Source organism: Prionailurus viverrinus, chromosome C1 (assembly GCF_022837055.1).
Source record: "Prionailurus viverrinus isolate Anna chromosome C1, UM_Priviv_1.0, whole genome shotgun sequence".
NCBI classification, from domain to species: Eukaryota; Metazoa; Chordata; class Mammalia; order Carnivora; family Felidae; genus Prionailurus; species Prionailurus viverrinus.
The window spans coordinates 58,543,538-58,687,716 of record NC_062568.1 but is presented as its reverse complement, the minus strand read 5'-3'; the positions used below and the strand labels follow the sequence as shown (position 1 = coordinate 58,687,716).

At 37.0% G+C, this 144,179-nt stretch overlaps 3 protein-coding genes, 1 non-coding gene and 2 pseudogenes across 8 annotated transcripts; 3 read left to right on the top strand and 3 right to left on the bottom strand.

The window, feature by feature from the left end:
- The first annotated feature begins 4,872 nt into the window (after positions 1-4,872).
- On the top strand, positions 4,873-5,085 carry LOC125173233 (26S proteasome complex subunit SEM1-like; annotated as a pseudogene).
- A 42,597-nt stretch (positions 5,086-47,682) lies between these two features.
- BBS5 (Bardet-Biedl syndrome 5) lies at positions 47,683-70,663 on the top strand. Of its 3 annotated transcripts, none has more exons than XM_047872130.1 (12): positions 47,683-47,811; positions 49,866-49,948; positions 53,151-53,216; positions 53,850-53,899; positions 54,031-54,158; positions 58,009-58,144; positions 60,845-60,940; positions 63,155-63,217; positions 64,974-65,108; positions 69,042-69,125; positions 70,069-70,092; positions 70,247-70,663. In XM_047872130.1, exons 1-12 carry the CDS (start codon positions 47,753-47,755, stop codon positions 70,346-70,348), a joined length of 1,026 nt encoding a protein of 341 aa, XP_047728086.1. In that variant the 5' UTR covers positions 47,683-47,752; the 3' UTR covers positions 70,349-70,663. The 3 variants fall into 3 exon arrangements, with proteins under 3 accessions (XP_047728086.1, XP_047728088.1, XP_047728087.1); XM_047872131.1 differs by lacking the exon at positions 47,683-47,811 and adding an exon at positions 47,842-48,249; XM_047872132.1 differs by lacking the exon at positions 53,151-53,216.
- On the bottom strand, positions 55,334-55,440 carry LOC125174152 (U6 spliceosomal RNA). Its single transcript, XR_007155283.1, has one exon. It is a non-coding gene; the product is annotated as a U6 spliceosomal RNA (small nuclear RNA).
- A 2,569-nt stretch (positions 70,664-73,232) lies between the features above and the next one.
- Positions 73,233-90,421, top strand: KLHL41 (kelch like family member 41). The gene is made up of 6 exons (XM_047873638.1): positions 73,233-74,348; positions 78,588-78,745; positions 78,890-78,997; positions 83,152-83,337; positions 84,979-85,125; positions 90,175-90,421. Exons 1-6 carry the CDS (start codon positions 73,239-73,241, stop codon positions 90,284-90,286), a joined length of 1,821 nt encoding a protein of 606 aa, XP_047729594.1. The 5' UTR covers positions 73,233-73,238; the 3' UTR covers positions 90,287-90,421.
- A 3,847-nt stretch (positions 90,422-94,268) lies between these two features.
- Positions 94,269-142,312, bottom strand: FASTKD1 (FAST kinase domains 1). Of its 3 annotated transcripts, none has more exons than XM_047870762.1 (15): positions 142,224-142,312; positions 139,652-140,171; positions 136,973-137,041; positions 120,709-120,834; positions 117,459-117,857; positions 115,600-115,710; positions 114,393-114,524; positions 109,195-109,681; positions 108,034-108,148; positions 105,765-105,893; positions 104,857-104,988; positions 104,384-104,497; positions 96,584-96,722; positions 95,821-95,935; positions 94,269-94,600 (listed from the first exon to the last, which is right to left on the bottom strand). In XM_047870762.1, exons 2-15 carry the CDS (start codon positions 139,984-139,986, stop codon positions 94,505-94,507), a joined length of 2,499 nt encoding a protein of 832 aa, XP_047726718.1. In that variant the 5' UTR covers positions 139,987-140,171; positions 142,224-142,312; the 3' UTR covers positions 94,269-94,504. The 3 variants fall into 3 exon arrangements, with proteins under 3 accessions (XP_047726718.1, XP_047726719.1, XP_047726720.1); XM_047870763.1 differs by having other exon boundaries at positions 117,459-117,515; XM_047870764.1 differs by lacking the exon at positions 120,709-120,834 and having other exon boundaries at positions 117,459-117,515.
- LOC125172753 (39S ribosomal protein L52, mitochondrial-like) lies at positions 131,943-132,388 on the bottom strand (annotated as a pseudogene).
- Positions 142,313-144,179: the final 1,867 nt, after the last annotated feature.

Below are 144,179 nucleotides of genomic sequence, written 5' to 3'. Positions count from 1 at the left end.
TACTGAAAGGTGCACAAGCATAAAGCAAATGTTACAATCATCAACTCCAGGAAGAACAAGCACAAGAACTCTAAACGCAAAGAAATTAAATCATAATACATTATTTGGCTCAGGAGTAAACAATATTTACATAGTATGATGCTATCCAATTATTGAACCAAACATTATAATTCTATTATGATGGTGGAGTGCTGCTGTCTACCCAATATTCCTTCCTTCCCTGTCCCACCTTCTTCCACTTAGGTTTTGTTGTTGTTGTTGTTGTTGTTGTTATGTTTGTTTATTTATTTTGAGAGAGACAGAGACAGCGAGTGGGGGAAGGGCAAAGAGAGAGGGGAGAGAGTGGGGGAGAGAGTTCCAAGTAGGCTCCCTGCTGTCGGCACAGAGTCTGACTGGGGCCCAAACTCACAAACCATGAGATCATGACCTGAGCTGAAACCAAGAGTTAAATGTTTAACCGACAGCCACCCAGGTGCCCCTTCTACCTAAGTTTTGTTCAGGTATCTACAATTTTCTTTCTGCCAACATTCTTTAGGAGAGGTTGATCCCAATACCACACCCAAAAGGTAAATCTAGTTAGTCCCAATCATGATAATCCCATCCATCCCTTCAGTTGTGATAGTTTTAGGAAGAGACTTAGATCCAAGTCAGTTAGTTGAAGGGCTTCTTAAACAGAAGTGCAAGGAAGAGTCAGTCTCCTCTTCTTTCTGTGGATATATGTTAAAGACAACTAAATTTGCTACCACCATTCAGCAATCATGAGGGCAACTTAAAGACAAAGTCAACACCCCAACAATAGGAAAACAAAGCTCAGAAGTACTCATGTTTTGATGATGCACTGAATTATGCAGCTTTGAGAGACACTGTGTTTAGATTTCTGTTAAATAGAAATAATAAATGTCTTTTTTAAGCCAGTAGAGTCAGGGTTTTCTGTAATCCTCACTTGAAAGCATTCTAATTGTTTTGGGGTTTTTTATGGTGGGGGTATGCAGAGGAAGGAGGGTGCAGCCTGATACTCTGAGTACTAAACTGTTAAATCCACATCTACCATAATAGGACATATATAATATACTATCTAAAAGTATTAAATCAAGATAAAGCAGTATAAATTCCACATTTAGAAACACAGAGGCAAATACTTGGAAAAACAGTTAAAATACTAAATAGTGGGTAGTTTTAGGAAGTTAGGAATAAGAGTTGCAGAAAAGTGAGGTAATACTATTTATTTTTAATTATGTGGATGATTACTTTGATAAAAATAAAAAATAATTACAATAAACAAATCAGCAAACAAAAATACAGATGTGATTTTCCAAGGTAACTGTAAAGAAAGGTTGAGCACCCCATGTAGCTATCAAAGTAGCTATTAACATCCCACAAAAGCCAAACCAACTAGTCTTCAAGAAGTTAATATACTAGTCATAACCACATGGATCTTACAGTACCAATGGTTCAGATTGGGGAGCAACCCAAATCTTTTTAACTACACAATGGAATCCTCAGATGGTGTCAGACAGAATTAGAACATGATGATATGATTGCAAGGTGACATGATGAAGGCTAGGTTAAGGTCACATGACTTCTCAGAGTTCTTTCCCCAAGTTATTTGCTAACTGTCAATTTCATTCTTTTTTTTTTAATTAAAAAATGTCTTCCTGCTCTCATTTCTCTATAATGCAAATATGAAATTTTGCACTCAAGATCTCAGTATTTTTTTTCTTTTTTCAAATTTTTTATTTAAATTCTAGTTAGTTAATATACAGTGCAATATTGGTTTTAGGAGTAGAATTCAGTGGTTCATCACTTAATAAAACACCCAGTGCTCATCATAACAAGTACCCTCCTTAACACCCATCACCCACCTCCCTCCATCAACCCTCAGTTTGTTTCCTAAAGTTAAAAATCTCTTATGGTTTCCCTTCCTCTCCCTTTTTCCCCCTCCCATATGTTTATCTCTTTTGTTTGTTAAATTCCACATGAGTGAAATCATATGGTATTTGTCTCTCTCTGATTGACTTATTTCACTTAGCATAATACACCCTAGATCCATCCACGTTGTTGCAAATGGCAAGATTTCATTCTTTTTGATGGCTGAGTAATATTCCATTATATATATATATATATATATATATATATATATATATACGCACACACACACCACATCTTCTTTATCCATTCATCTGTCAATGGACGTTTGGGTTCTTTCCATAGTTTGGCAACTGTTTATAATGCTGCTATAAACAACAGGGTGTATGCACGCCTTCAAATCTCTATTTTTGTATGCTTTGGGTAAATACCTAGTAGTGCAATTGCTGGGTCATAGGGTAGTTTTATTTTTAACTTTTGAGGAATCTCCATATTGATTTTCAGAGTGTCTGTACCAGTTTGCATTCCCACCAACAGTGTAAGAGTGTCCTCCTTTCTCCACATCCTCACCAACATCTGTTGTTTCTTGTGTTAATTTTAGCCATTCTAACAGGTGTGAGGTGGTATCTCATCATAGTTTTGATTTGTATTTCCCTGATGATGAGTGATGTGGAGCTCTTTTCATGTGTCTGTTAGCCATCTAGATGTCTTCTTTGGAAAAATGTCTATTCATGTCTTCTACCCATTTCTTAACTGGGTTATTTGTTTTGTGGGTGTTGAGTTTGATAAGTTCTTTATAGATTTTGGATACTAACCCTTTATAAGATATGCCATATGCAAATACCTTCTCCCATTTCATTGGCTGCCTTTTAGTTTTATTGCTTTTTTCCTTTGCTGTGCAGAAGATTTTTATCTTGATGAAGTCCCAGTAGTTCATTTTTGCTTTTGTTTCCCTTGCCTCTGATGATATGTCTAGTAAGAAGTTGCTCCTGTCAAGGTGAAAGAGATTACTGCCTGTGTTCTCCTGTAGGATTTTGATGGTTTCCTGTCCCTTACATTTAGGTCTTTCATCCATTTTGAATTTATTTTTGTGTACAGTGTAAGAAAGTGGTCCAGTTTCATTCTTCTGCATGTTGCTGCCCAGTTTTCCCACCACCATTTGGGTTTTTTTTTTTTTTAATTTTTTTTAACGTTTATTTATTCTTGAGACAGAGACAGACAGAGCATGAATGGAGGAGGGCCAGAAAGAAGGAGACACAGAATCTGAAACAGGCTCCAGGCTCTGAACGGTCAGCACAGAGCCCGATGCGGGACTTGAACTCACGGACGGTGAGATCATGACCTGAGCCAAAGTCAGACGCTTAACTGACTGAGCCACCCAGGTGCCCCTACCCACCACCATTTGTTGAAGAGACTGTCTTTTTTCTGTTGGATATTCTTTCCCGTTTTGTTGAAGATTAGTTGACCAAGGTCTCAATATTTTAAAGGGCTATAACTGAAAAAAGATATTTTCATCAAACTTCCATGATTTTGTAACTGTCGTAAAACATTAAGGTCAGGTGAAAGCATCTGATTTTTGATAGTCAAAGGAAAAAGAATGTAAGATTTGGAGGGAAGAAAAACTTGTCATTTTATCAAATAGTCCGGATGAACTCAATTTATTTATCTCTTGATCTTTGGCAAATTAACAAACAGGATATTAAAATTAACATTTTAAAACAAAATCTCATCACTGATTTCAGCAGTAACATTGCTGAACATTTCAGCAGTAACATTGACCACCAAATGTTTTACCAGATCAAATAATGAAAATGACTGAATCAGATTTGCATTCCCATCTTGTTCTCTGATCAGCTCTTGGTGAGGTGGCCCTGAGTCTGCTATAGGAAGGAGGTACAGTCATTCTCTAGGATCTGGGAGAGGTAGGAAAGGGGGACCAAGACATTGGGATGTTGCTATTAGCATCCTATTAACTCCAGTACTTCTTCTGGTCTCAGTTTATTTCTCCAGGAAGTCCTCCTTAACCTCTAGACTAGGATAGGCCCTCTGTTATACACTCTTATGACACCCTACCCTTAGCACAATGGTAATCAAATAATTGTTTCTGCATTGAATTGTTTCATGTCTACCTCCCTACTAGAGAGTAAGTTACATGAATCACAGATTGGATGTATTTGGTTCATTTTTACATTACCTGGCACGATGCATGGCATATTATTGTACGTGGCCAATAAATATTTGATGAATAATTGAAAAGGGGGAAACAAATGGTTTTAATACACGTTAAAATATTTTCAGCCTAGGGGCATCTGGGTGGTTCAGCCAGTTAAGTGTCCAGCTTCAGCTCAGGTCATGATCTCACGGTTCGTGAGTTTGAGCCCCACGTCAGGCTCTGTGCTGACAGCTCAGAGCCTGGAAGCTGCTTTAGATTCTGTGTTGCCCTCTCTCTCTCTACACCTCCCCTGCTCACACTCTGTCTGTCTCTCTCAAAAATAAATAAACATTTTTTAAAAAACCTTTAAAATATATTCAGCCTTACGGTAAAGAAATAGAAGTGAAAACATCAATGAAATACTATCTTCTACTTTATCAAATTGAAAAGCTCAAAAAAACTGAAAATATACTGTGCTGTTGGCAAGAGTGAAGTATGACGGGTGGCCCCTGTTGGGGCTGCTATACGTTTAGCAACACATAAGAAACTTAGCAAAATAATTAATATAATTCAAAACTTAAATGCATATACCCTTTCACCCAACAATTTCACATCTAACATTTTATTCCACCACTGTGCTCTCATTTCTATTCAAAGACCCTTGTACAAGGAAGTTCATGATGATTTTGCTTGAATAGAAAAAGAATCCTAAAATCATATAATAAAGAGAGTTAAATATCCCATGTCTTTAAGGTAGAGCCGGCCTCCTTACAGGCAGCAGTGGTGAGGGAAAGTGAGTGAGGATTTCAACTTTGCCACTGGCCTGAGAGGTTTTTTTGGCATGAAGGGTTGCAATGTCAGAGAAAAAGCAGCTGGTGGACTTAGGTCTCTGGGAGGAGGACAACGAGTTCAGGGAGTTCCCCAAGGAAGACTGGGCTGGTTTAGATGAAAATGAAGAAGCAGATGTCTAGGAAAATAACTGGGATTTTGACAATGTAGAGGGTAACTTCTCCAATCTGATATGAGGTAAATCAGAGACACATGGTTATAAGATGGAGACCTCATAACATCTGGAAGTGTTGAAGCAACCTAAGCTTGAACTTGTTACTAAATTCTAGGACAGAGAATCTAGGATGGGACAACTAAAATGTGTTTATTTCATTACCTGCTTGGATTTTTTATTTTTGTTTTTGTAACACAAAACATAAATGTTTTGATCTAAAAAAAAAAGAGTTAAATAAATTATGGTACAGCTATGTAATAAAATACTACACAGCAGTAAAAGAATGAGTTATATATATTTATATACTGATTAAAATAATAACCAAGACATATAAGTGGAGACAATAAAATGCAAAAATATAAAACAATGTTTATATTATATTCCCCTTTATTGTTGTGGTTTTTAAAGGAGATATATGTGCATATAAGATATATCTGGGAACCCACATGAGAAAATGGTAACAGAAAGTTGCTTCTGGTGCAAGAAGACTGGGAAACTGGACACTGGGACAGAAGAAAAATTTTCTTTTCACTCTATACTTTTTAAACTGTTCACATTTTTTAGCACGTATATTAATACATTTTTAACATAACAGCTTGTTGAAAAATCTAATTCTTGAAGGAATATTTTTCTAGACCACATGAATGGTCTTTCCACGTAGAGCTTTTAATCACTCTGCAATTATATATACATAAGATGACTGGATTTTGATTTAGATTATCTTGAAGATGTTATCCTTAATGTACACTTATTATTTGTCTCTGTTTTTTAAAATTTTTTTAACATTTATTCATTTTTGAGAGAGAGAGAAACAGCGTGTGAGTGGGGGAGGGGAAGAAAGAGAGGGGGACACAGAATCCGAAGCAGGCTCCAGGTTCTGAGCTGTCAGCACAGAGCCTGACGTGGGGCTCAAGCTCACAGACGGCAAGATCATGACCTGAGCCAAAGTAGGACCCCCAACCAACTGAGCCACCCAGGGGCCCTATTTGTCTCTGTTTAAAATAAATGTCTTTCTTCAGATCACTAGTAATTTTTGTAAACAGAGACATGTAATAAATGTCTGCTAAGGAGAGGCTCTCAAGTAGCTACAGGTTAATCATCTTCATTTAACATAGAAGGTACATTTCTCTTTTGAAGCAGGAGTCATATTCATTCATTCATAATAATAAATCTAATTTAATCTCTATGGCCATGCATTTTATAGTTATACATTTTATGAAATAAATTATAATTTGTTTTAAATGTCTTAAAAATGTTAATTAAGAGAGTAAATTAAATGTTATTAAGAAATATTATTTATTAACATTAAATGTTATTAAGAAAAATAAGACTTATATGGGACAGTTACAACTGTTGGCTAATTGATGTGCAATCATAGTTGAAGATATAATTTTATCAGACTATAAGTCAAAATGTACACAGCATGAGAGAGAAAATCTCATATGCCTGGAATCCTAGTGAGAAAACTGTCAAACATCATATGCATTCAGCTAAACTCCTGCCACATTAAATGAGGCTTTCAGAATGTAAGTACATCTGAGTCACAGAACTGTCCTAAAGAATATGGAAACTTGTTACCAAAATAACACATCAAGAATTTGCTATTGAGTAAGAAATTGTCAACTCATTAAGACATTTCTAGCTATCTCCACTTCAAGTCATTAATTTTCTAATAGAAGTTAAAAGGTGAGCAGTATCTTAATAAGATCACTAATTTTGCAGGAAGAATGCTTCTATGTATCTTGATTAATGTATAAAGTACTTAGCAACTTATTTTTTATTTTCAATATATCATTTAAATAATATTAATGTTATAATTTCTATATAATGGACTATTGACCTAATTGAAAACTTTATATTGACATTAGTTGTAAAAAATACTTCTTAACTTTTTTTAATGTTGAGAAATTAAGAAAGTTTTTGACCAGGATGAAAAGGCACAGAGCAAAGGTTGATTCTACCATAATATTAGTCTACTCAATAATGAGGAACTACTCCCTTAACTTAAAATGTCCTTAGGGATTGGGGGAGATAAGATCAATGTTGTTTTAAGGGTACAAATTTGCAATGAGTAGTAAATAAGATGTAGAGATCCAATGCACAGTATAATGAATACAGACAACAATATTGCAATACAGTCAGCAAACTTGCTAAGAGACTAAAACATCATTATCCTATCCACTAAAAAGAAAGCATAATTATGTATTGTGACAAAGATTTTAAATATCACTGAATGGCAATCACATTGCAGTATATAAGTGCATCAAATTAACACATTGTATGCCTTAAATACATAAGGCATACATAAGTCAAATATACTCAATAAAAAAGTTTTTTTATAATTCAGAACATAAAAAAATAAAATGTCAGATCATTTCACAATATATACATAAACATTTATAAGTCTTATTAAGTCTAAAGTCGACCCATTTTACACAGACAACAGATTTTTTTAAGTGGAACTGAAACAATGATATTCAAGTAAGTAAAATGGATAAATATTAAAATTCTAAGAAATTCAATTATGACTTTAAGCAATTAGGTTTAAAAAAATCTACTTCCTTAAAAAATCCAGTCTTTCTTAAAATTCTTTTTTTAAGCGTATTTATTTATTTTGAGAGAGAGAGAGAGCAAGCAGAGTAGGGGCAAAGAAAAGAAGAGAGAATCTCAAGCATGCTCCACACTGCCAGCACAGAGCCCAATGTGGGGCTTGAACCCACAAACCATGAGATCATGACCCAAGCCAAAACCAAAAGTCAGACCCCAACTGACAGAGCCACCCAGGTGCCCTGAAAATTCTTAAGGCATGAATAGTCTCACAATTTCATCAACTCAAATCAAATACTTTAATTTTTTTAATTCAATTTTTTATTTAAATTCTACTTAGTCAACATATGTGGTAAAATTGGTTTCAGGAGTAGAATTCAGTGATTCCTCACTTACATATAACACAGTGATCATCACAACAAGTGCCCTCCTTAATACCTATAACCCATTTAGCCCATCCCAGGCCCACCTCCCCTCCAGCAACTCTCAGTTTGCTGTCTATAGTTAAGAGTTTTTTATGGTTTGTCTCACTCTCTCTTTTTTGCCTCTTCCCCTATGTTCACCTGTTTTACTTCTTAAATTCCACATATGAGTGAAATCTTATGGTATTTGTCTCTCTGATTCATTTTGCTTAGCATAATACTCTGTAGCTCCAACCACATCATTGCAAGTGGCAAAATTTCATTCTTGTGTATACAGATACCACATCTTCTTTATCCATTCATTAGTCAATGGCAGACAACTGGGCTCTTTCCATAATTTGGCTACTGTTGATAATGCTACTATAAACATTGGGGTGCATGAACCCCTTCAAATCAGTATTTTTGTATCCTTTGGGTAAATACCTATTAGTCTAATTGCTGGATCCTAGGGTAGTTCTACTTTTAACTTTTGTGAGGAACCTCCACACTTGTTTTCCAGAGTGGCTGCACCAGTTTGCATTCCCACCAACAGTGTAAGAAGGATCCCCTTTCTCTGCATCCTGGCTAACATCTATTGTTTACTGTGTTATTTATTTTAGTCATTCAACTGGTGTAAGGTGATATCTCATTGTAGTTTTGATTTGTACTTCCCTAATGATGAGTGATGTTGAGCATCTCTTCATGTGTCTGTTAGCCATCTGGATTTCTTCTTTAGAAAAATGTCTGTTCACGTCTTCTGCCCATTTTTTAACTGGATTATATGGTTTTTGGCTGTTGAGTTTGATAAGTTCTTTACAGATTGTGGATACTAACTGCTTATCAGATATGTCATTTGCAAATATCTTCATCCATTGTATAGGCTGCCTTTTAGTTTTATTGATTGTTTCCTTTGCTGTGCAGAACCGTTTTATCTTGATGAGGTCCCAATAGTTCAAATCAAACACTTTTAAAAGCAAATCTTAGATCAGATGAGATAAATTAAGAGTCCACAGTATGTGTTCTGTCCCACCAGACAGTTCTCAGTTGTTCAACCAAGAACCTACTACTGGAACAAACAGAAGGTAGGGCGGAAGCTGCTAAAAGCCATCTCACAGTCACATGACATAATATCATACAGATTTTCAGATAGACTCCAAAGGTAGCCACCCATATAAATCCAGTGAAAACTGATGGTCTGCTAAGTCACCATGTGAGGCTGCTGGACCTATGAACATGAAGTGAACCGCAGAGGGAGGCTTGTCAGTGAGTTAGTGAGTGGTTGGAATGGCACAGGGCCAGGCAGGAGCATGAATATTGTGCCTTTTAAACAGCATCTTAAAATACTCAGAGCAAGGGGTACATGCACCCCAATGCTTAGAGCAGCATTATTAACAATAGCCGAATTATGGAAAAAGTCCAAATGTCCATCAACTGATGAATAGAAAAAGAAGATGTGGTATATATATATACAATGGAATGTTTCTTAGCCATCAAAAAGAATCAAATCTTGCCATTTGCAATGACATGGATGGAGCTAGGGTGTATTATGCTAAGCAAAATAAATCAGTCAGAGAGAGACAAATATCATATGATTTCACTCACATGTGGAATTTAAGACACAAAACAGATGAAGATAGGGGAAGAGAGAGAGAGAAGGGGAAGCAAACCACAAGAGACTCTTAACTATTGAGAACAAACTGAGGGTTGCTGGAGGGGAGATGGGTGTGGGATGGGCTAAATGGGTGATGGATATTAAGGAAGGAACTTGTGTTGAGCACTGGGTGGTATACCTAAGTGATGAATCACCAGTTCTATTCCTGAAACCGTTATTACACTATATGTTAAGTAACCAGAATTTAATATAATTTGAAAAAAAAATACTAAAAGCAAATGCTCCTCTTGGCCATGGAATCACACCCAATCTCCACCTTCAATCAGCCCTTTCTCAGTCTGCCACCTGCCCACACCACAGACCTGGTGTCTCTCCCTGATCCTGCCCTGCCACTTTCCAGTTTCCTCCCACCAGAAAGTTCAGGGTTTGCTGAAGAGCTTAGCAGCACCTCCATGTCTCCAGGCTAGCCCTGGACCCTCTACGTTCGGGCTGAGAGAAAGCACTTCTGAGGGAAACTATGGAGCCAAGGAAAGCTAGGGGACATCTTCCAGGCCACCATGGCATAGTGAGGCATGGCAATGCATGGGAGGGCTAGGGGAGAAACCTGGAGGAAACCCAGAGGGAAGGGGGAGGGGCCAATGAGAGGGGGCCAGAATTCCCCCTGTACCTAAAAGTAGTAGGGTGCCAGAAGATAGTCCTGGAGCTGGAGAAGACCCTAGGAGACCCCAGCCAAGGTTGCTCATGTTCCTGGATCCTCATCCCATGACATCCTGCTACACCTGCTGGGTCAGTGCTAGTGGTTCTAGGCTGTGCATGTGGGGCTGGTCTCTCCCAGGAGAAAGTCCTAAGTTCTGTGCTTTCCTAATGCACAGAGAGATCCCTCCCTGTTAGCTATGTGTGAGATACAGAATAAATTTGGTTATCAGGGATGTCTGTAATACGTTCTCCTTCTCCAGAAAAGTGGCTGATCTTGTCATTTATACTGTAGTGAGCCTTTGGCTCTGGAAAAACTAGGCCATCCTTCTCTATTTAGCAATGAGATAAGTATATAACGTTTTTAACACTACAAGCCAGTGGGTGGGAATAGCTGCTGGGGACAGGTTATAGAAGGATATGACTGCAGGAATGGAAGGAAGAGGGTCTTTGCAGAGCCAGTGTTATGCATGAACAGAAATATCAGGGTGAAGCTAATGAGAATCTCCATCAGGGCCAAGTGAATGTATTTATCACAACTTGAACATTCTTCTAAGGGTCCAGGAGAATGTTTTGCATATTGAGAATCTTACTGGATCCTCAAGGATACAACCATATGAAAGACACTTCCAAACACTAGATCCAAAGGGATTATCAGTCAATAAAGACTGATGCCAGCAAATGACCAGTGTCCAGAATCTCCTTTATTAGGTCTTAGACTCACAATTGCAAAGTGGGGACAGCTCATAGTTAGAATTTTTCTTGGCCAGGGAAACCATCAGGTCCTTTGAGGAATGTCTTCTTCACAACTGACACTGGGATAAATCCACTTGAAAGTAGGGTTCTAGCCTTTCTGTGCTTATTTCACTCCAAGCAAAGCCATTTCTGGTACCTAACAAGAACTTAATACTGATTAACATGTTAGACATGGACACTCTTTATTAAAAGGTACATTCCTATCCAAAATAAATTTAAAGAGATATGTTTTATTTTAGCAAAAAAGATGGTGTAGCCACCAACTCACTTTCTTTGTGAAAAAACAACTACTGATCAACAGCTAGAGGTTTAGTCCAGCAGAAGCTAAATTAGAATCTTGAACCAGAGTTGGAAAGTAACAATAAATTTAAACAATTACGGGTGCCTGGGTAGTCAGTTGGTTGAGTGTCTGACTCTTGATTTTGACTCAGGTCATGGTCTCACAGTTGTGAGATTGAGCCCCACATCAGTCTCCAAGCTGAGCATGGAGTTCGCTCGGGATTCTCTCTTTCTCTTCCTCTGCCCTTCCCCCACTTGTGTACACACGCACACGTGCACACACGCACACACACACACACTCTCTCTCTCTCCCTCCCAAATAAATAAATAAATAAATAAATAAATAAATAAATAAATAAAGTTAAACAATTACATTAATCGGGAAATCAGACACCAGAAACCACAACAGTTGTTTCCACAGAGAGAATTTAATACTGTATGTGGAATTGGTTAAACAGATCTTGGAAAACTAAAAGAGCAAACAGAGAAGTCTGAGGTAATAAAGAGACTATAACTGTGTCAGGAAGCAGCTGTCACCCCAAAAGCTGGTGGCAAAGGAAAGAGGTTGGAGTCATTAAAACTCAAAAACTCAGAGGATGAACCCCCAAATTGGGGGTCTCTAAAGAGGAGGTACTGCCTAACTGGTGCTGCTACTTCTGAAGCTGGAACCAATTCCTATTCTTGGTATACTCTTTATTATTATTTTATTATTTTGAGAGAGTGCAAGCAGGGGAGGGGCAAAGAGAGGGGGACAGAGGATCTGAAGCGGGGTCTGCACTGACAACAAGGAGCCCGATGCAGGGCTTGAACTCCTAAGCCGTGAGATCATGACCTAAGCTGAAGATGGACGCTTAACCAACTGAGCCACCTAGGTGCCCTGCTATTCTTGGTATAAAGAGCCAAAATAATACACCAATTATGGTTTGACTGGTCAGATCACCATAAGAAAGGATTCAGAGGCAGTCAGTACATGCAAGACCACCCTTTTTTGCACAAAAGCAAAGCCAACAAAAATGGCAGGAGACTTAAAACTCAACAACACAGAGACAACCCAACAAAAAATAGACAAAGGATTTGAAAAGATATTCCTCTGAAAGAAGACATGCAAATAGCCAATAAGCACATCCAAAAAAAAAAAAAAAGCTCAATATCACTGCCATCAAGGAAATACAAGTCAAAACCACAATAACTTATTACCATACCCACTAGAATGGCTATAATAAAAAACCTTTAAAAGAGAGAGAGAGAGAGAGAACAGTAGCAAGTATTGGCAAAGACGTGGGAACATTAAAACCTTCATACATTGCCAGTGGAAATGTAAAATAGTGCAGCTGCTTTGAAAAACAGTTTGGCATTTCCTCAATAAGTTAGACACAGAGTTATCTTATGATCCAACCATTGGCATTCTGAAAATGTTCTGGAATTAGTGTGATCATTGCACAGCTCTGTAAATATACTAAAAGTCACTAAATTGTATACTTTTAAGAGGCTGAGCTTTATGACATATGAATTATATCTCAATTATTTTTAAATAACAGGAGAGAGAAGACCAAAAAATAGGGACAGTTTTTTAAACAAGATAATATTCGACTATGCATATAAATTTTGTCTCCTTTTTCTGGAACATCCTATTCAATACCTTTCCACATCAAAGTGTATTTTGACTTTGTTATTTGCTATTCAAAATCTGACTGACTAATCAAGCCCTCAAAAGAAACATTAAAAAAGTACATAGAGTGCTTTCATAATTAACCTCTGGTTCACGCACCCAAGAATGCAAGCACAGAAACCTATAAACCATTATGTCCCAGCATTATCTACCCTGCAATCCTGGCTCCTGTGATCTGTGGCCTCTGATGGTTAGGAAAGGGCACTCACCTTTCCATCTGACTCCTGACACCTAATTGGCACTTTTGCACCAATCCTGGACTCCTGTCCCCAGGACAGGCACCAGTGACAGATGAATTAGTAAGACTAGTAAGATTATGGACCATCTACCTTACTTGGTGTCCCATCTCCGACTATCACTCCAAGGAACTCTCATCACACAACCTCCCCTGGCTAGAGGAGGGCCAGAAACCTAGAGGTAGAAACATCTCAGTTATAGATTTGGCTTATTTATTTATTTATTTTTTTTTTAATTTGGGGTGGCGGGGGGGAGGGCAGAGAGACAAGGAGGAAGAGAGAATCCCAAGCAGGCTCCATGCTGTCCATGCAGAGCCCGACTGGGGACTCGATCCCACGAACCCTGAGATCATGACCTGAGCCAAAATCAAGAATCAGACACTCAACTGACTGAGTCACCCAGGCATCCCTAGACTTGGCATATTTTAAACACCAATTAGTCTTGCTCACGTTTTCTTCTCAGGATTTCCCCCATCTGTCTCTTTTCTGTTACCACTGTTTCTTCCTAGTTTATGCCTGCATTATTACAATTGTCTCTAGTTTTCTTATGGTCTCTCCCATTTCCCATTATCCTACACACAGATACCAATAACTTTTTAAAAACATTTTCTCTTTTTCACTTCTCTGAAACCTTTCAATGCCTCTTCACCACCAGTTGAATGTTAATAAAATTTAACGTCTGAGCCTGGTTTTAGAGCCCTTGATAATCTAGTTTCAATCTCATTCCAGATTTACACAAACTCCCATTTTGATTACATACAATACTCTACACTCACCTTAAGATTGTTTATTTCTGTGCCTTTATGTATGTCTTCTCCCCAGTTCCTAATTCTCCTTCCATCACACCTATAAAATTCTGTAAGGTCTTCAAGACCTATTCTTTTTTTTTTTTTAAGTTTATTTATTTACTTTGAGAAAGAGGGACAGAGAGAGAGAATGCACACACATGCTCAGGGGATGGGGAGAGGTGGCAAAAGAGGGACAGACAGAGACAGAGAGAATCCCAAGCAGACTTCATGCTGCCAGTGCAAAGCCCTATGGGGGGCTCAAACTCATGAACCATGAGATCATTACCTGAGCTGAAATCAACAGTTGGGCATTTAACTGACTGAGCCACCCGGGTGTCCCAAGACCTATTCTTTAAAGCTGAGATCAGGTCTTAGATTTGTCAAGAAGCCTTGATTATCCCAGCTGAGTTTAATCTCTCTCCTTGAAACCATCATTATTTTCTTTCCCATTTGGCCCTCTCCATCCACTACTTTGTAGCATAATCACTTCTGGCCTCCCCAAAGGTCCAGGAGGACAGTGGAGTTTTGAGTGTCCTGAAGTGCTAGTCAAATTCAAACTGCAGATCCATTCTGAACAGTGATCTTAAAACTTTCAGATAGTTGTTAACTCTTAAAAGTTAGGAGATTTCAGGGCACCTGGGTGGCTCAGTCGGTTGAGACTCCAACCTCAGCTCAGGTCATGATCTCGTGGTTCATGGGTTCAAGCCCCCCATTGGGCTCTGTGCTGACAGCTTGGAGCCTGGCAGATTCTGTGTCTCCCTCTCTCTCTGTTCCTCCCCCACTCACACTGTCTCTCTCTCTCTCTCAAAAATAAAGATAGATAGATAAATAAATAGATAGATAGATAGATAAATGAATGTTGGAAGATTTATCATAAGAGCTGGGTTTCCTGCTTCTCTTGAGACCTTAGTTCACACTGGACTGAATTCAATTCATGCTGGACCTGTACTCCTGCTTAGAAGATGCTGAGGCTGAGTAGTGGCCACCTCTTTAAGACAGGGCCTGTGTCTTCCAGTTCACCCAAATTCCCATCTTGCACAGTCTTTAAACCTCATTCAGGCCCCAAAGCATCTCTCTGCTCCTAACATCTCTACAGTGTAAGGGATAGATGAATGGATGGATGGATGGAGAAAGGGATAAATGAACAAACTAACCTAGCATGTGACAGAACTTACATCCTCCACATGTCTCTTGCTGTCTAGGAGACTTGACATCTGAATTCCCCTAGCTGCTCCACTCTCCCACTCTGTTCTTTCCTTGTCCTGGGTCATGTTCAGAAAAATTCTAGTCTAAGCCTGAGTGAAGAAAAAACTTATTTCTTTTCGATAAGCACTTCCCATTTTCTGTCTCAGAACTCATAATGAGTCTGAGTGACAGTCAAAATTTTATAAAAATCATCCCTGTGTCTCTGTGTCTGAAAGTGGGAAAGTAAAAACTCAAAAGGGATCCATGCAAGTCACAGCCTCTTCTTTGATGTGCCCCTTGGTGACCCACACTGAGGCAACACATGGCTGTGGGTTCCCATTGTTAGAGTAAATGTGACCTTTCTTACATAAGGGGATTGTGGTTTTGATCGATTGAAAGGACCCCGTGGGCAGCCAGGGATCAGCATAAAGGGTGAAAAGGTGAACAATAAATATGCCAGTGCATTAACACAATTAGGTTTATAAAAAAGGCACTGAAGCAAAATGGAACATCAAGGGTTTATAAAAGCAGCTGACATGTTCTGTGTTTTAGAGATGGATTTATAGCCAATTAACGGTCCAGAACCATTCTAACTCCTGTACATAGGAAAACATGAGCTGAGACAAAGAGTGATTGATTTCAGTGGGAAAGTCCTGCATTGTGAAATGGGAGAGAAAGCAGAGACAGTATAAGGCAATTAGTGGGAAATATTGACTTTGCACAGCATAGATATGGAATCGGGGTGTTGCAAGAGACTGAGGTTTGTTGCCGCCTCTATTGTTCTTATTGCTATTCTTTGTGTTGTTTTAGTGTCTTATAGTAAGGCAACAGTTATAGCTGTCATGGAAAGGTGGCTGGATCACAAGATTTACCAGATCCTTTTGAAGTTACTAGCACTGGAATCCAACATTAGGTATTAATCAACTCTCATTGTGTGGAGATTATCGTGTTATGATTACAAGAGAGGAAACAGAAGATTTGGGCTTTAATAGTAATGACTTTTTCCGTATTTAGAGTTCTACCTGAAATTCAGGGGCACTGAGCTGCCCATAATAGGACCAGGCACTATGATATGTAGAAAATATAAATAACTTCTATTCAATTCATCTGTCCTGAGGTAAATCCTTTCTGCCAACAGTTCCATATGTAGCCACTCTCCTAGCCTTGAAACACAGTCAAACCAAGAGTGTGTATACCACTAATGAATATTGATCTAATACCAAACATCTATATTCAAAGTAAGACCTAAGCACAGATAATTGCAGTGGGATTCATCATCTCTGTGGTTCTCTTTCCTCCACCTTTTCTAAAAATCAATTGCTCTGACTATGGATATCCCCTCTAGAGAAGCTTCTAAGAGAGATAAGTAGGAACATAACTAGAGAAAAAGAAAGTAAAGTCTAATAGCAGAGCAGACATGGACAATAGAAGATAGAGGGGGGTTCTCCAAGAGGGAAAATGGACTGGATAAAGTTCAAGTTGGTAGAGAGTAGTGAAGATTAAAGATAAACAGCTCACTTTTTTGAAAGGGAAAAACTGGATTCTAGATTTTGCTGATTTGCTGGTATCAGGCTCTAGAAAATAAAAATCAATTTCAACATTAGAGTTGGTTAGTACTTAGAAAAGAAACAGGATAACTCAGAGCAATTAATCTCTTTTTCTTTTCTAATAGGATGTCTGCATTGGTAGAGCAGGGATAGATCACTGATGTGAGTTACAGATCTCAGAAAGTCCTGTGACAAAGTCTTTCATGATTGCCCGGTAGCCAAAAATAGAGAAACAAGGACAAGATGACAGTACAGATAAGACTGACAACTTTATGATGACAGGAATTGTCACCGACCTGTTCACTGCTATATCTTCTCTATGCATCAGAGATCCTGACCCAGGCTCAAATATTTGTGTCGATTTAGTAAAGTTAGATGCATTCACTGATGACTGAAGAGCAATACCCAAAGCACATTGTTTTCTGGATCTCTGTCAACAGATTTTATTTTATTTGCCTTCATATCTCCAGGAGATTAGAAAATACCTGGCATATAGCAGGCACTCAATAAAATGTGATGAATGAATGAATTAACCTATAGGTCTTTTATAACATTCTTATAAGATTTTTTCTTCTTAGTCTTAACCTAGTCAATGTTTTAACTGATGACTTGGTTCAAGGTATATTAAAACAAGGGATTATCAGTTACTGCAACTGTACACATTGAAGCAATGAATAGATGAAATACAATGGATGAAGAAGACATAGGTGGAGCATTTGGATGGCTCAGTTGGTTGAGTGTCTGGCTCTTGGTTTTGGCTCAGGTTATAATCCCAGGGTCATGGGATCAAGCCCCGTGTCAGGCTCTGCACTGAACATGGAGCCTGCTTGGGATTCTCTCTCTCTCTCTCTCTCTCTCTCTCTCTCTCTCTCCCTCTGCCACTCTCCTCTGCTTGTGCTCTCCCTCTCTCTCTAAAATAAAATGAAAAGGTCAATATTAATATGACAAAATTTAATGTCACCAAATCTATATTCAAAAAATGCACAAGGCATATGATCCAGCAATTCCACTTCTGTGCACAGGCATACCTCAGAGATATTGTGGGTTCAGTTCCAGACCACTGCAATAAAGCAAATATCACAATAAAGCAATAGTCAATGAACTATTTGGTTTCCTGGTACATATGAGTTGTTTACAATATGCTGTAGTCTAGTAAGTGTATAATAGCATTATGTCTAAAAATTTAATTTAATTTTAAGGGGGGCCTGGGTGGCTTAGTCAGTTAAGCGTCCGGCTTTGGCTCAGGTCATGATCTCATGGTTTGTGAGTTTGAGCCCCGCATTGGGCTCTGTGATGACAGCTCAGTGCCTGGAGCCTGCTTCAGATTCTGTCTCCCTCTCTCTCTGCCCCTCACCCACTTGTGCTCTGTGTGTGTGTGTGTGTGTGTGTGTGTGTGTGTGTGTGTCTGTGTCTCTCTCTTAAAAATAAATAAACATTTAAAAAATTTTAATTAATTTTAAAATACTTATTGCTAACAAATGCTAACAGTCATCTGAGCTTTCAACAGGTTGTAATCACTGATCAGAGATCACTATGACAAATATAGTAATAATGAAAAAGTTTGGAATTTGGGAAAAATACCATAATTTGACATAGAGACACAAAGTTAGCAAATGCTGTTGGAAAAATGGCACCAATAGATTTGCTTAACTACAGGGTTTCCACAAACCTTCAATTTGTAAGAAAAAAAAAAAAAGCAATATCTGCAAAGCACAATAAAATAAGGTATGCTTGTATTAATTCAAAGAAAATAAAAACACTAACTTGAAAAGATATATGTACCTCTATGTTCACTGCAGTCCAAATGTCCATCAATAGACAAATAGATAAAGATATGTTATATATATATATATATATACACACACACACAACAGAGTATTACTCACCCATAAAAAAAGAATGAGATCTTGCCATCTGTAACAACATGGATGGACCTAGAGGGTATTATGCCAAGTGAAATAAAAAAAATAGACAAATACCATATGATTTCATTTATATGTGAAATCTAAAAAACAAAACAAATAAATAAAACAAAACAGAAACAGACTCATAGATAACAGCAATGTGGTGGTTGCCAGAGGGAGGTAGATGGGGAGGTAGGTGAAATAGGTGAAGAGAATTAAAAGATACAAACTTCAAGTTATCAAATAAGTTATAGGAATATAATGTACAGCATAGAGAATATAGTGAATAATATTCTAACAACTTTGTGTAGTGACAAATGGTAGCTACACTTATACTGATCACTTCATAAGGTATATAAATATTGAATTACAATGTGGTATTCCTGAAATTAATATAATTTTATATTTCAACTCCACTTCAATTAAAAAAAAATGCCCACCGGGGCGCCTGGGTGGCGCAGTCGGTTAAGCGTCCGACTTCAGCCAGGTCACGATCTCGCGGTCCGTGAGTTCGAGTCCCGCGTCGGGCTCTGGGCTGATGGCTCAGAGCCTGGAGCCTGTTTCCGATTCTGTGTCTCCCTCTCTCTCTGCCCCTCCCCCGTTCATGCTCTGTCTCTCTCTGTCCCAAAAAAATAAATAAACGTTGAAAAAAAAAATTTAAAAAAAAAAAAAAATGCCCACCAAAACCCTGCTACAACTGATCCATGAATTCAGCAAAGTTGCAGGATGTGAAATCAATGCACAGAAATCGGTTGCATTCCTATACACCAAAAATGAAGCAACAGAAAGAGAAATCAAGGAATTGATTCCATTTACAACTGCACCAAAAATCATAAAATACCTAGGAATAAATCTAACCAAAGAGGTGAGAAACCTAAACACTGAAAACTATAGAAAGCTGATGAAAGAAACTGAAGACACACACACACACACACACACACACACACACACACACACACACAAGGAAAAATATTCCATACTCCTGGATTGGAAGAACAAATATTGTTAAAATGTCAATACTACCCAAAGCAATCTACATTTTCAATGAAATACCTATCAAAATAACACCAGCATTCTTCACAGAGCTGGAACAAACAACCCTAAAATTTTTATGGAACCAGAAAAGACCCCGAATAGCCAAAGCAATCTTGAAAAAGAAAACCAAAGCAGGAGGCATCATTTCAATCCCGGACTTCAAGCTGTGTTACAAAGCTGTAATCATCAAGACAATGTAGTACTGGCACAAAAACAGACACTCAGATCAATGGAACAGAATAGAGAACCCAGAAATGGACCCATAAATGTATGGCCAACTAATCTTTGACAAAGCAGGAAAGAATATCCAATGGAATAATGACATCTCTTCAGCAAGTGGTGCTGGGAAAACTGGACAGCGACATGCAGAAGAATGAACCTGGACCACTTTCTTACACCACACACAAAAATAAACTCAAAATGGATGGAAGACCTAAATGTAAGACAGGAAGCCATCAAAATCCTCGAGGAGAATACAGGCAAAAACCTCTTTGACTTCAACCACAGCAGCTTCTTACTCAACACGTCTCCAGAGGCAAGGGAAACAAAAGCCAGAATGAACTATTGGAACCTCATCAAAATGAAAGCTTCTGCACAGTGAAGGAAATAATCAGCAAAACTGAAAGCAACTGACAGAATGGGAGAAGATATTTGCAAACTACATATCAGATAAAGGGTTAGTATTCAGAATCTATAAAGAACTTACCAAACTCAACACCCAAAAAACAAATAATCCAGTGAAGAAATGGGCAAAAGAAATGAATAGACACTTCTCCAAAGAAGACATCCAGATGGCCAACTGACACATGAAAAAATGCTCAACATCACTCATCATCAGGGAAATACAAATCAAAACCACAATGAGATAGCACCTCACACCTGTCAGAATGGTTAACATTAACAACTCAGGCAACAACAGATGTTGGCAAGGATGTGGAGAAAGAGGATCTCTTTTGCACTGCTGGTGGGAATTCAAACTGGTGCAGCCACTCTGGATAACAGTATGGAGTTTCCTCAAAACATTAAAAATAGAACTAACCTATGACCCAGCAATTGCACTACTAGATATTTATTTAAGGGATACAGATATGCTGTTTCAAAGGGACACAGGCACCCCAATGTTTATAGCAGCACTATCAACAATAGCCAAAGGATGGAAAGAGCCCAAATATCTATTGATGGATGAATGGATAAAGAAGATGTGGTGTGTGTGTGTGTGTGTGTGTGTGTGTGTGTGTGTGTGTGTATATATATATATATATATATATATATATATATATATATATATATTCTTTTTGGTTGCTGAGTAATACTCCTCAATCAAAAAGAATGAAATCTTGCCATTTGCAACTATGTGGATGTAACTAGAGGGTATTATGCTAAGTGAAATTAGTCAGAGAAAGACAAATATCATATTGACTTCACTCATATGAGGACTTTAAGATACAAAGCAGATGAACATAAGGGAAGGGAAGCAGAAATAATATAAAAACAGGGAGGGGGACAAAACATAAGAGACTCTTAAATATGGAGAACAAACACAGGGTTACTGGAGGGGTTGTGGGAGGGGAGATGGGCTAAATGGGTAAGGGGTGTTAAGGAATCTACTCCCAAAATCATTGTTGCACTATATGCTAACTTGGATGTAAATTAAAAAAATAAATTAAATAGAATTAAAATAGAATAAAATAAAACAATGTAAAATAAAGAATTCTTATGAAACTTGAAAAAAAATGCACAAGTGAAGGATAGGAGGGTTCCCAACATGAAATAATTTACTTTTTTTTCTCAAAAGGAAATAATTTACTTTTTAAAGTAAACTCAACATCATTCTAGAATACCTAATGAGTGAAATAAATCAAGAAAAAAATAAAATAAAATGCATACAGATTAGAAGGAAGAACTATTTCACAATGTGTAGAAAACTCCAAAGAATCTATTTTAAAAATCTCCAGAACGTTTTTTTAATTCTCAAAATTCAATGAGAGAAAAACTTAATTAAAAGATAATAAAAAAAAAACTTGAGCAGACATTTCACCAAAGAGGCTATTTTTTTTTCAATATGTGAAGTTTATTGCCAAATTGGTTTCCATACAACACCCAGTGCTCATCCCAAAAGGTGCCCTCCTCAATACCCATCACCCACCCTCCCCTCCCTCCCACCCCCCATCAACCCTCAGTTTGTTCTCAGTTTTTAAGAGTCTCTTATGCTTTGGCTCTCTCCCTCTCTAACCTCTTTTTTTTTTTCCTTCCCCTCCCCCATGGGTTTCTGTTAAGTTTCTCAGGATCCACATAAGAGTGAAACCATATGGTATCTGTCTTTTTCTGTATGGCTTATTGCACTTAGCATAACACTCTCCAGTTCCATCCATGTTGCTACAAAGGGCCATATTTCATCTTTCCCATTGCCATGTAGTACTCCATTGTGTATATAAACCACAATTTCTTTATCCATTCATCAGTTGATGGACATTTAGGCTCTTTCCACAATTTGGCTATTGTTGAGAGTGCTGCTATAAACATTGGGGTACAAGTGCCCCTATGCATCAGCACTCCTGTATTCCTTGGGTAAATTCCTAGCAGTGCTACTGCTGGGTCATAGGGTAGGTCTATTTTTAATTTTCTGAGGAACCTCCACACTGTTTTCCAGAGTGGCTGCACCAATTTGCATTCCCACCAACAGTGCAAGAGGGTTCCCATTTCTCCACATCCTCGCCAGCATCTATAGTCTCCTGATTTGTTCATTTTGGCCACTCTGACTGGTGTGAGGTGATATCTGAGTGTGCTTTTGATTTGTATTTCCCTGATGAGGAGCGATGTTGAGCATCTTTTCATGTGCCTGTTGGCCATCTGGATGTCTTCTTTAGAAAAGTGTCTATTCATGTTTTCTGCCCATTTCTTCACTGGATTATTTGCTTTTCGGGTGTGGAGTTTGGTGAGCTCTTTATAGATTTTGGATACTAGCCCTTTGTCCAATATGTCATTTGCAAATATCGTTTCCCATTCCGTTGGTTGCCTTTTAGTTTTGTTGGTTGTTTCCTTTGCTGTGCAGAAGCTTTTTATCTTCATAAGGTCCCAGTAGTTCATTTTTGCTTTTTTTTAAATTTTTTTTATTTTTTTAAATGTTTATTTATTATTGAGAGACAGAAAGACACAGAGCGTGAGCAGGGGAGGGTCAGAGAGAGGGGGGAGACACAGAATCTGAAGCAGGCTCCAGGCTCTGAGCTGTCAGCACAGAGCCCCATGCGGGGCTTGAACTCACAAACAGTGAGATCATGACCTGAGCCAAAGTCGGTCACTTAACCGACTAAGCCACCCAGGCACCCCTCATTTTTGCTTTTAATTCCCTTGCCTTTGGGGATGTGTCCAGTAAGAAATTGCTACGGCTGAGGTCAGAGAGGTCTTTTCCTGCTTTCTCCTCTAGGGTTTTGATGGTTTCCTGTCTCACATTCAGGTCCTTTATCCATTTTGAGTTTATTTTTGTGAATGGTGTGAGAAAGTGGTCTAGTTTCAACCTTCTGCATGTTGCTGTCCAGTTCTCCCAGCACCATTTGTTAAAGAGACTGTCTTTTTTCCATTGGATATTCTTTCCTGCTTTGTCCAAGTTTAGTTGGCCATACGTTTGTGGGTCTAGTTCTGGGGTTTCTATTCTATTCCATTGGTCTATGTGTCTGTTTTTGTGCCAATTACCATGCTGTCTTGATGATTACAGCTTTCTAGTAGAGGCTAAAGTCTGGGATTGTGATGCAAAGAGGCTATTTAAAGGCAAATTAGTGTAGTCTAACATCTTTAGCAGGAGGGGGAATGCAAATTAAAATTAGGATGAAATATTACTCAACACCTATTAGAATGGCTAAAATTAAAAATATTGACAATTCCAGATGTTAACAAGTATGCAGAACAACTGTAACTCTGATGGAAATTCAAAATATTATAGATGGTCTGGAATGTCATTTGGAAGTTTTTTTTTTTATAAAGATGTATCTTAACAATTCTACTCCAAAGTATTTAGAAGAAATGAAGTCTATGTTCACAGAAAAACTAACACATGACTAGTTACAGTAGCTCTACCAAAACTGTCAAAAATTGGAAACAACCAAATGCCCTTAAACTGGTGAATTGACAAACTATGGTGTATCCATACAATGGACTATTACTTGGCAATAGAAAAGAATAAACTATTAACACATGCAACAACTTGAATAAATCAAAAAGTCACCAAACTAAGTGAGAAAACTCAGTCTCAAAAAGTTACGTACCAAGTGAATCCATTTATGTAACAATCTTGAAAAGACAAAACAATATCGTGGAAATCAGACTAGTAGTTTCTAGGGCTTAGGAGTCAGAGGAGGTGATTACAAAGATACAGAAGGAGGGAATTTGGGGGAAGTGATGAAACTATTCTGTTTCCTGATTATGGTGGTTGTTACACAAATCTATACAGGTATAAAGACTCATACAACTATACACTAAAAAAATGCTAACTTTACTGTATGTTAATTTTTTTAACTCCATAAATTTTTTAAATAAGATAGGACAGGGACAGGGGTGCCTGGGTAGCTCAGTTGCTTAAGTGTTCTTCAGCTCAGGTCATGATCTCATGGTGAGTTCAAGCCCCACATTGGGCTCTGTGCTATCAGTCCAAAGTCCGCTTCAGATCCTCTGTCTCCCTCTCTCTCTGCCTCTCCTCCACTTGTTTTCTCCCTCTCTCTATCTCTCTCTTCCCCCCAAAAAATAAATAAAAATAAATAAACTTTAAACTAAGATAGGACAATTTTTGTTGACCACAGCTTAATATATGCCAAAAGTGTGACTTGATCACCAAAACACAAAAACAAAAACATTAAAAAACAAAAAACAAAATAAAACCATCCTGGGATGCATTAATGGAAGAAGTAATCCAAATCAAAAAAAAGCTATAGACATTTCTTTGATCAGACCACATCTATAGTTTTCTGTTCTATTTGGACATTGATACAATCAACACTATCTAGAGGAAGGAGATAAGGATGAATATGGAATGGTGGAAAGAAGAGAAGAAATGACATGCTAATTCTCTCACTATATCAGAAAAATTGCTTAATGTTTTACTAAGTCTTTTTCTGTATTACTCCTGAGGAAAGAACTGCCTCTGTAGGAAGTATTTGCAAGAAGGCAGACCTCAGATTACTATAAAGAAAAGCTTTCTGATAATTCAAGTCGTGAATAAGTTTTATGGGTTTTTAAAAAATGTTTATTTATTTTGAGAGAGAGAGAGAGAGCACTAGCAGGGGAGGGCCAAAGAGAGAGTGAGAGCAAGAATCCCAAGCAGGCTCCATGCTGTCAGCACAGAGCCCGACCTGGGGCTTGATCCCATGAACTATGAGATCATGACCTGAGCAGGAATCAAGATTTGGTCACTTAACCAACCGAGCCACCCAGGCACCCCCAAGTTGTAAATAAGTAAAATGATCTGCCTACATAAGTAGTGAGCTTCTCATCATTGGAAATCATTGAACATGTTTAAGCAGATGTTAAATAACCATCTGTCAAAATTATCGTCAAAGGGATTACTTCACCAAGTAGGAGACTGATCTCTTTAACCTCTCAGGTCTCTTCAAACCCCACCTCCTGTATTCTAAATAATAAAGGATGTTATAAATCACCCTCCCTCCCTGCCATGTGTATCTCCAACTACAACTCATTATGTACGTTAGATACAGAGTGCTCACAAAACCCCCTTGGACTCCTCCTAACACTGATGGTCCCAAAACAGCCTGCTAGACCATTTTAATGATTTCCAACCAGCAACAGGAAAGATACGCAGAAGAACATGTGAAAAAATTAAATTTGTGCAGAGAGTGGATAACTTCTAACAAGAACGTATAGAGAATGTTTGACCCTGCTGTTCATACTCAATGAGTTATTGTATCTTCCTAAGAATGGACTAAAATTTAGTTTGAGATCTATGTTGACCTCCCTGAGTTAGTCTTTGCTCTAGTCTAGAAAAGAAAACTGGAAAGTTCCATGTTTTAAAATTTACCAAAAGGCAGAAAAAAATACCCCTATTCTTTCCTGTTCTTTTCAATTATTTGAATCTTACTCTTTATATTTACTCTCTAGATTTCTCAGCAAGAATTTTGTAAGCCTAAACCTTTTGAAGGTCTAGCAACAAATTAGGAGCAACAGTGCCTAGTAAAGGTCATAGTGGACAGCATCAAGGCTGGTTTAACAGACATCAGGCTCACAAGGATTGGAACAAGAGAAGGCTATGGAAATTAGTTTTATCGGGCAGAACGTGAATCAAGCCCACTGATTATTATTGATATATTTGAGGTTGAAAGTGCAAGATTTAACACAGTAGATCAGGCATGACTTAGGACTTCAGTCAGAGATCATGTGGCACTCCAATGATTCCAAGAGTGCCAAATTATGCTGCCCAAGTCCAAGGCTATTGTGATGCCTTCTCACATCAGCATCCAAAGACCAGCCTAGTTGGCCTCAACCTCTTAGTGGAACTCTAGTTCCAAATTATTTATGTCAGATGCAACTTTACTTTACTCTTTTCAAGGTGTTCATGAAGGTACAATAGTTCCCCTTACAAATCTACAATAGAATTAAAAGTCTGTTTGGTAGACAAAAATAATCTATGGTACTTGAAGTCCAGTCACTCATTAGGGTAGGTAATCACTGGAAGGGAGCACAGTTCTGGGATGCTCTGATTTAAAATTCTAGTTGTATACTTGTGATTCGCACATGTTTCTGTATTTATGTTGTACTTCAATAAAAATGTTCCAAAGATAAGGAAAAAGCCTTGAGCAACAGCTTCCTGAGGCCATTCTGGCTACTGAGCAACCAGCAGTGTGATCACTAAACCTTAGCCCTGGACTCTCAGCTCTCTCTCTTTATTTCCCTGTGTATGTGCCTGCTCACTCATACATGTGCACACACCCAAACACCAACAAGATCTCTTCAGAGGCAGAAGGGGAAGCAAGCATAGTCTAGAGAGGTTTTTTTGCCTTATCTTCCCAAGCCTGACCCTGACTCCAGACTTAACTGATGTCACTCTACAGACCAGGATTTGACATTCTACTGCTCAGTGTTGGAAAGGGAGTCCTCCTTCTCTTGGTAGAAATCCAGACCACTGAGGTGGAAGAAATAACATAACTTTAAACATCAGTTAGCTAGTGATGTTGTATGTGTATAGTTATGTATATTTAGCAAAAAAAAAAAAAGGAAACAAATATATTGAAATGCTAACAATTATTGCTGAGCTATGGAAAAAATGCATTTTTTTCTTTTCTTTTTTACTTTTCTCTCATGTTTCTATTTTCTATAGTAATTGAATACTACTTTATAATCAAGAAAATACTATAAAAAATACCATAAAAAGTGCTATAAATAAAATGTTCTCTGTGCATACTACATGAGCACTTTCAAACCTATAAGCGTTAAGTTTTCTCAGTGGATTCTCTGTATACTTTGAATACAAGTCCTTTATCAGACATGTGTTCTGCAAATCTTTTTTTCAGTCTGTGGCCTGTCTTTTCATTCTCTTAACAGTCTCTTTTATAGACCAGAAGTTTTAGATTTTAATAAAGTCCAACTTAGCCCTTTGTTGTTTCATGGATTGTTCTTTTGGTCATATCTAAAAACTCATCGCTATCTGTTGATTCTTACAATAATTCTCTGATATTATTACCTCCATTTTGCAGATGAGGAAACCAAAACTCAGAGATGAACTTGACTAAGCTCAGATGGGCAGAACTACTGGAATTGGGACTGACATATTCCAACACTCACTCCACTATACACTGTTGTAATGCTATCTAACTCTATTTTGCCTTTCTGTTTTCTTTGCCTTTCTTTCCTTTTTCTTTGAAGGTTTTTTTTTTTTTTGAGAGACAGAGACAGAGAGAGAGAGAGAGAGCACATGGGGGAGGGGCAGAGGGAAAGAGAGAAAAAGAGAATCCCAGGTAGGCTCTGCAAGGGGCTCAACCCCAGAACCATGAGATCATGACCTGAGCCAAAATCAAGAGTTAGTCGCTTAACCAACTGAGTCATCCAGGAGCTCCTGAAATTTTCTTTTTAAACCTAGGGTGAACATGGTTTTCCAAAAGACATGGAAACTTCCAGAGAAAAAGAGATTGATGAAGTTGGTCCAAAGATTATCACAATGGCATTGTTAGAAATATGCTCCATGATAGCAGTGTCAAGTGTTGTGGAAGCTAAGGGCCCATTTTTCTAAAAAAAAAAACACACATTTTGTATACATTTTGAGGCATTCTGGATGCCATACCTGCTTTACGACATAGGTATAATTAGTTTAACATCTGGTCATCTGCAAGAAATATAAAATGATATAAAAAACAACATCTATGAAAGCACTAGCATAGTTCCTGTGTGTAGTAGGCACTCAATAAATTCCCATTTAATCTGAAATCTGATTAATTTGGTTAATAGTACTATTTGCCTTCAAGCAGGGAATCTACACCCACTTGGTTTAATATAATCTATTACATGGGGCACCTGGGTGGCTCAGTCGGTTAAGCATCCAACTTCAGCTCAGGTCATGATCTCACAACTCATGGGTTAGAGCCCCACATTGGGCTGTGTGCTCACAGCTCAGAAACCGGAGCCTGCTTCAGATTCTGTCTCCCTCTCCCTCTGACCCTTCCCCGTTCACACTCTGTTTGTTTCTCTCTCAAAAATAAACATTAAAAAATTTTTTAATAAAATCTATTACAAGAATTTGCCACAGGGTGTCACTATTGTTCTAGAGAAAAAATTAAGAGCATACACCTCCTCCCTCCTCCCAGACCTCCTTATTTTAAAAAACTAAGTAATGCCCCTGTGGTAAGTAAGGAGGAAGTGGGGAAGGGCATTGCTTTTCTATTCTAATAGCTTTTTAAATTTTTAATATTAACACAATTCATTGCATTTGAATATCATTTTTAAAATATTGCATCAACATACTTTGGATTACTGTGCAGTTGTTCTGGGTGCAAAAAAAAATTTAAAAGTAGGGGCACCTGGAAGGCTGAGTTGGTTGAGCATCTGACTCTTGATTTTGGCTCAGGTCATGATTCCAGAGCCATGAGATCCAGCCCCAAGTGGGGTTCTGCACTGAGGGTGGAGCCTGCTTAAGACTCTCTCTCTCTCTCCCCTTTGCCCCTCTCCCCTGCTTGCACTCTCTCTCTCTCTCTCTAAAATAAAAAATTAATTAATTAAAAAGTACTATTTGGGTTAAGAAACTTTTGCTCCAACCCAGAGAGTCCATGGGGAGTCTTAATCACTCATTTACTCATTCATCAAACATTTACCGAGTACCTGCTATGTGATATGCATCGTGTAATCCACAGTATGCCAAGAAGTTTGAGCATATCTGGTCACTTTCACAATAGCTCTGGGTGATGCGACTCTTGCTTAGGGTAGCAGTAGGATAGGGATTTGTTTCAGAATACGTATAGAGAATTTGGTCACCCCAAACTGCCTCTCATGGTTACTTGAACTGAAAAATGTCATAATAGTCCTATATCCTACAGTGCTGCCTGGAATAATATCCATTCATCACTGCTAAAATGAGCAGCAGTCATCTGTAAAATATCCACCCGGCCCATGCCTTCCTCCCTCTGGGTACTGCTGATGGCACAAGAGACAAAGACAATGACATTTACATCAACAGTCTCATTTTATAACACCATTTTTGAAATACTCACATACTGTAAAATTCATCCATTTAAAGTGTACAAGTATGGGAATGCAAGCTGGTGTAGCCACTCTGGAAAACAGTATGGAATTTCCTCAAAAAGCTAAAAATAGAACTACCCTACAACCCTGCAATTGCACTACTAGGCATTTATCAAAGGGATACAGGTATGCTGTTTCGAAGGGACATATGCACCCCCATGTTTACAGCAGCACTATCAACAATAACCAAAGTATGGAAGGAACCCAAATGTCCATTGATGGATGAATGGATAAAGAAGATGTGGTATACACACACACACACACACACACACACACACACACACACACACACTGGAGTATTACTCGGCAATCAAAAAGAATGAAATCTTGCCATTTGCAACTATGTGGATGGAACTGGAGGGTATTATGCTAAGTGAAATTAGTCAGTCACAGAAAGACAAATATCACATGACTTCACTTATATGAGGACTTTAAGAGACAAAACAGATGGATATAAGGGAAGGGAAACAAAAATAATATAAATACAGGGAGGGGACAAAACAGAAGCGACTCATAAATATAGAGAACAAACTGAGGGAGGAGGTGTGGGAAGGGGGATAGGCTAAATGGGTAGGGGGCACTAAGGAATCTACTCCTGAAATCATTGATACACTGTATGCTAACTAATTTGGATGTGAATTTAAAAAAAAATTAATTAAAAAGAAAGAAAAAAAACATTTAAAGGAGGACTTAGAGCCATCTGTCAACCAGCCTTTTACTTTATAGACAAAGTACTAGTGGTAACACAGGGGGAACAGTAACAGACTGGTTGGCTTTTCAGCAACAGAGTCACACTGCTATTTTTTTCCCCACAATTGCTATTCTTGAACTCCCATGATGCCTCGCTGTCTCTTTAACATTCTCATTATGAAGTATAACATGCCTACTGCAAATGCATTAAAACATAATTGTAATAATTAATAAATTACCATATAGTAAACCTTCATGTAATCTTCCCTCAGGCCAAGAAAGAAAATGTTGCCAGCATTCTAGAAGGCTCCTGGCTGCCCTCTGGACCTTATAATCTCTTCCCTCTCTGATAAATGTAACCATAATCCTGACTTTTATAGTTATGGCTTCCTTGCTTTTCTTTATACTTTTATCTCCAGTGAACTATAAATTATACTATAGCTTAGTTTTGCCTATTTCAATGATATAATTATATTCATTATAAATTTTTGTGCAATATTCAACATATGTGAATACATCATGTTGCTGCTCTTGATTGTAGTTTTCTTTGTCATAAATGGATAGTATTCCATTTTATGAATATATCGCTATTTGTCCATTTATAAATCGATGGATATTGGTTGTTTTCAGTTTAAGACTATTATAAATAATGCTGCTATGAAAAGTCCTGTGTATGTCTCTTAGTATACAGATGCATGTGTTTCCTTTAAATATGTATCTAAACTGAAGTTGCTGATCCATAAGGTATTTGTATTTTCAGCTGTGTTAGCTGATTTCAATCTGTTTATCAAAGTGTTTGTGTCATTTTACATTCCTACCAGAAGCCTATGAAAATTAAAGTTGCTTCAAATCTTTATCAGAAACTTGGCATTGTTAACTTTTAATTCTAGCCATTCTGGTAGGAGTCTCATTGTAGTTGTGTATTTCTCCAATGATTAACAAGATTGAGCTTCTTCTCAGATGTTTATTGGTCATTTATATATGCTTTTTTGCACAGTGAAAAAAGTATACAAGTAGTAGTTTTTAGCAAATTCAGAGTTGTACAATCATCACCATTATCTAATTCCACATTTTTGTTACCTCAAAAGAAAACTGCACACCCGGTAGCTGTCACCCCCACCCTTTCCTCAGGCTCTGGCAACCACTCGTCTACTTTCTGTCTTAGTGGGTTTGCTTATACTGGACATTTCATATAAACGGAGTCCTATGAACGGTTTGTAAATGGCAAAAAAAAAAAAAAAAAAAAGCAATTCTTATGTCATCTCTACTCCAACTACTATAGTTTGAGTAGATTTCTGCTTCCAGTAAAGTGCTTTTAGAGTAGTGCCCAGTATGTGATATACATCATGAAAGCCTTTGGGTGGATTTCTTGGCTAAACAATACATCCGAATTGAAGTGAAGTTGGTTTTACTTAGGACAAAAGCGGCTGAAATTAGTCATCTTCTGAAATCATTATTTTTTCACTATGGTCTGAGAATGTGGTCTGTTTGGGCACAAGAATTATATTTATTATCCTATATTCTGAAGTAGGAGACAAAAACAAACTAACCTTAAGCCTCTTTTAATTAATCAATAAATACAAGAGTCCCCCACCCAGTCCTCGCCCATAGCATAGAATGAGCCAACTATCACCCGCCTGGTGGTGGAGAATAACATTCACAGAGAGAAAACCGTGCTTGGCATTGTGCTAGCTATTTTCCTCCCACCGATTCTGTGAGATAAATACTTTAAGAATGAGAAAGGAGGGGCGCCTGGGTGGCGCAGTCGGTTAAGCGTCCGACTTCAGCCAGGTCACGATCTCGCGGTCCGTGAGTTCGAGCCCCGCGTCAGGCTCTGGGCTGATGGCTCGGAGCCTGGAGCCTGTTTCCAATTCTGTGTCTCCCTCTCTCTCTCTGCCCCTCCCCCGTTCATGCTCTGTCTCTCTCTGTCCCAAAAATAAATAAATGTTGGAAAAAAAATTTAAAAAAAAAAAAAAAAAGAATGAGAAAGGAGACTCAGTGAGATTCAGTAACTTGCCCAAGGGAGGTTACATGCCTGACACATGGAAGTGTTTAGTAATGGATAAAAGCACAGGATCAGGAGCCACGCTTTCTGGGTTCAAATCTTGAATTCTACAGCACACTACCTGTGTGACCTTTAGCAAGTTCCTTTACCTCTCTGTGCTTGAGGTGGCCCCTGTAAGGAAGGGATACTAACAATATTTACCCTATGGAGAGGCTGTACAGTTCAAATAAGTACCTAAAGCACTTAGAACAGTGCCTGGCAAATGAAAAGCCCTATAAAAGTATTAACTATTACTATTATTAGAATCCAGATTTGCCTGGATTTAAAGTTCTTGACATTGGTGAAAACCCATGCCCCTCCATGCTTACCCATGCTTATATTTTTGCAGCGTTAGGAGGTCTGTGTCCTGACCTGAACTGACAGTGCTGCAGAATGTGGCCTCTCTGTCCACATGCAAGACCAGTACAGTGAGCACATCAGTGATGACATCCTGCTGACACTCCAGACCATGTCTGCTGCATCTTATTTGCCCACACACTCTACGCAGATACCACAGCTCTGGTCTGCATTGCAATACTATACATCATAAGGATGCAGGAAAAAGGTGTGAGAGCGGGTGCCTCTTTCCAACACTGTAGAAGAAGGATAATAAGACTTCAGTGTCACTTTCAAGAAAAAGAGAAGCAAAACCAGGCCAATGAAGTGATAACATGAACTAATGACCAGGAAGGTGTTGTCCTGCCCACATCCCAAAGCAAGGGGACAATTAAGATGATTTATGGCAACAGGGGGCTACCATTACTGGCTTTGACAGCAATTGTCTTTATTTTAAGAGGACTAGGTCCTTTAGTCCTACAAGTCTGCTTAGATTTCCGGGAGAAGGAAGGCACTCAGGAAAAAAAAAAAAAAAGCTATTCCCTAAAAAACATAAAGAGGGCAAACTTGAATTTTAATTTTTTTCTAAGTTTATTTATTTATTTTTGAGAAAGACAGAGACAGCATGAATGGGGGAGGGAGAGAGAGAGAAGGAGACAGAGAATCCCAAGCAGGCTTCACACTATCAACACAGAGCCTGATGCAGGGCTCGAACCCATGAACCATGAAATCATGACCTGAGCCGGAACAAAGAGTTGGAAGCTTAACTGACTGAACCACCCAGACACCCCTTAATTTTTTATTAAGTAATCTCTATGCCCAGTGTGGGGCCTGAACTCAAGCATCATATGCTCTACCAACTGAGCCAATCAGGCACCCTGAATTTTAAGTTTTCTTAACAAAATATATTATCTCTTTATCTGTATAATTATCTGTTTACCTCTCCGGAATAATTCTAGAGAAGAATTAATAGTCAATAAATAAATAAGTCCCACTGTTTGAAACCTGATTTCTGCTGTGGGGTGGATCATCTAAGTAGAAGCTCGTTAACAATCCAATATCTACAATCGGGAGAACCATTTGAAACCTGTTTCATTATTCTGTACATGCCTAGCGCATCTCTCTTTACTGAAGGAATTCTCGAACTTGGTTATACATTGTAATCACATGAAGATTAATGGGCTATGCCCACAGAGATGCTGATTCCATTGGTCCAGGGTGCAGCCTGGACATCAGGAATTTCAAAGGCTCTCACCTTATGAGTCGCTGTTTTAGAACTGTTTTAGAAGCAGTGCTCGCTTTGTAGTCACATGTCCTTTGGTCCTGTGTCAGTTTCAGCTGTTCTGGAGGATGGCTACCTATATTTTCAGGTCTCCCTAGAGATTTCTCCACTACCAAGTGGCTTTTAAGTTTTTATATGCCCCATGATCTACATATTATCTCAGGCCATCCCAACCCAAGCCTTTAGGACAGGCCTTCTAAGTGAGCATGAAATAGTGAGAATTCTTACCATCTCAACTAAAATGACCCTGATATTTACTCAAGTCCAGAGATGAGCTGAAGGAAGAGGTTGACTATAAACTACTAGAATCTTAGTTCTGGTAATGAGTATAGATTGTTTAAAAATTATATTTGTATGTTCAATTCTGTTGCCTTCTCCCTTAATACTGTAAGCTAGAATTATGTTACTTAGCATAGGGTAGTATATAAATATACAACATGATGAAAATTTGTGATTTAACTATAAAGCAGTGTACTTCCTTTCTTGTTGTCATAGAAAGTTGGAAATCAAATGGAAATTACCGAGCAAAACCAGAACATCTCATAAGTTGATTGGGCTGATGAGACTGAAAACGGAATCATCTTCACTCCATAACAGACATTTATAAAGCATCAGCTAGGTGGCTGGCACTGTGCTAGGTACTCAGGATTCAAAAAATGATCCTTGTGAAGCTAACCATCTAGTGTGGAAACACATAATTTCAATGTATTATGGTTAGTGCTCACCTGGAAAGGAAGAACAGAGAAGGAGCCTTGAATTCAAAGAGGGGAACAGAGGTGGGGGTTGGGAAGCCTTCAGGTGGAGGTGATGATTTAGCTAAATTTTTAAGATATGAGCAATCCAAATAAATAAATAAATAAATAAATAAATAAATAAATAAATAAATAATAAAAGATAGTGGCTAAGGCCTCAGTTAATCATATTCCAGCTTCCTTGGGGCACCTGGGTGACTCAGTTGAGCATCCGACTCTCCGGCTCAGGTCATGATCCCAGAGTCGTGGGATTAAGCCCGGTGCTTAACATTTTCTCTCTCTCTCTGCCACTCTCACCCACTTGCACACACACATACTCTCTCTCTCTCTCTTTCTCTCTCTCTCCCGCTCTCAAATAAAATAAAGAAATTACACAAAGTTTTTTTTAAATCATAGTCCAGGGGGACCTAGGTGGCTCAGTCAGTTGAGTCTCTGACTTCGGCAAATTTGAGCCCTGCATCTGACTTGCTGCTGTCAGCATGGGCCCACTTCATTTTATTTATGTTTTTTATGTTTATTTATTCTGAGAGAGAGAGAGAAAGAGAGCATGAGTGGGGTAGGGGCAGAGAGACAGAGAGAGAGTGAGAGAGAATCCCTAGCAGGCTCCATGCTGTCAGCGCAGAGCCCGACGCAGGGCCCAAACTCACAGACTGTGAGATCATGACCTAAGCTGAAATCAAGAGTGTACACTTGGGGCGCCTGGGTGGCGCAGTCGGTTAAGCGTCCGACTTCAGCCAGGTCACGATCTCGCGGTCCGGGAGTTCGAGCCCCGCGTCAGGCTCTGGGCTGATGGCTCAGAGCCTGGAGCCTGTTTCCGATTCTCTGTCTCCCTCTCTCTCTGCCCCTCCCCCATTCATGCTCTGTCTCTCTCTGTCCCAAAAATAAATAAACGTTGAAAGAGTGTACACTTAACCAACTGAGCCACCCAGGCACCCCAGCACAGGCCCACTTCAGATCCTCTGTCCCCTCTCTCTGCCACTCCCCTGCTTGCACTCTCTCAACAATAAATAAAACATTTAAAAAATAAATAAATAATAAAAAATCATATTCCAGCTTCCGCCTTGGTTCTGAGCCAAATGTGAAATTGGCCCATGGGTCAAAACCTCAGCGTTATTACTGCCACTTTTGCATTACTCTAAGAATGACTGTGACTTTACCAGGGGGAAAGTAGGAAACAGTGATAGAAGGAATCCTGTGATTTTCAGCTCCTTATCACAGTGAAGCTTCTGGTCACATTTCCTAGAGTCTATGGTTATGTACATAGAGCAGCTTGTTAAATAGGTTCAAATTATTCCTTATCATTCCCTGAGCAAAACAACTTTATCAGAGTCCATAAAAACCCGCGAAGAGAACATGAGGGGTTTATTTGCATTTTTTTTAATGTTTACATATTTTTGAGAGAGAGAGAGAGAGTGCAAGCGAGGATGGGGTAGAGAGAGAGGGGAACAGAGGACCCGAAGACGGCTCTGCATTGACAGCAATAAGCCTGATGCGAGGCTCGAATTCATGAACCGCGAGATCATGACCTGAGCCAAACTCGGAAACTCAACCAACTCAGCCACCCAGTCACCCCAAGGAGAACATGTTTTTATTTAAGATAGGTGTTCTTTTTGTTTGCTTGTTTGTTTTAGTTTATTCATTTACTTTAAGGAGGGAGGGGCAGAGAGAGAGGGAGAGAGAGAGAACCCCAAGCAGGCTCCCGCTGCCAGCACAGGGCTTGAACCCACGATCCGTAAAATCATGACCTGGCCCAAAATCAAGAGTCAGATGCCTGGGGCGCCTGGATGCCTCAGTTAGTTGAGCATCTGACTTGGGTTCAGGTCGTGATCTCACAGTTGGTGGGTTCTGTTGGTGGGTTCAAGTCCCACATCCGCTCTGTGCTGACATCTCAGAGCCTGGATCCTGGTTTAGTTTCTGTGCCACCCTCTCCTCTGCCCCTCCTTACTCTTTCTCTCTCTCTCAATCTCTCTCTCTCTCTCTCTCTCTCTCTCTCTCAAAATTAAATAAACATTAAATAAAAATTCTAAACTGTATAGCCTATTTGGCACGTATTCATTTTTGGACACTCATTATTTATTATCAAACCTGGTCCTAAAAGCTAAGTGGGAAAATTCAAGACCAGCTTCTTGTAGAACCCAGAGGCCATACAAATGTGTGATAAAATTTTAGAACAATTGCTGGAGCATTTTTTAACCTTTTAATTTAAAATACACTTATTACATTTAATTTTTAAATTTATTTACTTAGATATATATATGGGGGATGGGGGGTGGGGATCAGACTCAAAGTGACCAAAGTCACAGTAAAGCTACCTCTGTTGGAGTAGGTAAAATTAGGTGCAATATTTAGGAATTCTAAATTTTGCCTATATATTTCATCCTTCCTATCCCCTTTTTATTATGCTCTATTTCCATCTTCCCTAAGATAATTTTATGGTTGTCCTCCAACCCTAAAATGATAAGTAAGGATATATAAAATATAGCAATGCTCAATAATTTAAAACCCATTACTTTAATTTTTTTAATTATAGCAATTCATTTTTGTAGAAGCTCATTTTGAACTTGATTTATAAAATTCCACTTAATTTATAAAATTTCTAATTTAATTTTTAATTTTAATATTAACATTGCTCAATGGCATGATGAAATAACTACTATAGCCACTATATTTAAAGCTCCTAATTGTGAATTCAGTTGCTGTCTGAAATACATTCTTTTTTTTTTTTTTAATTTTTTTTTCAACGTTTATTTATTTTTGGGACAGAGAGAGACAGAGCATGAACGGGCAAGGGGCAGAGAGAGAGGGAGACACAGAATCTGAAGCAGGCTCCAGGCTCTGAGCTGTCAGCACAGAGCCTGACGCGGGGCTCGAACTCCCGGACCGCGAGATCGTGACCTGGCTGAAGTCGGACGCTTAACCGACTGCGCCACCCAGGCGCCCCTGAAATACATTCTTATATCTGGATTCAGTTACAAATATAGTTTTGAAAAACAATTAAAAAAATGCACTTGAAAAAATGAGATACTGAAAGGCCTTTTTTTTTTTAACCTAAGAAAAACTTGTATTTGCAGCTCAAAAAAATATATATATAATCATTTGGCGATCTAAAAATTAAACATGGCCTGAGGTGATCAAATGATAAAATTTGTTTCTTTTTAAAAAATCTTTATAATAGAGATTATAATTAATCTAATTAAAGAAATGTGGTATTTTTTGACAAAACTTGCAGATTCTTTTTTAGTCAATTCAGTTTATTTTTTCACTTTCATTCAAACTGCTAAAATCAGATAGCTCACTGGTTGGTTACTTGGGTCCAGTCCTTGAGAGAGGAAACTTTTATAAACTAGTCCCAGTTTATTCTGGGAACCTGGTTAAGTTGTTTCTGGGACTCTCGATTAGGAATGGACAATATTGAAGAGTCAAAAAGTCACTGGTATTGTCTGTCATAGGTGTCTGGTGTGGGCTGGTGAGGTGCATATAGAGCTCCAGGCACTTACCCAATGCCACCCTCCCCTGAGCTTCGACTGTGCCACATACACTGTTCATCATCCACCTGACTCTCATTTCTTCAGAAGGCTGACATTAAAAAACAGTGACTCAGAGAGGAATGAGTAAGAAGCCAAAAACATAAATAGAATCCTATTATGTCTGCTCCTCTTTCACATATGCCTTTAGAGTGAGTGAGTGAGTGAGTTAAAAAGCATTTGAATTTAAGCAACAAAATAAATAACTATAGTATTGGATTATAACCCAGAGAATAAGTTAAATACTTATGAGTTCATACTGACATAAATAAATGACGGAATAAATAAATAACATGGAAGAAACGGGAACATCTTTCTTACAGAATTCCAAATAATAAATGTAGATATTTCCCCCTCTAGGATATGGAGCATAATTCTCCTCCCCTAAATATGGGCAGGACTTAGTGGCTTATTTCCAAACAACAGAGCATGGAAAGAGAAAATAGTAACTTTCCTGTAGAGAAACCTAGTACAGACACCATTTTAATCAAGTGATCAAGGTTGGCATTATCAGTAATAAGTCATGTTGATATTATCTACCCCCTGATCATTTGATACCTGCATCACAGAATTATATAATATATATAAAGAAATTTAATTTTAAAAATATGTAAAAAATTCCTTTTATTTCTTTACACACTTACCACAGTTTATGGATATGTATGTATATCTGCGCCTGAGTGGCTCAGTCAGTTAAGTGACTCTTGATTTTGGCTCAGGTCATGAGATTTTGGCTCAGGTTTTTGAGATTGAGCCCTGCGACAGGCTCTGCATTGACCTTGCGGAGCCTGCTTGGGATTCTCTATCCCTCTCTCTCTCTCTCTGCCCCTCCCTCTCTCTCTCTCTCTCTCTCTCTCAAAATAAATAAACATTAAAAAATAATAATAATAAGGTTGGCTGAAACATCCACTCCACATTCTATACAATATCCAGTAATATCCCCAAGGTGTCTGTGTTATCTCAGAGGGCTTATCTTCTCATAGTTACCTACAGCTCCAACCTCTGACTCCCTCTGAATTAACTGGTTAATATTATGGATGGCCCCTTCTTCACAAACCCCCTGGCCCTGTTCTGAGCCATGGAATTTGGCATCACTTTCTGACATCTACCGAGGGAGAAATACTCACACAAAGCCTTTGTGTTGTAAAGTTTTGTGAGATGAATAGGGTTTACATCACAATTCTACAGATAACTTAAAATCCAGGGTTAAATATCCATGCCATTCAAATGACTTTCTGCTATTATGTTGAAATTGCAATTTCTACTTCAGCCTCCCTCCAGGCTTCTCCCTTTTCCTCTCCCTCTATTCTCCCTCTCCCCTCACAATGTATCCTAAAGCTATGTAAGCTGACAGTCTTCTGGAAAGCATTTTTTATACTGTTTACTTTATTAGTACAGATAATATTATAGCTTACAAAATGGATTTTCTAAGCTTTACTAGTTATGTTACAATCAGCAGATAACAGAAATTCTAAGAAATAGGCAATAACATTTTTCTTCTTTCTGTAACCCCTTTAATCTTTAAAATTAACCTGATGGTTAATGTACTGTAAATGGCTCCAACGTCATCAGATTGTTTTTGTGTTTTGGATTTACATGAAAGAACAATAATGATGAAACCCATTCCATTCATAATGTTTATGCTTAATGCTGTGAGAAATTGCTATTTTATCAGCTCATTGAGCATTGAAGCTCAATTTGAGTGTACAAATCATATTGTAAAATAAAATAATAACCTTCTAACTGCGTTACTATGTACTATTAATGGCATGCTATTAAAATAACTTTGGGCAGCACAGTAAATCTACTTGGAGGTGTGAGTTAAAAATGTTTGTAAAATGTTTTATAAAAATGATTAATATTGAAATATAAATAATTATAGACATTTTCCTTGTTCTTTTTTATACAGAAGATACACAGGGGTTATGATGTTTATCAACTTAGGTCAAGGCCTTGCAATGTGTGTAATACACTTGCACGACAGTATGGATATAAATGACTATACTTAGTTTTGGAAAGGTGGCTGCCACAGAAACGTCTATCATTTTGGCAACAATGGTCAATATATAGTGGCTTGCCCAGTATTTAGTGGAGGTTGTGGTAATATAAGTATTAATTTTGGAGTATAACTTGATATATGATAGGTTTAGATTGGGGAGGATGGTGTGCCCAGGCAGGGAATGGCAGAAAGAAAAGCACAGGTACACAGTGGGAATCAGTTCAATAGTTCAGAATTCCTGGCCATTGGTAAATAGTGAGATGTAATGCTAGAATTCTGGGGTAATCTGGCTTGATAATGATAATGATAAAGAGGATGCATCCTTTTACAGCTTAGGGAAAACACATTGAAGTATGATGACTGGAACTAGGGTGATTCACTTCGCAGTGATTGGTTTGTTTCCAGTTTGATCAGACTGGAGGTCAATGAGGCTGTTAACATTGGGAAGAGAAGGGGCCTGATACTTCCTATTACTAGTAGCATCCAAACAGAGGGGCTATAGTTATTACCAAGAAAACTACATAAGAAGACATGAGGTGAGGAGTCCATAGCTTTCCTCTCTTCCCTACCCTACCCTTTCCTGTCCCCATTAAGGCTGAGATTCACCTCCTCTGCATAATCTACTGCCAGCCTTTTACACTAAACTCAACTCAATCTACCTGATCAAGAAATACATCTACTTTGGATGTGGTACATCAAAAAAAATGAACAAGTTTTTAAGCATAGCACACTGTTCTTAACAACATATATTAATTGCTGATGAATATTCACAAATAGAGAATTTTTGTGTTTCACCCAGGTGCTAAGCAGTACATTCCTTTTCAGTAATATAAGAAAACATCATTTCTTTTTTTTTTTTTTTAATGACATTAAGTCAATGATTTTTTTTTTTAATTTTTTTTTCAACGTTTATTTATTTTTTTGGGACAGAGAGAGACAGAGCATGAACGGGGGAGGGGCAGAGAGAGAGGGAGACACAGAATTGGAAACAGGCTCCAGGCTCTGAGCCATCAGCCCAGAGCCTGACGCGGGGCTCGAACTCCCGGACCGCGAGATCGTGACCTGGCTGAAGTCGGACGCTTAACCGACTGCGCCACCCAGGCGCCCCTGAAAACATCATTTCTTAATGCATCCTCTATGATGTCCAGGAATACATCTCATAGAAGACTTTGAAAATAAACCATAATGTTTCATTTTATTTTACATAAGCTTAAAATCCTAAATGGATTCCACAACTTTTAACGTTTCATTAAAACTTTTTTTTTTAACGTTTATTTATTTTTGAGACAGAGAGACAGAGCATGAACGGGGAGGGTCAGAGAGAGGGAGACACAGAATCTGAAGCAGGCTCCAGGCTCTGAGCTGTTAGCACAGAGCCCGACGCGGGGCTCGAACTCATAGACCGCGAGATCATGACCTGAGCTGAAGTCGGCTGCTTAACCGACTGAGCCACCCAGGCACCCCCACAACTTCTTTACAGTAAGAAAATCTTTGTTCAGCAAAAGAACAAAGGATTACATAAATTTAACTTTTTCAGTGTACAGATTAATTCAAAATAAAAATTTTTATAGTAACGTTAAAACCATCTAGTAGCTCTTTTACATTTTAAAACAGCTTGTAGGGGTGCCTGGGTGGCTCAGTCAATTATGTGTCTGACTCTTGATTCCGGCTTAGGTCATGATCTCACAGTTGTGGGACTGAGCCCAACATCAGGCTCCACACTGACAGCATAGAGTCTGCTTGGGATTCTCTTTCTCTGTCTCTTTCTCTCTCTCTCTCTGCCCCTCACTTGCTCGCACATGCTCTCCCTCTCTCTCAAATATTAATTAGCTCATTAATTAATGTTAAAAAACAGCCTGTAATAAATGCTACTCAGGAACTTGTGACATGTATTTAATGACTGTCTTCACATAGAAGCTAAGGCATATTTCAGAGTTAAGAAACGGATCAAACACTTGGAAAAGCAAAAATATAATTACTTCTTTCTCTGAAGTCTTTTTGTTAAGTAGCCATTCTCTAGTAGTTGCACTTGAAAAGTTGTTTCTAAGTGCAATAATTTTAAGATAGAAATATATTTCAATCAATATTGATTGACATCTAATTTTTTTTTAATTTTTTTTTCAACGTTTTTTATTTATTTTTGGGACAGAGAGAGACAGAGCATGAACGGGGGAGGGGCAGAGAGAGAGGGAGACACAGAATCGGAAACAGGCTCCAGGCTCTGAGCCATCAGCCCAGAGCCCGACGCGGGGCTCGAACCCACGGACCGCGAGATCGTGACCTGGCTGAAGTCGGACACTTAACTGACTGCGCCACCCAGGCGCCCCGATTGACATCTAATTGAACAGAGTAAAATATTTGCGCTAATGCATATTTTATGTTATATAAATTCTAGATCTTAGATTTTTTAAATATTAAGGTTATGAGCCTGGGTGGCTCAGTTGGTTAAACATCTGACTCTTGATCTCGGCTCAGGTCCTGATCTTACAGTTAGTGAGTTTGAGTGTCACATCAGGCTCTGTGCTGACAGTGTGGAGTCTCTCCCTCTCTCTCTCCCTCACTCTCTCCCTCTCTGCCCCTAGCCTACTCATGCTCATTCTCTCTGAAACTAAACTTAAAAAAAATTTTTTTAATAAATAAATAAATATTAAGATTATAAAATATACTTTGGCTTACTGAATGTCTTCCTAGTAAGATGTATCTTATTGGCAGGAAGAATACCAAGCACTGGGGTATCCAACATATTATGAACACATATAAAAAGTAGAAGCTGACACCCTGAAGGAAAGATTATCATTATCCATGAACTCTGAACATTAATAAAAGTGATCATTTTAAAAAGGAGATGAGTGGAGTAGAGAGAAGAAGCAATGACTCAGTGACATAAAGGTAATGACTAATTTTTATTCTTGTTTTGACTTTACTCTGCTTCTTTGCTACCCAAGCTATGCATTGGCTTGCACTAGGCTCTAAGGTCATCAGCCATTTCCCCCCTCAAGCCCTTAACTTTGCTTTTAGATATAAATTTCAACAGGTACGCTTTTTTTTTTTTAAGAAGTATAACTGACATGCAACTTTATATTAAAATAGGTGTTCTTGAAAGACATGAGCAGGCAAGAGTAGTTCAACAAATGGTGCTAGAACAACTGAATATCCATGTACAAAATAAAGGAACCTCCTAGGGAACTTTTCCTCACACTAGATATAAAAATTAACCTAAACCAGACCATAAACTTAAATGAAAATCCAAAACTATAAGACTTCTAGAAGAAAACAGAAAAAAATCTTTGTGATCTTGGGCTAGGAAAGATTTCTCAGAGAGGACACAAAAAACCATAAAATAGAAAAGAAAAAAGTCATCAATTAAATCTCATTAACATTAAAAACTAAAAACTTCTGTTCTTTGAAAGGTAACATTAAGAAATGAAAAGGCAAGCCAGAGACGGAGAGAAAATATTCACAACATACTTACGTAACAAAGGACTTTACTCTTACAAAATTCAGTTATAAGAAAACAAACAACCACATTACAAACTGTGAAATGACAAACAGTTTACAAGAAATATTTACAAGTGGCTGGTAAGCACATGAAAAGATGCTCAATACTATTAGTCATTACAGAAACACAAGTTAAAACCACAATGCTATATACCCACTAGAATGGCTAAAGTTAAAAAGATTGACAAGTAACAGAGATACATTGTTAGTGGCAATGTAAAGTGACATAACTGTTCTGGAAAACAGCAGTTTTTTAAAAAGTTAAACATACAACTATCATATAACCCAGAAAATCCACTCCTAGGTATATTTACCCAAACGAAATGAAAACTTACATCCACAAAAAGGCTTGTGCATGAATGCTCTTGGCAATTTTGTTAATGACAAAAACTGAAAAGGACCCACATGTCCAAAGGCAAAACAAAGTGCAACATATCTAAAAAATGTGATATTAGGGGCACCTGGGTGGCTCAATTGGTTAAGTGTCCTACTTCAGCTCAGGTCATGATCTCACAGTTCATGAGTTCGAGCCCCACATTGGGCTCTGTGCTGACAGCTCAGAGCCTGGAGCCTGCTTCAGATTCTGTGTCTCCCTCTCTCTCTATCCCATCCCCACTCATGCTCTGTCTCTCTCTGTCTTAAAAATAAATAAAACATTAAAAAATTTTAAATAAATAAAAAATGTGATATTAGCACTAGAAAGGAACAGACTATTGATACATGTAACAATATGGATGAACTTCAAAACATTATGCCAAATACTGGGTGTTGCATATGATGAACCACTAAACTCTACACCTGAAACTAATATTACACTGTATGCTAACAAACTGGAATTTAAATAAAAACTTGAAAAAAAAAACATTATGCCAAATAAATGAAACCAGATACAGAAAAAGTATATATAGTACTCTTATATAGTACATATAATTTATTATGCCATTTATATAAAATTCTAGACCATTCAAAATTAGTATACAGTATGGCAAATTTTATAATTACTTTACCACAGTAAAATAATGAAAAAGAAAACAATCTACAGTAAAAGAAAGCAAACAAGTGATGTCCTAGGACCTGGAGTTGACTGCAAAAGGGCACAAGGAAACTTTTTGGGGTGACAGAAATGTTCTATAGCTTCATTATGGGAGTGATTATATCGATGCATATACTTGTCAAAATTCATCAAAGAGCACACCTAAATAAAATAGATGCATTTTTAATGTAAATTATACTTTGGTACAATTTATTTAAAAAGTAAAAACATATACACATAAAAAACTTTCCTTACAAAGACAGGAGGAAAAGAAAGTCTGGGAAACAAAGAATATGAATCTCCAGTTATAAGCACATTGAAAAGTAGGTCTTCATTTCAGTCTTCATTATGAAAGTCCTATTGTGATGTCAGTGTATTAATTTAATATTGCTTTACAATAAGTTACACAATCTTAGAAATTTAAAACAATACAAATTTATTTGTCTCACAGTTTCCGTGAGTCAGGAGTCTGGGCTGACTTCATTGCTTAGGGTCTCACCTAAAATCGAGGTGTCAGTGAGATGACTGAATCATCTCACTAAGATCCCATCTGAGGCTTGGGGTTCTCTTCCAGGCTCATTCAGGCTGTTGGCAGAATTCAGTTCTTTGTGGTTCGATGGCTGGAATTTGTTTTCTCGCTGGCTCTCACCTCCTAGAGGCTGCCCTCAGCTCCTAGCTGTGTGGTTTTCTCACACACTTGGCTACCATTTCATCAAAACCAGCAGAAAAGAATATCTCCTTTAAGGGCTCATCTGATAAGGTCAGGCCCACCATGGAGAGTCTCCATTTTTGATGAATTCAAGGGACATTAAATATCTGCAAAAATCTCATCTTTGCCATATAACGTAATTTCATCACAGGGCTGATATCCTGTCATATTCATAGATTCTTCCATGCTCAAGGGTAGGGGATTCAATAAGGTATGCATAGAAGGAGGACAGGTATCTTAGGGGCCATTTAGAATTCTGCTTACAGTCTGCCCTCTGGCACTCAACAATTCATGCTCCTCCCAAAGGAAAAAAAAAAGTGCTCCCTCCCAAGTTTCCCTTCTCAGACTATTACACCCTCAGCTTAAAACCCATGATCTCATCATCTAAATCATCTATATGTGATGCAAATGATGCTCTTGTGTATAATCCATTAAGTACAGTTCATTGAAGCACAATTCCTCTTGGCAGACCTGGGAAACTAAAGAGACCAGGTATTGTCCCCAACACTCCCATCACAAAAATGCTGGGCCAGGCAGGCACAGGAAAACAGAGATAATTCAAGTTCAAAACTTCTATCCTTGCCTTTTCATGAAAAAGGTAGCATATATTTGCAAGTGAGTAATCAGCCTGCTTCCTAACAGAATTTTGCTGGTCTTAGCCTCTGCTATTTGTTAGAGTAGCACCACCCTTGATTCCACAACCTGTATTAGTTCTCTATTGTTCCACGTAACAAATTACCACCAATTCAGCAGCTTAAAACAACAGACACTTATAATCTGTTTCTATAGATCAGAACTCCAAGCATGGCTTCTCCAGGTTTTCTGCTTATAGTCACACCAGGCTGCAATCCAGACCCTTTCTGGAGCAAAGGCCTTATCAGAAGTTTTACTAGGGAAAGATCTGCTTCCAAGCTCATTAGGTTGTTGGTAAATTCCCTTTCCTTGCATTTATATGATTGAAGCTGCTGTCCCTCAAGGCCATATCATACCAGCTGGCTTCTTTAAGGCAAGCAAGAGAGTCTTGCTCCCATTAACTAAAACCAAGTCTTACATAACCACATAATCATGGGAATGATATACCATCACTTTTACATCCCATCACTTTGCCATATTCTGTTGGCTAGAAGCAAGTCACAGGTTATGCCCACTTCTAAGGAGAAAGGATTATATAAGAATATGACTCACTGGGGGCCACCTTAGTTTATGTCCACCATATGTTCCAATGTCTCCATTACTTTCTTCAACGTGAGGAAAACTCCTATAGTCTTCCATGTCTCTAGTATTTGGCACAGAGCCTAATACAGAGGAGCTCTAGATCATTTAAAGCTGTAGTTATCAAACCTTTGATTTCAGGACCCCTTTATACTCTTAAAAACAATAATGATTATTGAGCAGCTGAAAGAGCTTTTGTTTATATGGGTTATATCTATTGATATTTAATGACACATTTAAAAATTCATTTCCTGACCCATTAAAAAGTAATAAGCTCACTGTATGTCAACATACATAACATTTTAAAGAATAATTATATTATCCCAAAATATGAGAAGAGTAGCATTGTTTTACATTTTTGCAAATTTGCAAGTTTGCAAATTTTTTTTGTAATGTTTGGCTTCATAGAAGACAGCTAGATTCCCATACCTCTGGAAAACACCACTGTACATTCAACGAATAAATAAGAGTTACAATGGCAAATAAGGTCTTCCTGTTATCCTGCATATACTTTTACCTTGTGGGTGCCCTGAAAGGATCTTAAGGAACTCTGGGGATCTCCAGATCCCGCTTTGAAAACCACTGAATTAAAGAATTGTCATAAGTTGAGGAAAGGAAGGCGTTTGAATCATTCAAAAAGTTTTTATTGAGTGCCTACTCTGTGCCAGGCACTGTTCAAAGTGAACTAGATAGATCAGGTCTTGTCCTCTGGGTGCTCAGGATACAGTGACAGATCAGGGACCGCCTCAGTTGACGTTTGAGCTGAGACTTAAGTGACTTAAGGGAGCAGACCATGCAGAAATCTGGGGAAAGAGAGTTCCAGGCAGGGAAAGGGAGCCCTGCCTCCCTGGAAGGTCGGCATTAGGAGAGGGTAGCAAAAGATAGGACAGGTGGGCGGGACCTGATCCGGCGGGGCCAGGTAAAGAATAAAGAGTTTTAAGTCTAAATTTCTTGACTGTAGCAAAATGGGGGAAGGTGGTGGAATGGCTTAAGGATGTGTGTTTGGAGGCTAGGAAAGTAGTCAGAGGTCAAGCACACACTCCTGGGCCGGAGCCAGCTTGCTTTCTTTGAACCTCCCCCATCTCGCCTGGAGCCACAAATCCGCTTAGTGACGCGACAGGCCCGGGAAAGCGCGCACCCTACCTCAGGAAGCTTGGCTCTCGGCGCCCGCCGTAGACGTCGTGACACAGGCGACCCGTTGCCTTGGAACCAGTGAGACGCCACTCGGCCTCCGCTGCTGCCGAGAGTGCCAGCGTTGGGCCTCGGTCACCATGTCGGTGCTGGACGCGCTTTGGGAGGACCGGGATGTCCGCTTCGACGTCTCCTCGCAGTGAGTCGCTCCCGGGGCCTGTAGAGGGCGCCGCAGCGAGGTTTCAGTTGGAGCCTGCGCCCCAACAGCTCACGGGCCTCGCGAGAGCGGGAGGAGGTTTGCGCCTGTGGTCCGCTCCCCGGGAGACCCCGGGTTGGCTCGGCCACTGCGGGAATGCATGTGAATTACAGTGGTTCAGACCTGTGCGATCCGTGGCCGCGTCCTGACCCCGGATACCTATCAGAAAGCTGAGCCCAAATACGTCCAGGACCATCCAGGGCTTGGGCGTCCGGTATACCCAAGTGAGCTTGGGGTGCCAGTTTCGTGTGGTGGAAGAACGTTCGGCAGGGACTCAGGAGCCCAGGGTTCTAAAACTAAGCCTGGAATATCGACACACATTGTGGGCCCTTAGACTTCACCGTTCTGAGCTTGAGCCTCTTCGTCTGTAAAACAAGGGAGGTGGGAATAAGCATTTTCCAAAATTCCTAACCACGCAAACTTTATTTCCATGATAAGTTTCCATCTTATTGTTCATTTAAATCACCAATAGGAAGAAGGAGCTACCTTTTGGAACCTCTCAACAGAAACCTTGGGTTTTTTTAAATTCCATGCTTTAAGAGAAAATAGTATCTGCCTACCCAAAGTCCCCGGGGAAAATGCCCATTGGGATATTAACTGTTGGAAAACAGTAAAGCTAAGGTTCTTGGGTTAATGATATGAATGAAGCTTCTTAGCCACTTCTTATGATTCCTTATCATGAACAAAACCTTGGATAGCCAATGAAATATTAACTTCTAATTCTAACATGGTCTTAGATCCTTTAAGAACTTGTGAGGGAAGGGAATTTATAAAATTATAAACGACAGTTACATATTGCTCACATCCTATGACTTTCTATTATTCTTGGAGGGTTCTTAATCCAAACAAAGGTCCATTTCATGAACATTTCTACTTTATTAAATATTTATCAAATACTTACTATGTGCTACTTACTGTGCTGATAGCTAGGGATAATGATACCCACACCCCCATTTTGGTGCAGGAGATACACATAGACAACTTTTTTTTTTTTTTTAACGTGGTAAGTGCCATCCTGAATACAGAATAGTTCATTCTGCTTAGGGAAGACGTTAAAGAAGAAATAATATTTGAGTTCAGCCCTGAAGGTTGGGCAGGACCTTATCAGGTAGACAGAAAGAGAGTATTCCAGGAAAAAAAAAAAAAAGAATAAAACATTAGGAGCAGAGTCTTGGAAGTACAAACGTCATTGGCTAGAAGGCAGAATTGGCAGGTAGAGGACGGAGGAACAATCAGAAAGGTAGAGTAGCCAGACTATAAAATGTTTAGCTGAGGATTTGGGACTTCATTTTCTAGGCAGTAGGATGATGTGGAAGATAGCAGGGAAGATATATGATCATGTTTGCATTTTCAATAGGTAATTAAGCCAGCGCTATGGAGAATGTGTTAGGCTGTACCACATACTCTGCTAGGTTTTTGTTTTTGAACACTCTAGATGCATTCTGTCAGTTAGCAAACTTCACTCTATTTCCTTTTATTCCCTGTATCTAATTGTTTACCAAGTCCTAACGATGCTTTGCTTTAGCTTGTTCCTTCCATAACTGCCTGACCTCCTTTCCTCTACTCAGAAACCTCTGAAGGTTTTCCGTCATCCACAGGACAAGGCTCATATCTATCCGACTAGCATTCAAAAGTAGTGGCATGCATTTTTCACTACCTCTTAACATAGATCTTCTCCAGCCAGATCGATCTTCCCACATTCCCTCATCATTTTTTTATTTCTGGTCTTTAATCATGGACTCTCTCCCTCTCTTATTTCTCCAAATCCTACCTCTCATTCTGGTTCTGACTTCTTTGCATGTCCCTGGTCACTCCAGGCCCCACTAGTCTCCAGGTTCTAGAAGTTCTTAAGACCTTATTTTCAAATGCACGAGTATTTGGTACTGTATCATTTATACTGTTGGCTGTTTTATCTGCATATGTCTCTTCTGTCTCTAACTAGATTGTAAGTGGGTATAGTTGTAGCTATAAAATTAAAGCCTTGATATTTATCTTAGACAAATGAAAACAAGACCTGGAGAAGCCCTTATTGATTGTTTAGATTCAATTGAAGACACCAAAGGAAATAATGGGGATAGAGGTGAGTATATTTCCTAATTTTTTTTTATATTTCTGGTTTGATTTACAAATGATAAGTCATATCACCTGGAGAATAAGATGTGAGACAGCATTATGTGTAAATATAATTGTGAAAGTGAAAGAGTTAAATCTACATAAGACTTTTGTCACACTTAAAGAGAAGAAAGAATAGGTATGAAACCTGCAGCCCAGGGAATACAGGTTCTTCCTCAGAACTTTGGTCCTTCAATAAATCCCAGTTTTGAAATCAGCTTTCTCCAACATAACTATTAAAACTCCAGGATTCCTGTCTGTAAGGAGCATGGGATAGTTCTGACTTTTGAATCTGCCTCCCCACAAAAAGAATAAATATGCCATAGCTTTGCTATCTGGAGCCATGCTTCCTTTTAAGAACTCCAAGAGTAACTCACAATGTCCCAAGACTGACACCTGGAGATGAACATATGGAGTACAAATTTAGGGCTGTATTGTGAAGTTTATTTGTAGGTTAAGCAATGAAGAATCATGTGAGATGTCTGAGGAGTAGCCAGAGTTGGACTCTAGAGTCCTTCCCACCCCAAACCAAATCCCAAAGGCTTGAACTTTGAAAAGTCCCAGGCTTCATATAGCTGTAATGGAGCCAAGTCCAGTGACCAGGTCTTATAAGCGTCACTACTGTTGTTTAAGAAAAAAAATAGGGGATGAGTAGGCAGCTTAGTACATCTGAAAAGGCTTTTTAGGGGAAAGGAGGTTTAAGAAGATGGGTCATAAACCTCTTATTCAAGAGAAGAGTAAGTGGGGGGGGAAAGGAGCAGACCTCATTCAGGTAAGAAGGATCAGTAAATCCTAGAGAAGGAACAGTAACCCTTAGCAGAACAGATAAGGAGGAGCAGTAAATCCTAGAGACTGAACAGTAACCCTTCTTGGCAGAACATGCTCACTGCAGCCTTTCTTTTTTTTTTTTTTTTTTAATTTTTAATGTTTATTTTTGAGAGACAGAGAGAGAGAGAGTATAAGCAGGGGAGGGGCAGGGAGAGGGAGACACAGAATCCGAAGCAGACTCCAGGCTCTGAGCTGTCAGTACAGAGCCCGACGCAGGGCTCGAACCCATGAGATCATGACCTGAGTCGAAGTCGGACGCTTAACCGACTGAGCCACCCAGGCTCCCCAACACTGCAGCCTTTCAAGTGGCCACTTGCTCTTTGGGTCTTTATTCTGGTCTGCTCTGGAGTGGTATGTGAACAGCAAGTTTAATTGTGGGCCTTTCTTCCCTGTGAAGGGAACCTGTCATAACCAGCAGCCTATAGGCACATCCTGTCAGTGGCAAGGGCCCATCCTTGAAAGACTGCTTAGATCACATTTATGAAATGCTTCCTAGTGTCAGCCAGGCCCAAGTGAGAGTGAGGTATGAAGATTTCGCAGCAAATAAGAAGTCTTAGTTTGTGCCTTTGAGAGTGGAATAATAATCTCTAGATGGCTAGATCCTGACAAACCTGAATTAACTTAAGGAAGCCCTGAGAAGGTTTCGTTGTTCTCATACAGACTGGCAGGAACTCTTATGTGACAGTCCATCCACCAGTCCAAACAAAGACTACGGGTAATAGACCATTTTTTAATTCACTGAGCGCTCATTAAGTATAGAATCATATACTAGCACTTCAGAGTAGAGAGGGCAAAACACCTCTCTGCCAGAAGTCTCCATCATAGTGCCTGAAATCTTCCTATTAATAAAAATAACTGTATTTGTACACATCTCAGAAACAATTCCCCAGAAAATGGCATTTTACAGGAGTGTGCAGAGCTGCTGGTTAATAAGAAGGTAGAAAAAGAGAAGGGGATTCCTGTCTTCTAGCCGTCTCCATCCATTCCTTCCCAGCAGTTTGAAAATGACCAAATTAAGGCATTACAAAGTTCAGGAGACTCATGTTAAAACTATAAATACCCCAGGGTGCCTGAGTGGCTCAGTCGGTTAGGTGTCTGACTTCAGCTCAGGTCATGATCTCACAGCTTGTGAGTTCAAGCCCTGCATTGGGCTCTGTGCTGAGAGCTCAGGCCCTGGAGCCTGCTTTGGATTCTGTGTCTCCGACTCTCTCTGCCCCTCCCCAACTCGTGCTCTGTCTCTCTCTCAAAAATAAATAAATGTTAAAAAAAAAAAAAAACCACACCAAACTATAAATACCCCAAAAGATTAGCACATTTAATCCATTTCAACTAAGTAGCCTGACATGAAATTATCAGATTAGCTTTGCACACTGAAGCTGTATGAGAATGAAACAGCCATATTTCAATGTTTGGGAGATTAGGAAGAACAGGGACAGTTATATTTTGGTGTTTGGGAAGGGGTTTTCAAAGAGGAAAGAGCATGACCTGGCTATAGATTACTCATCAAGAGAATTCTGTGGTTATAATTTGTTGAAGAAATATTGGGGTTAAACAAAGTTAAGGGAATTTTATTCAGGATATCTCAAAACTATCCTAATATGCTAATTGCATTCTAAATCTGTAAGACACATAGTTTACCATGCTCAGATTTACTTGACTTTTTTTCCTCAGAGCATTTATAGAGATGACTATTTCATAAGACACACTTTGAGAAAGGAAGTTATCTAACTCTATATTTCAGTATAAGAATGTCAGTCTGAAGCTAGGAATGAAAAGCATAAAGCCTTAAGTAGAATTTAGCCTGGCCATAACTTCATATGAGCAAAAAAAATTTTGTTTATAGCAAAAAAAAAAAAAATGGGTATGTAAGTGTGGCTTATATAAATGAGAACTGTTTAAGAGAGTACTCCTGTGGCAGGGATTAGTGTATATATGAAAGTCCTTTGAGAAGGGTGATTTCACTGAATGAGTTTGTAATTATGCCATCCCATACTCATTCTCACTTGTACATTTTTGACCTGCTGGGACCTCCCAGAGCAACTTCCACCAAGACCCAATTCTCTCTTTTAATCTGAGTTAAACCAAGCTGTTGGCATTGGATACCTGTATCCCCTCTGTAACTATCAGATTTTGTTTCTCTGGGATTCCAAATCATGCACTGTATACTTTATATAGGATAGATACGAACAATAAACACATTCAGTTGCTAAATGTATGAAAATATCTGTGAGGATTACTGCTGATACTGAGCCAGAAGTTCTACGTCTACCTCTTTCTGTGCTGCAAAAATGGGTCCTTATATAAGGTAACCTATTTTTGTTTGTTTGTTTGTTTGCTTTTAGGGAGACTCTTAGTAACAAATTTAAGAATTATCTGGCACTCTTTGGCATTACCCAGAGTCAATCTTTGTGAGTATTTTTGTTAGATGACATTAAACAATAAAAATACTTTGTCAAGTGAACTTGCACAGTGGCTTTTGATACCAAAAAAGCTGTACCATGAAATATGTGGAAAACTTAAATTGATAAAAACTTGAGCAGCCCTGTATAGACTGTATCATTATGCAAAAGAAATGTTTTTCAGTCTGTCCATTTTGTCTCTTGGACATGAGGTTAGTGCTTTTACACTGAATGGTTTCGCTTTTGTTTTTGTTCTTTACTTACCTTTGACAACTTGCTATGACCTGTTTAATCCCAAAAAAGAGGGATCTAAATTCTAGTAAAAGTGCAACCTTTCATTGTGTTAAATTTCATTTTACTTATTTTTTAAAACTATTTTAGATTATCCAGCAAGACTTTTTCTCTTGAGGTAGTGGTACTAAGCTGTTCAGTGAATAATACAATATAGGTTTTAGAGAAGCAAACTTCCTTTCTCCCATGCTGTGAACGTTGTTTGTGCAAAGAGGCAGAATTGATATTCTAGTTCTTTTAATTATTTAACTTAAATTTGTAAAAATGTTTTAAAGTATTTTATATATATTTAATTTTTTTTTCTCTCGGTTGATTGTATCATGTTCTTGAAATTCTTTGCTTGAATTTTAGCTATCGGTTACAACTGCATATTGAACATTACAACAAGGACTGCTAACTCTGTAAGTCTGAACAATCTTATTGAAATGTATGTACTGAAGAAACATTAACTATTTTGAGGTTGGACTTTGTTTTCACTGTAAATGAGAGTTGCTCCTAAAGTCTGAACTTTTAAATAAATTTCTTCTTACAGAAATTACGAGGCCAAAGTGAAGCTCTTTATATACTAACAAAATGTAACAGTACTCGTTTTGAGTTTATATTTACAAATCTGGTTCCTGGAAGTCCTAGACTTTTTACTTCTGTGATTGCAGTACACAGGTATGGTAATACTTTATGGATTATTGAATAATTTTAAGGCAATTCTATGATATAGAGGTTTAGAGGATAAAGTTTATCTTCCTGCAAGCTCAAGAAATTACAATATCCTGAGGATATATAGAAGAACATACTGCATTATAATTTAATAAACACTTTTAAGTATTTATAAAATACATAAGACTACTGAAAATTCAAAAAAAAAATTTCTACTGAAGGGGCGGCTCAGTCAGTTAAGCATTCAACTTCAGCTCAGGTCATGATCTTCCAGCTCATGGGTTCAAGCCCTGCATCAGGCTCTGTGCTGACAGCTCAGAGCCTGGAGCCTGCTTTAGAGTCCTCGTCTCTCTCTGTCTCTGCCCTTCCCTGCTTGCTTTCTCTCTCTCTCTCTCTCTCTCTCTCTCTCTCTCTCTCTCACAAATAAATAAAATACTAAAAAAAGAAATTCTACTGAAGATTCTATTAAATTAGCTACCAAGGAAGTGACAGTGAAATAGAGAGTTCATTCAATTTAGATAACCAAGTTGGATAATTCAGTTAATGAATTAAAAAGATTGTTTTTCTAGCAGTAGAAGGCATTCTGAGTGTTTTCCCTAAAGAGTTTTATTGTTGTTTTTCTTGTGTGTGTGTGGTTGTTTTGGTTTTATTATTTGCTAAATTCTTTTCACTATGTTAGCTCTTTTTAAAAAAATATTTTTTTTATGTTTATTTATTTTTGAGAGAGAGAGAGACAGAGATACAGAGCACGAGCAGGGGAGGAGCAGAGAGAGAGGGAGACACAGGATCCAAAGCAGGCTCCAGGCTCCGAGCTGTCGGCACAGAGCCCAATGCGAGGCTCGTACCCACGAACCGTGAGATCATGACCTGAGCCAAAGTTGGACGCCTAACTGACTTAGCCACCCAGGCACCCTTCTTTTTTTTTTTTCTTTCTTTTTTTTAATTCTATAAAGAAATGCAAGTTTACACTTTCTCATTTCCGAGCTATGTAGAAACAACATATGTGCACATAGATTTTCAGGTGTCACTCAACTTCATTCTCATGTCATAGATTGCTTTACTGGAATATTTTTCTAGTAAATTATCACGAGTTCATTATTCAGCGCCACATGTTGTGCTTTGACTCATATCATTTCCTCCAAGTTAATCCTCAAAGAGTAGCAGTTTTCTAAGAAGCTGCAGAAAATCTGGAACGCTTCACGAATTTGCATGTCATCCTTGCACAGGGGCCGTGTTCATCTTCTCTGTATCGTTCCAATTTTAGTGTATGTGCTGCCAAAGTGAGCACTGTAGCTCTTTATTTTTAACCAGACCTAAGTGCTATGATTTTTTTAAATCTTGGCTAAGATGACAGGCAAAATATACATATACACATATTTATACACACACACAGAAATATATATAGTATTGTTTTAATTTGCATTTCCTTATTACTAGTGATGTTGAAATTTTTTTGGCTATTTAGTTTTCTATTATAAATTTCTTAATTATGCTCTCATCTGTTACGTATGTTGCAAATTTATTTCTTAATTTCCTAGTATATTATTTGATTTTGCATTTTGTTGATGATTTTTTTTAAATATTTTTTAACGTTTATTTTAAAAAAAAATTTTTTTTAACGTTTATTTATTTTTGAGAGAGAGAGACAGAGCATGAACGGGGGAGGGTCAGAGAGAGGGAGACATAGAATCTGAAACAGGCTCCAAGCTCTGAGCTGTCAGCACAGAGCCCAACGCGGGGCTCGAACTCACGGACCGCAAGATCATGACCTGAGCTGAAGTCGGCTGCTTAACCGACTGAGCCACCCAGGCGCCCCTAACGTTTATTTATTTTTGAAGGGGGAGGAGGGGCAGAGAAAAAGGGAGACAGAGAATCCAAAGCAGGCTCCACTCTGATAGCAGCAAGCCCGATATGGGCCTCGAACCCATGAACCATGAGATCACGACCTGAGCTGAAGTTGGACATTCAACCAACTGAGCCACCCAGGCTCCTCAATTTTTTAATCTACATAATGGTTTAGATTTTTTGAGATATAATTCATATAGCATAAAATCTACCATTTTAAAGTTTACAGTTTGATAGTTTTAGTATTTCACAAGATTGTACAACCACCATCATTACCCAGTTCAGAATATTTCTGTTACCCTAGAAAGAAACCCTTATAGCACTGTAGTCCGTATGTCATTCCCCATTCCTTCCTTCTCATGGCCCCTGTTTTACCACTGTAAAAACCACTGTTTTACTTCTGTCTCTATGGATTTGCCTATTTGAGACATTTAATATAAATGGACTCATACAATATAGTGCCCTTTTATATCTGACATATTTAACTTATATAATGTTTTCAGCATTGATCCATGTTGTAGCATGTATCAGGACTTCACTCCTTATAACTAAATAGTATTACATTGTACGGATATATTTTGTTTACTCACAAATCATAGACATTTGGGTCTTTTCTACTTTTTAGCTATTTTAAATATTTTTCAAATTCTGTTGGACATATATGCCCAATTCCCAGTTCTGTTGGACATATACCTAAACCTTAGCTCTTTATTTCACTTTACTTAGAGATGTAATACGAAAAGGAGTTTGAAGGAAGCATAGAAACTGCTTTTCTTCAATATTAAAAAATAAGAGTTCCCCCACAAATAACTCACAGCATAGTTTCCATTTTTTCCACTGGTTAAACATGGATGATTATAGCACTAAAGGAAATTAAGATTTATAGGCAAATGCTCAAATCCTCCTCTTTCACAATTTTTTAAATGTTTATTTTTGAGAGAGCAAGGGTGAGCAGGGGAGGGGCAGAGAGAGAGGGGGCAGAAGATCCAAAATGGACTCTGCGCTGACAGCAGAGTTTGAGCATATTTGTGGGGCACTCACTCACAAACCATGAGATTGTGACCTGAGCCAAAGTTGGATGCTCATCCAACTGAGCCACCCAGGCACCCCTCCTCTTTCACGACTTATATGTTAGATTAATTAAAGTAAAAACCATAAGTTTGACAATGAGTATTATGATTTATGTCAATAACTTCTAAAGTTACTCAGGCTAAGAAAACCCTTTAGTTTTATTAAATGAGTAAATTAGCCTATAATTTTGTGGAGTAAAATTAGAAGTAACAATCAAATGTGATCCAAATAGGTATAATGAAACTAATCAAAACTAATAATAAATACAGAATTATTTACAGAATAATTATATTACAGAAATACAGAAGAAAATTATTTATTATTTATCAGTAGGAAAGCATGGAGAAAAAAACAAAGGGATTTTATATATATATAAAACACACACACTCGCACACAGATACACACTGTCCTGTGGTCCCTTTTGGAGTTGGTACACATTCATTCCAATTTTCTGTATGGAGGTGGATGTGATCATAATGTTCTCAGGTTGCAATGAGAAAAGTAATTGGACTCCTGTTTATGTCCAAAAAATAATGGTGCCTTTGACTAAAACAGAGAAATGGAATGAAGCATTTTGTTTGATAGGGAAAAGAATTTCCATGTCTAGTATAGGTAAGCATTGTTTTTCAGCTTAGAGGGAAAATCTGTTTCCTTTCATTTGTGCTGTATGATACGTGCTGTCTTAAAAATTAGACATCTAAAAATAAACCTGTTTATTTTTAAAATAAATAAACATTTATAAATGCTATACCAAAATGATAAAGACTAAAAGACTGATCCCCAAAACTTACTGAAAAGCAAATTTTTAAATTTATTATAATAATTACTTGAGTGATGTACATAAAGTATTAACAACTATATATTTTGGTAGGTAGGTAAACATAACTTAGGAAAACCACATTTTCAGGGTGGGTTAGTCTTTGTTTGTTCTTTTTTATAGAGCATATGAAACTTCTAAAATGTATCGTGATTTTAAACTGAGAAGTGCACTAATTCAAAACAAGCAACTAAGATTATTACCACAAGAACATGTATATGATAAAATCAATGGAGTATGGAATTTATCCAGTGATCAGGTATTGTGCAAAAAGCTAATGAACCTTTTGGGTCAGTGCTTTGTAATTACTTTTCCATTTATCATTGAGTTTGTATGTTCATTTAACTCTTAAAATGAGCATTACATCTGATAAGTTAGCATTAGCTCTCAATATAAAATAATATTCTGATTTTCATATTTTCATGGTTTTGTGCTCTTTTTAGTTTAGCAGCATTTGTTCTATGTAGAATTTACAGTTGGAGTAGACCTTGGAGATTATCTAGTTCAGTCTCCATTCACTTATAAATTAAAAACTCAGGCCCCCAAAATTAAATGACCTCACACATCTAGTTCGTCTGAGAGCTATCTTCTTCCCCCTATGCTGTACTACCCTCCAATTCTTGATAACTTATGCTGATGGAGGAGAGCCATGGGTGGAAAGTCATGGAAGCCTTTTAATTTGGTCTTTATGGAATTAAACATATAACTCATTTGGTGATTCCTACATCTATTATTGTAACTTCTCATTTGCTCCTGAAGTTAAGACCAGTTGAAACATACAAGCAACAAATAGTTGGAATAAGTAACAAACCAATTTCTAGAGAAAAATTTGTGTCTTACTAAGAATAGTTTCCAGCCTTTGTGTGTGTTATAACCTAGATTAGACTGATAACCACTGGATTAAAGCTATAGCATTTGAAGGAAAAGCTTTTTGCTAAACATTGAATCATAAATTTAAATTACAATTAATTTCTAGTTTTAAACTCTGATAATGGTTCTATAGTATATAGACAGCTTTCCATCTGAATAACTACTCATCAGGAATCAGCAAACTTTTTACTCTGAAGGGCCAGATGGTAAATATTTTAGGCTTTGCAGGACATACTGTTTCTGTCATAACTTCTCAGACTTGCCATTGTACTAGGAAACCAGCCATAGGCAACTTGTAAACAAGTGAGCATGGCTGTGTTTCAATAAAACTTTATTATGGACACTGAAATTTGAATTTCATACAGTATCCATGTGTCATGAATTATTGTTTTGACTTTTTTCCAGCCATTTAAAAATGTAAAAATTATTCTTGGCTTCTAGGCCATACAAAATGAAGCAGCAAGACAGATTTGTCCCACAGACTGTAGTTTACAAACCCCTGCTTTAGGTAATAGCTTAGATGTCACTTTCTGAAACCTTCCTTTTGTGTTGCCTATGCAGTCTGTACTTAATTGCCACCTCAAATTATTCCTGCTCTGAAATACAGAGCTTGTCTATACCCTCACATTAGATTGTAGGCTTTATAAAGTAGGGGTGGAATTACTCTGTTCAGTTAGATCCTTACCATCTAGCACCACACCTGGCATTTTAAATTAATTAATTAAGATGTTCAGGATTATCAGAAATATTTTATTGAAAATATGGATGTTATTGTAACCTAACTTATGTTTATTGAAAAATAATAAAATAAAATAAAATATGCCCTCCTATTCTTTTAAAAAATCCTTAGGAATTTTGCAAGTTGTTCTGTTCTTCTAAAATGAGAGGAAAGAATGACATAAATAATTACTCCTTCTGAACTCAGACTTAGTATTGTTTAATGGGATGTGCACCAGGAATAAGGAGGCTGAAATTTTTTGTATACCAATTTCTTGCAAAATGAGAGTGGATGAGGAAAATATATATACTTATATATATGTTTATTAACAATGATAATTGAGAAATAAGTGGTCTTTTTTTTTTAATTAATTAATTTATTTTGAGAGAGACAGAGACAGTGTGTGTGGGAGGAGGGGCAGAGAGAGAGGGATAGAGAGAATCCCAAGCAGGCTCTGTGATGCCAGAGCAGATCCTGATGCAGAGCTCGAACCCATGAAGTGGTGAGATCACGACCTGAGCCGAAACCAAGAGTCAGACACTTGACTGAATGAGCCACCCAGGTGTCCCAATAAGTGTCCTTTTCTGATGTTTCAAACCTGCTTATCCCAGAAGAGGGCTTTTTAGATTTTGGATTTGTGAGTTAATGTTTTATGCCCAACCTCAAAGTATAAAATAAATTCCTCTGGTAGTATATGGTGGAGAGAAGGTAAAGGTAAAGGTGGATAATGATATAGATAAATGGTAGAGGCAGCTAATTTTGGTGCCATGCTATTAGGTATTAAAGATTTTTTTTAGCTATCGTCCTGAAGTAATTTTGTTGAAGGGCCATGTAATTGGAAAACAGTTTGATTTATAGTTAGCATTGAAGAGCTATAAAATAACTCTTATGGACTAATGGGGGTTATCACATGTGTTTTGTCTCTCTTACCACAGTTCCCTTGTCTTAACTTACTCCAGGTTTTGAACAACAGTCCTAATAAGATGTAACACTTGTAGAATGCTTACTATGTGCTATACGTTGTGATAAGGACTTTATAGGGGTTATTTAATCAAATCTCCATTTTACATTTGATACAATGCACCAAGAACAAATCTGCCCGTGCTCAGGCAACTGGTATGGCATAATGATTAGAGTCTAACTCTAATCTAACTCAACTGATGGCATAATGATTAGAGTCTAACTCCAGAATCCAGGCTTTCAGTCATCTAGTTGTACTTCGATTCAGTGAATAATGAAGTCATTAATACTCCATGATACTCAATTCTGGTATTCTCTGCTACTGTGATAATCAGAATTACTCTGGTGTTTAGAAAATAAAGAGTAAGTATTCAAACAAATGATCATTGATGTATCTCTCATCTTTCACAGGGAAATTTAGGAACCTTTTTTATTACCAATGTGAGAATTGTGTGGCATGCAAATATGAATGACAGTTTTAACGTCAGCATACCATATCTGCAAATTGTAAGTGCATGCATTTTGGTGACCTTGTTTTAATGTAGATTATTTCTGTTCAGTAGTTAATGGAACTTTCAGGATTAGATGAATTCTATCTCCCTCTTTCCCCCCGCCCCCCAAGTTTATTTATTTTGAGAGAAAGAGAGAGTGCACAGAGGAGGGGCAGAGAGAGAGAGGGAAAGAGAGAGAATCCGAAGCAGGCTCCACACTATCAGTGCAGACCTTGACGTGGGGCTCGAACCGTGAGATCATGACCTGAGCCAAAACCAAGAGTCAAGGGCTTTAACCAACTGAGCCGCCCAGGTGCCCCTCTATCTCCCTCTTTTTAAGTGGCAACAGTGTAGCTAAGAGCAGACTTTTAAAATGTTGAGAATTTACAATTTCAGCATAGAAAAGACGCAACAGTACTTACATTCAAGGGAAACCCCAGTGTTATCAACTTGCTATTAAGAGAGAAATATGCAGGATTTTCAAATTTTTAGTAGTTACCATACAGATTAAGATGTGTCTTTCTTTCTTTCTTTTTTTTTTTTTTTAAGATGTGTCTTTCTTAGGTTCCAGTCAGAGAGTGTTAGCTACTAAAGTTCTCCATAACCTTTTCATGAGGTAGATGTATAGTGGTTCTTTGCAAGTCTTTTTTTTTTTTTTTTAAGGAAATTTATTGACAAATCGGTTTCCATACAATGTTCTTTGCAAGTCTTAAGCATACTGCTCCACACACTTTGTTTGGGCTCTCTTCACACTTTCTGCTTTTAAAGGCAGAATGAAGCCTTTAATTCTGTGAATGAACTGTTTTCATTGTTTACAGAAACAGCATTAATACAAGCTAGATTCATACTACAGGTTTGGTGAAAGGAATCAAGATGGTTTTTAGTGATAATGATTTTAGCTTAAGTTCAACTAAAGCTGTTAAAATCCAGAATAAGAACTAACTACATCTGAGACCAGTCGTTTTGAGAGTAAAGGCGGTTCTTTTTATATCTTCTGCTAAGTATGTGATTCAGTGAAACAGATAGTAAATTCCAATAAACTGAAGAATTTCATTTACATAAGGAAAGTACATATAGGTCTCTAGTGCAAATTAGATGGAACGTAAAAATAGTTAATGAAAATCCTGTGTGATTTGTCTATGGTAATCACCCTTATTGTGGGATATAAGAAGTCTTAAGACTAGGCAGTTTCATTAACAACTATTTATTGAATAGACACAATGTATGTGATATCTGGAAAATGTCATTTTTTAAGACTTATGAGTTTACAAGGATGGTTCTTTGTAAACTGTTCCCAAGCCTATCTTTTGCCAAATCGTTTGATTTCTGAGTTACTTTAAAATATCTGATTGTTAATGTGACAAATATTTAGCACCCACTCTGTGCTAGGTGCTAGAGAGATAGTCGTGAACACCATGAAGCAGCACACAGTTCCTGCCTTCAAAGAGTTGTCAGTCTGGTGGAGAAAACCAACACATTAAACAGAAAATCGTAAAAACTGATAGGAAGAAAATGATTTCTGGCCATCTAAAGATGTATAAGAATTTAATAACCATGGCTGGGAAGATATGACAGAATCTGCATAGGTATTTGATAAACTGGTGTTTGTATTGTTGATGGCTGTTTTATATGCGTTTATATATGTTCTAGCTTGCCTGCCTAATCTGTATTATACTAAAAAATTACTGAGTAGTAAACAACCTTGTGCTTTTTGTTCTTCAAATACGATAGTTTTTGTTATTTAAGAATACAGTTACCAAAAATGGCCTTTGGAATGAATTCAGCCTGGTCCAAACAACTTGCAATCTGATATCATCACACTCTGTCACTAGGACAGTCATATCCATGTGACTTTTAAAAACTAACCCAGCCTTAAAAACCACAAAAGATGCTGGCTCTCCAGTACTAAAAGGTTGCTGGCCTTTGGTTTCAAATACTCAGAAAAGTTGTGGACTCCCTGATTGGGGGGGGGGGGGGATATTTGAATCAGATAATTTTGTGCACATTTCAGAGATTTCCCCTTTGATTACCTAACAAGTTTGCTGCCTGTTTCTAGTATGAACAGTTTCATTTTACTTGATCTCAGTGGGAGTGTGATGCAGGAAAGAGGGAGAATTCTGTTCTTTAGATTATGCAAAGTGGTTACTGTGTAGAAGTTGAAAAACTTGTGTTAAAGAATCACTACTATCAGATAGTAAAACGTGCATTTTTTTTTTCATTTTACATCTAGCGTTCAATAAAGATTAGAGATTCAAAATTTGGTTTAGCTCTTGTCATAGAAAGCTCTCAGCAGGTAAGATATTTTCTATTTGTATTAATCTTTAATAGATTTTTTAAACTATATGACTGTCTATATTTTTAGTTTTATTTCTATAGTAACCAGTTTACATCCAAGAAGAATATTAGCTATAACATGAAGTTATATGAAAAGTTTAAAATCATGCAGTAATTGTCCACATAGGAAGAACCTTGCTTATGTTTGTTTCTTTGTTGGGCAGACATAACCATTATCATCATTATGATTATCATTTTTTTATGTTTATTTATTTATTTTGAGAGAGAGTGTGTGTGGGAGGGGCAGAGAGAGAGGGAGAGAGAGAACCCCAAGCAGGCTCTGAGCTGTCAGCATTGAGCCCAACACAGAGCTCCATCTCGCAAACCGTGAGATCATGACCTGAGCCAAAATCAAGAGTTGGACCCTCAACTGACTGAGCCACCCAGGTGCCCCATGATTATCATTCTTAATGACGGAGTTAAGTCACTGTACTTTTCATGTATTACCTCAATCTCTACCCTATGATACAGTTACTATTTTTTCCCCATTTTACACTCAAGGAATCCGAGGCTTAGAGAAGTTAGGAACCTTGCCCATAGTCTCACAACTAGTAAGTGGTGGGGATAGATTTTGATTCAGGTCTGACTGATTCACAAGAGTGTCCTTGGGAAACACAGATATATACAAATAGACACACACATGCACCCTGAGATTATACGGTATCTAATTGTAATTGCTGTGTCCCATTAGGCCAGTTCTTTGCAGAAATACATTTAAATAAAACATTTACTGGTAAAATCACTGCTCTTCTAAATTCGAAGTTTGAATATGAATGTCTACTCACTCCTTCCCCTTGGCCTGCAGATTAGTAGCTTCCATTTACTGAGTGCTTGCTATGTTCCAGGAACTGTATCAAATGTCATGTGTACATTATTTTATTTAATACAATTAGATAACTGTTTTATGGTTAGAAAGCTGAGGCTTAAAAGATTAAGGAAAATGTTTCCCAGCATCAGATAGTAAATTTGTTGTAAAACACAGAATTTGAACCCAAAAGTATATGCTCTCACCTTTCACAGAATGCTACTTACTTGTTTTTTAAGATTTTTTTTTAAGTAATCCCTACACCCCATTTGGGGCTTGAACCAACCCCAAGATCAAGAGTCACATGCTCCTCTGACTGAGCCAGCCAGTCACCACCCCCCGCCCCCCACCACTACTTAATTTTTTAACACTCTTCAACAACAATCTGTCGTGATCAGGTTCCTTTCCTAATTCTTCAAGGAGAGAGCCTCAGCTAGGCCATTCCCTTTCTTCTTTTAATACGGTTTATTGTTTTTCAAGGTCTAGCTCAAGAAAAGCTTAGTTCCCTTGGCCATCATAATATACAGCGTATTTTTTTTTAATCTTAAACTATCATCTTTGATATTTATAGATGAAATGATGTGATATCTGGCTATGCTTCAGAATAATCCTGAGGGGTGAGAGGAGGAGATTTGGGGGAGAGGGAGGTTAAATATGGAACAGAGTTGGCCACACATTGCTACTTGTCAAAACTAGAGACGGCTACATACGTGCTTATTGTACTCTTTCTTCTATTTTTGTATGTGCTTTCAATTTTTCATTACAAAAATTTTAAATGAAAAAATCAGCTTACCTATGGTGCTCTGAAATAAAGACTACAGTTATAGTTTATCATATACTGTGATTACCATTCCCAGGCTTGTTTTTTCGTTTTTCTTTTTTCTTTTCTTTTCTTTTTTTTTTTGTACAGAGTGGAGGATATGTTCTTGGCTTTAAAATAGATCCTGTGGAAAAACTACAAGAATCAGTTAAGGAAATCAATTCACTTCACAAAGTCTATTCTGCCAGTCCTATATTTGGAGTGGATTATGAGATGGAAGAAAAGGTAATTAGTTCAGTATGTAAAATACAGAGTATGCTGAATTGCTTTTACACATCTATAAAATTCAGACATAAATACATGTGTACAATTTAATTTTGAACTTTGTTTAAAACGATGAATGTACAGACTGCTCAGTGAGCATGACCCCCTCAGCCATCACAAATTTGCAGCTATCCACCTGTCTGTTCACTGGCTGCTCCATCGTCATTCCTGCCCTTCTAGGTGAGAGGTTTATTCAGAGAAGCGTCCATGTGCAAGGCTTCTATGATGTGGAAAGACTTCAGTCTCTCACGCTGTTTGGTTTTTATTCCACTTCTACCTCCCCTTAGCATTTGGGCAAACCTTACAGGCCTTACAGATACAATGCTTTTCTCACAGAGCCCCACCATATAGCAACTCCAGGAGTCTACTCCATCAATAGGGCCAGGTCCATTCCCTATTCATCAGTGCCTCTGACATGCCAGTTAGGAAGTATTTTGAGTATCCTGTCCAAATGTCTGCTCTTTGCTTTCTGTATGATTTCTGGCTTTTGCCCCCATACCCACCCTGCTCTCCAGGTACATGAACTCTCCTTTGGCTTTATTCTTCAGCCTCTCCAACTAGGACCCTTGTCATCTGGTCTGTCACTGGTGTCCTCACCAGCCACTACATCGGAGATGTCCTCACTGTCTGCTCTGTCAGTGGGACCCTTGCCAGAGGTTCTGTCTCTGGTGCCCTCACTGACTACTCTTCTCACAGGTGCCCTTGCTATCTGTTATTTTGCTCCAGCCCTCACCGTACACTGTTACTGGTGCCCTTGCCACCCACTGTCAGTAGTGTCGCTGCTGGCACTCAGCATGTTGAGCCATATCACAAAGCATATACATTACCTGTCTCTTCTGCTCTTGGACTACAGTGCGTGAGCAGAGAAGATCAAGTAGGGCCAGACAGCTAAGTTCAAATCCACACCCTCCGACTTCAGCCAGGCCTTTGTTGCCTGGTAGCACTCCTTGCACGCAGTTTTTTCTCTCCCTATAGTACTCTGTATGTAGCCCCCTCCCTTCCAGCTGAAACTTCTCTGTGGGTTGCTGACTGCATTATACATACGTTCATGTATTTCATCTCCTTAACCATCATTTTCTGTTTTCCTCCCACTCTGCCCTTCCTTCGGCATTCTCCCTTTCACTCGGCCTTCTCCGTACATTGCTCAGCAATGTCAGCCGTCCTCCAGTTCCGTCCACGTACACTGCTGTGCACGACTCCCACATCTTTTGTTCCGACCTCGACACGTTCTCTCATCTTGCCAAGCCTCCAAATATTTATGAAGATATTCACATAAATGAGTGTTCCAAATAACATAAATTGAATTTCTCATTTAAAAGTTTATCTGAGTAATTTAAGTAAATAAATAATTTTCCAAGTCTCTAAGCTACCCTGGGACTTGATTGAATACCTCAAACTTGGCATACCTAAAATGCTATCATTTTTCTCAAAAGCACCACCCTACTGATGGACCTATTTCTTTATTTTTAGCATTAGTCAAAGTCAGCCGTGCTCAAAAGCTGAGATTTCCTTTTTTGTTTCTCTGATTGTCTTATTTCATGCATTCAGTCAATCATACAGCCTCCTCCCTTTTCCTATCCCTTTCTTTACACTCACACCACAATTACTGTTACAACTTTTCCTTCCAGAATAATGTTGTGGAACAAGCATGTTCCTTGGAACCTGGCAAACCTGACTTTAATCCCCATCTCACCATTTATTTGTGATTCTAGGCAAATTTGAAGTACAATTTTCTCATTATAAAATGAAGATAATCTCTCTCACAAAGTTATTGATCATGTCCATGAAATGCCTGGCATATGAGAGGCACTCAGTATGTTAATTCTCCTACAAATTCTCTGCTTTTCATTTCTTCTCTTTTCTTCTTTTTTGATCCGCAGTGCATAATAATAGCCAGCCATAATGACTCACTCTTATCATCTTGTGTTAAGCCCCTACTCAAAAGCCACCTCTTCAGGGAGGTCTTCCCTGACTACCATCTAAAACAGCAGCCTCCGTCACTTTTTTGTCATTTATCCTTGCTTGCTGGCTTGCTTGCTTCTTTTATTTTTGGTACCACTCATCAGTCTTCATTGTAAATAATCTCCATGCAGTCAGGGATTTTCATCTATTTTCTTTAACCACTGTATCTCCAGCAATCAGAACTAACACATAATAGGCTCTTAGTGAATATTCATAGATGCTGAATGGCTGCATTGAACACCTACTGTTCCAATTCACTGCTCTAAGAACTTTATATGCATCATTTCATTTAATCCTCCCAACAGTACTCTGAAGTATAGTATTATTATCCTTATCTCACAGTTAAGGAGTTTGAGGCTTAGCTAGGTTAAGTTACTTATACACAGTTACACAACTGTGAATGTGGTTGAAACATTCAGGCTGTCCTCAAAGAATCAGGTCGCTCTTGTCAAGTAATACACTTCTACCCTACACACCCCTCCCACCAATTACCTATAGTATAGATAAAGTCTAAATTCTTTGGGCTGGTATTAAAGAATTTCAGTAGACACCAGTCTACATTTCCTACCTTATCTGCACAGCCACAGTATCTGGTTGTACAGCCTGTGCACTGCCCAACTATAAGAACCTGGTAAATGTAGTGTGAATGATGCTCCTTTGAGGTTGCTCAATACAGTAGCCCTGCTAGCTTCTTCTGTCTCATGGGACTCTTATATTCTGACCATACTGGATTATTCATCATTCTTCAGCCACATCCTGTGGTTTCTCACCTTTGCTGATGCTGGTCCCCTCTGCCAGGAATACCCTTTCCCCTAACCCTACCTATATGGAAGCCGTCTTCATCCCAAAAGGCCTACCTTATATGCCACTTTTTTCTTCATGAAAATTTCTGGGATTCACAAGCCAGAAGTCGTGCTGTCTATATACATTTTTATTATAATAGATAAATTGCATTTGTTACAGCTACTTTTCATTGGTTAAACCATATGATATTAATCTTTGACCATTTTTGACTAGTAAAAATGGCAATTTCATATGTTTCAACCTAGTATCTAATTATTTGTAATTGTGTTTTATCTGTTGCTCCCTTCCCACGAGATTACAGACCTTTTGTAAGGACAGGAACTTTTTACCCTTGGTAGTACTAGCATAGTGCCTAACACACCAAAGATACTAAAACATTTGAAAAATGAATATCAGTACCATATTTTATTTCGCTTTACCATTAGAATAGTCCGTGCAAATCATAGTTCTTTTACTTTTCACAAATTCTGTTTAATGACCATTTCAGTTTTAAGGAAAATTGGAAATTTGCTGTTATCCGAACTTAGTTTTTTTTAAACCATGTGAAAGAAAATCAGATAAAGTCCAATGAGAGGTTTTTTCTTTAAGGATATCTCTAAGTATCATATTAAGTATGTGTAAATTTTCCATTTTAATATTTTTGATGATATTGACTTCATATTTAAAACCTTGATGTTTAACTGATTACTCAAGGTAATTTTAATAGAATATAAATTATCATGTACCTGGGTGGCTCAGTTGGTTAAGCCTCTGACTCTTGATTTCGGTTAAGGTCATGATCTCACAGCACATGAGTTTGAGCCATGCTTCAGGCTGCTGGCAGTGCAGAGCTGCTTGGGATTTTCTGTCTTCCTCTTTCTTTGCCCCTCCCCTGCTCTCTCCTCTCTCTCTCTCTCTCTCTCTCTCTCTCTCTCTCTCTCTCTCTCACACACACACACACACACACACACACACACACAAGTAAATAAACAGAATATAAACTATGCAGTGATTTTTCTAAGATTTGAGTAGTTTGCAACTGTTTTATCCTTTTACAAGTATTTACAATTCTCACAGCACATTTTACTAAAATTATTTGTTGAATTACTATTACCTCTTTGATGCATTTTAACATCTGCTGATTTTTAGCCACAGCCCCTTGAAGCTCTGACAGTTGAACAGATTCAAGATGATGTAGAAATAGACTCTGATGATCACACGGACGCTTTTGTGGTGAGCATGATGAAGACGAGCTGCTGAAAATCTTATGATTTTTAAAATCTGAGTCATGTTTAATTAAGTAATGGCTTAAGTATGTAAAACACCATAGAACGTGAGACTTTTTGAGAGTTATCTTACATATGAATTGGAAAGCAATTTTTTCTTTAAGTTAGGAACTTGTTCTTTGAAATTACCTTTAAGTTACCAAACTGGGAAATAGTTTGAGAACACAATTATTCGGAGGATTTCAGATCTGCAAAAGATTTTTCATACCTAAGAATAATAGAACATGCTAGTTAATTAAATTAATTTAAAAATCTATACTTTTCATAATTAGTCTTTATGAGATGGACTTCCCTTTGATTTATTGGCATATTACCTTAAAAAGGATATTTGAACAATGAACTTTTCTGTTGCAAATTTGTATTATTTAGCTTTCATAGCCAGAATAATAATAATGCTTTCTATATATGGTGGTGTATAAACCTGACTAGCATACCTCTCTGGGAACAAGTATTTTTAAACAAGTGTGAAATTCGTGTAAAATATTTAATTATAAACTACTACTACCTCAAATGTATGCATTTGCTGATACATTGAAGCACTGATTGCTTTGTTTTGTTTTGCCAGCATCTTCTTCTAAACCAAAAGTAGGGATAAAATTTTATAGCTTTTAAGTCATTCTTTTTATCTCCTTTCAGGTTAGCAATGCTAATTATGTACTAATTACAAAGCACATTTTTTGGAGCTTAAAGCTTGTAGTCACTACTAATGATTGGCAAGTTAAATCTGCTGCTAGCATAGTAAAGATAGATGACAAGAGCATTAGACAGAATGAAACAGAATGTGAAATATATGTAGTTACACAGTTGTTTTATAAATGAATTACCTATTTCTTAGTCCACTCACCTATTACATGTTGAGTATGTGAAATATTATTTTCTTTGTCTTATAGGCTTATTTTGCTGATGGCAATAAGGTAAGGACATTTTACCTATAGTATATGAAAAAAAACTTTCTATATTCTGACATTTAGTATTCACAAAACTTATGTGAATCCTATTTTTTGTTTTTTTTTCCTCTTCCTTGCCCACCTTCTTCATTCCCATCTCATCCTCTTATCTCACAAAAAGCAACAAGATCGTGAACCTGTATTTTCAGAAGAACTGGGGCTTGCAATAGAGAAATTGAAGGATGGATTCACCCTACAGGGACTTTGGGAAGTGATGAGTTGATCTTGAGTTGAGCTGGATTTCTATTTAAAGATATCTCAAGATTAAAGATACTAGTCGCCTGCTATAAGGCATGGAATAGTTTTTACATTTACAGAAAAAGCTTTTAAGAAAGAGGGGTTTTTTTTAATGATTAAGGAAAAACTCATTTATCTAAGATTTTATTGCCTCTCTTCTAAAAATTATATTTAAAATTGTAATCATCACATATCTGGTTTGTAAATATGTTTATTTTTTATCTAATGCTTGTAAATTATTAGTCTGCAGATATTAAAAGACTGTATCTTGTTGGGTTAATAAAGAACTTATGCAGCACCATTTAATGTTTTGAAAGCATTATTTAAAACAATAAGATTATTCTTATGGAGTTATCAAAATACTGCTTTTTTAATTTTAAAATCTGGTAAATGAATTATCAAAAAGCTCCAAATGTAAACCAACTCTAATATAAATTATGACCCTTAAACTTGTCATGTTTAGGTGACCATTTCTGTAAAACCTAAAAATTATAGCTAACTCTGAAGTATATCAACCCCTGTGTAATGTTTTGGGCACTATTTTATAAGTAATTTCAATATAGATTTGACAAGAATACATTTATTTAGTAAGGAAATAGTTTTAAATAGTTTGTAAATAAATAGTTCATTTATTGACTTTCTCCTTGTTTGTACTTATTGAAACTTCTTTGAAGTTTTCAAAAATAGAGTATTCTCAGATTTCTTGGTGAGCTAAGATTTGGCAACTTCTCTGGCATCAGTGTTTTTTGCCGCTGCTTGGGTATAAAGAAACATTGTAAGGAACCTTTGTCAAATCATTGAAATCAGCAGAAGGAGCCCTCTTTCTCTAAAGAGAAAGGAGTGTTTTAGAAACATTAAAATGAGATGCAACGGTATGTACAACCATAAACACATAGTACAACCAAATGTTAACCTGAGTTTAATAAAAATCAGTGAACAAAAACTATACATTGCTTTCTTTATCTAAAAAGGAAAAGATTTGTACATTTTTAAAGGATGGGGTTAGAATAAACAACCTATGTTAAGGGGAGAAAAGGCTGTTTGAAAAATTTATACAGGTCACAAAATGCTGCCAGGAATATATTTAAATAGTTTTTCAAGCAAAACAGACTTCATAATTGCTTACTAGTAAGGAATCTTAAATGTCATAGCATGGTGTTTGCATCTGACTCATTAATCTTTTCAAATGTTAGTTGTTACTTGTAGAGAGAAATGAGTCATTTATTGTTTAAACACGGGAGCAGCTGTTCATTTTTTCTAGTGTGTTAAAACCTTCACTGACATCTATAAATGGAAAAAAGAGTCAATGAGCTCTTCTTTCAGCTGTTGTTTTAGCAGCTGACAGTACCATTGACTTCACTGTGATGTAAAATAAAAGAAAAAATCTTTACTCATGGGTAGAAACCTTGAAGTTTAAAAATACAGAATTCACTGATCTGGGGGCATTTATTCATTCGACAAATATTTATGGAGCACACAAGGCCCTGGGGCTATAGCATTGAACAAAGCAAACCAAAAAAACTTCCTGTCTTCATGGAGCTTATATTCTTTTGAGCATTTTTATGAATACCATAATTTGAAATTATACAGTATTTCTATAGCCCCACTGAGTTCGGAAACTGTGACAATATAATTTTATAATAAAATAGTTCATGAAGAGGTATACAATGTCATCTGCATATAAACAAAGGATCAATTTTTTTTCAAATCATGACTTCTGCATTCCCTAATCAATATGGTGTTCTATTATAATCAAGAACTTAAATTACGATTTCAGTTATATATTCTTTTCTTTTTCCTTCTATAGTCTTGTTTTCCAAATTATGCAGGTGATATATAGCACTTCTTCCTCAGTCTGCTGTAGTCTGTTGATAACATTGTTTTCATGGAGTTATATCTGTATTTTAACTTTTTATTTAATGAAAGGTTATCTTCAACATTTAAAATCACAGAGTATCTTTAGTAAATCATATTATATTTGAGTTTTTTCTTTCCCTATTGTTGACTTTTAACTATTTCTATTTCTGTCTAAGCTTGATGATTCCTTTTAACCTTTTGCCTTTATTTTACTTGTCTTATTATTGTTTGCCACATCAGATCCTTTGTAGAGCAAGGCAGGGTATGAACAAATAATTTTATCATTTAATTCAATACAAATTAGGGTTTTTCCATTTAAGAATAAAGATAATTCGGAATGTCTTAGAAAACTAGCAATTTCTCTGTATTTATTATTTCAATTATGGTGGGGTATTATTGATGGTTTTTAAAAATAAAATTACAGTACATAAACAGAAGTTTTTAAGTTTCGTACTTCTAAAAGAAAATTGTAAATCCCACTGTTTTAAATAGAAAATAAAAATTCGTATGTAACACTTATTGGAAAAGGGATTTTGCTTATGAGTATTCAGATGAACTCACCTCATATTCTTGACCTTTGCATCATTAATTCAGACAGCCAAGGAGTTTGCCACTAGACCATTTTTAGCGGACTGACTCATTTTTTATGATTCAGTTTTCTGTTAGTTCAATAAACATTTTCTTTAAACATGCCTTTATTGACATATGCTGTAATGCTTTATGTATGTTAAAGCTTTCTACTTCATTTAAATCCCCTGTTTCTTAGCTGTTTCCTTAGTGATTAAAAGTTCCAGTTGTTCCCTTCAATCTATAACAGCTGCAAGAACAACTCTTCTTTCCAAACCAGCTCTCCTAAATTCCCGTTGTTAGAGTGGGTATCTATATTTAGCTGGTGGGATTAAATTGCAAAGGCTTCAAGCTGGGCAAAGCACACTGATCTGCCTTTTTACAGCTAGACCTGTGTGCTGCGAGGAGCTAAGGCCTTCAGTGTCCCCTTCCTTACCCAGGTTACTCACAAAATGGATTCCCAGCGGGAACTCACAGAGGAACTGCGGCTTTACCAATCCACCCTTCTTCAGGATGGTCTAAAAGATCTCCTGGATGAAAAAAAATTCATCGATTGCACCCTAAAAGCAGGTGACAAAAGTCTTCCTTGCCACAGATTGATTTTGTCAGCTTGTAGTCCTTACTTCCGTGAGTATTTTTTATCTGAAATTGATGAGGGGAAAAAAAAGGAGGTAGTATTAGATAATGTGGATCCTGCTGTACTAGATTTAATCATCAAGTACCTGTACTCTGCCAGTATTGATCTCAACGATGGAAACGTGCAAGATATTTTTGCCTTGGCCAGCCGCTTTCAGATCCCCTCGGTGTTCACTGTCTGTGTTTCCTATCTTCAGAAAAGACTTGCTCCTGGCAACTGTCTAGCCATCTTAAGATTAGGACTTCTTCTTGACTGCCCGAGACTTGCTATCTCTGCCCGTGAATTTGTGTCTGATCGTTTTGTACAGATTTGTAAGGAAGAAGACTTTATGCAACTATCTCCACAGGAACTGATATCAGTCATTTCAAATGACAGTCTAAATGTGGAGAAGGAAGAAGCGGTATTTGAGGCGGTGATGAAATGGGTGCGAACAGACAAGGAAAACAGGGTCAAAAACCTTAGCGAAGTGTTTGATTGTATTCGTTTTCGCCTTATGACAGAAAAATATTTTAAAGATCACGTTGAGAAAGATGATATAATTAAAAGCAACCCAGAACTCCAGAAAAAAATCAAAGTTCTCAAAGATGCCTTTGCAGGTAAACTCCCAGAACCTAGCAAAAATGCAGAGAAGTCTGGGGCTGGGGAGGTGAACGGTGATGTTGGTGATGAAGATTTACTTCCTGGTTACCTGAATGACATTCCCAGGCATGGAATGTTTGTCAAAGACCTCATCCTCTTGGTGAATGACACAGCTGCCGTGGCTTATGATCCCACAGAAAATGAGTGCTACCTCACTGCACTGGCTGAGCAGATTCCCCGAAATCATTCTAGCATTGTTACCCAACAAAATCAGGTGTATGTGGTAGGAGGACTATATGTGGATGAAGAAAATAAAGATCAACCTCTACAGTCCTACTTCTTCCAGGTAAGAAGGGCTGGTTTTCTAAAAGTAGAGACGTAAAGGAAAGGCTGCTGTTTACTACCCAGTTACCTGATGTGTGAATCATTCAGGCTGCTTGCATTTTATTCTACTGGATGTCCTATGCAGTCCCTTGCACCTTTGCTACTTACAGAGCTGACAAAAGTACTTAGATAAGTTAACTTAATTGCTTGTTAATATTTAATAAAAGGTTTGGTGAAGAATGAGGTTCTAATTAATGTGTAAGTGATGACTCAGATTTTCTTTACACTCTTTTAGCCACAGTGTTAAGTTTATAGCTGATGGTGACTATAATCCTTCAAAACTCAGTGTGTTAGTAAAACCTAAATTGAAACTTTTAACCCATTAAGTAGGTTAATGTATTTCTCTAAACTGTAGTACTTTCCACATTGCAAAAATTATAATTGGTCAGATTTTCAGCCTTTTTCCAGGTTTTCTTGAACTGATTTGAAATTCTTAAGGGTGGAATTTTATCTGTTATTTATGTTTACTGCCTAAAATATAATTTTGTTGAAAATGAAGAGAACTTATGTAACTTAATTTACACACTTTGGGTTACCTTCTGGGAAAAACTACAAAGGTGTCACTAATTTGAATTCATCAATTATATTTAGAAATTTTTATTTACGATGATTTTTTATTTATGACAAGTGACCACATGTATTTGGATCAGAGTTGTACTTCAACATCATTCCAATTTAATCTGTTTTGTGAAACCACAGATGTGTCCAAGAAACCAAATACTCCCAACTAAACTCTTTATAGTTTGTTTGAAGTGAGTTTGTTTCATATTATTAACACATTATATTTTATCCGTTTATGAAGGAATCAGTGGCTTACCCTTTATCTTTAATAATGCCAATTTTTAAGCTACTTTGTAGCTTACAGCTAGCTCAGATGAGTTTGTTTAGATCATAGCTACTCATGGCCTGAGGTTTATGGGCACTTGAACTGGAAAGGCCAGAGATAAGTGTAGAATGTCATACCACAGTCACTGTGTGCTCTCAGTGTGTGACATGCTGTGCCTTCACAAAATACTACCTTTAACCAGGTTTTCCTAATCTTGAAAAATGTAATATATATGTTAATCATTCTTAATTTTCAAAGTTCCATTGAAAAATGTTAACTATGAAATACAAAAATAAAACAGAAGCTATAATCCTAAGTGTTTGAATGCATGCCAGAAAATTTCCTAAGCTCTAATTTTAAAATCAGTGAAATTTCAGAAAAGCCAAATTGAATTTAAAAGGCAATCATTATATCTAGGAAGTAAAAATGGCATAAAACACACATGGACACACAGGTATCTAGAAATCGTAGATCAAGGAATACTTAACAGTATTATCTTTATTCTCTTCCATCCTGTTACTACTTTTTTTTTTTAATTTAAATCCAAGTTAGTTAACATATGGTGTAATAATGATTTCAGGAATAGAATTTAGTTATCACTTACATATAACACCCAGTGCTCATCCCAACAAGCTCATCCCCCCACCCCCACCCCTCCAGCGACCCTCAATTTGTTCTCTGTCTTTAAGAGTCTCTTATGGTTTGTCTCCCTCTCTGTTTTTATCTTATTTTTGCTTCCCTTCCCCAATGTTCATCTGTTTTGTTTCTTAAATTCCACATAAGAGTGAAATAATATGATATGTGTTTTTCTCTGACTGACTTATTTCACTTAGCATGATACACTTTAGTTTCATCTATGTTGTTGCAAATGGCAAAATTTCATTCTTTGTGATCACTGACTACTCTTACTTTTATGGGCACAGCCTCTCATTTCTGGTTCAAGAAACCTGTTCCATGTTCTTTATAGCTACAAAAACAGTTACACAAAGTTGAAAAGGTCAACTCTCTGTCATTGCCCATGACTTGCTTCTCTTAAAAGGGACAAATAGTGCAACAAGATGCCAGGATAAAAACACCTGACTGTAAGGAGGGTTATTTATGACTCACAAGAAAATATATGAGAATTTCATGTTTTATATTGTATTTTTCTGCTTGATCCCGTCTGTTTAGAATGTATTAAGTTAGGAGTAGTATGATCTTTGATTGTGTACTATAAATAGATTATGAGAATTTTTTACCTAAGAGAGGGTTGTTTGTTTTGTTTTGTTTTTCATAGAATTAAAAGATTCATCAAATCTTTGAACAGGATCCCATTTTAAAGTAATGTAGGTCCAAACCCTGATTTTAAGGATGAGGAAACTGGAGCCAGACAGGTTAAATAGCTTGACAGATCATCTATAAAAGAGCCTGATAGACAGTACTGTTACATCTGCTGTACTAAGTGCCCTGATTGGGGAGAGGATGGTGATGTGGACACTCCTGTACAGTGTGGGCAGTTAACTCTTTAGTCTGGGATCGTAATTGCTGTTCCCAGTTTTAAGAAACAGTGGATTTATATAGCTTGTTTTTGAATATCACTTAAAAGCTCTGTGCTTGACCAATTATTTAACCTTTCTGTGCCTCAGTTTTCTCGTCTGTAAAACAGAGATAATAAAAGTGGCAATCCTGGAGGACTGAATGAGATTACCCGTGTAAAGCATTCCGTACGCAGCCTGTCACAGAGTCCAAACTTCATAAATGTTCGTTACTATTTCTACTATACTACACACCACTTTCTTGATGAAAGGACTTTTTTCCAAAAATGAAAAAATTAGCGATCACAACCTAGATGTTAAAATTTGTGAATGCAGACCTAACAATGCATATGTGAGGATTAAACTGCTCATTTTATCTAGTCTTAATTAGTACTTGCTTTAACCAAAGTTACGAGGTGAAATACACATAGGCTTCTACAGAGACCCTCCCTTGACCACAGCCCTTATTATCTGCACCTACTCTTGGTATCCAGTTATTCTGGGGTTTATTCCTTCTTCTGCTACACAGATGTAGCACTACAGAGAACAACAAATCTGTAACTGCACTCCTTCAAAAAGCAATTTTCTCATGCCTTCATGTCCTAATATGCAAAGTGGAAAAACGTAAAATTACCAATAGTAAGCGCTGAAACTGATACCTGCCACACCAGAATTACCTACCCGAGAGCATGGGCACCTAGAGAGCTGTCTGAGGCTTGCAGAAGTAGCAGCAGCAAACACAAGCAAGTTACTTCCTAATACAATTTTTAAAAAAGACAGAGGCGAGGGTTTTTCCAATGACTTCCAGCAAAAAGCTAGGAGGTTATAGCCAGAACCCTGCCTATGTCAGAAATAATAAAGCGAAACAGAGAGAAACCTACACAGTTTTGAAGAAAAGAAAAAAGATATTGCCTAACATCCCAGTTGTCTGTGGACTGAGCGACAGGTCCAGCTGTCCTGGCTTGGGGAGCATGTTAAATATAGCATTCGGGGGTCACTCACATACACCCTCCCCACAGTCACAACTTCTCTTTCCCCAAGGAGCTAACAGTATTAGGATGCTTTTCTCGAACCTGAACAAGACAACATGGGAAGAAACTTTGACAAGAAACCTCACAGTTCTTTTTTTTTTTTTAATTTTTTTTTTGACATTTATTTATTTTTGAGACAGAGAGAGAGCATGAACAGGGGAGGGTCAGAGACAGAGGGAGACACAGAATCTGAAACAGGCTCTAGGCTCTGAGCTGTCAGCACAGAGCCCGACGCAGGGCTCGAACTCACGGACCGCGAGATCATGACCTGAGCCGAAGTCGGCCGCTTAACCGACTGAGCCACCCAGGCGCCCCGAAACCTCACAGTTCTAACCAAACTCTAGTGACTCTGTTCTCTTCTTTTTCCAGATTTTGTTACTTTTGGCTATTTTGGTAAACCAAGCAGAATTTCTCATTTTTCTTGGTAATCCAGAGGTAAAATATGATATTTTGGATTGCAGTTTTATTTTACCTGCAGCATCTTTGATTATCTCAGTGTATTCTTTTTTTTTTTAATATATATATATTTTAAGTTTATTTATTTTGAGAGAGAGAGAACAAGCAGGGGAGGGACAGAGAGAGAGGCAGAGAGAGAATCCCAAGCAGGCTCCATGCTGTCAGCACAAAGCCCGATGCAGGGCTTGATTTCACAAACTGTGAGATAGTGACCTGAGCAAAAACCAAAAGTCAGATGCTTACCCAGCTGAGCCACCCAGGCGCCCCACTATCTCAGTGTATTGTAAACAACACATAGAATATAGCATATTTCTTGGAACGACTGTAACTCTTTTCTAACAAGCTGTACAATTCCTTATATATTTTTCTTTCAGCTTGATAACATAGCATCCGAGTGGGTTGGACTTCCACCTCTGCCATCAGCCAGGTGTCTCTTCGGTCTGGGAGAGGTAGATGACAAAATCTATGTAGTTGCAGGCAAAGACCTTCAAACAGAGGCTTCGCTGGATTCAGTATTATGCTATGATCCCGTGTAAGTTGCCATGACATTCCTGTTTCGTAAGCATTCAGGTATATGAATGCTCATTACATATTCATAGCTTTAGAACCTAGAATTAACTGAAAGCATAGAAAACGTGTTTCAAAGCATAGAAATTCTACCATCTTGTCATTTCAGGACTGCAAAATGGAATGAAGTTAAAAAACTGCCTATCAAAGTCTATGGCCATAGTGTGATTTCACATAAGGGGATGATATATTGTCTAGGAGGAAAGACAGATGACAAGTAAGTACCTAAAATCTCCTTATGGTTTACATCCAAATGATTTTCTTTAACATTTTTTTAAGTAAACTCTACCCCCAACGTGGCGCTTGAACTCACAAACCTGAGATCAAGAGTTGCATGCTTCACTGACTGAGCCAGCCGGGAGCCCCTCCAAATGATTTTGTTATTGCAAGAGTTCTTCCCTCCTTTCATCTGAATCTACATACTGAAATGAGACTTGGTTCTCACTTATAACATTTTGGAAGTGAAAGTTTCAAAATAAAATTTTGAAAAGCTATTGGAGGATATTATAAATGATTTCTGAAGGGAAACTGTATAAAAGTTAACAGTTGCTAAAGTACCAAAAAATAAATAAAACTTGCTAAAGTAAATGTGTAGATATTCAGCATATTGCTAGGAACTAGCATGATACCGCCCTCATAAGCATTCTTACAGTTGAAAAGCAGCATTTAGGAGCATAATCAAGTCTTTTTCATTATATTTCACTACGTTAAAGCCAGTGGGCTTTCTTATTCTTTTGGCCACAACTAGATAAAAACTAAGTGTACCTCTTTAATGTTATATCTAAAATATAACTGCTAAACCAATAGTGCATTAAAATATCATGGATTTGTACTTTACCTTCATAAAAGAATTTAGATAGGTGAGTTTGAAACTGAGGAGCCTGGTGACAGAAAAGAAAGCAGTTATTTCCTAAACAATGTTTCACTGATTTACTCCTGGACAGAGTAAGAATATTTAAATATTTTGATAGTCAAAATATTTAACAACAACTGGTCACAAAGAGGCACTGATCAAACAGAACAGCTGCATCTGGTACACCCACGGCTGCCTAGTTTCTTGTGAGAAAAACAGGATGAAGGTTCATATAACTTGATTTCTAGGCACTTCTCAAGGGATAGGTAATTAGGAAAAGGATCTTGTTACTCAAAGGGAGAAGTGACTTCAGAGGGCTCCAAAAGTCAGTCGGTTAAGCCAGGAGCCTGTCTGGTAAAATGAAGATTTTCAGTTTAAATAGTGAGAACTAATGTCCTGCCTCTGAAAACTCTGCCTAATTTGGCTTGTCCTCATTTGCCCGAGCTGCTTAATAAATAGAGATAATCCTGGAAAGGGAACCAGAATTAAGAATTATAAGGGCAAAGCAGGAAAGGAGAGTAGAATATGGAAATGTGCTAGAAATAAAGAACTCTATATTCTGAGTTAACAATTAATGGTTATTATTAAATTAAAATGACAAATAGCACAGGAAATGTGATTTTAAAAAGCAATGGGAACCTAACAAGCGGAAAAAAAAAAAAAAAAAAGAAAGAAAAGAAACAGACTCATTGATATAGGAAACAAACGGTGGTTACCAGAGCGGGGAGATGTTGGGGACGGGTGAGATAGGTAAAGGGGATTGAGAGATACAAATTTCCAATCATAAAATAACTCATGGGGATGTAATATACGGACAGGGAATGTAGTCAATAATATTGTAACAACTTTGTATGGTGACACATGGTAACTAGACTTACCTAGGGGGATCATTTCATAATGTATAAAAATAAATCACTATGATATACATCTGAAACTAATACGATATGGTATGTCAGTTATACTTCAATTAAAAATAAAATAAAATAAAAATAAATGACTAATTGTTTAAAAAGAACAATGGGTTTTTATACAGTCTATCCATATTCAAAGATAACATATTCTGATATTTTAATATTTGCCTTAATCCCAGCCATTCCCATAATTTAAAGGAAGGCCATATTACAAACTTAGTGCAAAATCTTATTTGGGGTATTTTTCCTGAGTAAATAGGATGGAAAATGTGTATTAAGCAGTGTTCTGACTTTGAAAATCTAGTGACCCTGCCAAATGATTTAAATTGTTTCCTTCAAGTGGTATTAGTAACTAGGAAATTGATATGTCAGTAAGAAGCATACAGGTCTTGTTGGTAAGAATATATTAATCTTGAGAGTATGATTAACCAAGACAGCATTGCTTGATGAATGCCAAAGAACTTTGAAATGAGTCATTATCTAAAAGTAAGCACTAAATCTCACTAGTTAACACCACTGAATTTGAAGAACATGATTTTGTATCATGACCTTGTCAAGAAGTTTTAAAATAATACTCATAGTCAAATATTAGAGGAAATGCTTCTACTCCAAATATCTGGTCTTTCATAACACTAAGGAAAAAAGTTGTCCTCCTAAAACGTTGGGTGTTGTTTGTTGGCTTTTTTGCTTTACCAAATATATCCAGGGGCACCTGGTTGGCTCAGCTGCTACAGCATATGACCCTCGGTCTTGGGGCTGCGAGTTCAAGCCCCACATTGGATGTAGAGCTTACTTTAAAAAAGCAAAACTAAATAAAAAAGCCCACAAATATATCCAGTTGATGAATTATTATTTAGCATTTTGAACTCCTATCAGTAAATTATGGATAACCTTAAGGAACTCTGAGGAACATACTAAGAATAATTCAGATGAGTACAGGTTTTCCTGGTAGCATTTAGCGTATAAAACTGCTCTCCTACTGGGTGTTGTATGGAAACCAATTTGTCAATAAATTTCATTAAAAAAAATAATAATAAAAAAAAATAAAACCATCCAAAGGCTACCTTCTGCAGGCACAATGAAACAACTTACAAAGCTCTATCAAACCTGGACTTTCTTATATCATCTAATTCTATTCTTTCTCCTAAAATTCTACGTCACCCACACTGACCTTTCTCTTCCTTGAGTATATCAGCCTTGTTTTGGCCTCAAACCTTTGCATTAGCTCTGCTACCTGAATTTCCCATAACTAAATCTTAGACTAAAATACTATCTCTTCAAAATTCTTTGATTACCTGAAAAAGGCAACCATCATACCACTGTACTTTAGTTCCTTGCATACCTCTAAATAATACATAATCAAGTCAGTTTATTTTTATTATTCTCCTGTGAATTATTATTTGATTACTTTCTTCCTACTTCCTTTTAAATATATATCCCTCAAGAACAGAGACTTTGTCTGCTTTATTCAATCTTGCAATCCCAGAATTGAGAATATTATCTGTCCCTTAATAAATAGTAAATACTATTAATATTAAATATTAACTAGTAAATAGTAAATACTAATTGAATGAAACATCTGTAAATGTATCTTTAAGTATGTCATACTTTATCTTTTAGTAAGGGTTGACTTTTAAAATGAGGAATTTGAGGTATAAGATTTATAATATTATTTCCATTTCAACTTTCTTCTGAAAATTACAGTAAAATTATTTTTTTCCAAAGTACTTAGAACCAAGCATCTTTACCAGCATAAGCAATGATTATAACAAATTATATAACTGATTTGCAACAATGCTGCATATGTAAATTATACTTTTAATTCTCATCATCATCTCAAAAGCACTTGCTAAAATGTTCAACCCCCTGAGCAGATATTATTATCTGATTGTTCGGTATGGAGATTTCTTTGGAAGCAATTTCTCATCTATTTTACTTCTTTTTTTGATTCTCAGTGGATTGATTTTGTCAAGCTTCTAAGTTTTTACTACTTGTTATTAAATTAAAGAGAATTGAGGCATGCTTCTAAAAAAAAAATAAAAAAAAATAAAACTGCTCTCCTTACTCATCTATTCAGACGACTAGTTGTCTAATCTATAGCCTCAGACTTCTTAAAATACACTGGTGTATTAGTAGTATACTAAAATGAAACAAGCCGTCATATTATGGAGTTAAATTTAAAATAGGTACTTTCATACCTAATTATTTTTTAAATTAACTAAGTCATTCCTAGGAGATTCAAACAATAAGATAAACTTAACATTTTTGTTACTTGGCACAAAAAGGGTCTATGATTTTTTTTTCAACTCTATCTGTGTCTTCTGTTGAATTTAGCAGCAGATAGGATTAAAATCCACTCTGGGCGATTGCCGAAAGGAAAGGTACTCTACCATCCAGTAGTATATTTAAGTTATAAAATAGTTTTAGTGCCCACATTGGCAATTGTCCTTCACTTGTGTCATAGGCTCAGATTCAGAATACTTGTGAGTTTTTCTAATTCTGCTTTATGTATCTGAGATGGGAAGCAATGTTAAACGATTAGTGAAATTGCTTCTTTCAGAAAGGAAGGTTCTAAAAGGACCATTTTGTTGTCTTTTATGTTTACAGAAAGTGTACAAACAGAGTGTTTATCTACAACCCAAAAAAAGGAGACTGGAAAGATGTGGCTCCAATGAAAATCCCTCGTTCCATGTTTGGGGTGGCCATACATAAGGGCAAGATTGTGATTGCAGGAGGCGTCACCGAAGATGGCCTTTCAGCTTCAGTAGAAGCTTTTGACCTCATAACCAATAAGTGAGTTGCTGTATCTTACCAAAGCATATGAATCATTCTACTTTTTTAACTTTGGATGAAAATGAAGCTTTCTGATTAGGACATGGGGAGAGGAGGGCAGGGAGGCAAGGATTAAGATGAAGTATGTGGGTTCCTTCTGTTATTGGGTGTGAAAAGCCTAACATTTTGATGCATTACGTGTGTTTGCAATTTGGAACACATAGTTCTCAAGTTAATGTTGGAGTGTTCAATTTGTCCTTATTTGTTATTAACTTAACGTTATGAATTTAGTCGTGCAAAGGTAATACTTCTGAATAATTATATACATGTGGGTGAATATACATGTTTCCATATGGTGTTTTGATTTGAAATGTGTGGAATGAAAAGACCTCCACTTGGCTTATGATATTTGTAAAGCATGAATGCTTCAAATGGTTAATTCTTTTATACTCTTTATAATTTCTTAAAATTTTCACTTATAAGCTTTTATTGGCTTAAAGTTAATATGAAAAGACATTTGACAGATATCGTTTATGTAAAATTAGTCTTTTTCAAATTTTTGAGTTCACTCATCTAGATAAATACATAGTTTTTACACTCCTAGTTTAGCAATGAAGAAAAATCAGAGCACTGTCATTACTTTTTTAAGGAACCATGTATGCCTGATTACAAAATACACTTTAGTATCTGAAAATCACCAAGGAACTTTTATGGATTTAAACGATCATTAAAAATCGTGTTTTTGAAAACTATCATATAGGTAAACACTCATAAGAAGTTAAAGAAGCAGTGCACAGAACTATAAACACTCTATGTTCATAGCTTTTTCATGTGTATGTATAGACATTTATATTTATAAATCTGTATGCTTTTTGAAAAAAACAAAATTACACTAAAATGTTGCTTATGATTATGTCTGGAGGGTATGATCATGGTGGTATTTGTTTTCTTCTATACCTTTTTGTATTTCCAGGTTGTCTATAATGTATATGTGCTATTTTTATAGTTAGAAAAACAAATAATATGTTTAGAGAAAGGTCCACTTTTAACGACAGAGAAATAGAATAGAGAGTTGCCAAAATGACTAACTCATTCTAGACTCTTGATACCTCCAACTGATTTTATTAATTTTATCATTAGTTGTCCTATTTCATATGGCTTTAAACATTAAAAAGTTCCCTTAAATCCTTTATTTAAAAAGATGAAGTCATTAAAAAGAAAATTACTAACTCTAGTTTCTCAACTAGGTTAATTACATGCCTTGACTGCAAAGGATTTAGAGATTTCTCGAGAAATGATGGAAACCCGGCTTTTTAAAAACTTGTATTGCCATTCAAATGAAATCCAGCACAGTAAGACTCAGGAGCCCTAGAAGTGCACCAACCCCCCAGTTTATGGCACACATTTTGATAACCATTGCTGAACACGCTAATTGATGAAGGTGAAATAGTCCAAGATTGACATATTGAGGGCTTTATATTTAATCTGGTTACATCTTTCAAATAAAGAAATATTTAGCTATTTTTCAGTAGAAAAACTTAATCTTCTAATTTTAGATGTGTATGCTAACTTGAATTTTTAAATTATTTCACATAATTGTTCAGTAAATAAATTTGGCATTTCCTTAGGTTTTACACTGACTGTATTTTCAATAATTCCTAGATGGGAAGTAATGACTGAATTTCCCCAAGAAAGAAGCTCCATCAGTTTGGTCAGCCTGGCTGGATCCCTGTATGCCATCGGGGGCTTTGCCATGATTCAACTGGAGTCTAAAGAGTTTGCACCCACTGAAGTCAATGACATATGGAAGTAAGTTTTTTTGACTCCAATTTTTTGGACCAAAGATTAAATCAAATAACTGATAACCGATAAAGCAATTTTGCAGTAAAGAGTAAGCCAGACTTTCCCAACATGTATGCTTCTTCTTGATAGTAGCTTAAACACTTTTCAAACCTAATTGAACTTTTGCACGTGCCACTTACTTGATGATCAAGTACTGCTTCTAATTAGCTGTGTGCTTGGGAAAGAACTTATCTAGGCCTTTTTCTTAATCAGTAAAATGAGATTCGGACTGTTGATTCTTTAATAAAGCTCTACTCTGCTCTGAAAGTGTACTACACTAGGCATCCAGTAGAGTGAGGGCTGCTTCCAAACCTTTCTACCAGAGGGTACTTTATATCCTAAGAGTTCTGAAGAAATATGTAGTTAACTTCTTGAGTTTTCCACAAATTCATTAATTCTACTTTGATTCTAACTTAAACCATTTTTGAGTTTTTGAAGATTCAGTTATAAAAGCTTTTTAAAAAAGAAACAAGTGAAAAGGAGCAATCCATTTTACCCCTCAGATCGATGCTGGGCAGGTCTCCGAAGGATGACACTTGCAGTGGTTAGTCAGTTGAATATTTTGAAGTTAGGCTTGAAATGAATGTAGTATTTATACAGTGTGTGGGGGGTGGTGAATTTTACCATAGTTTCTAATGCAGTGAATGTCCCCTGGAGACCAAGGCACATACAGGAAGTCTTAGGAGCAGAAGTGTAAGTTGTGTCATGGAGAGCCACATAGTTGGGGCAGGGCATACAGTATGCAGATATCTGGTTACCACTAGGATACCACATGTGTCTGTCAAATGGCACCTGCTGCCTTCAGCCCAGGCACTGTGCTTGCTGATAAAAATTTATAGGAGGCAGATCTCAGTTGCCTGAGGTAAGCATTAGTGAGTTGATACCATACACTCATCCAGAAACTGCCAAATTCATGCTTTCCCTCTCAGCTGAAGGCCAGCCCCCACTCTCAAGGATGGATGCTCTTCCTTGGTCTGTCACCAGATTGTCTGGAACCTTGGTACTCAAAGTATGGTCTATGGACCACCAGTGGTGGCATCTCCTGAGAGCTTCTTAGAAATGCATAATCCCAGGTCTCACCCCAAACTTAATCAGTATCTTCATTTTAACAAGTGATTTGCTCACTCATTTAAATTTTTAGGGAGAGAGGGAGGCAAACCATAAGAGATTCTTAAAAACTGAGAATAAACTGAGGGTTGATGGGGGGTGGGAGGGAGGGGAAAGTGGGTGATGGGCATTGAGGAGGGCACCTGTTGGGATGAGCACTGGGTGTTGTATGGAAACCCATTTGACAATAAATTTCATTTTTTTTTTAATTTTTTTTTCAATGTTTATTGATTTTTGGGACAGAGAGAGACAGAGCATGAACGGGGGAGGGGCAGAGAGAGAGGGAGACACAGAATCGGAAACAGGCTCCAGGCTCCGAGCCATCAGCCCAGAGCCCGACGCGGGGCTCGAACTCACAGACCGCGAGATCGTGACCTGGCTGAAGTCGGACGCTTAACCGACTGCGCCACCCAGGCGCCCCGACAATAAATTTCATTTTTAAAAAAATAATAAAAATAAATAAATTTGTAGGGATAGCTTTGGAAGAGCGATCAGTGAAGGCATATCGCCAAGGCCAAGAGTAGAAAGTGGATATTACTGCTTCTATACCTGACCCACCACATGCCTTATTCCCTGGTGAACTGAAAGGCTGAAAGACAGGTGGCTTAACCAAGGAATTATTTTATGCATCAAACATTATTTCCTTGTGTTGTTGTAATAGTAACTAGCTATGTAGAAGGCAAGAAAAAAAGTAGCTATAAAGGGAAGTTAAGTATTACTCATCTTTCCCCACCCCAAAAGAGGAGGAGGAACAAAAACCAGAGATTTCCAGGGAGGAAAGAGGCTAGACTTAGGGAGAAGTTGAGATGGAAAAAGTCTGGAAGCAGTAGGGAAAAAAAGAATGAAATAATGGAGGGCTGAGAAGGTTAGGGTTTTTGGAAAACAGGGATAAGGTCAAAGAGTGAATAGGCAGTGATCCTTAACCCTGGCTGCACATTAAAATCACCTGGGATGGGGGTGCCTGGGTGGCTCAGTCAGTTGAGCGTCCGACTTCGGCTCAGGTCATGATCTCACAGTCCATGAGTTCGAGCCCTGCATCGGGCTCTTTGCTGACAGCTCAGAGCCTGCAGCCTGCTTCAGATTCTGTGTCTCCCTCTCTCTCTCTGCCCCTCCCCTGCTCATGCTCTGTCTCTCTCTGTCTCAAAAATAAATAAAAACATTAAAGAAAAAAATTTTTAAATCACCTGGGATGCTTTCAAAATATACCAGCGCCTGGACCTTAACGCAGGCCAATTAAATCAGGATTTCTGCAGTGAGGTCCCAAAACCTTCTCAGGTGATTCTACTATGCAGCCAGGGTCAAAAACACTGATGTTAGGGAATGGTGCTGTCAATCAGCTGAATCCCACATGAGCCACTGTGATTCCTAACGGTGGTCAAAAGCTAAGTTGCTTCAGCAGGAGGATGTTGTAGGCAGCAAAGTAGAGCATCTCCTGCTAAAAGTAGCCCTTACATTGCTGAGGGGAGCCTGAAAGAAGCATCCTCTCTGATTATGTTTGATTTTGCAATTAGGACAGTGGTTCCCAAAGTTGCTTGCTCACTGGAATCACGTAGGGAGCTTCAAAAAGTACTGACACCTCTTTCCTACCTCTATGGACTATGATTTCATTTTCTAGAGTATGGTCTGGGCTTTTAAACTTTCAAAAGACCCCTGGATGATTCTAATATGCAGACAAGTTTGGGAACCGCCAGATTGGGGAAAGGCAAGAATGCATTCATCACTGTCTGCTTGGCTGTAAAATTTTAAATTTAGGTACTGGTGTTTTCCACTTGGGTGATAAAATCTAGAGCAATAATTCTCAACTCTTGCTGCATATTAGAATCACGTCAGGAACTTTAAAAAATGTTCTTGCCCAGGCCATACTCCATACCAGTTAAATCAGTCTCTGGGGGTAGGACCCAGGCATCAGTATTTTTAATGTCTCTAGTGGTTCCAAATGTGCAAGTCAAGTTTGAGAACCAGTGATCTGCTGTGGTTTCCAAGGCAGCATCAGCACCACCTGTGTACTTGTTAAATATGCACATTCTCAGGCCTTACCTCAGATCTGAAACTCTGGGATTGGGGGGTCCAGCCATCTGTGTTCTAGCAAGACCTCCAGGTGACTCAGATGTGCACTGAAGTTGACGGCCACTTAAATTCTACTCCTGAAACTAATATTACACTGTATGTTACCTAACTAGAATTTAAATAAAAACTTGAAACATTAAAGAGAAAAAAAAAGTTGAGAGCCACTGATCTTCCAGAAAGGTGGCTGCCCACTTGTCCTCAACTTCCTGGTGAATCTCTACTCACATTTGCAGAGATGAGAACTATGGGTATACCACATTCTAAACATATAGACCCTTTTAGTGTGATATGTAAAAAAAAAACCCAAAAACCTTCCATTCTCGTATTTTTTGCTGAAATCTTTCCATTATTTAGGATTGACCAAGCTGAAAGTAAAAATATAACTGTCACTGGGGCACCTGGGTGGTTCAGTCGGTTGAGCATCCGACTTCTGCTCAGGTCACGATCTCACAGCTGTGAGTTTGAGCCCCGCGTCAGGCCCTGTGCTGACGGCTCACAGCCTGGAGCCTGCTTCAGATTCTGTGTCTCCCTCTCTCTGCCCTTGCCCTGCTTGCACTCTGTCTCTCTCTCTCTCAAAATAAATAAACATTAAATTTTTAAAAATTAAAAATAAATAAAAATAGAAAATACATAACTGTCAGGAAGCAAATGCTTTTAAGCCTCATTTAACCTGATATTGTTTAAATGTGGTCACTTTTTCTTTAAGTCACTTAAAACCGTTCTTTTAATTTGTTGCCCCAAATTTTGTATAGATAATCAAAGTTCTTCCCTTTATTAGTGGTAAAATATTTTTTGTCTACTTTTCTCAATGTAAAAATCACTTGGTGTACAGTACAAATCTTGAAAATTAAATTTGGACTATTGTTAAAATTAAGTCAGATAGGACATATCTTACATAAGTATGAGCTACTTTTAAAAATTATTACTTTAAATCATCATCATAGAATGATTTGGGGGTATTTCCTTTGTGCCAAGTATTAATAGCTTCTGGAGGAGGGAGAATACTAAGGTGAATAAGATATATTATTTGCCCTCAAATACCTTTGAGCTTGTTGAGGACATAAATATGAGGAAAAATTTTCAATAGAATGGTAACTGCTCTAATAGATACTATATAAAGGACAATGTGAGAAATGAAGGGAAAGCTACAAAAAGGCTTCAGAGAGAGGGCAGCGTTTAGGAATTCCTCAAGCAGAGAAGGCATTCCAGGCACCAGGCAGAGTAGAGGCACACATATTTCAAAGCAATTCAAGTTCCTGTATCTTTATAGCCGTGAATATTCCCTGAGGGAACAACCTAATGTTAGTTCTTACCTAACATCAAATGCAAACTCTAATAGTACTCACACAGGACAATAAAGCAGAAGGGAATGGATTCTTCTGGAGTGATCACTAGCATCAGCTGCCATGGTGGGTACCACTGTATGGGAAGGATTGAAATTATAATCAAGGTGACCAGCTGTCCCTGACTTTTCAGTTCTTACTCTTAATGTAGAGTCTGCTGACTTTGACTCATAGCAACCAGCCATCTTTATCAATCCAAATGTGAATGAATGATTAACTATTACTCTTCATCTCTGCACAGTCTTTGATTCCCAGAGAAGGCTTAATTAACTGCCTAAACATCCGGATTAAATACCATGGCGGTAGTTCAGACATATGCTCAGAGAAAGCATATTTGAGGAGGAATTCAAATGATATTGTACCAGTCAGCTGTGTCCTCCTCTAGTTAAGAGCCAATGGGTTTTTCTCAAAGACCCACATTCGTATATTTAATACAAGGAAACGTACAGAACTATCTATTTAAAAACTGCTTATTGATTACTTTTTTTTTCTCCATCAGGTATGAAGATGATAAAAAAGAATGGGCTGGGATGTTGAAGGAAATACGTTATGCTTCAGGAGCTAGTTGCCTAGCAACACGTTTAAACCTCTTCAAACTGTCTAAACTATAAACCGGGAGGTGAAAAAACACAATAGAATGGAATGTGGTTTGTTTGGATAATAGGGCTTTAATTTATTTTGTTTTCAAAAGCCTATACAGAGATTGATGTAGAAATTATTCACTAATTACTGTCCATGAGGTTAGCAGTGGGTGTCAAAACCTCAGTCATTGAATCTTCAATGTAACAATCATTGTTTAAAACCATTTTCTAGTAGGAAATTAAGTATTAAATTGAACAGATTATACCTTTTGTTAATCTGTCTCACTCGATTGTAAAGAAATTTTCTAAATTTGAGTTGTTTACTAATTCTTTCATTTGCATTGTTATGGTAACTTTACACTCATTTTCTATTATAAATGAAATTGGAGAATGAAACATGTATATCTACATTTTTTAATGTTTAAAATGTCAAAAACTTTCCCTCGTGCTTCAAGATATGACAAGATTCTATGCATTATATTAAAGATTACATACCATGAGAAAACTTTGGAAATGCTATTTAAAAAGTATAATAAATGGGTTTCATTTGAAGGGGAAAAAACCTCTAAGTAGTCAATTTTAAGTGGTCTTTTTTTCTCCATTCCTTTTGTGACACTAGTATATTGTTTATGATTTAAATCAAATTTAATTTTTTTGGGGGGGTACCTGGGTGACTCAGTCGGTTAGGCGTCCAACTTTTGGTTTCAGCTTAGGTCATGATCTCACAGTTCCTGAGTTCCAGCCCCGCATTGGGCTCTGTGCTGACAGTGCAGAGCCTGTTTGGGGTTCTCTCTCTGCCCCTCCTGCTCTCTCTCTCTCTCAAAATAAATAAATAAACTTTTCAAAAAAATTTAGTTAAAACCAGTAAACCAGTCTTCAAACCATTAACTACAGTGTCTGTGATAGGAGGGTTGGGGACTGTCCTTAGGAAATGAACTGATTCTTTAATTGCTGGGCAGAAGTTGGGGCCAGTGAGGTGTATATTTGTGTATTTGTCGGTTTAAGTTTTATCTATATATTCCATGAAAGAGCTACCTATTTGCAAATTTCTGATAGAAAGGTGACTGGGGTGCCTGGGCAGCTCAGTCAGTTAAGTGTCCAATTCTTGATTTCCACTCAGGTCATGATCTCACAGTTCATGAGATCACGCCTCACATGGGGCTCTGCACTAATAGCACAAAGCCTGCCTGGGATTCTCTCTCTTCTTGGTCCCTGCTCAGGTGCATGTGCATGCTTTCCCTCTCTCACAAACTTTTAAAAGAAAAAACAAAAACAAAAACAGAAAGATGACTGTATTATTGCGTTTTCTAGGATGTGAAACCCTATACTCAAGCTGTTTGTTGTTAGTATATGCACTAGGCTGGCTCTTCAGTGTGTCCACAGCCATCACATTCAACTCTGTGCAAGTCACCAAGTAATCGTCGTTCGTGGGTTTCACATGCTTTTGCAGACATGTTCGACTTCTAGCCTCACACATGTCGCTTTCTGAGAAATCTGACTTGGAACTAATTTGGAGTATTCCATTATTATTTGTCAAGCAATTTCATAAAGAACAGATGAGTGTTCATACAGTTTTATTGTCTCTACCATAAATATGGAAACATATCCAATAAAAATCAGTTTTATTTTGGATCTTTGAAGTGGAATCTGGCTACTTTTCTGTATTGACAGAAACTATTCTAAACTATCCAGGATTATATAATCAACAAATCCTGAAGGTGGGAAATTCTACAGATTGTTCAGCAGATAAACTGTTTCGAAGAGAAAGGGATGGTGTGAGATACTTCTAGATTAAGACACATTTAAAAGGTTGTGGGGAGGCAAATTATGGTGTCTAGAGATGCAAACCTGAGTGATAAAACTGTAAGAGGAAGTGCTTACTATAAAAGCAAGACAGGGATGCCTGGGTGGCTCAGTTGGTTAAGCGTCCAGCTCTTGATCTCAGTTCAGGTCTTGATCTCAAGGTTGTGAGTTCAAGCCCCGTGTTGGGGAGAGAGTGCAGACTGACACAGACATGATATTACATTGTAAAAATAATGCTTTGGGATGATGGAAATGTTCTGGAATTAAATAGTGGTAATGGTTGCACAAACTTGTGAATACTCTAGAAAACCACTGCATTGTATACTTAAAAAGGGTGAATTTTATGGTATATGAATTATATCTCAATGAAAAAAGAATGCTTTAAAAAAAAGAATGTTTTGTTTATAACAACTCCAGTTATTTAAATAGAAAGATCATCAAACAAAAATATGTAAGAATATATACATAAATAAAACCATTTGGGTAGGGCAGCCTAGAGGAAGGAGAGTACGAGATGTGGTACACTAGAAGTCACATTACGTGTAACAGTAAGTGAAAGGTACAGCAGGGTCATTTAATCAAGATTTCCCTGTATTCAAAGTACACAATAACTAGGTTTTCATTTATATCCAAAGAAAACAATTTATAATCCTCCTCAGTCTAACCATTTTTAAAATTTTTTTAACGTTTTTATTTATTTTTGAAAGAGACAGAGCATGAGTGAGGGAGGGGCAGAGAGACAGAGAGGGAGACAGAGAATCCGAAGCAGGCTCCAGGCTCTGAGCTGTCAGCACAGAGCCCCACATGGGGCTCAAACTCACGAACTGTGAGATCATGACCTGAGCCGAAGTTGGACGCTTAACCAACTGAGCCACCCAGGTGCCCCAGTCTAATCATTTTATTCTTAAAGTGCTTACTTTTTTTTTTTTTTTTTTTTGCTTACTGTTATGTATTGCATTTCACACCATGCAAAGTAATAATATTTTAAACAAGTGCTTCAACTAAACCTAAATCAAATATCAACACACCAAAATCCATGCAGGACACATGTTTGGTTTTGCTTTTTTTTAAATGTTTATTTTTGGGAGAAAGAGTGAGCGGGTTGAGGAGGGGCAGAGAGAGAAGGGCACAGGATCCAGAGCAGGCCCTGCGCTTACAGGAGAGAGCCCAATATGGGGCTCAAACCCATGAACCACAAGACCATGACCTGATCGGAAGCTGAACGCTCAACCGACTGAGCCACCAGGTGCCCCAGGACACATGTTTTATAGCTATGCTTAAGACTCAAGGCATTCTGGCTACCAACTTATTTTGGGACAGAATGAATTTAGAAGGTCATGAAGTCAGAAGATAGCAAGCTTCAAATGCTAATTACCTGCACTTACACCAAGTAGCCTGAGGATAGTTACAACATGGCTTTCTGCTGAGCACAAATATACCACACTTGGAAGAAGGGCTAGGGATTACGTCCCATAGTAGGTCCCTAGTTACTATTTTATTAAATAAATGTGTTGTAAGGCAAGAGAAAATCATTATTCCCCCAGCATGTATACGATCAGACCAGGTCAAGTTTGGTCCTCTTTCTGGGGTGCCCGGGTGGCTCAGTCGGTTGAGTGTCTGACTTCGGCTCAGGTCATGATCTCGTGGTTTGTGAGTTCGAGCCCCACATCAGGCCCTCTGCTGTCCACACAGAGCCCGCTCCAGATCATCTGTCCCACACCCCCTCTCTCTCTGCTCCTTCCCCGCTTGCACTCTCTCTCAAAAACAAACATTTAAAAAAAAAAAAAAAAGATTGGTCACTTTCCCCCTCAGCTACCACTCCATTTCTTTACTTCCATTTATTTATTAAAAAAAAAAAAAAAAAAAAATCCTGTCTCCTCCTGCTTTCTATTTAAACCAATCAGGCTTTCACACCTAGCACTTCACCAAAACTACTCTTTTCAAGGTTACCAATGATTTTCATGTTGCTAAATTCAACAGTCATTTCCCAGTCCTCATTTTAGCTGATGGCAGCATCTGATACAACTGCTCACCTCTCCCTCCTTGAAATGCTTTCTCTACTTGGCTTCTAGGAAGTGTTAGTACCTATGACTTTCCCTCCTACCTCGCTGGCCACCTGTGGCAGATACACAATATGCACTGCTGTATTCCCAGCACCTAAAACAGTTACTGACACTTAGTAGGCCCTCAAAGAATGAACTGTAAACGATTCAAGTTTCTTCAGAGCTACAAGTCTTTTATATTAAGAATTTTATACAATTTCCCAACCAGATAGTAGAGAAAGATTAAGTATTGGAGAAAATAAAATGTCTGCTTAATAGGTATTCAATTGACCTTGAAATCAGTCAATTCTGTACTATCATTTTTCAGTTGAGTCAGGCCCCTTAATTAAAATAAGTTAAAATGTGACACACCAGCATCACGAATTTTAATTTAAAACTACGGTCATGATTTGCCTTCTCCAAATATACATTCTCTCAGGTAGTCCATCCGAGCTTCCTTTGTTGACAGTGCCATAGAGTTCCATTCAAAATGAGGGATCTGTAAAATACGCAACGTAGTTTGAATTTAAAGTTTTAAAGCAACAACAAAAAGCATCAGAGAAGACTTGTAAGCACTACTAAGCCAAACTGTAGGAGCCTATTAAATTAGCTCACATAAGCATAAACCATTTTCAGAAGCCAGGTGGGTCCTTCTCCCAGATAAAGCCCAGATACCTCCTTCTGCCTCACGGCTACTTTCACCTTCCTGTTCCTACAATACCAACAGTGGACATTTTTTCCTGTGTACCTTTCCTACATACACACACTAGCCTTTTTCTCTTGTATCTCTACCCATCTCCACAGTGCCTCTCTCTCTCGTAAGATAAATAAATATAAAAACCAACAGATCTTCTACAGATAATAAAATAAATGATTTTTATTTCCTATTCAAAAAACATGGAGAATGTCTGTTTTGGAGATATTTTAATATAACTGTTTTTTTAATATTAAAAAAAAGGTAATTCTAGAACTGTCACATTAAAAGGGAACACATACTGGATGGACCTAGAGAGTATAATGCTAAGTTAAATAAGTCAGACAGAGAAAGACAAATACCATTATGACTTCATTCCTGTGTGATTAAGAAACAAAACAAATGAACAAAGAAAAAAAGAGACCAAAAAACCAGACTCTTTTTTTTTTTTTTTTGAGAGAGAGAGAGAGAGAGATAGAGTGAGCACATGCGTGTGCATGCATGCAAGTGAGGGAGGGGCAGAGGGAGAGAGAAAATCTCTGCTGACAGCTCAGAGCCCAACACAGGGCTTTGTCTCATGACCGTAAGATCATGACCTGAGCCAAATTAAGAGTCAGACGCTTAACTAATTGAGCCACCCAAGAGTCCCAAACACCAGATTCTTAAATACAGAGAACAAACAGGTAACCACCTGTCAGAGAGGAGATGGGTGGAGGGGAAGGGTGAAATAGATAAAGGGGATTAAGAGGTACAAACTTCTACTTGCAAAATAAATAAATTATGGAGATGAAAAGTAGAGCATAGGGAATTTAGTCTGGAAGACTGCAAAATGTTTGAGGACAGATGATCACTACACTTAATTGTGGTGAGCACTGAGTAATGTATAGAATTGTTGAATCATGTTGTATACCTGAAATGAATATAAAAATGTATGTTAATTATACTCCAATTTTTAAAAAAAGAAAACACATGTACATCTAGTTTTCTGAGTTCTTTAGGGGCAGAATTACATCAGTATTTCATACCTGAATTACACGATACCCCAAAATTTCCAAATGTCGTTTTTTCATAGCAGATTTCCCCTTTAAGTGAGGGATGTTTCTACAAAAAGCTCTTGAATCCAAAAATTCCAAAGCAATCCTACACAAGATTAAAAATATATATATTTACTTCTGAAATCAAAATGAAAAACTAAGTAATTATAAGCGTTTCAGGAACAAAGTTACATCTTCATAAATTAACAAAAACCAAATGAATATATGAGTATGCTAAGTTATTATTCTACTTAAATTGGTAACTAGGGACAAATAAGGCTACTCATTAGAACTTACACCATATTATAGTAAAAATTTCCACGCTTTCTCATTTGTTTCCTTGTCCAACATATATTTATTATGCAACTACCATATGGAAGGCACTGTGAGGGACACAAACATAAAGAGATACAGCTTATAGTCTAACAAAACATGTGATACATATTAAGTAACTGTAATGCAGTGTAGGAAGTGGCTAAGTGCTATGAGATAAGTAGAGATGTATGGGAGCTCCAAAGAAGATACTATTTACTTCCACTGAGGACAATCAGAGGGTTAGCACTTTAGTTAGATTGCTAAGCTTTGGACAGCAAAGGACAGACAGTAAGTCAGAAGACACATGAAAAGCAAAGACACAGGAAAAGATGATATGAGCAGCAGACACTCCTACAATTAATCCTTGTTAACAGAGTTCATTAAGTTATGCCAAATTTAACGTTTAATTAACACAATCTGAAACAAAGAAATAAGATACCTTTCAGCTCCTGGTGGCAGTGTTGATCCAGTTATTTGGGTATTTGATTCCCAGTGCATTTCTGGTAGTTTTCCCAAAGTTATATTATTGCTTCCATATGGAAGAGGTTTTTTTCTTTTATCTAAGATACACTCAAAATCTAAGGAAGTACAGGAATCAACAGTATGAATTAAGTAAATTCCTACAGGTATAGGTTTAAAGATATATTTTATTTACTTAAAAAATTTTTTAACATTTATTTTTGAGAGAGAGACAGAGAGTGAGAAAGAGAGGGGGAGGGAGAGAGAGAGAGAGCGAGCGAGTGTGAGGAAAGGGCAGAGAGAGGGAGACAGAGGATCCGAAGCAGGCTCCGCGCTGTGAGTGCAGAGCCTGATGCAGGGCTCAAACTCACAAACTGTAAGATCATAACCTGAGACGAAATCAAGAGTTAGCCACCTAAACGACTGAGCCACTCAGGCGCCCTAAAGATATATTTTAAACATGTATATACATATATAGAGACATACATATCTATAGACACAAAGAATGATGTACCTCCCTAATTACCCAACTTGTTTTATAAGATCTGGTCCAATGGCACCTGTCTTTGAAAATCAATCAATAAAAATCAACCAACAAGTATTACTAAACTAGATTTAGCATGGAGTTATATTTAGCACTGGTACAGGCCAAATCACATTAAGTTTTATTTTAATCCTCTTAAATCTCCTGGTAACATTTGGAGAAAGCTAAACCCACTCATCTGAAGGAAAGTTTCAAACATGTATCCTGTCTTTCCTGCAGGAACTGTACATGAGAGTAACTAAATAGTTGATATGGGTAAGTTCTTTTTAGACAAAATCCAGCTAATGCAGAAGAAATGATACAGAATATCACTACTTTACCACCCCTAACGAATGATGGATTTAGACAATAATTTTAATGGCTAATAAAATCTGTAGGTGAAAAACTGATAGAACTTTCTAATAGATAAGCTGATGAGTCTTTAATATAATAAAAATAAGACAAGCAGCATAGTGTGTCTTCTCATATGATGCACTAACAAGTTCATACCACTTATGAAATAGTGTGGGCAAAATAAATAAATGACAGGAATCTAGCCTGAATCTAATCAAGCCCCTAGACCTAAGGACTGGCTTACAGGAAAACAAGGGATGCAGGAGCATGTTGAATGATACAACAGGGTTGCAACTGGAAAAGTCTAGATAGTGAAAAAAATTTTCTTTCAATAAATAAATTGTAAGGGGAAAAGAGAAAAGTAGAACTTAAAAATGTAATGTTTGGATTCCAATTTCAAAAAATAAACAGTAAAATAAAACATACAAAAGACAATTGAGACATTCAAACATTGACAAGCTATGTGATATTAAGAAATTATTGGGGCGCCTGGATGGCTCAGTTGGTTAAACGTCCAACTTCATTTGGTCATGGTCCAACCTTCGTTTGGACAGGTCATGATCTCACAGTTCCTGAGTTCCAGCCCTGTGATCCGGCTCTCTGCTGTCAGCAGAGCCCACTTCGGATCCTGTTCTCTCTCTCTGCCCCGCCCAAGCTCTCACGTATGCACTCTGTCAAAAATAAACACATATTTTTTTAAGTTTACTTACTTATGAGAGAGAGAGAGAGAGAGACAGAGAGAGAGAGAGGAAATGAGCAGAGGACAGGCAGAGAGAGGGAGAGGGAGAATCCCAGGCAGGCATTTGCTGTCAGCACAGAGTTCGACCTGGGGGGCTTGATCCCAGGAACCACTGAGCCACCCAGGCTCCCCAAAAATAAACATTTAAAAAATTATTATGGGGGCGCCTGGGTGGCGCAGTCGGTTAAGCGTCTGACTTCAGCTCAGGTCACGATCTCGCGGTCCGTGAGTTCGAGCCCCGCGTCGGGCTCTGGGCTGATGGCTCGAGCCTGGAGCCTGCTTCCGATTCTGTGTCTCCTTCTCTCTCTGCCCCTCCCCCCTTCATGCTCTGTCTCTCTCTGTCTCAAAAATAAATAAACGTTAAAAAAAATTAAAAAAAATTATTATGAATGGCTATAGGGGTGTTCATGATGGTACTGTGGTTATGCATCTTTTTAGATATACATTTTAAGATGGTATGTCTGATTTGCTTGAAAAGGATCAAGTGAATTTTGATAACTGTCGATGCTGGGTGGAGGTTCATCATGCTATTCTATCTTTGTACTTGTTTTGAAATTTTTTTGTAATAAGAACAATGGTAAAAATATTTAAACCAAGAAAAAAAAACAGGACTGAAATGAAAAAAAGAAACAACAAATGAAAAGGAGGAAAGAGTAGGTTTAGTTATCTGCTTTTTATACATAAGGGAAACTGAGGCACTGAAGCAACTTCAAGTTAAGTATCAAACATGAAATATAGTTCTCTCATTGAAGGAATGAATTCTGGAGCTATAATGCCTAGGTCAAATACTGGCTCAGCCATTTGCCAACTATATAACCTTGGGCACACAATAATGTCTCTGGGCCTCAATTTCCTAATATATGAAATAGAATAATTTATGTATCTAGTAAGGGCATAATAAAGAAGTTTATTATATATAAAGCATTGAAGACGGCATCTAACATGTAAGAAACAATATGTAGTTATATCAATTGCTATTGCTGTTGTTGTATGAAACTGCAGCATTGTTTGACAGCTGCATGTACCAACAAAATATCCTCAAAAAAAATCTAAGGATTAAATAAACATCACATACTCACTCAATGAAATATGTATGAAGTCACTAAAAATAATATATATCTATGGGCACAGAAAAATATTTACAATATGTAAACATAGCTACAACCACTATATAGAATAAGCCCTTTTTTGTTTTAAACAAGTTAGAAAAACACACAGTAAAAGTAAACAATGATTAAACATGGTAATTCTTTTTTGTTATCTGTACTTTCTGGGTTTTTTAAGTATATATTTTGTAATTTTTTTAAAAATGTGTGTCTTGAGGCTCCGTAGCTCAGGGGTTAGAGCACTGGTCTCGTAAAAATGTGTGTCTTTTTTGGGGGCGCCGGGGTGGCTCAGTCGGTTGGGCATCCGACTTTAGCTCAGGTCATGATCTCATGGCTGGTGACTTCAAGCCCCGTGCCAAACTCAGTGCTGACAGTTCAGAGCCTGGAGCTTGTTTCGGGTTCTGCTTCTCCTCTCTCTCTGCCTGTCCGCCACTCACACTTTGTCTCTCTCTCCTTCAAAAATAAATAAACATTAAAAAAAAATTTTTAATATGGGTTTTTAAAACCCTAAGCAATGCTTCCAATCCACAGTTATTAATCATACTATTATACTGTCTTAATTATGCCATATCCATATACACAAATATTACCAGTTAAACCTTATTTTAATGATTTATATACATTTTCACATAAAAATAAGCCTCTTGATAGCAGGAAGTACAAACATGAGTTGGAAATACAATGGGATATAGTAATCCTGGTTTCAGTACTAATTACATGTTATGCATGATTTGTAATACATGATTTTTTTTTTACTTCTTTCTTTTCTGTATTTTCCAAATGTTTTACATAGATGTGACTCTAATCAGAAAGAAACATTAACAAAAATAATAAAATGCAGTAACAGGAATGAAGAGCCAGTCACAGTGCCTGTCACAAAGCTGGTGCTCAATAATTTTAAATTATGAGATGGAGTTACCCACCATTTTCACATTCATACTTTAGTGCATTTCCTTCCTTTAGTGCATTATTTTTACAGGAGTATATTTTAAAATATAGAAATATATAATTTTTTTAATGTTTATTTATTTTGAGAGAGAGAGAGAGGGAGAAAGGGAGTAAAATGGGGTCGGGGGGAGGGTGCAGAGAGACAGGGAGAGAATCCCAAGCAGGCTCCTGTCAGTGCAGAGCCCGACACAGGGCTCGATATCACAAACCATCAAGAAAAATCAAGAGTTAGATGCTTAACCGACTGAGCCACTCAGGTGCCCCAAAATACACATATATTTTAAACAGTGCAGATTAACAGGAGTATGCAGACACAGTCCCCAATCTGTGAGTTTTCAACTTTACAATGGTACAAAAGTGATAAGCAGTCAATAGAAACCATACTTCAGATTTTTAATTTGGATCCTGTGTGGGCTAACATGCACTACAATAATCTCTTTTGATGCTGGGCAGCAATAGTGAGGACTGACAACTGACACAGTTAGAACCATCCTGTTTTTCACTTTCAGTACAGTATTCAATAAATTATATGAGATATTCAATACCTTACTGTAAAACAGGCTTTGTGATAGATGTTTTTGCCCAACTGTAGGCTAATGTAAGTGTTCTGAGCACATTTTAGGTAAACTAAGCTAAACTGTGATGTTCAGCATGTTACAAGTATTAAATGCATTTTTGACTCACAATATTTCCAATGTAAAATGGGTCTCCTGGGATATAACCCCATGGTAAGCCAAGGAAGATCTATGTCAGTCTTTTAAAACAACCCTGTCACAGGGTGTAGGTCGTCCCCCAATACCTAATACTTCCATTCATTTTTAATAATAGAATTAGCTGAGTACATAACCCGGAATAAAAACCACATTTTCTTAACTTACGCATAGCCAAGTGTGGCCATGGGGTATAATTAAAAGCGGTATGTGCAGAGGCGCCTGGGTGGTTCAGTTGGCTAAGCGTCTAACTTTTGATTTCGGCTCAGGTATGGTCTCACAGTTTGTGGGCTAGAGTCCCGTGTCAGACTCCACATGTTGGCAGTATGAACCTTGCTTGGGATTCTCTCTCTCCCTTTCTCTCTGTCCCTCTCCTGCTCATGCTCTCCCTCTCTCTCTCTCTCTCTCTCTGCACGCCCCCCCCCAAACAGTATATGCAACTTCAAGGAACGGTACTTAAGGGACACCCTTCCCTTTCCTTCCCTCCCCCTTCTGCTCAGATTATAGATGTGATAAAGTAGAAGGAGTCATTTTGGACCAAAAAGTGGAAGCTACATGTTGAGGTTGTAAATTATAATAAAATAGACGGATCCTGAACTTTAATGTTCACGGAGCTGGCATCCCAGCCTTGGATGCCAGTTACACATACAGGAGAAGGAAATAACTTTAAGTTCCTATTATTTGTGGATTTTTGTCACTCATAGCCAAATATAATCCTGACTAACATAAAACCAAACAACTGAGAATACGTGTTTTGTAGTACAAGATGAGGGTATTAATGACTATTGGGTTCAGCCTTCGGCTGAATACAAAAATCACACACACACACACACACACACACACCATCTGATCACCCATTTCTGCCCAAACATTTCTTCTTCACAAGGCAGACCATTATTTCATTTTTTGACAAATCTTTCATAAAACTCTTATATTGACGTAAAATATTCCTTTTTTTCCTGTATTTTTATTCTTGAGATAAATATCCACTTCTTCTTTCACAAAGCAATCCTTAAAACATTATGTTATGCCCACCATAACTCTTCCAGTTTTCAGATTAAACATTCCTAGCTTCTTTGTTAAATAAAATTTATTGAGCACTCACTATATTCTAAGGACAGTGCTAAATGCTTTTCATGCAATATGTCAGGTAATCCTATTAAGTGGGCATTATCATCCCCATTTACAGATGAAGAAACTAATAAAGTTCGGAGGTTTAGGAACTTGCTCAGGGACTGGGATCTGTGCAGTTCCTGTCCTCTCTAGTTGTAAGACATGATTTCTAGATCCTTTGTTTCCAGGCCCTATTTGTCACTCTCACAAAATGTAACGCTCAAAAGAAGAATATAATACTAAGATATGTCTGAAGGCCAGAATACAGTGAGACTACCAACTTTCTTGTTATTCTTAATAACATAGTTTAAAACAGTATTTGACTTTTGGTAACCATTTACAGTATTAGTTTATATCAAGCTTTTAACACTTTATAACATCCTGTATGTATGCAGAAGTTTTCTAATCCTAAATTTTATAAAGTTTATGTTAATCCTCTTAAAACCTCATCTTTTCCTTTAAGTCCACATTTGAATTTAGCTATTTTTTAAAGTTTATTTATTTATTTTGAGAGAGAGAGAGAGAGCACACAAGTAGGTGAGGAGCAGAGAGAGAGGAAGAGACAGAATCCCAAGCAGGCTCCATGCCATCAGTGCAGAGCCCAATGTGGGACTCAAATTCACGAACTGAAAGATCATGACCTGAGCCGAGATCAAGAGTCAGACACCTAACCAACTGAGCCACCCGGGTGCCCTGAATTTAGCTATCAAAAAAAAAAAAAAAATCTTATGTTGCCACCCAATTTATCAGCTGGCCAACCACCTTTATGTCATCCATGATGAAATGAGAATGCCTTCTACAACTAGACCACTGAGAAACAAGGTTAACCAGGTTAGAGTTGATCATACGTACCTATGGAAATCTTCATCCAGGTTGATAATCCAACTTAGTTTTTATGATGAGCTTAAAACAATGAAATTGTTTCAGGGTACTTAGTGGAGAGGAAAAGACTTTTGAAGATCTAGGAATGTTCAGTGAATCTGAACCTGGGATTTACTTAGAATTTTTTAAAAATATTTTTTAATGTTTATTTACTTTGGGGGGGTAGAGAGCATGAGTGGGGGAGGGGCAGAGAGAGGGGGAGACACAGAATCCAAAGCAGGGTCCACACTCTGAGCTGTCAGCACAGAGCCCGATGCGGGGCTCAAACTCACAGACCGTGAGATCATGACCTCAGCCGAAGCCAGACACTTAATGGACTGAACCACCCAGGAGCCCCTGGGTTTTACTTACAATTAGTAAAAGATAAGTAAAAAAATTTTTTTGAAAAATAGCAAAATGCTGACGGTTACCAAAGCTAGACCATGGGAACCTGAGAAATCACTGTACTCTTCTATTTCAGTCTGTTTGGAAATTTCCATTTGATGAGACAATTCTACTTTAATTAGTTCAGTCTTCTGGGGCACCTGGGTGGCTCAGTTGGTTAAGCGTCCAACTCTTGATTTTGGTTTATGATCTCACAGCTTGTGAGTTCGAGCCCCGCGTGGGGCTCTGTGCCTATAGCGTGCAGCCTGCTTGCGATTCTTCCTCTCTCTCTGCCCCTCCCCTGCTCATACTCTGTTTCTCAAAAATAAATAATAAATAAATTTCAAAAAAAAAAAACTTTTAAAAATAGATCTACCCTATGACCTAGCAACAGCACTGCTAGGAATTTACTCAAGGGATACAGGAGTGCTGATGCATAGGGGCACTTGTACCCCAATGTTTATAGCAGCACTCTCAACAATAGCCAAATTATGGAAAGAGCCTAAATGTCCATCAGCTGATGAATAGATAAAGAAATTGTGGTTTATATACACAATGGAACACTACTTGACAATGAGAAAGAATGAAATATGGCCTTTGTAGCAACGTGGATGGAACTGGAGAGTGTTATGCTAAGTGAATTAAGTCATACAGAGAAAGACAGATACCATATGGTTTCACTCTTATGTGGATCCTGAGAAACTTAACAGAAACCCATGGGGGAGGGGAAGGAAAAAAAAAGTTAGAGAGGGAGAGAGCCAAAGCATAAGAGACTCTTAAAAACTGAGAACAAACTGAGGGTTGATGGGGGGTGGGAGGGAGGGGAGGGTGGGTGATGGGTATTGAGGAGGGCACCTGTTGGGATGAGCACTGGGTGTTGTATGGAAACCAATTTTACAATTAATTTCATATTTAAAAAAATAATTATAAAATGAAAAAGTGGTCTTAGAGTGATAAAAATTAATAAATAAGTAAACAAACTTTTATAAAAAAAAATTAGTTCAGTTTTCTGAAAGTACCTAGTAACCTGCCAAATACTTACCTATTTTATGGTAATAAGGTGTAAGAACCGAGGCTTTTACATAATTGGTTCCTCCTAACACCTCTGCTAACATTTTATAAATCTGCTGTTGTGCTCCATTCATGCTGCCAGTATCTTTATGAAAATAAAAATAATTACTTCACTTAAAATAGGTTAATCCATTTTTTAATAAAAATCATCCCAATTCTGCAAACCAAAAAACAAAGATTAGTATTTTCAACAAGAGCTTCAGTATAATACCATATGCAATATTAAATTCAGAACAATGTAAGTTCTGTATTTTCTACCAAAAGAGGATTAGTGTCCTAAATATTAAGAAATTCTTATAACACAAATCTCACCTACAGAACGGTTCTACTAAATAGGTCATGGCACTCGCAGCAACTCTGGTGTCATGGTTAGGCTTAGCAAGGTACTAACTAAAGTTTACTTTGGAATTAAACTTTGCTGTCTGACCCAAAGAAAACTCAAACCTTTATTATACTGTTGTTGGCAGAAGCGGTCATGAAACCATGGAATCTGATACTCAGGGCACTCCAAGCAGACAGCTCTATTTAACTCCATAAGACGTAATTGGACCCTCATACTTAAAGATGAACATAAAACTGAAAGCAAAAATAAAATATTAATGGATTTTAACAGGTTTTTCACATTCATTTATTCCCATTATTTGTTAGTACTTTTAGTCTCATATTATAAAATCATCTCATTTGCACACACATGCTTTATATTTTTTAATTATTCAATGGTTTGATTAGGAACAACTCTTATGTCATTTTCACTACTCACAAACATTAGAACTACATTTTTAAAAATACAACCAAAGAATTTTCATTGACCTAATATTTCACATTAGCAACCAATCCTAAAGAAACAAAGATGAGGTCAGTGATTCATATATAACAGTCATTATTTATAATAATGAAGAATTGGAAACAACCTACATGATAACAAATGCTATCACATTCACATCATGGCAGATTATATAGACACTAAAAAAATCATGACATCAAAAAATACTTAATGGCATGCAGAACTGTTCAAAATATAGTTCAATGACCATAGGCAACATACAAAAGTGATATATAAATAATCCAAATTTTGTTTTAAAATACAGATAGATACACACATAAGAACAGGAGACAGAAAAAAAAGATACACTCCAAAACATTATTTAAAGTGGTAGTTTCACTTGGCAAAAGATGATGAGTAATATCTTACTTTTGTTTTTATACTTTTCTATGTTTTCCAAATTTTCTACAAGCAGGAAATACTTTTATAAACAGAAAAACATATATTAACATTCGAGTGCTTCAGTAGAGGTAAAGTTGAAACCTGGCTAAAAGCACAAGTAATAATTTGATAAAATATAGGTACATACGTTCAAGTTGAGAATCCATTTTGGCTAAGAATTTAATGTTAAAAATAGCCTGCAGCAGATCTTCTGGAAAATATTCAAGTGTGGCCAAAGAGAAACCAAGAAACACTAACATGAGAGGATCCAGTACACCTAAAACAAAATTACCATTAAAAAATTTATAATGTACAACCACTTCACATATATATAAGTACACACTTTATTCAGTTCAAACCAGGTTTTTAAAAAATAATACAAACACAGCCTTTTTTAAATACAAACACAGCCTTGACAAAACTCATCTATACTGTTAATAAGACAGGATAGTGGTGAAGTGCTTACATCTGGGTGGGAATAGAGTAGGAAAGGGGGACAGGAGAGAAGGATACTGAGGTAATACTCTGTTTCTTCACCTGGATCGGATTCCTTGGGTGATTCAATTTGGATAAATTCATACTACATGCTAAGGATATGTAAATGTTCCTGTATTATTATTTCACTTCCATAAAAAGTGTTTCAAATTGCTTTGAAAAGAGAAAGAATTCAAAACAAAAGGTCAATGGTGTATGTAAAAACTGGTCCTAGTCTTTATAAATTGGTAACAATATAATATTGTTCAGAATGTGTTAGGTATCCCAGCGTCTGGGTGGCTGGGTTGGTTGAGCCACTGACTCTAGATAAACGCTCAGGTCATGATCTTGCAGTCATAAGATCAAGCCTCACATTAGGCTCCTCCCTTTTTCTCTGCCCTGCTCTCTGCCTCTCCTCTGCTCGTGTGTGCACTCTCTCTCTCTTTCTCTCAAAATACATAAATAAACTTAAAAAAAAGAGAATGTGTTAGGTGTCATTCCAACTTTACATATATATTAACTCACTGAAATCTCATTTCAGTATACGGCAGGAACAATTATTATCTCCTCTTTGTAAATAAGTATACAGAGGCACAGAGAAGTTAAATGACTTGCCTAAAGTCACATAGTTAGCAGCAAGTGGAGGCTAGACTACTATTCTGTGCTGCTGTGTAGGGATCTCAAATATCCAGGCTGAATGTAGACACATGTGAAGCTCAGATTTCATATAGCAGTTCCTCCCTTTCCTGTCCCCCAACAGCATGACACATGTCCCAGAGTACAAGACTAAGGTTATTTAGCTGATTTGCCTCATCCAAGAGACATTTCTGATGAGAAGGAAGGGGTCCCTATTGACAGCAATATTCTTAGAAAGGACAACAAAGATGTTAAATCTTTTCTTCTGGGTTTTTTTGCTGAGTCTATTTAATAAATCAAAATCAAGTCATAAATGAGGTTAATAGTAACCTGTCAAAATTGTATTTATTCAAAATAAAGAAAATTATCACCATTATTTAAAATTTTACTTATAAAGGCTCCCATGAATTTTCCAAACATTCTCTTAGTAAGTCTTAAAAACTCAAAGCTATATTTCTCAACCTTTCTTCTCTTAAACATTTTATTTTTAAAAAAAAAAAAAGGATATGCTTTCATTTCCTTCTGATGGACACAAGACTGAACAACTGGGAGAGCACACTCTAAGTCTCAGATTCAGGTCTCCTCTTTCTACACATAATTCTGTTACTAAAAAAGGGTGTATATGAATGCCACACGTGCATACGCCCATTCATGACTAAATATATACATATCACAACAGCCCATTTTATTTATCTATTTGCAGACAAAGTAGTATCAGACATAGTTCTCATATCATAGTATCGGTCAATGACAAGAGAAAGGAAAAAAAAACAGAATATCTAGATTATAAGAGACTAAAGAGGTTATCTTCCTAATGCAATAGGTGGTCCTTGATTAGATCCTGGGTCCGAAATAACCACTCTGAAGAGTATTTGGGGAACCATGGGCTGTGTATTAGATATTAGGGACTACTCATTTTCTTAGATGTGATAACAGTATTATGGTGAAGAGGTCATTATTCTTAGGAGGTATATGCTGAAGCAATTAGGGGTAAAGGGTCACAACACAACTTACTGTGAAATGGCTCTGAAAATAAGTAAGAGAGCAAGAGAAACAAACAATAAAGCAAATATGATAAAATGTTAACAATTACTAAATCTGCCCATTGAGTATATAGGGGCTCTTTGATTTCTTTCCATTTTTTCAAGTTTGACATTTTTTCATAATAAAAATGGGTACAAACTTTTTTTTAGGTCTAGAACTCATGGCTGTTATGGTTACCCCTTAAATGAAGGATATCTCTTACCACAATGGCAATGGTACCCTCCAACCTACTTACTCAATGTACTGCCAAACAATATACCTACTTAAGTAAGAATTAAGGTGTTGAACGCAAATTCCAAAAAATTCATCACTTTGAGGTGGATCATAGTTCAAGATGCTAAATGGAAGAATAATAGGAAGGATCGCAAAAGGGTGGATCTGTATAAACACAACAAAATGTTACAGTTTAAACTTCAGTAAAACAAAACAAAATTTTAACCTAATTATTATTTTGGGTAGAAATCTTTTTCTAACGTGCTGAGAGTTAAATGAACATGCCTACAGTAAAATGATAAATGCGGCACTACTTATTAATTTTTCCACCCTGCTATAATCTACTTAATCCTACCACTAGTTTCTAGTAACTCTAGTATCAACGCAGAAAAAATTAATCAGATAAAATACAAATTAATTTTGTTAGGTGTAAAACCTATTCCAGGATTCATTAGTCATTAAAATGAATAGGAAATAGTATCACTAATTTCCATCCTATCAGCGCATTATAGAGACCCATCATATAATGTAATTAAGGAAGCTAATTAGTTTATAATCATTAGCATTTATTTTTCTTTCATTGATTCATTTTTTAATTTCATTATTCACTCATTCATCCAAAACTTAATGATTGTCAGGTACAACAGATTTTTATTTTAATTTGGGAGAAATATTGTCTTATAAGTAAAAGCCTTATCTGATATATACAAGAGATTTTAATAAGTGAGCTTCTTCTCACATAATCCAAAAAGCAACATTTTACAAGTAAGTTCCAGAAACAAATCTGTAAGAAAACACACTGACAATTTAAGAATACACAAGTCAGTGTACAGCTTATATTTTTCTCATTTTTCACATTTGGGCTTTTGAATGGAGTCGTTCTTAGTAAAAGTAATATTACAGGATTATAGAAAATAAAAAGAAAATAAAAATCATTCATACTCCATTTCCTAATACAACTACTATTAAGTATTTCCTTCTAGACAATGAAAGTTGACTACAGATCCTAAAAACATTGTAGTGAACCAAAAGATGACTGCTAATCTCCCCAAATCTATACTGCAGGAGGAAGAAACTTTAGAGGAAGAACAAACTGTGGCACCAGACACTAGGATTTAATTTTTAAACTTCAAATTCCAATTAAGTTCTCAAAGTACTTACGATGAACTTATTCTTTTAGAAACTGACAACTACATAAAACTCAATTTCACCTTTTCAGTCTGCTGAAGGACCACCGAAGCTATCCTATCAAGTAGCAAAGTACTGAGGTAGTTAGTTCTAGAAAGAAAAGATGCAATCTCAGCCACATTTTTGTAATTAATTTCATCCATCAAACGGTGTAAAGTAGCAACTGTTTCTTCAAGAAGTGACTCAGCAAACCAGTCTCCTTTTAAAGATTTAAGTTCTTCCCATAACAGATTCAAATTGGTACACTTCTGTAGTCTCTGAAGACCATAGTGATCTAGTTTTTGAAGTAGTTTCAGCTGTTTCCCAGTAGTATTATCCAGATATGTGCGATCATAATGAATCCATCTTAAAACAGATGTGGCGAAACTATTCAGGTCAGTTAGGTCACATTGTGGTAAAACTGCTTCAATTCGAGATACCTCCACTTCATCTAGGTAAGGAGATGGAAGAATGGAAAGGGCATAGACCAGGATGGAAATCTCACTAGGTATAACACTAATTTTCAAATAACTATAAAGGAAGGGGGAGAAAATGAAAAGAACAAAATTAATAAATCATCAACAATAATGAAATATATTTAAAGTCTGAATATATAATTATTATTATAATTAATAGATGTGGTAGGCTTAAAATACAAGTTAGTTTAAGAAGAGTTAGATAAATTCAAAGATGACAGGTCCACAAAGGATTACTAAGAGAAGTCCTAAGATTTTCTAAGGCACATCCCAAATATTTTACACAAAAATGAAACCATAGTCCCTAGCAAACCAAAGATCAGTGTCAGAACAATGTTTCCAGTGCTGTTGCTTGTGACAGATTTTGGGCTCAAAGTTTGGTCTGACCTGTCAGGAGCTGGTATGACCTAGCACAGGCCCTGCCATACTGTGATCACTCAGTAACACTAGTTCCCTTCCCACTTCTGCTATATAGGAAGTCCAACCTTAAAAAAAACAGAAAACACAGAACATACAAGTGACCCCATTTTCTACTCCTTTTTCCCCAAATTCCCATGATAACAGTCTCACCCCCAAAGTAAGAGTCTTGCCACCAGGACAGCAGTTGTTAAATTGCAAATAAAAAACTGAGAACTTTTAAAGACTCTTTTGGCTTAGACGTACTAGAAGAAAAAATCAAATCTAAATTAAAACAAAGTTGTTGAGCTACTTTTTAAAATATTAAATTAGCATATTAAAATAATCATAATAGTCAGTGCTAGAAAGGGTGCATCAACACAGGCATTTTAAACCTAAAAAGCAACAATATCATTTGACATGGTCAATTCCTGTCTAGGAAACTAGACTAAGAAAATAAACTAAAATGTGGGCAAATGTGAACCTATTTTGGGGCTCCTGGGTGGCTCAGTTGGTTAAGCATCCAACTTCGGCTTGAGTCATGATCTCACAGTTCATGGGTTCGAGCCCTGCATCGGGCTCTGGGCTGACAGCTCAGAGCCTGAAGCCTGCTTTGAATTATGTGTCTCCCTCTCTCTCTGCCCCTCCCCTATTCATTCTCTGTCTCTCTCACTCTCTCTCTCAATAATAAATAAACATTAAAAATTTTTTTAATTTTTTAAATATATAGGATTATGAAAGAAAAATAAGTAAGACGCTAGCAAAGATTTGTGTTATGTTAATTCATCATATTTTTACATGGCTAAAATTTAAAAACTAAATATTCAATGAGGGAACACTTAAGTGAATTATGATACAGTCATATGATAGGTAATATCCAGTCATTAAAAAGATTTACAGGGGCGCCTGGGTGGCGCAGTCGGTTAAGCGTCCGACTTCAGCCAGGTCACTATCTCACGGTCCGTGAGTTCGAGCCCCGCGTCAGGCTCTGCGCTGATGGCTCAGAGCCTGGAGCCTGTTTCCGATTCTGTGTCTCCCTCTCTCTCTGCCCCTCCCCCGTTCATGCTCTGTCTCTCTCTGTCCCAAAAATAAAATAAAAAAACGTTGAAAAAAAAATTAAAAAAAAAAAAAAAAAAAAAAAAAAGATTTACAAATAGTTCTAAATGATGTGAGAAAACGCCAAGTGGGTAAGGTTAAGGCGGGGGGTGGGGGGGAATACAAAACTAATCTCAACTAGGAGGGACAAAAAATTTTTTTTTCAATATATGAAATTTATTGTCAAATTGGTTTCCATACAACACCCAGTGCTCATCCCAAAAGGTGCCCTCCTCAATACCCATCACCCACCCTCCCCTCCCTCCCACCCCCCATCGACCCTCAGTTTGTTCTCAGTTTTTAAGAGTCTCTTATGCTTTGGCTCTCTCCCTCTCTAACCTCTTTTTTTTTTCCTTCCCCTCCCCCATGGGTTTCTGTTAAGTTTCTCAGGATCCACATAAGAGTGAAAACATATGATATCTGTCTTTCTCTGTATGGCTTATTTCACTTAGCATCACACTCTCCAGTTCCATCCATGTTGCTACAAAGGGCCATATTTCATTCTTTCTCATTGCCATGTGGTACTCCATTGTGTATATAAACCACAATTTCTTTATCCATTCATCAGTTGATGGACATTTAGGCTCTTTCCATAGCTTGGCTATTGTTGAGAGTGCTGCTATAAACATTGGGGTACAAGTGCCCCTATGCATCAGTACTCCTGTATCCCTTGGGTAAATTCCTAGCAGTGCTATTGCTGGGTCATAGGGTAGTTCTATTTTTAATTTTCTGAGGAACCTCCACACTGTTTTCCAGAGTGGCTGCACCAATTTGCATTCCCACCAACAGTGCAAGAGGGTTCCCATTTCTCCACATCCTCTCCAGCATCTATAGTGGAGGGAAAAAAATTTATACACACATGTGTAAGTATTATCACAAATGTATATATATCACAAACTGTTGTCAGTGGATGAATGAGTTTAGGAATGATTTGTATTTTCTTCTTTATACTTTTTTCTCTTTTCCAAAATTTCCAAAATAATTGTTATACAATGTTTGGCCCAGTGCCTGACACAAAGTAGGTACTCAATTAGTACTAAATGAATATTTTATTCTTAGAGCCACAAAAAATAAATACACCCTTTTATGTAAAGGGAAAAACTTTATCTGTCTGCAGAATTGACCTAGGAGATAGAACTCTCAACATTTGCCAACCTTGTGATACTTGTCTAAAAGTAAACTCCCAACAGATACAATCTCTTCAACCTCCACTTGATGTTTTTCCTGGAAATAGTTCCTCAAATTCCAAAACTTACATGTGCATGTGTGTTCACTTATAATATCACCACATACCCACCAGTATGGCTAAAATTAGAAAATAAAAATATACAAGTGTTGGCAGGGACGTGGAATAGGAATGCTCACATTCTGCTGGTGGGAATATAAACTGGTACAGATACTCTAGAAAACCATTTACCAGGATCTACTGAGGATGAACATATATTTAATCTATGAACCAACAATTACAATCCTTGGTAAATATCTACAGAAGTGCATACATATATCTACTAAAAGATATGTATGAGGATATTCAACAGCACTATTCATAATAGCCAAAAACTGGAAACAAAATATCCACCGCTTATAGAATGAATAAAAATATTTTTGTTATATTCTTACAAAGAGAATACCATACAACAAAAACATGGGTAAATCTCATAAACATAATATTGAGCCAAAAGAAGCCAGACACAAAATAGGAAAAACTAATCCATGCAGTTAGAACTAAGTGTAGCAGTTAATCTGGGAGACAGGGGAAGCAGAGTAATGAGGAGAAATGTACATTATATTTCAATATAGTAAAAAAAAAAAAAAAAAGCCACCAAAAACCAACATTATTCTAGTAGATCAATTCCCTGTGTTCTCTGAATGGTTTCAGGAGCTATTTGTATAAACATCTATGTGAATAGTTCAATTAAATTGTGTTCCTTCCAACATCTACTTAATATTGCTTGCACTGAAATAGGGGAAAGTGAGCACCTATGATTTTCATACAACATCTCCCAATTAGGGTTTGGATAAAATTTTAAATTACAGAGACATATAAGGGCCATCCCTACTCAGAGTTACTAAATTTTAACATTGTCATATTTGCTTCAAGTCATTCTATAAAGGAAATAAAACATCACAGGTAAAGTGGAATCCCCTTGTATGATCCCACTTCTGCTCTTATTTTTCTGTTAACATACCTAGAGGCAAAAGGTATTCTATAATTTAACTTTTTAAAAAAGTTAAATTGTGCAGACCAAATAAACCATGTCCCTGGGTCAGTTTATGAAAATTTAGAACATAAAATTCTTCATTCAGAGGCTAATAAAAGTCCATGCTATATGTGAAAAGGGTGAGGAAACAATAATCCTGCATATTAATACCTTGATAAGAAGGAAGTTATTTCTTCAAGAAAAGAGTGAACTTTCTACTAACATACCTATTAACCTAAATTTTCACCTGATAAAGTGCCACCTCTTATTCTTCAGTTCAAATCCTTCTGAACCTTAACAGCATATACCTTTATTATAATAAAAATCATTTTGAACTACGTGCCAGTCTTTTGATTAATCGCATAGAATCCCATGTCTGGTCTTCCAGGAATCAAACTAAATCAAACTAAATCAAACTAGTATAGAAAAATGGAGGAGAAAAAGATTAATCTAGCTTTAGTTTCACTCAAGACATTATTCTGATCATTAAAATAAAAAAATTTTAATGGAAAACTCCATTTTGGCTCCATTTCCATAAACATCAATGGAAAACTAACTAACTTCCTAGTTGAAATACAAATGTTATATCCATAGAAAAGCAGAAAATGTTAAATTATATACAAAAATGCTTTTGTAAGTAATATTATTCTTAATATCTTATTTTAAAAAGTAGAAATTAAAAAAATTTAATATGTCGTAAGACAATCTAACACGCCTTAAAATAGGCAAGTAAGCAGACTGAACGCCCCTAAATATGAATGCTCCCAAATGGAGTTTTGCCTTGTTGGGCAGCTCCAATTTTTCGTAGTTATTCTATTCCTGCATGAAAGGAAAATGCCTTGGCTTTTGCCGTTATTCATGCCCTAGGGAACTCCTCGCCCTACTGGCTTCATTTCAAAATATACCAAGCACGAGCACTTGCAAAATGGGTATTGGAGGAGACAAGTGTGTTAACATTTTAAATAATAAGCCACTTAATTCTGCCTCCAAAAGTTCCAACTCTCTATGTAATCAAGCAAAACAGATGTTGAGTCTAGATTATAAAATAAATAAACACTTCGATTTTAACCTTACCTATGCAGTAATTCTCTGAGTTTCACAAAAAGCTCTTTATTTTGAAAATGGAGAAAAATCAGTGCTCGAGTTATCTTCAATAACTCTATCGGTTTATAGTTATCCAAATGTTTATGCAGAATTGAAGCAATTCTAAAAAGAATGATAAAATATATTAAAAATTCATTCACTTATTTATTAAACATTTACTGAGGAGCTCTTTCATGCCAGACATACACTGCTTTAGAGGAATGAATAAAATAAGGTTTTCTGTTCTTGAACAGCTATCTCAAGAAGGTGACAGAAATGTAAACAACAAAATAGAATGATATAAGAGCTATCAATGAAGTGTGAATGAAATAATATTTAATTATTAATAGTAAGAGGAGGAGGGCGCCTTGATTGCTCAGTTAAGCATCTGACTCGATTTTGGCTCTAGTCATGATGTCGTGGTTCGTGAGTTTGAGCCCCACGCCGGCTCTACACTGACTCCCTCTCTCTCTGCCCTTTCCCTACTTGTGTGAGAATTCTCTCATTCTCTCTCTCTCTCTCTCTCTCTCTCTCAAAATAAATAAATAAATATTTAAAAAATAATAATAGGAGGGAAAAGCATAAAGTTTCACTTTCTAAATTAAAAAGAACTCAGAAAACAGCCATCAAATTCCACATCTTCCCCCAAAAGAAATCTTTATCAGGATTTACTAACAATTACCAAAACTGATTTAATTCTCTTCCTTAAATCCACTGGCCCTCTAATGGAACTGATTAAAAACAATGAGAAATGCGCCAAGAAATGGGGCATAAGGAATACTTTAAAAAGGAACATATAATTGATAATAAAACATTAAGTATATATCTGAACTATGTATTTTTTTTCTTCTTAAATTTCAAGTAAAAGAAAGACAATATATGGAGGTATGATTTCAAGGTAACAACTGTGGTATGAAACAAATCAAGTTCACATAGATGACCTCCACTTTCCAAGACTAAAATGTTCTGGCTTGAGAATAACAATAGCAGCAAATGAAGTGAAAAATACTATAGACAATTTAAAAATCTCTACCTTAAAAAACAAGCTGTTTAATAAACAATGCCTTAAGTGTTAATTCCTTATTTCTTCAAAACCAACAGCTAAATTATAGAAAAAAAATAAGGCATCCTCAAAAAAAAAAATAGTTACTTATGAATGACAACTAAAGATAAGGCCATGAATTTCAGGAAAGACTACTTTTTATTCAGATGTGAATTTCTGCTTTCCATCTCTTCCATTGCTCCCATCACTGCCAAGGCTTGCTGGCTGGTTAGCTCCTCTGACATTAATAATATAGTTGATTTAAGTCTAGAAGAAAAGAAAAATACTTTTATGTTGACTAACTGATGAAGCCTATGAAAGTTTTGTGTTTTTTTTTAAATAACAGTTCTGAGGTAACAAAAAAATATAAACAAAAACTGAATTCTATATATAATTCCAATTTTCTCCCCACCTAACAGGGGATAATATAAATATAATTGAATAAAGAAAAATATACTGTTTTCATCAAAGGAATTAGGCTTCAGTACAATCTAATCTTAAACTGTCTCTTAAAAAATACAGACAAAAGGTTTTTAAACTGATTTTCAAATAAGATAAAGTTATAATGATTATAAAATACAATAATCCAGTGAAATTCAGGACTATAGAGCTAAAGAATTAAAAACTGGCATTCTAACAATATCCCAATTATTCTAAATTGAGTAAGATCTGATCAGGAAGTCAATATACCTGCATATTAACAGAAATCTTACCTACTAAATACTTGCTGTGACACTATAAACTGAAAATTTACAAAGATGATCCATTTTGAAACCATCCAAAATTGCACACTAATACAACTATCTATATATAACTGTATCTTTTAGAATAATTTAGAATTATTCATATTGGATAGCTCTACACCATCCTTTTCATCAACCTTATCAAACATTTTCAAATCCAGCTTCTCCTCAAAGCTTTGCCCAGTCATTTATTGTCTCTATATTTTTCTTTCATTTTCCTGTCTACTATCTATAATCACTAATTTGAGTACTTATTCATAACTATATTGCAGTATCGTGGTATTTATGTAATTCAATTATATATACATTTCTATCCTTCCAATTGGAATATAAACTGCTTGAAGGCAGGCGCCCAGTTAAATTCAACTTCTGTACTGCTTTAGAATATGAGATTCCAACAATACTTAGTGACCAAAAATAAATAATTAAAAAAAAAATTCCAATAAAAGCTTTTTAAGTAATCATCTTGTTCCCATCTTCATACAGTCTCTTAAAATGTCTTAAATGTCTTCATATAATTCACAGGACTCTTAAAATTAAAACTCTCCTTGTGTGTCCTTTGCTAACAGAGTAATAATGATGCAGATACCTCTATTATCCAACTCCTGGAACCCCTGCTTAACTGAACCTACTAATCGTACTTATCTCTTGGCTCATACCTAGTAATCATTCATTAACTTAATGTTTGCTCATCTTTATATCTGAAATAGTCCTATCTACATCAGTGTCAGGCAAAACTGCAAATTTTTTAAAGATAGGAGATAGATAAAATTCACTCCAACCTAGCAAGGGAACACTTACCAAGGTGCTTAAGAAATGCCTTTGATGACAAATGTGAGGATCACAAAGCAAAGAATGGTCCATTGTTAGCACTAATATAATTCTGAATATTCCACACCCTATACTGGGGGTGGGAGAGTCTTATACCTGTGTGTAAAGCCTATCAAATGGCCCAGGAAGGAAGAATAAAAGCACTTAAGCGGCATTCTCCACAGAGAATATCCATCTCCCTCATCCTTTGGGTTCGCCACCACCAGGAAGTCATTGGCCCTTTCTCAGAATTTAGCAGTAGACTAGCAGTAGAATTTAGCAGTAGAGATGTAAATTAGAACATTCAGAGAAAGCATCAAGGAGCCGACATAAGAGATCATTCTCCCTTCCAGGACTGCATGGGGGTGACATCTGTGCCTTCTAGAACTGCAAGGAGGTCTAAGCTTGCAAGGCCCCACAGAGTCTCAACAAGAAAAACAAAGCATTTTTAGCCAAACTTACTGTTCCTTTTCTTCAGGTCCTGCCATGGGTCCCAATGCTACAAACAGTTTTACAAAGCTATGAGGGTGATTGAACAGAGAAATCATTTCAGTTAGCCTCTTTTTAGCCATTTTAACAAATTCAAAACTATGAAACTGTAGAGAGTGATATAGACTAAGTATTTTACTGATGGAGTCCAAATCAAGGTGGTTCATATTGCTTAAAAATACCGTATTACACCTTTCTAATAGTGGGTAATAACTATATTTAATATTTCGAAGAAATTTTACTATTCTTCTTGCAACGTTGACCTGGGAAGAATCTATGGTATCAAAAAGATGTTCTGTTTTGTTCACTAATTGGTCTTGAAAATGTTGTGATATTAAAGAAGATATGTTGACCATCAATATAGACAAGGACCTAAAAAGGAAACAAATGCAAAGATTTTTACATTATTTAAGAATAAAAAACAATTCTAAGACTAAATGATTAGATATGGAAGAGAACTAGTTAAAATATTACAGGTTTTATACCACAAAATTTTTCCTTTACTTACGGGACTTGAACACACATCTAGTAATTAAATGCCTTTAGATTTAAAACAAAAAAAAATACATCGAAATAATATCTTTTGTTGAGTGTGTATAATATCTCATTCTATAGATAACTGCCTTGAAGGAAAATATTTCAGTGAAATTCACTCAGAAATCACTTTGGACCAAATGCCTATGAATGCACCATTAAAAGTCTCATTTTATATTTTTGGAAGTAGACTTCGCTTTGTTGCCCCTTTCTCTGTATATCTGTATCTTACTAAAAAAAAACTTGGCAAAATGTTTCTTACTAATAAATGATTTCACATTTTTTAATGCCTCATGCTAGACAGATAGCAATATATGACAGTAAGTACTGAACTTCTGGCAGCATTTAATATTTCTTCACCAAAAAATACTTTTAAGGAACATAACTCTTCCAGTTATTAAGGAAGACATCAAAATTACAAAGGTGAAGTTCCTGCTTTCAAAACGCAGGTGTTACACAATACAAAAACTGAGCCTGAGTGGCTCAGTCAGTTAAGCATCCAAACTCTTGATCTCAGCTCAGGTCTTGATCTCAGGGTCATGAGTTCAAGCCCCACGTTGGGCTCTATGCTGGGTGTGAAGCTGATTTTAAAAAAAAAATCAGAAAACTACAAATATAAAGCATCATAATGCACCCAAAATGAATAAGGAATGCAAAATGTAAAATACATACAACAAATGTTTGGGGATGATCATTAGAAAATATCTACAGAAAAGACATGAAAATGTAAATATAAAAATATCTCAATCATTAGGATAGGGAAATTATTTACATTTATTTTTGTTTCCAAATTTCTTCAACATTTTCAATAAAATATATTTTAAAAACCCAGTTGTGAGGCGCCTAGGTGGCTCAGTCCATTAAGCATCCGACCCTTGGTTTTGGTTCTAGTCATGATCTCATGGTTGGTGAGTTCAAGCCCCACATTGGGCTATGTGCTGACAGTGTGGAGCCGGTTTGGGATTCTCCCTCTCCCTCTCTCTCTGCCCTTCCCCCACTCACTCTCTCTGTCTCTCTCTCTCTCTCTAATATAAACAAACTTAAATAAAAATTTTTATATTAAATTAAAAAACTCAGTTGTACAATCTCTGGCTTCCCTACTCAAATGTTTAATGCTAACATTAATTAGTAACCTATCATTGCTATTTCACTTAACCATAAAACCCCCTGAAATGATTTTTTAAAACTGTATATTTATTTGTAATTGTAGTTTGGAGTAGGGAAATGTCCAAAGATTTGACTAGATTCTCAATGGAGTCTATAGGAATTTTTTACACTTAAAAAAATTTACACTGATTTTAATTGTCTCGGCTTTTACAAGTTACTTTGGTGTATGGGTGTGAAAACAGAGAGAGCATAAAATATACCACTGTAATGGTGTAAAATATACCACCATTATTTTAATGTTTATTTTTGAGAGAGAGAGAGAGAGAGAGAGAGAGAGAGAGAGAGAGAGAGAGAGAGAGACAGAGCACAAGCAGAGGAGAGGCAGAGAGAGAGGGAGACACAGAATCCAAAACAGGTTCCCGGCTCTGAGCTGTCAGCACAGAACCCAACGTGGGGCTCGAACCCACAAATGGTGAGATCATGAGCTGAGCCGAAGTTGGACACTTAACCAACTGAACCAGCCAGGTGCCCCTACCATTTTAAACATTTTTAATCATACCATTCAGTGATAATAAATATTTTCACATTGTTATACAACTATTACCACCACCTACCTATAGGACTTTTTCATCTTCTCAAACTAAAACTCCTTGGCCATTTGAATAGTAACTCTCAATTCTTCACCCCCGCCAGCCTTTAGCAATAACCATTCTACTTTCTATTTTTATGAATTTGACTACTTTAGGAGTTCATATAAGTGGAATCATAATATTTGTCCTCTTGTGTCTGGCTTATTTCACTCAGTATAATGTCATCCATGTTGTAGCATGTCAGAATTTCCTTCCTTTTTAAGGCTAAATAATATCCCATTGTAGGTATGTACCACATTTTGACTGTCCATTCATCAATCAAATGGACATTTAGGTTATTTCTACCTTTTGACTATTCGAACTAATGCTGCTATGGACACTGATGTATGCTATAGACTGAACTGTGTCCTCTCCCAAGCTCCATATATTAAAGTCCTAACCTCCAATGTAACTATATTTGGAGACAGGGTCTTTGGGAAGGTAATTAAGGTTAAATGAGATCACTGAGGGCAGGCAAACTTGTTAGCTTGCAAGTAAAGTAAAATCTCAAATCTTTCACAGATCTCAACAATATCATGTTACACTTTACATGTGTAAACAATATCATGTTTACACTTTCCCACAGCAACATTGCAAAGCAGATGCAAGGTAGTACTATTTTTTTTTTAATTTTTTAAATGTTTATTTATTTTTGAGAGAGAGACAGAGGGTAGGCAGGGGAGAGGCAGGCTGAAGCAGGCTCCAGGCTCCAAGCTGTCAGCACAGAGCTCAACACAGGGCTCGAACTCACAAACCACGAGATCGTGACCTGAGCCGAAGTCAGACACTTAGCTGACTAAGCCACCCAGGTGCCCCAGTAGTACTATTTTATAGATAAGGATACTAAAGTTTCAAGAGATTAAAGTCACATAGGTAAGAAGTGGCAATCTAAGTGTATATGCATCCAAAGCCCAGAACCTCTCCAACCACATATTTACCTAAAATAAATTTACCTTAAGTCCTCTATGGTTTCCAGTTTCCTGTGTACAATATCAGCTATTTTTCCCATTAATGGACTGAAATATAAATGTTGATTTGCTAGGCAAAAGGAAAATTTTGATAGCATATTAATATCAAACCTATGAAAAGAAATATACAAAGAAGATCATTACTATTTACTTTCACTTAAAACACGATACACAGTTATAAAATAAAAAGCAATCAAAAGTACTAATATACTACTAACACATTATGAATATAAAAGGAATGTTTCTAAAATGTTGATTATTTATTATTATAAAAGTAACAATTAAAAAGTCAGATACCTTTGGAATATTTTTAAAAGGGAAAAATCACAAAATTATTTGAATCACTTATTAATTTTTTGAGGTGACAGAACAATTTCAACACAAGGCTGAACAGTAACAAAACAACCACTGCTACAACCATGCTGTAAAAAACTCCAGAATTTTTCTATAGGAAAAATAATCCTATTTCTTCAACAAGTGAATGGCAAGACAAAAGAGAGGAAAGAAGAGTTGTTACAGATTTTAAGACTCTTGGGAAAAAAAAAAAAAAAACAAGACTCTGACTTCACTAAGACAAGCAGAAGAAAGTCCACAGCAGCACAATATGTAAGAGTAAAAAACTGCAAACAATCTAAATATTTATCAAAAGTACAACAGATAAATTGTACATATTCATAAAATACTACACAGCAATAAAAAAAGAACAAATGACTGAATCATGCAACATCATGAGGGACTCTTTAAAGCATATTAAGCAAACTGAACTAGACATAAGAGAATATACTATAGGCTTCCATTCCTATAAAAACAAAACTAATTTATGGTATTAAAAGTCAAGACAGGGACGCCTGGGTGGCTCAGCCAGTTGGGCATCCCAACTCTTTTGGGTCAGGTCATGATCTTGGTTTGTTAGATCAATCTCCACATTGGGCTCTGCACTGACATCAGAGCCTGCTTGGGATTCTCTCTCTCCCTCTCTCTGCCTTTCTCTCTCTCTCTCTCTCTCTCTCTCTCTCTCAAAATAAATAAATAAACATTTAAAATAATAAATTAAAGTCAACATAACAGTTATCCTCATGGTAGGGGGATGTGCCTGGAGAAAACATGAAGGGAACTTCTGGGCAACTAGTGATGTTCTATTTATGATCTTGGTAATATTACACAGAAGTGATCAGTATGTGAAAATTCATCAAGCTGTACACTTCGGATTACTGTAATATGATGATATTCTTCAATCTAATGCTTACTCACAAAACGAGAGAGAGACACTTGAGACAAAGCAACCAAATATAATGTGTGAATCTTGTTTGGATACTGACTTAAACAAATTGTCTATAAAAAGACCTTTATAGAGCAATCAAGCAAATCTGAACACAGACCAGGTATTAGGTGATATTAAGGAATTATTATTTATTTTTCATAGTGATGATGCTATTGTGATTATATTTTTTTTTATTAATGATTATACCTAGATTTCAATTTTTTTACTCTTATTTTTCACTCTTTTTTTTTTTATTAAGTAGGCTTCATGCCCAGCATGAAGCCCAACATAAGGCTTAAACTCACAACCCTGAGATCAAGACCTGAGCTGAGATCAAGAGTTGGACATTTAACCAACTAAGCCACTCAGGTGCCCAGCGATTATATATATTTTTAAAAGACAGTTCATCTCCCAGAAATACATACTAAAGTACTTACAGATGAAATGATACAATTTAAACTATACTGAGGGGTAGGGAGAAAATGGGAGGTGACCTAGATAAAACAAGACTGCTTTATGTTGGTAGTTGTTGAAGCTGGATGATCGGTACATGGGAGTTCATTATACTAATGTCTCTAGTTTTATAAATGTTTAAAATCTTTCACAATAGATTTATAAATTTGAATTTCAAATACATGCTGTTTACCCTTGGTATGATCCATCATATAGTGCTAATTCATAACAATACATCCTATTTGAATCATTATGAATTATATTTATATAACATTTATAAATATTTTAGCAAAATCATTAACAACTAATGTAACAAAAAATTAACATCATAGGCTACAGACTATAAAAATCATAAGTTAATATGTATTTTATGACACTATTAAAAATTCTATATGTGGAATACAAATTAGTTTTAAAACTTTTCATATATTATCATGCAAAAAATATTGCTAAATATAAAAACATATAGGATAAAATCTTCTAAGCTATTTTGAGATAAAAAAAATTTAAGTCTAATTGACTTGGAAGTACAATTGTACATTTGTAATTTAACTGTTTAATAGAAAAACAAAAAGAAAGTATTTTACAAGTGATTTGTTCAAGCTGCATAATACACATTACAATGTTGCTTTAAAGAAAAATAAAAAGTTTTGAGTTATTGTCAATAATGACCAAATTTAACCCTAAAGATCCAGTAGTTTATACTGCTCATAATAGAAATAATATTATTTTCCTTATTCTCAATAAAAGATATTACAGATAAAGAGAATGCAAAAATGGAGGATGAGAAGACAATGAGTTTAGGTCATGAGATTTACTAAGAGCACAATGCTGTAAATGAATGTAGAGTTTCTCGACCCAAAGAGCTATTCGATCCTGTTTAACCTAATCCAGCCCATATAACAAAGGCCCACTAGAGTTCATCCATACAAAACCGCAATTGTAAGAATTTATCATGGTTTATGTTTTAAGAAGCAATATGCTAAAGGGCATGAGATGGGATAATAATTAATAACCAGTGAAAAGCCTGCTCCACTGTCTACAGATAAATATATTGTTTCTTCTGTATTTTAGTCAATTCTTTCCTTTCTGCTGTAGGTTTCTAATTGGTTTAGGAGAGTTGTTCTCCTAAGAGTTTTTTGGTTTTGTTTTGTTTTTTACTTTTTAATCTCCATTACCTATTTCAGCCATCCCCCCACTCACCTCCCTTCTGGTAACCACCTGTTTGTTTCCCTGGTTAACAGTCTGTTTCTTGGTCTGTCTCTCTTTTTTTTTTTTCCTTTGCTCATTTGTTTTGTTTCTTAAATTCCATATACAAGATAGATCATATTGTATTTGTCTTTCTCTGACTGACTTATTTCACTTAGCATTATACTCTCTAGCTCCATCAATGCTGTGGCAAATGGTAAGATTTCATTATTTTTTGTGATTGAATAATATTCCATTGTATATATACACACACCACATCTTTTTTACCATTCATCTATTGATGGACCCTTGGGCTGCTTCCATAGTTTGGCTATTGTAAATAATGCTGCTATAAACATTCAGGTGTGTGTATGCCTTTGAATTAGTGTTTTTGTATTTGGGGGTAAATACCCAGTACTGCAATTACTGGATCAAAGGGCCATTCTATTTTTTTATTTTTTGAGGAACCTCCATACTGTTTTCCACAGTCTACATAAGTTTACATTCCTACCAATAGTGCAAGAGGATTCCCTTTTCTCCACATCTTCAGCGACACCTGTCGTTTCTTGTGTAGTTGATTTTAGCCAGTCTGACACATGTGAGGTGTTATCTCATTGTAGTTTTGATTTGCATTTCCCTGATGACTGATGTCAAGCATCGTTTCATGTGTCTGTTGACCATCTGGATGTCTTCTTTGTAGAAATATCTGTTCATGTCCTTTGCCCATTTTTTAATTAGATTATTTGTTCTCTAGGTGTTGAGTTGTATCAGTTCTTTATATATTTTGGATACTAACCCTTTATTGGATATGTCATTTGCAAAAATCTTCTCCAATTCAGTAGGTTGCCTTTTAGTTTTGTTGTTTCCTTTGCTATGAAGAAAAATGTTTGTTTTTATGTAGTCCCAATAGTTTATTTTTGGTTTTATTTCCCTTGTCTTAGGAGATGTATCTAGAAAAATGTTGCTATGGCCAACGTCAGAGAAATTACTGCTTGTGCTCTCTTCAAGGATTTGTATGGCTTCAGGCCTCACGTTTAGGTTTTTAATGCATTGCACTTAGTTTGGTTTATGGGGAGAGAAAGTAAGCCAATTTCATTCTTTTGCATATGGCTGTCCAATTTTCCCAACATAATTTGTTGAAGAGATTATCTGTTTCCCATTGTATATTCATTCCTCCTTTGTTGAAGATTAATTGACCATATAATTGTGAATTTATTTCTGGATTTTCTGTTCTATTGCATTTATCTATGTGTCTAGTTTCATGCCAGTACCATACTGTTTTAATTACTACTGCTTTGTAATATAACTTGAAATCTGGAATTGTGATACCTCCAGTTTTGTTTTGTAGTTCCATACAAACTTTAGGATTGTTTGTTCTAGTTCTATGAAAAATGCTATTGGTACTTAATAGGGATTGCATTAAATCTGTAGATTGCTTTGGGTAGTATAGACACTTTAACAATATTTGTTCTTCTTACCCATGAGCATGAAATGTCTTTCCATTTCTTTGCATCATTTTGAATTTCTTTCACCAATGTTTTATAATTTCCAGAGTAAAATCTTTCACCTCTTTGGTTAAGTCTATTCTGAGATATTGTATTGGTTTGGGTGCAACTGTAAATAGTTTTCTTAATTTACAATTAAGATTGTTTTCTTAATTTCACTAACGGCTGCTTCATAATTAGTGTATAGAAATGCAACAGATTTCTGCACATGATTTTGTATCCTGCGACTTTACTGAATTCATTTATCGGTTCTGGTAGTTTTGTGGTGGAGTATTTAGGATTTTCTACGTCCAGTATCATGTCATCTGCAAATATTGAGAGTTTTACTCCTTCCTTACAATTTGAATGCCTTTTATTTCTTTATGTTGTCTAATTGCTATGACTAGAACTTCCAGTACTATGTTAAATAAAAGTGGTGAGAGTGGACATTCTTGTCTTGTTCCTGACCTTAGAGGAAAAGCTCTCAGTTTTTCACCACTAAGTATGATGTTGGCTGTGAGTTATTCATATAAGGTCTTCATTATGTAGAGCTATGTTCCCTCTACACCTAATTTGCAGAGGGTTTTTATCATGAATGGACGTTGTACTGTCAAATGCTTTTTCTGCATCTAATGAAATGATCATATGGTTTTTATCCTTTCTTTTATTGATGTGAAGTATGACATTATTTTTAAAATATTAAACCACCTTTGTATCCCATGGATAAATCCCAGTTGATTGTGATATATAATTTTTTTAATGTATTGTTGAATCCAGTTTGCTAATATTTCACTGAGGATTTTTGCATCTGTATTCATGAGACATATGGGCCTGTAGTTCGCTTTTTTTGCAGTGTCTTTATCTGGTTTTGGTATAGGGTGACACTGGTCTCACAGAATAAATTTGGAAGTTTTCCTTCTGTTCTCTGGAGTAGTTTGAGAATAGATAATAACTCTTCTTTAAATGTTTGGTAGAATTCGCCTATGAAGCCATCCGGTCATGGACTTTTGATTTGGGGGAGTTGTTGATTACTGATTCACATTGCTGGTAACTGGTCTGTTCAAATTTTCTATTTCCTCCTGCTTTAGCTTTGGTAGCTTATATGTTTTTAAGAGTTTATCCATTTCTTCCAGGTTATCCAATTTGTTGGCATATAGGTTTTCATAATATTCTGTTACAATTGTTTGTGGGTTTTTTTGTTGTTGTTGTTTATTTATTTTGAGAGACAGTGCATATGAGAGCAGGCGAGAGGGAAAGAGAATCCCAAGTAGGCTCCAGACCTCCAGCACAGAGCTCAGCGTGGGGCTTGAACCCACAAACTGTGAGATCATGACCTGAGCCAAAACCAAGAGTTGGATGCTTAGCGAACCAAGCCACCCAGGCAACCCTCTGTTACAAATTGTATTTCTGTGGGTGTTGGTTGTTATTTCTTCTCTTTCATTAGTAATTTTATTTGGGTTCTCTCTCTCTCTTTCACTGTCTCTTTTTTTTTCTTTTTTTATGAGTCTGACTAGAGGTTTACCATTGCTGAGCTTTTCAAAGAATCAGCTCCTGCTTTTATTGATATGTTCTATTGTTTGTTTTATTTGTTTGTTTAGTTTCTGTATCATTTATTTCTGCTCTAAACTGTATTATTATCTCCTTCCTTTTGCTCAGTTGGGGTTTTGTTTGGTTTCTTTGGGTTTTTCTAGCTCCTTTAGGTGTAAAGTGAGGTTGTTTATTTAAGACTTTTCTTGCTTCTTGAGGCCTGTATTACTATAAACTTCCCTCTTAGAACCACTTTGCTGCATCCCCAAGACTTTAGTAACTTGGTTTTTTCATTTACATTTGTTTCCATGTAATTTTTGACTTCTCATTTGGTTTCAGAGTTGACCCATTCATTGTTAGTGTCATGTTATTTAACCTCCATATATTTGTGTTGTGTTCCATGGCTTTTATTTTTTATCAAGGTATAACTGACATACAACATTATATTAGTTTCAGGTATACAATATGATGAATTATTTATATATACTGTAAAATGAGTACCCCAATAAGTCTAATTTCCTCCTGCCACCATATAAAGTTACATAATATGTAATATAATATTGTTGACTATGGTCACCATGCTGTACATCACAACCCCATGACTTACTTATTTTGTGACTGGAAGTTTGTAACTCTTGCCCATCTTCTCCCATTTTGCCCACCCTCCAACTCTCCTCCCCTCTGACAACCACCAATCTATTGTCTGCACTTATAAGTTTTGTTTTGTCTGCTCATCTGTTTTTAGATTCCCATATATAAATGAAATTATATGACATTTGTCTTTCTCTGGCTTATTTCAGTTGGCCTAATATCCACAAGGTCCATCCATGTGCTTACAAATGACAAGATTTCATTCTTTTTTATGGCTGAGTAATATTCCATTGTATATATACACTACATTTTCTTTATCCATTCATCCATTAGTGGACCCTGTGGTTATTTCCGTATCTTGAATATTGTAAATAATGCTGCAATGAACATAAGGGTGCATATATCTTTGATTAGTGTTTTTATTTTCTTTGGATAAATACCCAGAAGTGGATTTATTGGATCATATGGTGGCTCTATTTTTAGTTTTTGTAGAATATCCATAATGTTTTCCATGGTGGCTGTACTGATTTACATTCCCACCAATAGTGTAAGAGGGTTCCCTTTGCCCCACATCCTCGCCAAGACTTGTTACTTTTTTGTCTTTTTGATAATGGCCGTTTTGACAGGTGTGATATACTTCGTAGTGCTTTTGATTTGCATTTCCAATGATTACTGATGCTGAGCACAGTTTCATATGCCCATTGGCCATCTGTATGTCTTCTTTGGAAAAAGATCTATTCAGCTCCTTGCCCATATTTTAATCAGATTTGTGTTGTGTTGTTGATGTTATTTAATTGTAGTTCTTTCTATATTTTGGATATTAACCCTTATTCAGCTGTATGATTCGCAAATATCTTCTCCCATTCAGTAGGTTGTCTTTTCATTTTGTTGATGATTTTCTTCACTGTGCAAAAGCTTTTTAACGTTGTCTCCTTGGTTATTTTTCTTTTATTGCCATTGCCCTTGGAATGAGATCCAAAAAAAATATCACTAAGAGCAATTTCAAGGAGCTTACTGCCTATGTTTTCTTCCAAGAGTTTTATGCCATTTGGTCTTGTAGTCAAGTGTAGTCAAGCTCCATTTTGAGCTTATTTTTGTGTATGGTATAAGATAGTGGTCCAGTTTCATTCTTTTGTATGTGGCTGTTCAGTTTTCCCAGCACCATTTATTGAAGAGACTGTCCTTTCCCCATTGTATATTCTTGTTGTAAGTTAATTGACCATATGTGCACAGGTTTATTTCTGGGCTCTCTATTCTGTTCCATTGATCTGTCTGTTTTTATGCCAATAACATACTGTTTTGATTACTACAGGTTTCTAATATGACTTGAAATCAGGGTGCATGATGCCTCCTCTTTTTGTTCTCAAGACTGTTTTGGCTGGTAGGGATCTTTTGTGATTCCATACAAATTTTAGGATTGTTTGTTCTATTTCTGTGAAAAATCCCATTGGAATTTTGATAGGGTTGTGTTGACTCTATATGTTGTTTTGTGTAATATAGACATTTTGACAATATAATTTTTTCCAATCTATGACCATGGAATTATCTTTCAATTTATTGGTGTCTTCTTTGATTTCTTTCACCAATGTCTTAGTTTTCAGTGTACAAGTCTTTCACATCATTGTTTACATTTATTCCCAGGTATTTAATTCCTTTTGAAGCAAATATAAATGGGACTGTCCTCTAAATTTTTGTTTTCTAATTGTATGCTGTTAGTGTACAAAAGTGCAACAGATATTTTATATGTTGATTTTGTATCCTATAACTTTACTGAATTTATTAGTTCTCACAGGTTTTTGGTGTTGTCTTTGGGGTTTTCTTTATACAAAATCATGTCATCTGCAAATGGTGACAGCTTTACTTCTTTCTTTCCAATTTGGACGCCTTTTCTTTTTCTTGCCTAATTGCTCTGACTCGGACTTCCAATACTATACTGAATAAAAGTGCTAAGAGTGGGCATGATCTTAGGGGGAATTTTTCAACTATCATTGAGTATGATCTTAGCTGTGGGCATGTCATTTATGGCCTTTATTATTATGAGGGACATTCCCTCTATACCTTCTTTGTTGAGTTTTTTTTTTTTAATCATAAATCAATGTTGAATTTTGTCAAATGCTTTTCCTGCATCTATTGAGATGATCATATAATTTTTTATCCTCCATTTTGTTAATGCGGCATATCACATTGATCTGCAGATGTTGAACCATCTTTGCATCCTTGGAATAAATCCCACTTGACCATGGCATATGACTTTTTTAATGTATTGTTGATTTTGGTTTGCTAATATTTTGTTGAGGATTTTTACATCTATGTTCATTTATGTTCATACTGACTTATAATTTTCTTCTTTTATGGTGCCCTTGTCTGATTTTGGTATCAGAGCAATGGTGGCCTTGTAAAATGAGTTTGGAAGTGTTCCCTCCTCTTCAATTTTTTGAGAGAGTTTGAGAAGAATAGGTATTAAATCTTCTTTGAATGTTTGCTAGAATTCACCACTAAAGCTGTCTGGTCCTGGACTTTTAATTGTTGGGAGTTTTTTGATTACTGACTCAATCTCCTTGCTAGTAACTGGTCTATTCAGATTTTCTATTACTTCATGATTTAGTATTATAAGATTATTTCTAGAAATTTATCCATTTCTTCTAATTGTCCAATTTGTTGGTATACAGTTATCATAGTCCCTTATTAGCCTTTGCATTATTTTAGTATCAGTTTTAATGTTCCTTCTTTCATCTGATTCCATTATTTAAGCCTTCTTTTTTTCTTAGTAAATCTAGCTAAAGGTTTATCAACTTTATCTTTTCAAAAAACCAGCTCTTAGTTTTATTGGTCTTTTCTATTGTCTCTTTAGTCTCTATTGCGTTTATTTCTTCTGACTTTTGCTATTGCCTTCCTTCTACTACCTTTGGGCTTAATTTGTTCCTTGTTTTCTAGTTCCTTTAAGTATAAAGTTAGATTATTTATTTGAGATTTTACTTGTTTCCTTTCTAATAGATGCAAATATATTTATTCATTCTATTTTTATAAATGTTTGTTTGGGTTTTTTTTTTAATTTTTTTTCAACGTTTTTATTTATTTTTGGGACAGAGAAAGACAGAGCATGAACGGGGGAGGGGCAGAGAGAGAGGGAGACACAGAATCGGAAACAGGCTCCAGGCTCTGAGCCATCCGCCCAGAGCCTGACACGGGGCTCGAACTCACGGACCGCGAGATCGTGACCTGGCTGAAGTCGGACGCTTAACCGACTGCGCCACCCAGGCGCCCCTGTTTTCGTTTATTTTTGAGAGAGAGAGAGGCAGAGAGAGGGAGGGAGATAATCCCCAGCAGGCTCATCAGTGCAGAGCCTTATGTGGGGCTTGAACTCACAAACTGTGAGATCATGACCTGAGCCAAAAACCAGAGTCAGACACTTAACGGACTGAGCCACACAGGCAGCCAGGCACTTGTTTCTTGAAGTAGGTCTGTAGTATTATGAACTTCCTTGTTAAAACTGCTTTTGCTACATCCCACAGATTTTGGAAAGCTGTATTTTAATTTTCATTTATCTCAAAGTTATTTTTTTCATTTTTTAATTCATCAATTGGTTGTCTGGTGGCATGTTGTCAAATCTCCACATATTTGTAATTTTTCCAGTTTTTTGTGATTGATTTCCAATGTCATACCATTGTGGTCTGAAAAGATGCTTGATAGGGCTTCAATCTTCCAAAATTTATTGAGACTTGTTTTGTGGCTAAACATATCTGTTCTGGAGAATGTTCCACATATACTTAAGAATGTATATTCTGCTGGTTTTTGGTAAAATGTTTTGTATATATCTAAATCCATCTGGTCTAATGTATTTTAAGGCTAATGTTTCCTTATTATTTGTCTGGATGATCTATTCCTTGATGTAAGAGTGATATTAAAGGCCCTTACTATCATTGTCTTATTGTCAATTTCTCTCTGTAGGTCTGTTAATATTGCTTTATACTTTTAGATGCATCTATATTGGGTGCATAAATATTTACAAATGTTGTCTCTTCCTGCTAGATTGACCCTTTTATCATTATGTAATACCCACCTTTTTCTTTTATCACAATCTGGTTTAAGTCTATTTTGTCTAAGTATAGCTACCCCAGCTTACTTTTGGGTTTCCATTCACATAAAACATCTTTTTCCATCTCTTCACTTTCAACCTGTGTGTCATTACATCTAAGGTGAGTCTCTTATAGGCAGCATATAGATGGGTCTTGCTTTTTATCCATTCAGTCACTCCCTATCTTTTGATTGAAGAATTTAGTCCATTTGGGGGGAGGGGTTGCCCTTTTCATCAAACATTTATTAAATGAATAACTGCACACAGCCTGAGCTGTGTATGGGCTGTTAAAGGCTTGAATGCCTAGCTAAAGCCAGAAAAACTGTTGCCGCTTTTTCATGTTCGCAGAGTAGCTACTGTTCATAGTTTGGCCAGTCCTATGGTCTGCAAAAGGGGTAAGCATCCCAGAACAAGATTCTGCTGAACTGGAATGGAGCCAGGGTAAGTGTAGTGAGCCAACCCCTCAAGGCAGTGATCTTACAACCCATTCTTCCTGGTATCCAAACTCTTATGAAGACAGATGGGGAATAGGCTAGGATGGGGCATATAGATGATAGAAAAGAAATCCAGGTCAGGTCATGATCTCATAGTTCGTGACTTGAAGCCCCACAGCATAGAGCCTGCTTCAGATCCTCTGGCCCCCTCTCACTGCCCCTCCTCTGCTCATGCTTTCTCTCTCAAAAATAAACAAACATTTAAAAGAAGAAGGAGGAGGAGAAGAAAAGAAAACCAGAGAGAGGCTGGTGAAGGGAGACAGGAATTGCTACTTATTGACTTAGTTGTGGGTTCTGCAGTAGAGCCCCTTTGGGTTTTAAGAGCCTTTTTCTGCCTCCTTTCTTCTTCCTGCAACTTCTCCTGCTGTCTAAGCTGCCATGACTGTAATCCAGCATCCATTTTCTGTGATAACAGTGCAACTCATCTTGCAAACATCTCCCTTTGGGCTTTTCTTCGAAGCTGGCCTTTTTCATTGGAGGTACAGGGCGGCCATCTGTGTAAGATCAGTCTGGGAACTCTGTAAAGGGTCTGTAACCAGAGGGGTTGGTAGCCAGGCCCTGCCTGGGTGGAGAAAAACAGTTCCGTGAGGATTCAACCGAGCTTCTGGTTCCCCAGTTCCCCCCAGACCAGCACTCACTGGAGTCACCACTGGCCGCCCACCTAACCCACCACACTGCTGTGCAGCCTCCACACACCTAAAGCAGCCATGCTGAGGCAAGAGAGCTAGAAGTGGGTGTCAGTCCATTTATGTTTAAAGTGGTTATAGATGGTATATACTCATTGTCATTTTGTTAACTGTATTCTGGTTGTTTTGTAGTTCTTCTCTGCTCCTTTTTCCTCTTGCTCTCTTCCCTTGTAGTTTGATGCCTTCCTTTAGTGTTTAGATTCCATTCTCACGATCTTTTGTATATCTATCATAGGTTTTTGCTTTGTGTTTTCCTGAGGCTTACATATATTAGCTTATGCACATCCCAGTTTATTTTAAGTTGATAGCAAGTTACGTTTGAATGCATTCTAAAACTGTATTTTCCCCTTCCCACAGTTTATGTTTTTGATGCCACATTTTACATCTTTTAATTTTGTATATCCTTTAACTAATTGTTGTAGTTATACTTATTTTTACTACTTTTGCCTTTTAACCTTCATACTAAAATAAGTGATTAGTCCACTACCCCTAATATATACTTACCTTTACCAGAAAGACTTTTACTTTCATACGTTTTCTTGTTACCAGTTGCCTTTCTTTTTGGCTTAAAGAAGTCCCTTTAACGTGTCTTATAAGCCCAGTTTAGTAGTGATGAACTCGTCCAGTTTTTGCTTGTCTGGAAAACTTTTTCTCTCCTTCAATTCTGAAGGATAATCTTGTCAAGTAGAGTATTCTTGGTTGGAAGTTTTTTGCTTTCAGCACTCCCTTCTGGCCTGCAAAGTTTCTGCTGAAAAACTTGATTAAAGTCTGGGGGCCAGGGGGTCCCTTATACATAACAAGTTGTTTTTCTCCTGCTGCTTTTAAGATTCTCTCTTTAACCTTTGACATAATTATAACGTGTCTTGGTGTGACTCTCTTTGAGTTCATCTCATTCAGAACTCTCTGGGCTTCCTAGATCTGAATGTCTGTTTCTTTCCCCAGATAAGTGAAGCTTTCAGCCATAATTTCTTCAGATAGGTTTTCTATCCCTTTCTCCCTTATCTTATCCTAACAGGACACCTATTATGTGAACATTGTTCCACTTGATGTTGTCCCATAGGCCCCTCAAATTATCTTTTTTTTTTTTCTTTTCTTGCTGCTCTGTTTGAGTGAGTTCTATTGCCCTGGTCCAAGTCACTAATCTTTTCTTCTGCTTCATCTACTCTGCTGTTGAATTCCTGTAGTATATCTTTCAGTTATTATATTCTTCAGTTCCATGTACATTCTTATATTCTCCATCTCTTGGCTGAAGTTCTGTGTTCATCCATTCTTCTCCTGAGATCAGTGAGCATCTTTATGACCATTACTTTGAAGTCTCTATCAGGTAAGTTACTTATCCCTGTTTCTTGTGTGTGGTTTTTTTAAACGTTTATTTATTTTTGAGACAGAGAGACAGAGACAGAGTACAAGCAGGGGAGAAGCAGAGACAGAGTGAGACACAGAATCCAAAGCAGGCTCCAGGCTCCAAGCTGTCAGTACAGAGCCCGATGCAGGGCATGAACTCATGAACCAAACTGTGAGATCATGACCTGAGCCAAAGTCAGGTACTTAACCGACTTAGCCACCCAGGCACGACCTTATCTCTGTTCTGTTAAGGTTTTTTCAGGAGTTTTATCTTCTTCTCTCATTTGGAACATATTTTTTGTTTCCTAATATTTCCTTAACTTTCAGTGCTTGTTCCTATGTATTAGGCAAAAGAGCTATCTCTTCAGTCTTGAAGGAGCGGTCACAGGAAGACTGGGGTATTTCAGTCTGCTATCTGTAAATTGCTCTGGGGGTTTTAGCTTGCCAAGAACTCTGTAATTATTTCAGTTCCATGGATCCCAGAAACGCAAACACCCCTGGCCACAAGAGGCAGGTGTTCAAAGCACTCCCTCTATGGACTGCACACACCTGTCAGCTTTGCTGGGGCCAAGGAAGAGCACCAGGCCAAGGCAATGCTGCCTGCCTACCAATTTTAGCACTGTGGGTTTGTGGGGAGCAAAGGTCAGGGCAAGCTGGCCCAACAGGTTTGGTGGGGCAGAGCCACAGAAGAACACAGATGCAGAGCAAACAACTTTCACAAGGCTGAAGGAAAGTGCTAAAATGGCACCAGCTAGTGCTGGGTGCTAGCAAGATAGACTGCAAAAATGGTGTGCACCAGTGCCTTTAGCCAGAGAGAGAGCTCCAAAAGACCCCTGTCCCTCTGGCAGGCACTTTAAGCTTACCCAGTGAATCTCCTTCACATATGGCCTAGGCACTTCCAACCTGCCATTTTTGTGCTGGGTCCCAGGACAAGTAAGTCTGCGTGTGAGCACTTAAGGGTGAGTTCCAGTCTCCTATAACCCTTGGGTCTCCTTGATGTAAGCCCCATTGGTTTTCAAAGACAGACATCTGGGAGCTCATCTCTCTGGTACAGGTCCCAAGAATTTGGGGTTCCTGATGTGGGGCTCAAACCCCTCACTCCTCAGGAATATGCTGCATATTTGTTAGATCCCTCCCTTTTGTGGGTCACTGAGTCAGGAGTGGGGTTCCTGGTGAAACCAATCTCTGCCTCTCCCACCGGTCTCAATGTGGCCCTGCCATCTTTGTTGTGGAGTTGTTCAGCTAGTCTCCAGGTCTTTTTCAGAGACAGACTTTCTATATATAGTTGTAGATTTGGTGTGTCTTTGGTAGAGTGAGTAGGATATCTATGCCACCATCTTGAACCACCTCTCCGTTCTGTGGGTTTTTTTTGTTTTTTTTTTTTTTTAATTTTTTTTTTTTTCAACGTTTATTTATTTTTGGGACAGAGAGAGACAGAGCATGAACGGGGGAGGGGCAGAGAGAGAGGGAGACACAGAATTGGAAACAGGCTCCAGGCTCCGAGCCATCAGCCCAGAGCCCGACGCGGGGCTCGAACTCACGGACCGCGAGATCGTGACCTGGCTGAAGTCGGACGCTTAACCGACTGTGCCACCCAGGCGCCCCCGTTCTGTGGTTTTTAAATCCTCCTTTCTCTTTCCCACTTTGATTTTCCCTTTCTTCACTAAAATTTGTTTACTCCACTAATAAGACACCTAGGCTATGGTGATCCCTACATTAAAAAGTTCAAAATTTTCAGAAATAGCTAACAATTTTCCAAAATGAGGTCTGTTATTATCTCAACTCTTTTATAAATGGAGTTTCTCACATATTCTCATATAGCATAAATAGCATGGTTTTGTATAGAATAGACTTCACTGTACTCATAAGAAGAATGCCCTGAACAAATTTTACATTTTTCTAGATGACTGCTGATTATGGCAACATGCTACAAATAAAGCTCTGTATAGTAGAGGAAAGAGATCTGAATCAATCATAGTCACAGCAGTGAACTTGAAAGCATCTAAGTCACCTATGAGTGATGTTCATTGTCTCTCAATAAAGAAGTGATAGGCAAGTACCTACAAATGCTGCTAAACAATGTTAAATAGTTTTCCTTTCTACTAAACTGGTGTCTTCTTTTCTCTCCTTTTACGGTTCCTGAATTTCTAGGTTTTTATAGGCAGCCTATCACTCAGAGAATCTTTCCTTTCTTTTTTTCTTAAGTTTTTAAAATAAATTCTACCCCTAATATAGGCTCAAACTCACAATTCCAAGATCAAGAGTTGCATACCCTACCACTGAACCAGTCAGGGCTCCAAATCTTTTCTTTCTGAAGCAAAAATCTTCCAGAAAAGATTCAAAAAGCCAAATAGCTGTTGCTCCACCTTACTTATATTTTGACTAATTATATATGTGGCAAAGCACACTGTTTCCACTCTTAATTTAAAGAGCAAATATTGGTGCCTCAGTCAGTTAAGTGTCCAACTTCAGCTCAGGTCGTGATGTTGCAATTTGTGAGGTCGAGCCCTGCATCAGGCTCTGTGCTGGCAGCTTGGAGCCTGGAGCCTGCTTCAGATTCTACGTCTCTTTCTCTCTCTACCCTTCCCCTGCTCACTCTGTCTCTGTCTCCCAAAAATAAATAAACATTAAAAAAAATTTTTTAGGGGCGCCTGCCTGGGTGGTTCAGTCGGTTAAACGTCTGACTTCAGCTCAGGTCATGATCTCATGGTTCGTGGGTTCAAGTCCCATTTCTGGCTCTGTGCTGACAGCTGGGAGCTTGGAGCCTGCTTCAGACTCTCTCTCTCTCTGCCTCTCCCCTACTTGCACTCTTTTCTCTCTCTCTCTCTCTCAAAAATAAATAAACATTAAAAATAAATAAACATAAAAAAATAAATTAAACATTTAAATAAACTTTAAAATTTTTAATTTTTTTTAATAAATAAAGAGAAAATATTCAAGCTTTCTTTGTCTCTTAAGGAAAATACACATTCCTCATTCTTTTCCTTTACACAATCAAAATACCCTCAACTAATTTTTCTTTTTTTTTTTTTTTAGTGAAGGTTGATAAGTAGGCAGCAGCTCCCTATTCTTTCTCTACAAGATTTCACTCAGTTAACCTTGAATAGGATAACTGTGATCTTAGAAAATGAACCCAAAGTACTTGCCTTTCCAGTCTTCTCCATGCTTCTGTAACTAGAGCTTCAACCAGTAGGTCATGGGTCTCAGTAGCACACCTCAATAAAATCAAGAGAAAATAATTTTCCATACATAAACATTTTTAAAGTATTAAAAACAATCATGCAAGTTAACAATTATAATGCAAAAGTGAACCTCAAGTTATTATACTCTTACACAGTCTTTATTTCTGGTGCATTCCCATTTCAGTATTTTGATTTCTTGATACGGTATAATAAACATCTACATTTTATCCCATGCCTCTCTCATTCTTTTATCTGTTCAATGCCTTCCACTGAACAATGAGAACATTCAACAATACATATTATTTTAAAAGTACACATAACATATATTACTTTTCTCTGATTAGAAAAATATTTTTATAGGAGAGTTTTGTAAAATAAAGAAAAACTTGAATAGGGTACTAAAACTTATTTATAGGTCTGTACTCATAAACAGCCACCATCATTAATCTGTAGCATTTTTGCTCCATTTGTCTTTTCTACACACATACAGAATATACATATTCCTTTTACAGTTTTTTTTTTTAATTTTGTTAAAAGATTTTATTTTTAAGTAATCTCTACATGCAATGTGAGGCTAAAACTCACAACCCCAAGATCAAGAGTCACATGCTCCACTGACTGAGCCAGCCAGGCACCTCACTTTTACACTTTTGTACCCTGCCCTTTTCAGCATTTGCCCATGACACTACATAGTGCTCAAAACAATTTTTAAACGTTGTATATTATTCCATTAAATGAATATAGTATCATTTAAACATTCACCTACTATTAGAATTTTAGTTTTTCAATATTATAAATAATGCTGGCATGAATATCAACGCACAATAATCTTAAATATGTACCCCAGATTTTTTTTTTTTGCATTTTATTTTATTTATTTATTTACACCCAAGTTAGTTTGTATATAATGCAATAATGATTTCAGGAGTAGATTCCACTGATTCATTCCCTCTGTATAATACCCAGTGCTCATCCCAACAAGGGTCTTTCCTAATGCCCCTTACCCATTTAGCCCACCCCTGCACCCCCAACTCTTCCAGCGACCCTCAATTTGTTCTCTGTATTTAAGAGTCTCTTATGTTTTGTCCCTTCCTTGTTTTTATATTATTTTTGCTTCCCTTCCCTTACATTCATCTGTTTTGTATATTAAATTCCACATGTGAATGAAGTCATACGGTATTCATCTTTCTCTGACTAATTTTGCTTAGCTTAATACCCTCTAGTTCCATCCATGTAGTTGCAAATGGCAAGATTTCATTATTTTTGATTGCTGAGTAATACTCCATTGTATACATATTTACCACATCTTCTTTATCCATTCATATCCCAGATTATTTTCTTAGAGATAAACTTTAGAAGCAAAATTATTGGATCCAAGGGTATCTTTATAGTTCTTGATATACATTGTACCATCAGAACATATAAGAGTTCCTCCTCCAGTACAGCTTCATTAACCATGAATACTTTCTATATAACTAAACCACATACACTATATATTGTAGGTATAAAAATATCTTTTTAACCAATTTCAATATCTTTATAGCATTAAGCCTATATTAGTTTGTCTCCCCAAAATCAGAAACTTTCACGTTGAGTCATGAAGCAAAATTGAACTACATACTGCTTTTAAAACCTGAAAACAAAATTATATTTTACTCTTGAATCCTTTCAGAATTAAAATATGACTTAGGAGCAAAACACAGAAATATAGTTTTTAGGTAAATCATCACCAAGCAGCATTCCTCCATCTGCCTAACACACATGAGTCTTGTGAGGTGTTTAACACAATGTTTTGTGGTCTGGAAACTGCCCTCACTCAGAGATTTACAGTATACATTAACATATTAAAGCTTCTGAAGAGTCCTGCAATAAAGACTTGTTGAATTTTATTTTATTCATCGTTTTCCAAGCTGACATGACCACTGAGAAAGCAAAACAGGTATCTTGCCCATTATCATTACATACTCTCTTCATATACCTCAGAGAAAAAACTTTGCAACCACAGAAAGACCACCAAAAAAGGGAAGGCACTTTTCTTTTAGTCTAACACCACTCCCCCAAATAGGTAAAGCCCTAAGCCCCTTTCCTGTATAAGCTGACTTCCTAATAAAAACAACTGTATCTCTGCTTTGTGCAATGCTGACATCTATAGTTACTGATAATCCTCACAGGTTAGCCAATCAAGTGAGAAAACTTATTTTTCCATGAATGAGACTAAGAAACAGACTAATTGCAACTTCTGTGTGTGTGTGTGTGTGTGTGTGTGTGTGTGTTTCCCTTATATACCTGCTGAATATTTTACTTAGAAAATCCAGTTCTTTTGAAGGCTGGATTCCCTTGCAAATAATGTAAAATTTCTTTTCTTTTTTAATGTTTTCCCAGCTTTATTGAGCTATGACTAACAAGTAAAAATTGTATATATTTAGGTTGCACAACAGGATGTTTGATATACATATATATTGTTAAATGATTACCACAAAGAATATCCTCTAAACATCTTAAAAATATTCAATGATCAGGAATACTATTTATAGGGGGAAAAAAAAAACCACACTGTTTTTCATTTTAAAGAGATTTTTAGAAAACTGATATATAATTATAAACTATAATCATTTCTATAAAAAGTAAAAGTACATTACTTACTGTTGTGTGAGGTACAACACATTCACCAGGGTATCATCATTCATGAATTCCGTTTGACTTGTAGCTAAATTATGAAGAGTAATAAACTGGGGATGGTCTCTGACACACTCAACATTTTTTAAAAAGCTGGTCTTCTGCTTTTGAAACTGCCAAAGTATATTAAATGCACATTCCACCTGCTTTTCTGAAAGTATGGCTTTGCTTTTTTGAATAAGATCAAAGATTTGCCCTTCATTTGTACACTTAACCATTTCGGTAATTAGTGGTTTACAACTGCAGGATCGAAACTGAAACGCTCTCCAGGAAAATGGACAAACAGCTCTTAGGCGAAGCATATTTACAAACAATAAGTCTTTTTTTAAAAAGCTATTTTTTCATTTATGTCACAAATTTTCTTAGGTAGGAAAACTATTTGCAACAAGTAGTCAGGTGTAATATCCTGGTAAAAAGGTAACTATTTCTCCTTCATGTATTTTGCTTCCATTATGATAACTCCAAATCCCATTCCAAAATGCAGCTTCTGTAAAAGGATTGGTTTGACATGGATTAATACCAAATTAGTTCCAAAATTTAAATTAAAGTTACAAGCTTTTTCTGCATTAACTCTAGTTAAGACTTTGTTCCTAGTCTGAAGCAAACAGCAGGATTTGGTCCAAAATTAAGTGTCCGGGAAAAGGGGCTTCTTTCTGCACTCCATTTAAAAAATGTTTGTTAAATTTTACATAGTTTTCAAATTTGACGACAGAAGCAGAAGGGAAAAAAAATCCTACACTCAGAACCATCTTTTTAAACCAAAAGATTCAGGGTGCCTGGGTGGCCCAGTTGGTTGAGTGGTCAACTTTGGCTTCAGGTCATGATCTCAGGGTTTGTGGGTTTGAGTCTCACACTGTCAGCGCAGAGCCTGCTTTAGATCCAGTCTCCCTCTCTCTCTGCCCCTTCACCCCTCTAAAAATAAATAAACATTTAAAAATAAATAAATAAATAAATAAATAAATAAATGGCTCAAACTGTTTGGAATAAATATGTCACCTTCAATATTTTTACAAGGAACAGCCATTAATTCAGAGTCATAACATTTTATTTTATTTATTTATTTTAAATGTTTATTCATCTTTGAGAGAGAAAGAGTATAAGCAAGAGAGGGGCAATGTGGGCGGGGGAGCAGACAGAAGATCTGAATCTGAAGCCGGCTCTGCACTGACAACAGTGAGCCTGACGCAGGGCTGGAACTCACCATCCACGAGATGGTGACTTGAGCTGAAGTCTGACACTGAACCGACTGAGCCATCAAGGCGCATCCAGAACTACAAAAAAATTTTTTTTTCATTTTTTGGAAGGATAGTCTCTGGTATATTTACTTTCAGGATAATTGCTCCTTTCCTCTAGAACCTTAAAAGAACTCAAAGGGTTTGGTCTCTACTGACCTCAGATCAGTTTGAACCAAAAAGCAAGATGATTAAAGCTCCAATCAAGAACTAAGAAATCAAGTAATGTATCAAGACATGGTGAAGCAATATAAGAACCAAAGATAATTATGAAAAAGGATAATTTGTTTTAGAAATATACTGTAAATGTTTTTATTTCTAATTGAGAAAGAACATTTACAAAATCTGGGACTAAAACCATAGCATTTAACATTTCTGCAACATTTCATAAAGGACTTTTAAAATATATCATCCTATTAAATTTTCTCAATTAACCTGTCAGGTAGATATCATTTGCATTTTACAGATAAGGAAAGCTATTTGCAAAAAGGTTAAAAATCTACTCTAACTTGTGAAGCTGAGACAATCACTCTGTTCTTTGAATTCTTTCAACTTGGAACACCTCCTTACGTCAACAAACAAATACTAAAAGATTGCCTCAGAGTCTTGTCTATGGCTATGCTGTCTGTTCACAAGAAAAAACAAAAACAAGATAGAATTGGTATTTTATGATCATCAGTACAGCATCCTGGCCCACGCCAACCTGGGTCATACACATACACAAATAACCCTGTACAGACCAAAGGTATCTTCAAGATTCTCCCGCCTACCCACAACTGAAAATGGAAGCAGCTCAATGATTAGAATATAAAGGTGTCAAGTCCCCAGCTCTGCTCCCAGATAAATGACCTTGGGAAGTCACTTAACAAAAGGAGGGGCCTTAAGACGATGAGAGTAGGGGCCTGTACAAATGACAAGCATCCTCCACGCCGGGCTCACAGTAACACAGAACGAAAGAAAGTGATCTTCCGCATCCCCGCCTAGGAGTGGGCTCACCCCTGCCCTCCTCTGAGCACTGGAAAATCCAATACCGGAAGGAAGCCTCTGTTCTCAGCCGAACCCTGCATCTCGGGCCCGAAAACATGCTGGGTGGAAGAAAACCTGCCGTAGCTACCCAGCCCTGACTTGCAGGTTAAGTTCTTCCCTTAACAACCTCCAACTTTTCTGGAGGATCCCGGGGAAGGCTGCTTACAACGGCTTAGAAGCCAAAGCTATTCCTGGTCCCCAACAAGAAACGCAACAGGCTTGATTGTGTCATTCCCGCCCACGGTCTCCCATATCACATAGTTTTCCTCGAAAGACATCACCTCTCCTCTGACGGTGCCAGTCCCCAAACCAGGAAAAAATGCCGGGACATCGCAGCGTGCTCAGCGGAAGGCACCTACTACATGCCCCAGAGGACGTAGCGGCGAGGCCAATGGAATGGACGTCGCTTACGCATTCACGAGGAATTCTGGTCATTGTAGTTCCACATTGAGAGACTGGGACGACACATCTTAAACTATAGAAGTTATGGGTCCTTTAGGTCAGTGTTCCTCAATCCAAGTTAAGGTTTTACCCCAGTCCATGGAAGACAGATTTTTTTTATAACATATAATAAAATATTATTATTTAGAAAATGAAATTTGAAATGGTAAACATGGAAAAAACACATGTGGATTTTTGTTTCTTACTATATTCAGCATATATGAAATAACTGTCAAGTGGCTACAAAATAAACCCTTACTCTCAGTTTCTGCCCCTGTGACATGGTGAGGCCAGTCTTTGGACCACACTTTTGTTTTTAATAACTTTATTGAGAAATAATTTACACACTATGCAATTTACCCATTTAGTGTACAATTCAATACTTTTCTTAATTTAGGGTTGTGGAGCACCACCACAATTTATCTTAAAATAGTTTCGTAAGTCCAAAAAGAAACTGGGTAACCAATAGCAATCACTTCCTATCCCCCACCCCCAACACCCTAAGCAACTGCTAATGGCAGAACACACTTTGAGTTGCACTGGTTTAGGTTGTTTGGAACCAGATCAACTGATAACAAATTCGAAGACTGAGGTGTTCTTAACGCACAGAGTAGAAAGAGTTTCAGAACAAACGTCAGAAAAAACATAGGGATGAAACTGGGCATAACCTGTACCAATGCCCTTCAGTCAAAGACCTATAGTTAAAGTTGGGATTACTGACCAGTTGCAATGAAGCAGAACACACATCCCAAGGGGTGTCAAATTAAAAAGGTGTTAAAAAGAAAGTATTCATCCCTGTGTTAAGTGATTTTGGCAAGGCTTAATGGAGCTTTTCTCTGGACTGGATGCTGTGAGGAAGCAGGAATAATTCTATTATTGGGTATCTTAATAAACTTTATCCATAGGGCAGGAAGAATGAACTTAAAGCTGTGCTTGACAAAGAGGGAGCAGTCACTCATAATAGCCAGGATACGTAGATGTTTGGTCATTTTTTGTGATTTGGAGTATGTTCTTATTTGTTCTCAGTTCTGATATGATTATGTAATGGCCTTGTTTTTGTCTTGATCCATCATAGCCATACATTGGCCTTGTCTCATGTTGGTGTTCTGTGTAATTGTTCAACAGACTATGAAGGCTGAGCTATGAGGGCCAGACCAGCTCCTGGCAACAATAAGGCCTAAATGATAGTGTCAGGACAGTTAGTTCACTGTTGGAATGTGTTTGTCTCCTTCTCACGTTTGTGGAATTATAAGGAGACTGGCCTAAGAAACAAATACCTGAAGCTTGCCTTTCTCTGGTATCTTGTTTATATAAGGAAAGGAAACATTTTATTTAGTCACTGTTAGCAACTTTTTTCCTTACTTGCAGTCTAGGGCATTCATAAAATATATATTTATGTATAAATCAAACCTGAGAACAAAATCAAGGTAATAATTTAAGTCCACAGTCACAAAATTGTATTGTAGCTAATGATTTAAATCATGAAGAAGCATCTTTTACAAGAGCTAACAAGTGGTTAACAAAGGGTGGCTCTTAATTTCCTCCTAGCAAATGTCAATGCCCTTCAGCCAAAAATCACAAGAAGCCTGTAGTTGAGGTTTATTACTTGTTGCAGCTAGCAAAAATGCATACAGCAGGGAGTCATTTAGCTGCGCAGTAAAAGAGTATTAGAAAGAACCTATTAGAGGATTCTTTGGTTGGGTAATTTTGGGGAGGGTCTACAGAAGGAAAGGTTCACTCTATCTTGGGTGCCATTAGGAAGTTGGGCAAGTCTATGATTGGGCATCTAATACATC

Bases quoted from the DNA above. Each gene is read 5' to 3' on its own strand.
- BBS5 (XM_047872130.1), top strand. From the start codon at position 47,753: ATGTCGGTGCTGGACGCGCTTTGGGAGGACCGGGATGTCCGCTTCGAC. The intron at 60,941-63,154 runs GTAAGTGCATGC...TTTTACATCTAG, and splicing joins GCATACCATATCTGCAAATT to CGTTCAATAAAGATTAGAGA. The intron at 69,126-70,068 runs GTGAGCATGATG...TTTGTCTTATAG, and splicing joins ATCACACGGACGCTTTTGTG to GCTTATTTTGCTGATGGCAA.
- KLHL41 (XM_047873638.1), top strand. From the start codon at position 73,239: ATGGATTCCCAGCGGGAACTCACAGAGGAACTGCGGCTTTACCAATCC. The intron at 78,998-83,151 runs GTAAGTACCTAA...TTATGTTTACAG, and splicing joins GGAGGAAAGACAGATGACAA to AAAGTGTACAAACAGAGTGT. The intron at 83,338-84,978 runs GTGAGTTGCTGT...AATAATTCCTAG, and splicing joins TTTGACCTCATAACCAATAA to ATGGGAAGTAATGACTGAAT.
- FASTKD1 (XM_047870762.1), bottom strand. From the start codon at position 139,986: ATGCTTCGCCTAAGAGCTGTTTGTCCATTTTCCTGGAGAGCGTTTCAG. The intron at 137,042-139,651 runs GTAAGTAATGTA...GATTTTATTGAG, and splicing joins GTGTTGTACCTCACACAACA to GTGTGCTACTGAGACCCATG. The intron at 114,525-115,599 runs GTAGTCTTTCCT...CATTCTTTTTAG, and splicing joins AATTCACATCTGAATAAAAA to AATTGCTTCAATTCTGCATA.